Here is a 144,179-nt window from a genome sequence, read left to right on the forward strand (position 1 = left end):
TTTGTCCATGAAGAAAGTGAGACGTAAGGTTTAAATGTGTAGGTTTAAATGTGATTGCAACCCAAGCCCTTGGACTCCAAATACAGAAAACCAGAGAGACAGACACCAAAATGCATATTGGTTTTACCAGCTTCTATTCCCGTAGCTCTTTTTTTCTTTTTTTGGTGGGGCAATGGGGGTTAAGTGACTTGCCCAAGGTCACACAGCTAGTAAGTGTCAAGTGTCTGAGACCGGATTTGAACTCAGGTCCTCTTGAATCCAGGGCTAGTGCTTTATCCACTTCGCCACCTAGCCACCCCTCCCTAGCTGCCCCTCCTGTAGCTCTTTAATGAAACTATTATCTCAGTGGCTCTGCCACAGAAAGGAGTGCAATATCCCTGTTTTGGAAGAACAAACACCACCACTACTGATCTCAAGGTATCAGAGCAAGGCATTCTGTTGCCTGGCCCAGTGCTCTCCATTAACTGCTTTAAAAAGTTGAACCCACTCTTTTCTCCAGAATGGGAATGCTTTGATTCTGGTGGGGAGGAAGTGGAGACAGCCTGGGGGAGGGAGAAGAGTTAATTAAGAGCCTAAAGTCAAAAGCTTATTTGATGTGTTAATTCTTGGTTGGTAGTAGTGTTTGCTTATAAAGGTTACCAGTTAGGAGCCTGCATTCAGTCCAACCCATCTGGCCAATAGAGCCCCATTGACTCTAGAGGTGTGGTAATTGGCTAATGGTCGTCTAGAGGTAGGAAAGGTGGAGTGGAGCTCTCAAAGGGTTATTCTCAAGCCTAGGGAGAAACTGGGTTGTTCTGACGTGCCCAAAGCATGATTAGGAATGCACTTAAAAGTTCAGTTAATCCCTGCCACCGCATGTGATGCTCAGCGGGGTTGGTCCTTAGCATGCACCTCCATACTTAGTGTTTTTGAAAGGTTTCAGCATCAACAATGGGAAAGAAAACCAACAGAAACTCTTGTTCTAGGCCAGAGCTTCTTAAACTTTTCCCACTCGCGACCTCTTTTCGCCTGAAAAATGTTTACATGACCCCTGGCATATAGGTATATAAAAATAGGTATACATAACCTTTTACTGTTGCCAATTTTTGTGACCCCCACATTGTTGTGCAACCCACAGTTTAAGAAACTAGACTTCTTAAAGAAGCTGGAAGAGACCACAGGGGTCATTAAGTCTAATACCTTCATTTTGCAAATGAGGTGATGAAGTCCAGAAAGGGAAAATAATTTGTCCAAAGTCACACAGCTAGTAAATGGAAGAGCCAGAGGTCGAACCTGAATCTGACTCTTAAATTTCATGACTAATATACTTCCCGGTCTAATGGTTTCTCCTGGATTAATTTTTTTTGAAGGGACCTGGTAGGAGTGGGGCCCTGGTTCACACCTGACATTTTATCAATGTAGGGAACCTCCCAGTGAGGGAACTGCCCCTCCCAATGCAGATCAATAGCTTTTCTGTTAATTAATATTCTTATAGAGATGCCATGGTCACTGAGTGGTTAAGCGACTTGTCCAGGGTCAGTCAGGAAACATCAAGCATCTGCTATGTGTCAGGCACTGTGCTAAGTGCCAAGGGTCACAAAGCCAAGCTATGTCAGAGATGTGAACTTGAACACAGGTCTTCCTAATTTTGGACATAGTCTACACCAGCCTGCTTTACATGACTAACATTGACAAGCATGAGGAACTTTAAGGTTTGTGGGAAACCTAAGGCTGAAAGTTCATACAACTGGACACAATGATGGTCTGGGACTCGGGTATTCTAAGCCATATCCCAGTGTTCTTTCCCCCATGACATGGCCTAGTACTTCCCAGCAAACATCCCTCTATTATTTTTTTTTCAAAGGCACCATGAGAAACGGGTTCCAATGGACCACTGGAGACATTCCAGGCTACCTAAATGAGGTATGGTGGCCCTTTAAAAATTATTCGAGTGAAAGAGTTCACCCTTGTACCTGCAGAAACTTTTAGACAGATTGGCTCTTTGCTAGCGCCACCTCACCAAACAAAAGAACAACAATGGCAGAATAAACAAAACCCCTGGCCAACGTGTTGATAGCTATGAAGATTATATGCATATCTATGTTTATAGACGTTTACTTCTCCAAAATGAACTGGGGACTGTGTCAGGTGTTGGAGGTGGGTTAGAAGGAAGGTGAAAGAGGCATTAGATGGACCCACTGAGTTTCTTGTCTTCAAGGAGCTTACACATAGTGAAGAATGGGTATGGCTAAGACTCCTAGGTCTTCTCATTCCAAGGCCTGACCACGGCTCTTTGCACGAGTAGAATGGAATTCAGTAATATTTGGCTTTTGTTATAAACTTACTGAAAAATATGATTTTAGGAATCCAGTCTGTGTGATCACAGCAAGGATACTTAAAATAATACAAGCAGAAAACCTGTGGGTAAAATATTTTTCAGTCACCCAGAAGATGACCTCTGAGGGTCAACAATAATTCATGTTTTGATGGTAGATTAAGTTCTATAAATCTTTTTTCCTCATAGTCTGTTTCTTCTTCTTCTTCTTCTTCTTCTTCTTCTTCTTCTCCTTCTCCTTCTTCTTCTTCTTCTCCTTCTCCTTCTTCTTCTTCTCTTCTCCTCCTCCTCCTCCTCCTCCTTACCACAGCATCCTTGGTTTTTTTTTTAGACCTCTCTGGCTTTTTTGTTTAGTTTTGTTTTTGGGTGCTCATCCCATCTTTGCTAGACAATTGGCAGTTACTTCCTTTGGCTATGATGGCTCATTTTTTTTTTTTTTTTTTTGGTGAGGCAATTGGGGTTAAGTGACTTGCCTAGGGTCACACAGCTAGTAAGTGTGTAAAGTGTCTGAGGCCGGATTTAAACTCGGGTCCTCCTGAATCCAGGGCCGGTGCTCTATCCACTGCGCCACCTAGCTGCCCCGCTCATTTTTTAAAAAATAAAGTATGTTATTTTTTTCCTGTTACATGTAAAGATAGTTCTCAACTTTTGTTTATACAAGCTTTCCAATTTCAGATTTTTCTCTCTACACACACACACATAATAACATTAAACATATTTCTGCACCAGTCATGTTATAAGAGAAAAATCAGAGCAATGATGAAAAACCTCAAAATAGAAAAACGACAGCACCAAAAACAAAAGAAATAGTATGGTTCATTCAGCATCTATACTCCACAGTTCTTTTTTTTCCCCCTGGATTTGGAGGTCCTCTTCTATCATGAGTTCCCTGGAACTCTTCTGTACCATTGCATTGGTGAGAAGAATCTAGTCCATCACAGTAGATCAATACACAATTTTGATGATACTGTGTACAATGTTCTTCTGGTTCTGCTCATCTCACTCATCATCAGCCCACGCAAGACCCTCCAGGTTTCTCTGAACTCCTCCTGCTCATTATTTCTTACAGCACAATAGTATTCCATTACATTCATATACCACAACTTGTCCAGCCATTACCCAATTGATGGGCATCCCCTCAACTTCCAATTCCTTGCCACCACGTAAAGAGCAGCTATAAATATTTTTGTACATGTGGGTCCCTCTCCCCTTTCCATGATCTCTTTGGGCAAAAGACCCAAAAGTGGTATTGCTGGGTCAAAGGGTATGCACAGCTTTATAGCCCTTTGGGCATAATTCCAAATTGCTCTCTAGAATGGTTGGATCAGTTCACAGCTCCACCAACAATGCATTAGTGTTCCAATTTTTCCACAGCTTCTCCAGCATTTATTATTTTCCTTTTTTGTAATTTTAGCCAATCTGATAGGTGTCAGGTGGTACCTCAGAGTTGCTTTAATTTGCATCTCTCTAATCATTAGAGATTTAGAGCATTTTTTCATATGGGAATAGATAGCTTTGGTTTCTTCATCAGAAAACTGCCTGTTCATATCTTTTGACCATTTCTCAATTGGGGAATGACTTGGATTCTTATAAATTTGATTTAGTTCCCTATATATTTTAGAAATGAGGCCTTTATCAGAAGTACTGGTCATAAAAATTGTTTCCCAGCTTTCTGCCTTCCTTCTAATTTTGGATGCAATTTCTTCTGTTTGTACAAAAATTTTTTAATTTAATATAACCAAAGTCATCCATTTTGCGTTTTATAATATTCTCTATCTCTTGTTTGGTCATAAACTGTTTTCCTTTCCAAAGATCTGAAAGGTAGACTATTCCTTTCTCTCCTAATTAACCTATGGTATCACCTCTTATGTCTAAATCATGTATCCATTTTGACCTTATTTTAGTATAAGGTGTCAGATGTTGGTCTGTGCCTAATTTCTGCCATACTATCTTTCAGTTTTCCCAGCAGTTTTTGTCAAATACTGAGTTCCTATCCCAGAAGCTGGAGTCTTTGGGTTTATCAAACACTACATTACTAGTGTCATTTACTACTGTGTTTCCTGTGCCTATGATGGCTCATTTTAATACTCCTCTTCCTTGACCACAGCAGCTTCTGACCCCATTGACTACCCAGTGTCTTCCCTTAGTTTCTGTGACTCCATCTGTCCTACTTGTCTAACCACTCCTGTAATGGACTCTTGTCCACCCACCATCTCCTAACTGTGGGTGTGCCTCCAGGTTAGCCCTGGGCCCTCTTCTTTCTAATCACCCTGTCCTTTGTAGGTCTTCCATCTACACAAGCCCAAGTATTATCTATACAAAAATTACTCCTAAATCTATGTATTGGATCCTACTCTTTCTTCTCAATTCCTGTCTCCCATTTTAATCTGCCACCATCTATAGGAATGTTTCATCATTATCTCAAACCTGGTATGTACAGAACAAAACTCATCATCTCTGCCCCACCTCTTTTCCACCCCCGACATGAACTTCTCTGTTTCTGTTGAAGCATTGCCATCTTCTCAATTACCTGGGTTTATATCCTCAGAGTCATTTGTTTCAAACTAGGGGTTTTAGACCTTTTTTGTGTGTCATGGACCCCATGGGAGTTTGTGGAGACCTATGGACCCCTTCTCATAATATTATTTGCTGTCTACATTCATAATCAAAGGAAATGATACATTTCAGGAGGTTATTGAAAATAAGGATAGTTTTTCCCATCCAAGTTCATGGCCTCCCTGAAATCTATCCATGGACCCCTTGGGATCTATCTGTGAACCATAGTTTAAAACCCCCTGTTTTCTAAGCTATCTCAGGCCTCAACCTCAGACTCTGGAGGTGCAGCTGGACTCTTAGAGAAGGGCCTTAAACTAACACTTATCCCAGTCTTAAGCAAACCAAAGGTAATGTGGTAGTGAGGTTGCTACCTAACACAGAGAGATTGGGAGGTGAATGCTTGATGTATTAGGATAGCCTTTGGGAGTGCCACATGGCAGCTAGGTGGCGCAGTGGTTAAACCACTGGACCTGTATGACTCTGGGGAAGTCACTTATCCTCTTTTGCCTCAGTTCCTCATCTGTAAAATGAGCTGGAGAAGGAAATGGCAAACCACTCCAGTAACTCTGCCAAGAAAACCCCAACCAGAGTCACGGAGAGTCAGATGAGACTGAAAAATGGCTTAACAACAACAAACTTAATGAGCTCCCTCATCTTCTGAGACTCTGGAAGTTTGAAATTCAGCCCAGGATCCATGAAGTGAATCGTCCTCACTGTGATCTCTAATCCCTCCATTGCTCAATTCTTTCCCAGGCTATCTTCTTCACTATCTACACTCTGTTCCCTTCCCTATCTTGACCCCTCAGTAAACCGGGTTCAGCTCTACACTGTTCTCTTTTCTTGAATTCCTTGCCCCTTTATATTGTTGATATTTCCATGACAAACCTCAGCACTGGATCAGTACCATCATCCTGCTGAATCAAGCTGGAGAAACTGATCATGAAACTGAGCTGTCTCACATAAAGAGGTGACTCTTCTTTGGCAAAACAAACCCATCTACACCTGTAAGCCATCCCATTCCATTTCATTCCATCATCTCCAGCAGATTGTCTCCTCCATCATTCCCACCCTCTTGGGTTAAATCTCATCCTTCTTGGCCTCTCTGCAGCCTTTGACATTGCTCTCACCCTCTTTTCTTTGGTACTCTCTTCTCTCTAGGTCAGAGGTGTCAGAGTCAGCCAGTGCAACCTGGAAAACTTCCCAGTGTGAGCCTGAACCAGATAACAATGTAATTAAAAAACAAATAAAAATACCAAATGGCATAGATCATATTCACTTGTGGTTTTCTAAGTCAATGTTTAGCCTACAGCGGTCTGTTTCTCTTTGAGTTTGACACTGCTGCTCCAGGTTTTTGGGATGTTCTTGTCCCCTCCATGTCTGACTGTTCTTCCTCAGTCTCTTTGGCTGGATGGTCATCCAGGATGTGACTGCTAATGGCGGGTGTCCTCAGGGCTCTGTCCTCTGTTCTCCTTCTCTACTACTTCATTTAGTGATCTCATTAGTTTCCATGGATTCATTGATCATCTCTTTATTTTTATTTATTTTTTTGTGGGGCAATGAGGGCTAAGTGACTTACCCAAGGTCACACAGCTAGTAAGTGTCAAGTGTCTGAGACCGGATTTGAACTCAGGTCCTCTTGAATCCAGGGCAGGTGCTTTATCCACTGCTCCACCTAGCTGCCCCCAGTGATCATCTCTATGCAGGTGATTCTCAGATTTATCTGTCCATTCCTAACCTCTCTCCTACCTTCTAGTCTTGCACCTCTAGCTGCTTAGTGGGTATCTCAGACTGAATCCCCAGAGACATCTTAAACTCAGCATGCTTCTTATCTCCACTCCCACCCCCCATCATCTCACCTCTCCTTCCAAACTTTCCTATTACTATGCAGCAGAAATGTCAGTCATAAGGCCTGTATAACATTTAAAATGTAATTGGGAAACATTTAACAAAATAAATAAAAATACAGAGATAATGTTAATACGTGGTTTTCTGAGTCAATATGTGGCCCACAGGAATCCTTAGGTATGATTTAATAGAAACTGGATTCCTGTGGCTGTGTAATGACTTAGAAAACCACAAATTTTCATTACCTATGCCATATGGTATTTTTATTTATTTTTCTTTCTTTCTTTCTTTTTTTTTTTTTGCAGGGCAATGGGGGTTAAGTGACTTGCCCAGGGTCACACAGCTAGTAAGTGTCAAGTGTCTGAGGCCAGATTTGAACTTGGGTCTGCCTGAATCCAGGGCTGGTGCTTTATCCACTATCCACCTAGCTGCCCCATTTTTATTTATTTTGTTGAGCATTTCCCAATTTTATTGCAATAGTGTTTGGTAAGAGTTTGTCATTTGTAGGCTATCTTTGCTGAAGAAGATACTACCATCCTCCTGGTTAGCCAGGCAATAGACTCCAGTGGCTCCCTATCACCTCCAGGATTGAATATGAAATCCTCTGGTTTATAAAGTCCTTCATAATCTGCCCCACCCCCCATATCATTCCAGTCTTTTTACACCTCATTCCCCTCTCCCCAATTTCATCCACCCTTTGGTCCAATAACCTTGACCTCTTTGTTTTGTTGTTCTTTGAACGGGACACTCATCTCCAGACTCCAGGTATTTTCCTTGGCTCCTCCCTATTTCTGTGGGAAGTATTTCTAGATTCCCCTTAATGCTAGTACCTTCCCTATATTGATTATTTCCAAATTATCCTGTATATATCTTGCTTGTACACAGTTGTTTTCATGTTTTCTCTCTCCGTGAACTCCTTGAGAGCAGGGACTGTTTTTAAAAATATATATATTTGGGGGGCGGTGAGGGGAAAATTGGTTTTACTTTGTATTTTCAGGGTTTAGCATGGTGCTTGGCACAAAGAAGGTGCTTGATAAATGTTTACTGATCTAACAGAATAAGGCATATTTTTTGGACATGGCCAATATGGTCGTTTGTTTAGCTTGCCTATGCATATTGGCTATAAGGATTTGGGTTTTGTTTTGTTTTTTCTTTTTCTTTTTATTGAGAGGAAGTGGGAAGAAGGGGGTGTTAGGGACACACAGAAAAGAAAGAAAGGAGAATAATTGGAGTATTTTTTTAAAAAAATGCACAGATGTGGGGCAGCTAGGTGGTGCAATGGATAAAGCACTGGCCCTGGATTCAGGAGGACCTGAGTTAAAATCAAGTTTCAGATACTTGACACTTACTAGCTGTGTGACCCTGGGCAAGTCACTTAACCCTCATTACCCCGCAAAAATTAAAAAATAAAATAAAAAATAAAAATGCACAGAAGAAAAGGAAGGCCACAGGAATCACAAACAAGCTAAATAATTTTGAACATTACACAATGAAACAGAAAAACAAGCTCTACATAACAGAAAATCTGAGCTTCCTGTACAATCCTTTTCTGTTTTACTGTGTATACAGAAATGCTCGTTTTGTGTGGTGTTAAGTTTAAAATTTCTTAAAATGAAAAAGAAAATTACTTAACCTATAAATTTATGTAATCTAAACCGTGCTTTCACTACTATAGGGCAATCTTTTTATTTTTCCCTGGTTGATTGTCTTTCACACACTTTCCATAGCAGCTACTCTAAACTGCTTCTCTTCTTAAATCAACACCACCTCTTCCCCTTGCCCTCTCATCAAAGGACTTTGTCTTCTACTTTATTGAAAAAATAAAATAAAAGAGGATCTGTCCTGGGTCCATTGTTCCCTCCCACTCCACTTCTCCACTTCTCTCTTTTTTTTTTTTTTTTTGGTGGGGCAATGAAGGTTAAGTGACTTGCCCACGGTCACTTCTCTACTTCTCAAAAGCCTTCTTCATCATCCCCTATTCTCTCTTTGCTCCGGTCTCTAGGGAAAAGATGACCCTTCTCTTTGTCAAGGCTAAGTCTTCCAATTGTGATCTTGATCCCAGCCACTCTTTCCCACCTTCTCTGGAAACCTGCCCCTTCTATTATTCTTTCTCTCATCTTCAATCTCTCAGTCATTGGCTCCTTTTTCCTTGCCCAGATCTCCCCACAATTCCTTAAAAAAATCTTTACTTCATTTTCTTATCTCCAAGTATCATCCTACATCTCTCCTCTTCATAGAAAGGGCGATTTACACTTTCCTTTCCCTCGTTCCCTTTTCAGTCCCTTGTAATCTGCTTTCTAGCCCCACCACTGAACTGAAATGACTCTTTCCCAGGTTACCCCCAAGCTCAAATGCTATGTCCAATGACCTTTTCTCATTTCCCATTCTACTTTCCTTCTCTGAAGCTTCCAGTACTAGGATATTCTCTCCTTCTTTGGCATCCTTGATACTGTTCTTTCCTAGTTCTCTTCCTCCCTGTCTGACATTCCTGGGCTGGATTATCATCTGTCTCCCACTTCATAATTGTGGGCATTACCCAAGGCTCTGTCCTGGGGCCTTTTCTCAGTCATCTTATCAGCTCTCATGGGTTCTGTAGATATACATTTAGATCTGTGTGTGTATGTGATCTCATGCTTGTACAAGGCCATGTCTGGACTTACAATTTATTTGTGTAGGGAACTCCTGGTGAGCAATCTTCCTCTACCATTAAAAATGGGCTCTAAAATTTAATGTTTTTTTTTTAAGAGGTTAAATGACTTGGCTAGGGTCATGCAGTATTGATTTTCTTTTCTTTCTTTCTTTTTTTTTTTTTTGGAGGGGCAATTGGGGTTAAGTGACTTGCCCATGGTCACACAGCTAGTAAGTGTCAAAGGTATGAGGCCAGATTTGAAATCAGGTCTTCCTGAATCCAGGGTTGGTGCTTTATCCACTGCGCCACCTACCTGGCCCTCACGCAGTATTTCTAAACTTGAACTAAATACAGTCTTCTTGTCTCTGCCTTCAGCTCTTTAGCTCCTATACCATACTGCCTTTTATTCATATGAGTTTGTATATCTCTATCCCTAATCTCTCTCCTGAACTCCAGCCCAACATAATTACCTGCCAGTTGACATTGTTGTCGTCGTTGTTGATCTTTTGTTTTTTAGAAATTTGTTTTTGTTTTTTTGGTTGGGCAATGAGGGTTAAGTGACTTGCCCAGGGTCACATAGCTAGTAAGTGTCAAGTGTCTGAGGCCCGATTTGAACTCAGGTCCTCCCAACTCCAGGGCTGGTGCTATATCCATTGTGCCACCTAGCTGCTCTGATCTTTTGTTCTTGAAGAGGACCAATGACATCACCAGGGTCATGTCTTGACTTGCTTGGGGATTGGGTTTAAGTGACCTGGATGTTATCATAGGCATCTCAAATTCAACATGTTCAAAACAGAACTCATTGTATTTTCCCCAAAACCCATCCCTCCTTTCAAATGTCTGTGGTGGGGAATCATCATTTTTCTAGTTACTTAGGTTTGCAACCTTGAAGTTGTCTTTGAATTTTCCCCTCTCTCTCACTCCTATCCATTCAGTTCCCAAATCCTCTAGACTCTACCTCTCACAACATCTCATACACTGTGGGAGGTCTTAACTTTTTTGGTGTCATGGACTCTTTAGGCAGTCTAGTGAAACTCTACTCAAAATAAAGTGTTTTAATGTATAAAATAAAATGCATAGAATTACAAAGGAAACTAATTATACTGAAATACAGTTATTAAAATATTCATTGCTGATACTTATATGGAACTTTAAGTTTTGCAAAATGTTTTCTAAATATCTCATTTAATCCTCATAACTCTATTAGGTAGGTACTATTTTTACATTTTATAGGTGAGGCTATGAATATATTAAAATTTTATGTATATAAACATATATTATATATGAGAGAGAGAGAACAATTAGACAAGGCCTGGGACTGGTTCTGCTGTTATGTCTTAATGATCTTGGTGGGGGGTAGGCCGACTAAGGAAGAGAAAGGAAGGTTAGCAAAAATGATCATACATAATTAGGGTGTATAAGTAGACACCTATACATATAAGGATGAGGGGGTGAGGGGAGTGCTTGACACTTGAACCTCACTCTCATCTGAACTGGTCAAAAGAGGGAAGAATACACACAAAGATTTGAGTACAGTAATACATTTTGCTCAACAGGAAAATAGGAAGGAAAGGGGAGTAGTGGGGAGCGAAATTAGAGGAAGAGTATATTAAGGGAAAGATTGGACCTAAGCAAAACAAACACTAAGGATGTATAAAAATATGTATAGCTCTTTTTTTTGTGTGGGGGGCAGTAGGGGTTAAGTGACTTGCCCAGGGTCACATAGCCAGTAATTGTCAAGTGTCTGAGGTCAGATTTGAACTTGAGTGCTCCTGAATCCAGGGCCGGTGCTTTATCCACTGCACCACCTAGCCACCCCCAAAGATAGTTCTCAACATTTGTTTATTTTACTTTTTTTAATTTAAAAAAATTTTTTTAGTGAGGCAATTGGGGTTAAGTGACTTGCCCAGGGTCACACAGCTAGTAAGTGTCAAGTGTCTGAGGTATAGCTGTTTTTGAGGTGAGGTGATAAAGAATGGGAGCCTGAGGGGGTACCTGTAATTTGGGCAATAGATGAAAAAGTTGTGGTATATGAATATGATTAAACTGGTGGAATACTATCAAGCTGAACTCTTATCAGCATAAGGAACAAACATCATTCTAGGGGAACATAGGGATACATGCTACCCACCTCCTGATGGATAGGTGAAGGACTCAGAATGCAGAAAGAGACACATTTGGTGGGGGGGTGGTATGGCCAATGTGGAAAGTTGTTTTGAGTGACAATACATGTTTGTAATAGGTTTTGATTTTCTTGTGTTCTAATTTGGGACTGGGGTAGGATGGGAGGAGGATGAGCAGGAGGATTTTGGCTAATTAAAACAAATAAAAATATTTTAAAAAAAAAGGACAGATCCTGCTCTCCAGAGGCTCACAGTCTAAGGGGGAAGACAACATGAAAACAACTCTATCAACAAGCTATGTGCAGGATCATTTAGAAATAATCAATAGAAGGCATTCTAGCATCAAAGCCTCATGTAACAAATAGGATTTTCGCTGTAAACCAGGGAAGTCAAGGGGCAGAGATGAGGAAGGAGAATATTCTAGGCATGGGGAACAGCCAGCATAAATACTAGGAGTCTGGAGGTTGACTAAATAGTAAGAAGACAGGAAAGGTCAGAAAAGGCCAGAGTATAAAGCCCTTTGATGCCAAACCAGATTTTACATTTGGTCCTGGAAATGGTAGGGAGCCATTGGAGCCATGAAGAATGGGGTAATATGATCACATCTGCACCTTAGGGAGATTGATTTGACACCTGGATGCAGGGTGGCCTGGAATGGGGCAGGCTATTGCAATAGTAGAGTAATGAGCGGATGAAGGTCTGCCCCAGTATGTGTCAGAGGAAAGAACAGAGAAAATGAAAGAGAACTGAATGAGGTAAAATCAACAGGTCTTGCCAATAAATTAGATATAGGAAGTGAGAGAGAACAAGGAGTCAAGGATGACACCTAGATTGTGAGCCTGGGGGACAGGGAAATGGTGGTACCCTCAACAAGAATAGGGAAGTTTGGAAGTGGAGAGCATTTTTGGAGAAGAATATTAGTTTTGGACGTGATGTGTTTGAGATGCTCATAGGATATCCAGTTTCAATTATCTATCAGGCAGTTGGAGATTTGAGTCTGGAGGCTAGGGGAAAGGTTGGGGCTGGATAAGTAGATCTGAGGATCATCTGCATATGGATGAGAATTGAATTCTTGGGAGCTGGTAAGATCACTAAGTGAAATAGTATAAAATCACAAGGGAAGAGGGCCCAGGACAGAGCCCCAGAGGACACCACCAGTAGCAGACCCCAATTGGATGAAGAGTAAGCAAAGGAGACAGAGACAGAGTGCTCAGACAGTATCAGGGGAACTAAGAGAGAGCTGTGTTATGAAAACCTAAAGAGAAGAGAGTATCAAAGACAAGAGTGGGATCAACAATGTCAAAAGCTGCAGAGAGGTCAAGAAGAATAAAGATTGAGGCAATTAAAAGATCATTGATAACTTTGGGGAGAGGGGTTTCAGTGGAATGATGAGTTCAGAAGCTAGAGTGTAAGGGGTTAAGAAGAGAATGAGGGAAAGCAGAGGCACCTGTTGTAGATAGCCTTTTCACGGAGTTTTGCCCCAAGAGAGGAGAGACTTGGGATGATAGCGTTGATGGAAGAAACCAGAGAGGGTTTTTTTTTGAGGATGGCAGAAACAAGAAGACATGTTTATAAGGCAGCAAGGAAGCAGACAAGGAGAGATAGAAGATTAGTTAAAGAGTGGGATAATAGAAGGAAAAATCTGCTGGAGAAAATGGGATGGGATGGCATCACTTCTGTGTGACCCTGGGCAAGCCACTTAATCCTCATTGCCCTGGGGGAAAAAAAGGAATGGCATCACTTGTGTTTCCTTGCAAGGACAAGGGTCATTTCGTGTGAAATGTTGAAGGAAGAGATAGTGCCAGAAGGCATCTGAGTGTGATGAGGAAGGAAGAAGGCCACGCTGAAGGCCTCCATTTTTTCAGTTACATATGAGGCCAAGTTGGAGCTGTGGGAGGCTTGGAGAGAGATGAAAACGTTTGGAAACATGCTGTGGCGAGTGGGATAGTTATTTAATTAGGAATGTGTAAAAGAATTTTCTCACCACAATGAGAAGGTCACCTCTATACTAAGGCCCTTATCCTTGTAAATCCCATTCTCCTTCTGATCTCCTGATTTCTATGGAACAATGAATCTTTTTATCTCCCATGTTTGCAACTTTGGGCCTGTCTTTGTCTCTTCCCTTTCCCTCATTTCTCATATCCATTCAGTTAGTTGGCTGACATTGGACCTGTTGATCTCTCATGTTTATTCTCTTCTCTGTTGTCACTGAAACCCCTAAATTATCACCTACTTACACTATTGCAAGAGTCTCCTGATAGGTCTTCTAACCCCTCCCTTCTCCAATCCATCCATCATAATTTTGCCAGGATAATCTTTCTTATGCATAGATTTGATCACTCCTTTGCTAAAATATTTCCTGTAGACTCCATCATTGCCTTCCAAGTTCAGATTCATCCGCCACACATTCGAGGCCTTTGCTTTACAGAAATGGTAACTGAAGCCTCCGAAGATTTATTTGTCTGTGGTCAAAGTGATCACAAGGAAAGAGGGCCCAGGACAGAGCCCCAGGGGAGACCACCAGTTAGCAGACCTCAATTGGATGAAGAGTAAGCAAAGGGTGAAGTGAATTCGTACCAAAGCCAAAACTGAAACCCGGGTCTCTTGACTCTAAGCCCAGGGCTCTTTCAAGTCTGCCAGCCTGCCTTTCTGAGAGGCCTTGGTTTGTTTATTCCTGATAAGAGTTTAATAACTCTAAGTGTTATTTGAAGTTAATTCCTGCTTTCTTATGTCTAGGGGTAAGTGGCACTGTTGGGTAGCAATGGAGGGTAGTCCTCTCCTACTCTCTTCTCAATGTCAGGGAGAAGGTCAGGAAAATCAATGGAAGCAACACAGGATGCAACACCTTAAGAAGAAGAGCATTTTAAAAAGCAGATGCTCCCTAACCTCTGGCCTTGTGATACCCTAAGGGCTTATGTTCTAGCTTTTACCATTATTATAACTGATACAATGGGCAAAGTAGTGCAGTGACAAAACCCTGGGGTGTGAACCCTGCGTTCAAATCTTGGTTCTCTGGCATTTATTAGCCAGTGTGATCTAGGACAAGATGCTTTACCTGTCTGCGTTTTGGTTTTCTCATCTGTAAAATGATGATAATTATACCTATACTATCTCAGAGTTATACTGAGAAAAATTATCTGTGAACTCTTAAGCACTGTATATAAATGTGTTAGAGGGAGACACATGGAGAGGAAAAGAGAGAGAGAGAGAGAAAGAGAGAGAGAGAGAGAAAGAGAGAGAGAGAGAAGGGAGGGAGAAGGAGAGAGAGGGGTGAGGGGTAAAGAGCCAGGATTTAAACCCAATCTCTGAATTTCAAGCCAGAGGTTCTGGGTTCAAATTCTAGCTCTGATATTTACTACCCTGTGTGACTCTCTAGTCCTCAGTTTCTTCATCTGTAAGGGAATACTCCTTTTAATAATGATCCTTGCAACCTCCCCCCCCCCCCCCCCCCCCCGCAAATAAATTGCTTTCTCTAGGATTTCATGATGCTTCTAGTTATTTCCTCAATAATATTTGTAGTCACATGCCTTTTTAAAAATCTTATTTTAAGAGCATTCCTCCAATTCATAAGTAGTCAAAAGATATTATTAACAAGAAGTTTTCAGAGGAAGAAATCAAAGTTATCAATACTCATAAAAGTGTTTTAAATCACTAATAATTAAAGAAATGCAAATTAAAACAACTCTTAGGTACTACCTCACACTTATCAAATTGGCTAACATGACAGAGAAGGAAAATGACAAATTCTGGAGGAATGTGGAAAAATAGGATCATTAAATGCACTTTTGGTGAAGTTGTGAACTAGTCCAACCATTCTAGAGAACAACTTTTTTTTGAGAACAATTTTGAACTATGCCTAAAGGGTTATAAAACTCTACATACTCTTTGATCTAGCAATACCATCACTAGGTCTGAATTCCAGAGATCAAAGAAAAAGGAAAAGGACAAAAATAATTATAGCAGCTCTTTTGGTAGTGGCAAAGAATTGGAAATTAAGGAGATGCCAGTCAACTGGGCAATGATTGAACAAGTTGTGCTATGTGATTATGATAGAATACTATTGTATTATAAGAAACTATAAGGGGGATGACTTCAGAAAAACCTAGGAAGACATATGAACTGATGCAAAGTGAAGTCAGCAGAACCAGGAGAACATGAACTATGTACACATAGTCAAAGCAATATTGTAATGATAATCAACTGTGAAAGACTTAGTTGCTCTGATCAATACAATGATCTAACACATTTTCAAAGGACCCATGATGAAAAATGCTATCCACCTTCAGAGGGAGAACAGATGAACAGTAAGTGCAGATAGAAGTGTGTTTTTTACTTTTTTTTTTGCTTTTCCCCCCAACATGCCTAATATAGAAATGTGTTTTGCATGAATTCACATATGTAATGTGTATCATTATTGCTTGTCCACTCAGTGGGTGGAGGAGGGACAGGAGGGAGAGAATTTGGAACTCAAAATAGAAAAAAATCAATATTAAAGGTAGATAAAAATTTTAAAAAATTCTTGTTTTTATTTATATCTTTAGCTTTTAAATCCACATGCTAGGAGAGAGAGAGAGAGAGAGAGAGAGAGAGAGAGAGAGAGAGAGAGAGAGAGAGAGAGAAAGAACTGCCCTCAAAACTAGGAAATCCTGGCTTTAAGTCCTGCCTCTGACATGACCCTTAGGGTCACCCTGTGTGACCCTAAGTAGGTTACTTTACCCAACTCTTTAAGACCACAAATTTCAGAGAACGTGTTGACCTGCATTGGTGCAGGAAGTTTTCTCAACTGGGAGTTCTTCATATCAATGAAATCATAGGTCTAGAGCCTTCCCTATCCCTTCATTACCCCTTGCTTCCTCATTGGGCCATCCTTTGAAACAAAGATTATAAAACAGAAAAAAGAGTTTGGCAGAACTAGCCAACTCATCGACCTTCATACTGCTTTTGCCCCACAAAACTATTCCTAACCCAGGTCATTCCCCTTATTCATCAGATTTGACGCAGAACTTTGACTTTAAATTTTTCCAAAATCAAATCCACCTGCCAAAGGATGAATAATTATTACTTCTGAGAATATTTTAAAAATGAGTAGTATATTTAATTCTAGTTTAGAATTCCATCTACATTCAAAATGACTGGACTCACTCAAGAAACAAAATGAAAGTTGTTAGGGCTAACTGGCACCATTCACTTCAAAATGAAGAATTCAATAAGACCTAGAGTCAGGGACAGTAAGCTAAAGGCAAGTTAGACATGTGTTTATTTTTAAAGAGCAGAGTGATCCTGGGAAGTAGAAAACAAGATAATGGTAGTCCTTATGATAGTCAGACAACTTCAGGATGAAAGGGCAAATGTTGAGATATTCCTGAAGAAAATAACAACTGGTAAAGATAACAAAGAAAGGGGAAGAAATTGGGTTTATAGTCTATAGATTGTAGCAAACAGGATTTAGGGGGAAGTCAAGGTTTCAGGTCAATGTAGGGGGAGGCAATCTTTAACAAAAAAAACGTTTCATTTAAGAAAGTTGTTGGTGATGTTCTTTTTAGCAATGATCACCATATTTCTTTGCTTCTCAAAGGTGTCCTCATTTGCCAGGAGAGAGACAGCAGTCCCAATGAATACGTACTCACTTTATCCACAGCTAGACTTATCCCACTGGGTTTTGTATTGTAGGAATTTTGTTGATTTTGAAATGTTGCATTTTTCTTCACAGAGGCAAATACAAAGTCACATATTTGATCATGTCATCTTTCTATTCAGCAATCTTCCACAACTTCTAATTGCCTTCAGAATAAAATACAAACTTCTTAGCCTGGATTTTAAGGATCTCCAGAAGCTGGCTCTCTTTCAAGTTCCTCCCCTCTATATTTTTGTTAATTGCACAATTAGCTGATGCCTGGACCGCATTCCATCTCCTGTCTCTACATTCACAGAGGCCTTCCCCCCACAGAGGACTGGCATAGTATATCCCCTCTTCATTTCTGCCTCTTAGGATCCTTGCCCTCCTGCCAGCCTCAGTTGATTGCAGGTGCCTCTGCCTCTCTCTGTGATTCCCCCAGTTAGTGTTCTCTCTCTCACCTCAGTTTCCATTAGGCTTACTCTCTTATACCTATCCCTCTGTCAAAACACAAGTTTCTTGGCTTAACTTGTAGAACTGTATCCTTCTCCTTAATAAACTCATTTGTCATCTCTTTGTATGTATTTGTATACTATCTTATCCACCATCGTAAAGTATAAGAGATCCTTGGGGATGAGCTTGTTTTTTATTTATATTTGACATTGAGTTTGACCAAAAATATTTACTAAGATCCCATGTTGTGCATAGGCACTCTGTGAGGTTCTGGGGGAAAGCTCATAATCTAATACACACAGACAATTGATAGGATAATATTTACCATTTGTGTGCCATTTGATATCCATTATCTTATTTGAGCCTCACAACACCCCTGTGAGGTAGATGCTGTTATTATCCTTATGTAACAAACAGGAGAACTAAAATGACTTGTCCCATTAAATGAATTTTAAAAAAATTAAATGACTAGACTTGGCTGGTGTCAGAGATAGAAATGGGACCCAAGTTTCTTGACTCCAAGTCCAGCACTCTCTCCATTGTGCCAAGATGCCTCTCCTACAAAGTTGTGGCAAATAGGTGGCACAGTGGAGAGAGTGCTGCATCTGGTCAGGAAGACCTAGGTTAAAATCCTACCTCAGATACCAGCTGTGTGACCATGGGCAAGTCACTTAACCTTGGTTTGCCTCAGTTTTCTCAAGTGTAAAATGGGGATAATAATAGCCCCTAAGTCCGGGTTGTTGTGAGGATTAAATCAGATACTATTTGTAAAGCACTTAGTACAGATCGGGGACTCACAGTGGGTACTATATAAATGCTAGGTATTATTGTCATTATAATTTTTTTTTGGTGGGGCAAGGAGGGTTAAGGGACTTGCCCAGGGTCACACAGCTAGTAAGTGTCAAGTGTCTGAGGCCGGATTTGAACTCAGGTACTCCTGAATCCAGGGCTGGCGCCTTCCATTATTATTAAAGTAGGATGTGACTAGGGTAAAGGAGAAATCTAGTAAAAGTGCTCCCTCATGGCTAATGTGTATACCCAAAGACCTAGAATAGGGCTCTGCACAGGGTGGGCAGACAATAATTATTTGTTGAATGAATGAATCCATTCAGCACAGTGCTAAATATGCAATAGCTACTTAAAAGATACTTCAGTTTTTCTCAGTTGTGTTCTCATGGTAACTTGACCCTGAAATGGCCTTAGAAATGAAGAATAGCTTGATCAGGGTCACCCTTCACCTACATGTATTGAATTACAAATGAAAGGGAGAACTGAGGTCAGGATTTAACAGATACTACTAGATTCTAAGTTCCTTGAGGTCAGAGACTTAAGCATCTTTTTTATGTTTAGTTCTGTGCTGAAACGGGTTTTGTCAACTAATAGCATTCAATTATTAAATGCCTCCTGAATGTAAGACTGTGCAAAAGCGCTGGTCTCAAGCAACTTACATCCTCACATGTTAACAACACATGAACAAAATAGACAGGGTAAATGGGAATTTGTCATCTTTGCTCAAGGTGGAAAGGATTGTACAAGATTCATTTCTCTTTCGTCAAAACTCCTATCTATCTATGATATTTTGCACCTATCCCATCTATTTCGTATAAAGTTCATGGACCTCTATGTAGCCATCAAATACACACTGTAAATAATAGAGAAAATTTACATGTGGCATTCCCTGAATTTAGCACTATTAGGCCAAAGAAGGTATGCTAACTATGAGGATAGACGGAAATAGAAGGGGAAAACCAAAAGGGATCCCTAATCTTGGTTTTGAAAAATGGTCACTTCAAATTTTCCCAGAGCTATCTTATACTGCCCCCCCCCCCAATCTTTTTGTTGCTGTTGTTCAGGTGTGTGTGACTCTTCATGACCCCATTTGGGGTTTTCTTGGCAGAGATCCTGGAGTGGTTTGCCATTTCCTTCTCCAGCTCATTTTATGGATGAGGAAATTGAGGCAAAAAGGATTAAGCGATCTGTACAGAATCACACAGCTGAGACTGGATTTGAACTCAGGGAGATGAGATAATACTCCACCATGATATGATAGCTTTCCTTACTCCTCCTTACTTCCCCTTGATAACAACCTCCTCCCTCAGACCTGATTTAATTATGTTTGTACTACTTTTAACTACTTTTTTTTTCTTTTTAGCTGAATCCTGCCATTTCATGGCTGCAGAGGACTCCAGGTCCACCAATGCAGATCTGCAACTTGTCGCTTAGTCTTTTGTTTGAAGGGATTTGGGGGAGAGCTCCAAGGAGTCACTGCCTGTCCTCCAACTTGTTGCTTAGTCTTAAGAACATTGCCTGACGGCACTAAGCGAATTGGCTTCCCTAGGATCACACAGCAAGCAGGTATGAAGAGGAAAGACTTGAATCCAAGCTTTCTCTAGTAGACCAGCTCTCTACTCACTTAACCAAGCTACCTCTCATTGGACTTCCAATTCTGTCTTATAGTTATTTTGTGTTGGGGTTTCACCCTCACCTACCTTACTGAGCACCAGGAGGGGAGAGACTGTCTTATCTACACTTGGCATCTCCCTTTCCCTTCCTAGGGCTCTTCACACTGGGATCGCATGTTATTTGAAAGAATACTTATGTGCGTTTTTTTGGCAAATCCCTTGAAGGCATAACAGACTGTTCCAGTTTTCACTTTGGTGTACCCATTGCTCAGCTTCAGGGCATGGCATTTAACTGTTCCTTCGGCAGGCATTTATTTCTGTGTACATCATATTTTTTGCTCCAAGAAACCAGGGACTAAGTTTTTTTTTCTTCCACCTTTTCCATGATACCCAGTGCCTAGCTGGCAAGGCTTGGCACATCATACATAACTAATAACGGTGACTCCTCTACTCTTGTGTATATATTGTATCCTCAAAAGTAGAATGCAAGTTCCTTAGGGTTAGGGGGCTGCCACTTTTCACCCTTGATCCCAATGCCCAGCGCTAATAGTCCTTAATAAACCATTGATTGTGCTGTCTGATCCTCCTTAAAGTCAGCACCTTCCCTTTGCTGATCTCCAATTTATGAGTCCGTAGCTTGTTTGTATAGATTTTTGCCTGTAGTCTCCCCAATTAAGAGTGTAAGCTCCTTGAGGGCAGGGGGTCTTTTTGCTTTGTTATTCTAGTGCTTAGCAGCTCCTGGCACACAGTGGGCGCTTACTGTGTGCTTATTGCACATTAGCGGCGAACCTCTAAGGGTGGGGGTAGGGTTTATGTCTACTCTCCTCTCTGAATCTCCAGCTCTTGGCCAGGCAGACGGGGGCGCTTCAGGGATGAAGGCAGAAACAGCCCGATGGTGAGTGAGGACAAGGGTTCCAGTTATTCCACGGGAAGCTACAGGTCAGAGGCTAGAAATGGGCGTTACATCACGCTTTAGGCCCCCTTCCGACAACGTTTGTTGAAGCGGTCACTAATAAAGCAGGTTCGGTCTCGGCTCGGCCCGGTCTAGGGGCCAGCCAGGCCTGGGGTCGGACCATGACGGGGCGGGGGGGGGTGGTCCCGGGCATCGGTCGCGCCCCGACAGGGTGTGCCAAGTTGCAGGGAGGAGAGGCAGCGAGAAGCTGTTCACTTCTCCCGGCGAGCGGCTGGAGACCAGTGGCCTTCAACAGGACCTCCACAGCAGGGAGCAGAGAGACAAGCTCCGGCCGGCCTCAGCGCACCCTTTGTGTGCCTCCCTCCGCCCCCGGCTCCCTAGTCCAGCGCCGCTGAGCTTCCCCATTGGCTCAACGGATGCCTCCACTGATTGGCTCTCCGTTCGTCCCGGCTTGTCGCCTCCCCCTCAGAGTCCCGTTGCTATAGGCCGTCGTAGCCGTCGCTCGGGTCTCCTCCAGCGTTGATTGGCTGTATCGGAGAGCCGAGTCCCTGGAAGCAGTTCCGGGAAACCCCGCGTGCTGCCGGGATCTCGCCGCCCGTTCCATGAGGAGGAGGAGGCGGAGGAGGCGGAGGAGGCGGCGGCCCTGGGGGGGGGAAAGGGCGGGGGGAGACAGAGAGGGGGTGGCGCGCGCGCCATTTCTAGTCGTTTTCAAAGAGCCTCGCGCTCGTTCTCACGGGCCCCCATCGCCGGCGCCCGCTTTGCCCTGGTGAGTCTCGCGCCCGCCCGTGGGGGGAGGGGCCGGCCGCTCCGATTCGGCCGGGCCCGGGCCCCGCGCCACGTCCCTGCTCTGGAGGGGGCCGCCGGGCGGGCCGGTGCGAGCGGGAGGTGGGGAGAGAGGGAGGCTAAGGGGGAGGGGGGGCGGTTCTGGGCCGGCGTCCGGCGCGCGGCTTTGGGCCTAGGCCGGCCGGCCGGCTGGGCGCCTCCCTCCCCCGCAGCGGGCTCCGCTCGGGCTCGCGGGCCGCGCCTTTCCCGCCTCCGAGGAAGGCCCCGCCATGCGCGCCGGGAGGCGGGGGTGGGGGGGCGGAGGCCGAGCCGGGCCTCGCAGCCTGGGCCTCAGGGACAAGGGAGGCCCCCCCCCACGTGGGTTTCCCTCCCCCCCCCTCCCCGCACGTGAGGCCGGTGCCATCCCTCCCGCCATCCCCAGCAGGTTGAGAGGTGGTGGTCCGGGGAGTGAGAGTAAGTACCCCCCCACGTGGTGCCCAGGGCAGGTCCCCTCCCTTTGCTGGCCCTTTGGCTGCGGTCCTGGATCATTAATGTGAACATTTAAAAAGGATCTGGGAAAAGGGAGGGGGCAGCTAATTGATCCCCCCACCATAATCCCTCCAGATTTAAATGGCCTTCGTGCCCCCTACCCCCCAACAAAAACCTTACTTGAGCGTGTTTACTACGTCCAGAAGTTGGTCCGGCTGGGTGGTAGTTTGTCAATTAACATAATAGGCTTAGTTCTCAAGCCTTAGGCTTGAAGGAGAGGAAGGTTTTTCTTTCGCATTCCCCAAGACCTGTAAAGCTGCATTTTTTGGTAAAGTTTTATTCAACTTTTTTTTGAAGTAAAGGCCCCCCCCCTTTTCCTCCCTGTCCTCCCCTCCCTCTCTCCTCCCCCCCCCCCCTTCAGTATCTGCTTATTTGAGGCATGCTGAGTACATCTGGTACTAATAGTATTCATGACTTTTTTTTCCCATCTTGTGCTTAATAGGCAACCTGTCTTATGCTTTACCCATACTTTGATAGCGATTTTTCTTAACAGAAATGTTCACATCTGTTAAGAGTTTGCTTCCATTCTGTGACTGCAAAATGTTGCTTTGCTGCAAAGGTCTTGTGATGTTGTGTATAACTTTGGAATTTTGAAGATTTCCTTTCCTACCTGTTTGGGGGTGGGGTGGGAGGAAGTAGGAAATTCACACGGGGGAGTCTCTAGGATGCAGCCTTGTGTAGGAGCTTGGTTTGATTTCATAATGTGCATTGGCCCATTTCTCGTGATACACAGTTGGCAGTCTTGAGCCAGTTCATCAGATAGTGTTTTGAGGCCTGCTTTGAAAAGCCTTTATCCATGTAAATAAACGAGTTCAGCAGCAAAGTGTGCGTCTGTCTGTACACAGCCTGTGCTATCACCAGACAATCAAATCTTTAATAGTGTTCTTTGACCATAACATGTCCTGACAGCTTTAGCTCTTTCAGAGTAATCCTTCTATGCTGAATTTCCTCATTTCCTCCTCTCTCCCCTTTTCTCCCTAACTCCAACTTTGGTCTATTCTGTCTTCTCACATTATCTTCAACTGGACTTCAGTGGTCTTGAAAGAAATTAAGTTGTTTCAAGTGGGACAATTGCTGCTAGTGCCTTCCCATAATGTCTGGTAGGATCTCTAGAGGTGTGGCTATGTAAGAGCTTTTTGGGAGAATGGCATTTTCTTGATATCTTTGAGTTTCCTTCAAAAGCCAGGCTTATTCTTGATATCCCCCTTCATATCCTTGATTGCAGTATATGTCGCAATGTCTTTCTTCTGCTGCATATTATCTTCATCAAGTTGTCATTTCACCACAGACAAATGCACCTTTAACTCTTACTGCTTTTGTGAGGCAGGTACCTTTTCCATCTGTGCTGGTCTTGTAGAGCTCTCCATTTAAACTCTTCCCCAGGTAGTCAGTCCATTTGAGTAGTACTTGAATGGTGGAATATATAGAATGATTGCTGGCTGGTTAACTGAGAAATCTGATCTAAGTTCACCCTTAACTAGGCACCACTGATTGGAACTCTTGGAGAGAAGCTAGCCTGAATATGTATTTTTGCAGCCTTACCAAATTGATTGACATAGGAAATTCAATATATTGTAGAGTTGGGTTTCCTTTAAAAAAAGTAACCTCCCCATATAGCTCATTTTAAATATGGATTAAATTTTTTTCTCATAAATTTATAGATGGGAAGAAAAAAATTAAGTTTGTTAGTGATCTTAATGTGAATCTAGTGAGTGCAGGATGGAAAACCACCCCCAGACACCCCCAGCACGTTGAACAGGGCTACACTTCTGTCACACCTGTATTGGGATGGAAGCATGATGTGGTAGAGAGCCAGGGATCTTTGAAAATTCTCAAACCTCCAGTGTTTGGTTTGTTTACATACAAGAAATCATTGAGTTTGTGTAAGAGGGGGAGCTACCGAGCTTTTTAGGCCTTTATAGTGGTGACTTGTTCATCAAACAAAGTGTTTCTTTTTGATGACATCATCACCAGGACATAAGAGCTGCTTTGTTAATCAGATACTTTTCCCTCTGATCAGAAAGTCTGAGACCTTTGACCACCATGGTGTACATGAAGTACCTTAAAACCTTACTGCTTCCATGTACATATTCCATTGTATTCCAGGATGATTTTATTGCAAATTTAGGTCAGCTACCTCACAAAAAGGCATCAAATATGACTTTGATAGAGTACTAGAAGCATGTATACAAGATAGTTTAGATAAGTCATGCATTGTCCTGCAAACTAGTTCTTTCTGGCTTAATGTAATATAGCTCCTGAATTTTTTCCAGCAGCATAATAAAATGGCTAATCAGGTGAATGGTAATGCGGTACAGTTAAAAGAAGAGGAAGAACCAGTGGACACTTCCAGTGTTACTCACACAGAGCACTACAAGACACTGATAGAGGCAGGCCTCCCACAGAAGGTGGCAGAGAGACTTGATGAAATATTTCAGACAGGTATAATATGCATTTCTTGTTTCTGACCGCTTATGAAAGTGAGGGCAAACCACTTTGAATTGTATAGCTTTTTAAGGTTAACTAATGCTACTGTTTCTGATCTGTCCCTGTAGAGCCGAATGTGTGTGACTGTCCCGTCACTGAAGGCAAATTGGGTTTGACTTTGATACTCTTATATCATGATTTTGAAGCCTTCTTAGTGTTGAAGATTGCAGTCTTAGTTGCTTCAGACCAGTACATCAGTTTATCTTAGATTTATCACAAGAAAAATGTGTATTCCAGCATACTAAATTTGACATTTTTTTCTCAATCCAAATCAGTCATCATTTTGCTTTTACTTTTCTACTTTAGCTTCTTAATGTGACTCTTAAATCAGTTTAGCTCTGAATTAGGTGGCATAGTAAGGAATAGTTAGGATGTATTATTGCCTGAAACTGTAATAAATGTCATATTATGTGAGTTTTGTGGCCTGTCTCGTTTTCATTGGACAGTAATCCACATCTCTCAGCATCTCATGGAAGTGTTTGGTTTGCACTAGTTGGCTGCTTTTTATCCAGAAGTGCCAGGGTTAAGTGCTTAGGAAAAAATGAATATCTTAAACAAGGTTTTGGTTGTAAGTGGTTTCAGGTTTTAAAGTGGGAGAGAAATGTTTACCCTTAGGGAATCTTGTTCATAAATAAATATATCCTCCCCCTTTGACGACATAAATGGATAGAAACCTTCCTCTTTAGAGTGTTTGGCGATCTGCAGTCAGCTTCTGAGAAAGAGAACTGAATTGTATTATAAATCTTTCTTAAGTACTGTAAGTCATAAAATAACTTTTTGTCTCTTTTTTTAAAAAAAGACAGGAGATATGTTAGGCTTAAAAATTATTTCCTTACAAGTCTCCTGGGTAAGGTATCCAGCTGGAAATCAGTCCTCTGGAGTTTTTTTGTGCATTTCTGCCATTGGGAACAGACAGTGATCTGCTTAAAGATGCCCTCTTGTAGAGTCTTGGTTAGTAAGGATGGCGAAGCTCATGGTTTGGGCAGAGGCACGGTTGGACCAGGGAAAGGCCTGATGGGCCTCTGGGACTGTGGTATTTGGATGTGCTGTGGAATTTTTCATGTAAGGAACTCAGACTTATTTAGACATGTTCATTTGGGGACATTTTAAATAAATTTACGTTAGTGCATTTAATTCTTACATTAGTAACTGCAAGTGGCACTACATTTATGAAATTTTTAATTTCAGTATAAAATGAAATTTTGTTTGGTGGGCTTTGCTAATAACATGGAGTCACTTTAAAAATGCTCTTTCCATTTCCTAATAGTTTACTTTGCAGGCTCATATATAAGTTTTTATAATAAATTCAGGTTAAGTTAGAAGAGCTTTTTATTCCTTAGTACATGCTCAATATACTGTTTAACAGTTCATGTTTAGAGTACTGGGAGGATTTAAAAAAAATAGTTTCTAATAGGTCCATGGCCATAGAATTAATTTTAGTTCATTTGGGAAATGTCATTGTTTACATGTAATGATCTGATTGCTACAGCATCCCTTAAATCTCAACATATTTCACATTCTTGAAGAAACTACGAAGCTGCTAAAATGTGGCTTTCTGAACTTTTTCTTAAGTTTGATCTGTAATGTTAATTTTCTAAGGATTACAGAAGAATGGTGTTGTGTCTTTCCACATTTGACTGAAACAAAGTCTATCTATCTATATAGCCAAACAGTAATTTTCAGTTTCTGGCCCTAAGAAGGGAAAAGCCTTTGCTACTCTTTGGGGCTGGAGTTGCTTAGTAATAGGTGGCTTTTCTCCCCCCAGTTGGTTGGGTGACTCTTTATACTTATGAAGATTGCAAAACTTCCTAAGCCCATAGTTTGGAGCAGATCCTTGGGGAAGATAGTTCTGTTCATGTACTACTTAGAAATGTGGACCAGAATTGATGCTTTCAAGCCTCAGTCTGTTGCACAATGTGTATGGCACACTTAACTCCTTCCAGGGCATTTGAAACTTCAGTATTAATTATTTTTTTTTGAGTGTGCATAGGGTTTGTGTTTGTGTTTTTTGGTGGGATTGGGGTGGGGGACACAGGGAACAAATTGTTACATAATGAAAGTATTTTATTTTTAAGTGTTTACATTTTTATGTTCTTTCATATAGTGTTTTTATAGTTGCGTGAAGTTAAGAATAAGATAATTTACTAGTGATAGAATTGAATGTAACTGTGATTAAAAGTGAATAACAGGACAGGTTCATCAGTTTGTGTCTCCTTTAGCTTTCTGAACAATAACATTACCATTTTTCAATTTGAATTTTTAGGGTTGGTAGCTTATGTCGATCTTGATGAAAGAGCAATTGATGCTCTCAGAGAATTTAATGAAGAAGGCGCCCTCTCTGTGCTCCAGCAGTTTAAGGAAAGTGACCTGTCTCATGTACAGGTAAGACTAAGAATCAGAAGAGATGCTGAATGAATGAACTGAAGTGGAATGTGCTGGTTGAGTTCCATGATGCTGGCCTTTAGCTACAGTGGCACATTGGGCTACAGCTGCTTTTGTAAACCCGAACTTGGTGTCCTGCTATAAGTCTCCAAGCCATGTCCACAATAGAAGCTTGTGGGCCATTCATTCATTTTACATGGCTGACATCCTCAGGAGATGTTAACAGTGATACCGGGAGCAGACTGCCTATAATAGTGGGGTTGACCTGCTGCATTACCAGCATGGGGGAGGGGAGAATGTTCAGGTAGGGAGGGACAGGTTAAGAACAGCAGATGGTAAAACACTAGAAAAAGCTAAAGGCCAATAAATTTATGCCTATCTGGTTCTCCCTGATGTTTAAATATCTGGGGGTGTGGAACCATTTATCCATTGGTGGGTACAAGCGCTTCTGGCGACTTGAAATTATTTTTCTTTTGTAGAACAAAAGTGCATTTTTATGTGGAGTTATGAAGACCTACAGGCAAAGGGAGAAACAGGGGAGCAAGGTACAAGAATCAACAAAGGGACCTGATGAAGCAAAGATTAAGGTAAAGCAAACTTCAGCTTGCCAGAATTAATGAGGTTAATTAGTTTTATATTTTCCAGAATGGTTTTTTGTACACATAGCAAAAAAAAATTTAAATTAAGGGAATTTTTCATAAAAGATAAGGGTTTCTCTAACTGTTCTTTCTCTCTCTTCTTATTGCTGAGAGGTATTGTGGTAGAATGGCAGGGGTCTTAGATTTGGAGTCAGGAAGAGACGTTCTGCTTCAGAGTCTTGTGGGTTCTGGTCTTGGGCTGAGCCTCTCCAAGCTTCAGTTAGTTTGTTTTCAAAATTCAGGTATTTGTGATACCTACTTCACAGGGTGCTTGTGAGGAACAGATGAGATAATTATTATGTATGTTTTAGCATAGCATGATGGAAAGGGCTACTTGAGTCCCTAGGCTTAAATCACTAAGCCTCAAGTATCCACACCTGCCAATTGGGGAGGATGGTAGCATTAATAAATCATAATCTGATATTTACATAGGCTGGTACTTTTACATATATCATGTAATCCCTCCAGTAGCCTGTGAGATAAATAGTGCAGGTATTATCATCCCCATTTGACAATGGAATAGCCCAGAGTCATATAGCTAGGAAGTGTCTGAGATGGGCTGGACCCCAGTCTTCTCTTGAGTTTGAGTTCAGCATTTCTGTTGCTTGTGCCATATTGCACTGTCAGGCCTGCCCTGCTTGCCTTATGGTGTTTGTGGAGCTCAAATGAGATTTTTGGAGGCTGGAGAGCACTCTGTAAATGTCAGGTGTTGTCATCATCATCATCATTATACGTGAATTAGCATAGGGCCTTTCTCTCTTTAAAAAGAGTATTTTATTTCCAATTACAGATAAAGATAGTTTTCAACATCCATTTATGTAAGATTTTGAGTTCTGGGGGCAGCTAGGTGGTGCAGTGGATAAAGCACTGTCCTTGGATTCAGGAGGACCTGAGTTCAAATCCAGCCTCAGACATTTGACACTAGCTGTGTGACCCTGGGCAAGTCACTTAACCTTCATTGCCCTGCAGTTCGAGTGGCGCACACACGATTTTGAGTTTCAAATTTTTCTTCCTTCCCTCCCCCCTTCCAAAGTTAGTAAGCAATCTGATATATAGGTTATATGTATTTCCATGTTATGTTGTGAGAGAAGAATCAGAACAAAAGGAAAAACTCAGAAGAAAGAAGAAACAACAACACTGAAAATAGTATGCTTTGATCTGCATTCAGACTCCATAGTTCTTTCTCTGGATGTGGAGAGCATTTTCCATCATGAGTCTTCTGGAATTGTCTTGGATCATTGTATTGCTGAGAAGAGCTAAGTCTTTCACAGTTGTTCATCACACAGTATTGCTGTTACTATGTACAATGTTCTCCTGGTTCTGCTCACTTCACTCATCAGTTCATGTAAGTCTTTCCAAGTTTTTCTGAAATCTGCCTGCTTATCCTTTCTTACAGCGCAATCGTATTCCATTACATTCATAAACCACAACTTGTTCAGCCAATCCCCAGTTGATGGGTATCCCCTCAATTTCCAATTCTTTGCCACCACAAAGACCTGCTATAAATATTTTTTGTACATGTAGGTCCTTTTTCTTTTTGTTTTTTATCTCTTTTGGGATACAGGCCTAACAGTATTTTAAAAACAAATTTTTTAGCCTTTGCAGTGGATAGGTCTATATTATTTGTCCTAAATGATTTGCTTCCTCATTATGAACACTTAACACTGGCCTGTTTAAAAAACAAAACTAAACCTTGGGTTGGAAGTGGGAGGGTGGGTAGCAGTCTATCAGAGACGACAGTTACCTATAAAAGCTGGACTAAAGTAACCAGTCCTGCCGCTCACAAGCTCTGTGGCTTTGGTGTCATTTTCCTATGGGGAGTTAATGCTCTCTAAGGTCCCTTCTGGTTCTGAGACGTGATCCTTAAATGGAATTTCTGTTTAATGAGTTACATAAACTCTATATCTCCCCAAAGTTTCCATTCTCTAGAAAGCCTTTTCTACACATTGTCTACATTGGCTACTTGTATGCTTCATGCACTAGAGTGAGACCAGGGATTAGCTTAATAATTTACATTTTCATAGTGTTTTAAAGTTTATAGGACACACTTGATTACCTTATGAGGTTTAGCTAGTAGAGTATTGTTGTTGTTTCAGAGGTGAGGAAACTGAGACTCAGAGCTTGAATGATTTTCTCAAGGTAATGAGTGTGCAAACAGGGAACTACCCAGATGTCTTGAGGCAGTGATTCATTGTTGGCTCCTGTACAACCTGAAGCATGAAACACTCAGTCAAGGACTGATTGACTCAATGTGCCTAGATCCAAATTCTGGTCAACTTGGAAGGATCAGTTGAGTTGTTTCTTTATATGGATTTAAGCACAGTGGGGGCTGTGAGGGAAGCCTGTTGACTGCCCTTACAGAATTCCTATTTAGTCAGGCAGAACAAGACCATGATACCAGGTAGCTAAGGGCTGGATTGTGGTTGTAGCCAGCAGTCCTGGAGGAATGAAATGAGTGAAGAATTAAGCTGGGAAAAAGGTTCTTGGAGGAAATGGAACTTCTGAAGGGGGTAGGGTGGTCAGGGGACATTTCAGACAGTGGCAGGAACAAAGATGGGAATAAACAAGGGCTTGGGGATACTAAGGACCAATGGAAGAGAGAATGCATATTGAGGAATAACAATAAATAAAGTTGGGTCTGCTATTGGTTTCATAGAACAAGAGTTGGGAGGACCCCTAGCAGACATTTAGATCCACTTCCTACCATCTTAAGTAGAAAATTCCCTTTAGGGATAGCTATCCATTGAAGAATGGCTGGAGAAGTTGTGATATGTGAATGTAGTGGAATAATATTGTGCTGTAAGAAAAAAATGAGTGGACAAATTTCAGAAAAACCTGGAAAGATTTACATGAATGGATGCTGAGTGAAGTGAGCAGAACCAGGAGAACATTGTGAACAGTAACAGCAACATTGTGATGATCAAGTGTGATTGACTTAGCTCTTCTCAGCAATCCAGTGATCAGGATAAGTCCAAAAGATTCATGATGGAAAATGCTCTCCACATTCAGAAAAAGAACTGATGGAGTCTGAATGCAGATCGAAGGGTATGGTTTTCACTTTATTTTAATTTTTTTGTAGTTTTTTCCTTTTGTTCTGTTTCTTTCACAACATGACTAATACTGGAAATAGTTTTACATGATTGCACATACGTAACCTATATCAAATTGCTTATTGTCTTAGGGAGAGGGGAAAAATTTGGAACTCAGAATCTCATTTATTTATTTATTTGTTAGTTTATTTTTTGCTAATTTCTTTTTTTTCTGAATAGAATTTTATTTTCCAGAATATACATAAAAACAAATTTTGACATTAATTTTTTAAAACTTTGTGTTCTAACTTCTCTTCCTCCCTCCCTTCCCACCCCCACCTACAAGAACTCAAGCAGTTCAAAATAAATTATACATGAGTAGTCATCACAATTTTATTTAAAAAAATGTTTAAAATTGTCTTTACATGTAATTGGAAAAATAAATAATATACTGTTTAAAAAGTGAAAAAAAAGAAAAGAAAATCCTTTTTGTACTATTGCTGAATGGTGGTCCTTTAGCCTCTGTTTCCCAGTTAGCTGGAGATAGATTTTATAGGGCCCTTAAAAAGTCTGTGTATAGAACACTGTTTTAGGGAATGGGTTGTTGAAAACCAACATACAGAAAGATTGAGTTTTTTGTGTGATTTGCATTGAATTTTAACAAACTGCAACTCTTTTTAGGCTTTGCTTGAGAGGACAGGTTACACGCTAGATGTAACCACAGGACAGAGGAAATATGGTGGTCCTCCTCCAGAGAGTGTATATTCTGGTGTACAACCTGGCATTGGAACAGAGGTGAGTTTGGTGGCCTTCTGCTTGGAATCTTTTTTCTCTTAGAGATAAGTGAATTAATTTCATCTTTTGGCAAATGTCACTTTGAGTTTGTTTTTTTATTTGTTTTAATTTTGCTCTTAGGAAATATATAAGCATGGAAGACTAGAGTAAATCAAAAAGCCTTGGCAACTCAAAAATGTGCTGAACAAGTTTCTAAACCCATTACCTAAAAGCCCACACTCTACATTAGAGTATAGATTCTGGACCATGCCCATGAACTTAGGAAGACACTAACAACACTTTGCTAGGGGCTGATTAGGGAAGTATTTTTCTGCTTCTCAACCATTCTCTGTGGCTCTTTAAGGAAGCAGCATGGTCCATTGGAAGATGATGTGGTCTTGGGTGGCAGGGTCTGGGTTTGAATCCTGCCACTGCCACAATTAGTAGTTGTGTCATTTTGGGCAAGTCACTTTGCTTCTCTGGAGTCTCAGTTTCCCATATTTAATGAGAGGGTTGGATTAGATGATCTAAGGTCTCTTCCAGCTCCAATAAGTCAGGTTTTAAGAGCTGAATTTAGCAATAAGAGTGAAGAGAAGAATCAACATTGAATACAAGCATACTGTGCAAGCTGCAGAGTTAAGCAGGTTGAAAATTTCCTTGTAAACTGCAGTCAAGTGAAAGCCATGGCACTATGAGTTTACAAACCAGCTGTGGGGAAATAGGAAAGCTGTGTGGTATAGTAGGAAGAGCACTGGATTGGGGTGTGACTTCTATCTGTGTTGTTGGTGGGCTGTGTGACATTAGGCATATCACATCACAAGACAGGGCTTGGTTTGCTTCCCTCCTGCACAGAATGATCCCTACAGTCTCTTTCAACTCGAAACCTCTGAGCCTATAGAATGTAAGGAAGAGAAGCATCCCAATTGTGTGAATCCTGGAAGAGAAAAGAGAGATCTGTCAGTGGAGGAAGTGGCAGAACTGTACCCAGACCTCCAACATTCTTTACTAATTCCAAGTTAAATTGGTTGAATGATACTTGACTCTTTAGAACTCTGAGTTCCTTGAGGGCATCTTTCACAAGTGGTTCTCAGTGAAAGGATTCATGTGTGCCCCTTTTTGTGCCTCTGCTTTATTGTAAACTTAAACATGGCATTAGATGTTCATATCTAGCTAATGAAAAACGGTTAACTTATTTATATGGAAAAAGGACTTTGTGGAACTTAAATAATAGACTGTCATCATCAGGGAGATCTATCTTTTTTTCTGCTAATGAAATTGATCTGTTTTGAGGTTTTATTGCCAAATCCTGAGAGACAGCTTGGTTGTGGGTGGGTATAAAGGTAGCTTTGGAGCCAGGAATACTGCCTGGGTTCAAGTCTCCTTTTCCATACAGTGGCATGTTATTTATAGCTTCTCTGGGAGTGTAAGTGGCAGAGAAGGTGCTGATTGGTAAGGGAGTTTGCTTATTAGGAGTTCCCTATACTTGTGAAATCACAAATTCAGTTAAAGGGCCTGATCTTCCTGTGCTACCTCCCTGTCCAGTCATGTGGTCATGAGTGAGTGAGACCTGATGTCTAAGTTCATTAATCACAGGTGGGTCCTCTATCAAGACCTTCCCTTGGTGCCTGCATTTTCTGTCTGATAACCTGTAACCTGGGCTTCTCAGAGGTCACACCAGGGCTGGATATAGCATACTCTTGGCCGCTGGTGCTGAGCTGGAATTGTTGGGAGTGTGTGGAGTGTGAAACTGATGGCAGCTTTGTATCTGAGGATTGACCAGCATGAATGGCCAGGTTTGGAGATGTGCATCCCCACAGGGTGGGCTATGGAGAGATTAATGAAACAGTCTGCTGAAGTTTGCAAAGGTTGTGACTCAAACTGATGAAGTTAGAGTCATATATTGAGTTCAGCTGGACTATGCTGAGAGGGGTGGTGCCCCCCCCCCCAAATGATTTCTCATATCACTGGCTTTATACCACTTGGGAGTCTTTTTAGACATTGAAAATCTCACTTGAATTGTTTTTACCCATCCACGTGTCTTTATCATCCCTTACGAGGATCATGCCCTTATGAGAACCATGATACAGGTCAAGGACCACCTCATATCCTTGAAGCTCCCTCAGTGTCTGACACATCGAAGCTTCAGTGTTTATTGGCCAGATAAATGAATGAATCTGAACTTTTGATTGAAAGGTCTAGATCAGTAACAATTGTCTTTTTAAAAAGTTTATATTAATTTTTAGTATGAATTTAATCATCAAAATGATAGAGGGGTTAATCATTGGAACAGATCAGGTAGGCATCATAAAGAAGCAAATGAACCTAGTATACTAGTGTTTAATACACCCAAAGCCCTCAGCTACTGGGGAAAGAGATGCTAGGAAAACTGGAAAGTAGTTAGTTTGGCAGAAATTAAATATAGACTATACACTTATTCCATATACCAACCTAAGCTTACAATATATATGTGACTTTGACACAAAGGATGACATTGTAAGCAAATGAGAAGAGCAAGAAAGAACTTACCTTTTGGATCCATGGTTAGAAGAGTTCAGGAATAAGGGGTAGAGAGGGTCATGAGATAAAATGGCCAATTTTGATTATATTAGATTAACAGATTTTACACAAACAAAACCAATGTAGTTAAAATTAGAAGGGAAACAGGTAACTAGGAAATGTTTACAACAAGTTTCTCTGATTAAGATCTCATGTTCAGATTAGTAATGTATTCTGAAGGCTTTACATACACATTTACCTCTTGCTTACGGGGCATGAGGTAATATGACTGAACAGAATTTTTTTCTGCTGTAAGGGTTTTGATGACAGAAATAGGAACTAATTAGCAGATTGAGCACCTATTAGGGCACTGAAGGATAAAAGCAGGACAAGAATCAGAGATGGAAGGGACCCCAAAGACCGTTTAGTATCTAACACATGCAGTGAATGTAAATTCCTTACTACCTTCTCCATAGGTGACCATCTGGCCTCAGTTCAAAGATCTACCTTGATGGGGAGCCCCGGATGTTTTGAAGTATCCCATTCTACTTTTAGAGAGCTCTTATTGCTAGGAAGATTTTTCCTTATGTTGAATGAAATTTGTCTTTTCTACAGCTTCTATTCATTAGTCCTAGTGGGATCAAGCAGAGCAAGTCTAACTTTTTCCATCTTATAACCTTTTAGTTTTTTTAAAACAGCAGTTTTATTCCGCTTATCTTTGCCAGACTGAACAACCCTAATTGTTTCAACGATAATTTCAAACCTCCCATTATCACAGCTGCCTTTCTCTGCATGTGCTGCTCTGTGTGATATCTTTAAAATGTGGCGCTTAGAACTAAATATAATGCTGCTCCAGGTATCGGACCAAAGCAGGATGTTTATCACCATCTTTGCTGTACTATCAGTGTAGCCTGAGAAACACAAAACCCTATTCTGATGCCTTTTGCCATGGTGTATGTGATCCTGGCTTCTTGAAGGCGTTGCTAGTGGAGTGTGGGATCTGGCATCTCTACTTGATGGGGACGATTTCAGGCATGGGCTCAGCTGTAGCTTGTTGGATTTCAGAAGACCAGCCTTGCTGAGTACTGAGAGGCTTACCAGGAGTAGGCTGTTCAGTAGGGGTTGAATTCTTTGGTCATAGCAACCCGTGGAACAAAGATTGTGTTAGCTTTTTCCGGTTGTGATGTCACACTGTTTTGTTCCTATGTATTGAAGAACCTTAGCTGGCATATATAAGATGAACGAATTGGAGGAGGAAGAGATGACAGCTAGTTAGAGCCTATTTTGGTCGTCTCTGGGGTTAGGACCAAAGCAAGAGAAGTTGCAGCAGGAGAGGAGCAAGACAAGTTTTAAATGAAGACTCTCGAGCATTGTATTAGGTGCAGGGTTGGAGGAGGGAGAACCAAAAGTAAAGATGACTTGGAGGTGTCTGCGGTAAATGTGCCCCCATTACCAGAAGTGAGGAAGGCAGACAAGGGAGGGAGCAGTAGGTGTGCTTCTGTTTTAAACACATCAAAATGTTGTAAATACTGAACCGGCAAAGTTGTAGTTTGAACAGGGATTGGTAAATTGGACCATGAGGGAGCCAAATCTGACCCACTGTCTATTTTTCTATGGCCCACAAGATAATGTTTCTTACATTTTAAATTCTAAAAGTTTCATTTTACTTCCTAGATAGTTTTAAATGTCTTCTGGGGGCAGCTAGATGGCGCAGTGGATAAAGCACTGGCCCTGGATTCAGGAGTACCTGAGTTCAAATCCAGCCTCAGACACTTAACACTTACTAGCTGTGTGACCCTGGGCAAGTCACTTAACCCCAATCGCCTCACAAAAAAACAAAAAAACAAAAAAAGAAGAATAAATGTCTTCTGTATCTTCTATAACAGTTGTCCCCAACCTCTGTGCTCCCTGTGGTGGGGTGTGTGGGGAGGCAGATCATGTTCAGGAGCTGTTGCAAAGGGCCTGTATCCAGTCTTAGGTGTCAATGGTTACTAATAGCACAACTGTAACATGGGAGTCCACAAAAATCTTGACCTTGAAAGGACTGACTGAACCCAGCAGTCTTTTATACAGGAGCTGCACAGAGGACAGCTGTTTGGGTTAAGTGAAGGTTTTTTTTTGTTTTTTAAGCTATGGGAACTTGCGTATATGGAAATGGAGGAGGAACCCATACCAAGTAGGAGACTGAAAATGCTGAAAGGGAGGGGCTCATTGAAGGAGCAAGGTCCAGGAGGAGGCAGGATTGGAAACTGCAGGTGTAGGGCTTAGCCTTGGAAAAAGGAGGAAACTCCTGGATTGAGAGAGAAAAAGATCAATAATCCCAATGTTAGTGAAGGTTGGGGTCAGGTGATCTGCTAAACTATGTAGGATAATAATTGGGGGTTGAGTGATGGAGAGTGGATGGTTTCGTGGAATGTCTAGGTGTGAGTGGACTGGGATCAACAAAAGATTCATTAAAGTTTTTCTGGCTTGCTATGGAGACCAAGTTTATGAAGGTTGAATCTTTTTGGTTTAAAAGTAGGTAGCCTTGGGGCAGCTAGGTGGTGCAGTGGATAGAGCACCGGCCCTGGATTCAAGAGGACCTGAGTTGAAATCCGGCCTCAGACACTTGACATACTTACTAGCTGTGTGACCCTGGGCAAGTCACTTAACTCCCATTGCCTCATTAGGAAAAAAAAAAAGTAGATAGCCTAGCTATTCTACTGCTATAGAATTGTAAAACTGAACTTGAGGAAATTAGAGTTAACTTCATCTTTCTACCTGCTGCTATTTTACCGATTCAGCCAATGATGTTTTGTTTGTTTGTTTGCGGGGCAGTGAGGGTTAAGTGACTTGCCCAGGGTCACATAACTAGTAAGTGTTATGTCTGAGGCCAGGTTTAAACTCAGGTCTTCCTGAATCTAGGGCCAGTGCTTTATCCACTCTGCCACCTAGCTGCCCCATGTAAGTTGATGAGATTGTCATACTACAATTTTTTTCCAAAGTTTTCAGTGTTTTACCTTAAGCAGGATTCTGATCACAGATAACATCGAAAAGGTGTTCATTAAAGGAGGAAGCTACCTTTGAAATACTCTTTAATTTTGCATTTTAACTGTCCTATTTTCGTGCAGCTATTTATTTAATTATTTGTTTTTATGGGGCAATGAGGGTTAAGTGACTTGCCCGGGGTCACACAGCTAGTAAGTGTTGGTCTGAGGCCGGATTTGAACTTGGATCCTCCTGAATCCAGGGCTGGTGCTTTATCCACCGCACCACCTAGCTGCCCCCAATGCAGCTATTTAGAGAGAAAAAAGATTATTAGATTTACTTTAAAAATAGTTTTAGGCAAAAGATGAAATGCACTTCTCTAATTTTGGTAGAAAAGTGGGGGGAAAAGGGTACAGAATGTTGCACACACGGCAAGATATGGTCATTGTGTCTGATAGTTTGTTGTTGAATATAAGTAAAGACTTGGTTGGGCTAGGAGTGGGTGTATATACAGAAATAATCATGGTATGATAAAAGATATTTAATAAAATGGAATTATATCACAATGAAAAAATTACTTTTAGGATTGACTTTGGGTCCATCGAGATTCAGGGCAGTCTTCTGAACTGCATACATTTTGGGAGGTCACAAAAGAACTTAAAGTTCTCTGTGGCATAATAGAAACAGCTTGGTATAGCACAACAAGCCTTGGAGTCAGAAGACCTGGGTTTGAATTTGGGTTCTGACATTTATTAGCTATTTGACTGTAGGGAAATCACTCATCTTACCATGACTTGTTTTCTTACCTGTAAAAGGAGGTAAAAATTAATACTTGCATGAAGCCAATTTATAACCATCATATCAACTTATAATTGAGTTATTTATCTCCCTGAGGTATTTAATTATTAAGGGAAAAATTATGTCTAGCATGCTTGTCTTAAAAAATGTGTTAATATGCTAATAAACTTTGGAATTATTTTTACCAAGGGTTGAAACAAAGGTTTGTGTAAAAGTTAAGCAGTTATCTTGTCCCCTAGTCATGCCAGTTAACCATATATATTTGTCTTTTTATTTAAGTTGGATTTTAATGAATTATTTTAAAATTTTTTCTTCAGGTTTTTGTAGGTAAGATACCAAGAGATTTATATGAAGATGAATTGGTGCCACTGTTTGAAAAGGCTGGTCCCATTTGGGACTTACGCCTTATGATGGATCCTCTGTCTGGTCAGAATAGAGGGTACGCCTTCATCACTTTCTGTGGAAAGGATGCTGCACAGGAAGCTGTCAAGCTGGTATGTAAAGGGGCCTGTGTGTGGCTAAGCTTCATGGTTCAAGGATCCTTTGGAAACAGTTCAAATGTTCTGCCTTTAATGTTCGTTAATTTTTATTAATTCTGGATTGAAATTTTTAGTGGGTCACCTCTTGGGGTGGAGGGGTTTCAGGAGTTTCATCTCCATTTTGGATTTTGCCTGCCTGCTCTGAGGGCAAGAAGAGGTCCTCAGCTCTGCTGTGCGTTTTCTGGCCAGTCTCCTTGGAAATGTAGGCTTGACTTTGCTTTAAAAAAAAATGTGTTCCCCCCTGTAGTCTCTTGTGTCTGCCATGTTCTGCTCCTTTAATGGGAGATAGCTTGGGCTTCCACACTTTTAGAAATAGCCTTGGTCCTCCTTTGTTTCTTGTTAACTTTTTGTCTCGGGGCCTGAGTACCCTTTGTCATACTTGTTTTGTCCTGCTTCCCCGGTCTGTCTCCTGGGTACCTTCTTCCCTCTGTTCCCTTGTGTTCCCTTCTGAATAACAACAGTGAGTCAGTGGCAAAGTCATTTGAGTTCACTGTGCCCTAGAGTTGGGAAATGTCTTATTACCTTCTTATCATGGTGCTACATGAAGTCAGAGGCCTCAGGCTTCCAGGGTTAGGTGTAGACATCTTCACCACTTTGCTCCTTTTCTCCCTTACAGTTAGCTGACTCACTGAGGGGCTCCAGTTTCCTTCTTTAGTGTTAATGCCTCCCTTCCTAGAGGTTGGTAGCTCAGAGTCATTCCCTTTCTTCTCCCCTCTCCTGCTCCCTTCTCTCTTCTTACACGCTTCCACCCCCTGCTGTCCATAACATCAGGAAATTTAAGCTACAGATAAGTAATCTTATTGAAATGTGGGTATTGAAAGCTTGTAAAAAATCATTAGTATTGTGCTCACTTTGGCAGCACATAGATTAAAATTGGAACAATACAGAAAAGATTAGCATGGCCCCATACAAGGTTGACATGTAAATTTGTGAAGCATTTGATATTTTAAAAAGATCATTAGTATTATGATTTGTGAAACTTTAGACCCACAAATTTGTGTACAGGTATTGCATATCATGTGTTACTGTGTTTCTAATCATAGTGTGTTTGGTGTAGTATTAAAATGATGGAGAGATGTAGAATTGTTTTTTAAGCAAGTTTTTTCACCTTTGTTATGTATCATCACCATACTTTCATATTCTTGGACATTTTGGGGGCAAACTGTGCTTGGTTTTATCCTAAGTATCTTGGATAATTTATCTCAGTTGACTTGTCTGAAATAATGAGGAAAATTTTGAAGCAGGTTCAATTTTGTTTAAATGGGGCAGTCCCCTCTCCTCAATTTTGAGTAAGTTAATTTGGAGACAGAGGGAAGTAACAAAACTAAATGGAATTGGGGGTTGAAAGCATTGAGTTTTTTAAAAGTAATAATAGCATGACAAGTTTTTGTAGGATATAAGGAATAACTTTGCTCATAATGACTGAAGTCAGCAGTTCTCCAAGTGTGGTCCATGGGGTGGCGGCCCTTTCAGCAGTCTGAGAGGGTTAGAACTATTTTCATAATAATAGTATTAAGACGTTTTAATTCCTAATACAGTAAATATCAATAGATATAATCCACATAAACGAAACTCTCTGGAGAGACCGCAGTGATATGCAGCATATAGAGGCATCCTGAGACCAAAAAGTTTGAGAATTGCTGATTTAAAGAAATGCCTGATTTTATAGAGTTATTAAATACTTTAGAATTAAAATCTGGTATCCTGAGTGTGGGGTGGTTGTGGGGTGTATTTGGGTTTTTTCTTCCTTGCAGTGTGACAGCTATGAAATCCGTCCTGGTAAACACCTTGGAGTGTGCATTTCGGTGGCAAACAACAGGCTGTTTGTTGGATCGATTCCAAAGAACAAAACCAAGGAAAACATATTGGAAGAATTCAGCAAAGTCACAGGTAAAAAATAGTGTTTATAAATGAATTTGGGGAAATCAGTTATCATCTTAGTGTGAGAGGATACCTTAGACTCCTAGTGTTGTCAGACTCAGGCCAGGTGCATGTTGACCTAAAAAAATCACAAATTAACATTATTTATGTTGTTATATGTTTATTTTGTTAGACATTTTAATCTGGTTCAGGCCAGCGGGAAGTTTGATACTGCCTTAGTCTTTGAAGTCAGAGCTCTACCTAAAGTGATAGGTCTTATTTTCCTTCTCCTTCCTCTGCTTTTTAAACTATCCCTTTATTTCTGTTTAGCTTTTAAGTGATTTGGGTTCAGTTTGGTATTAATGATCATGGGTAGCCTCATTTGTTCACATTAGCAAGTCACTGTGATGTGGCTCACTGTAGATCAGGACAGAAGGGCTAAAGTTACCCTGAACTCTGGAGAAACTGAGCCTCTGGCGAGGCCAGGCATCCTTTGACCTGACAGGAGATGACCTCTCCCTGAGTGAGTTAGACCTTGGAAACTTATGCCAAGGGAGCTATGTCATGGGACTGGACTGACTTCCAGGTCAGAGCTGCCTGTGCCCTTCCTGTCCCAATTGCATTTAAAATACAATGAACACGGGGCAGCTAGGTGGCGCAGTGCATAGAGCACTGGCCCTGGATTCAGGAGGACCTGAGTTCAAATCCAGCCTCAAACACAACACTTACTAGCTGTGTGACCCTAGGCAAGTCACTTAACCCCAATTGCCTCACTAAAAATAAAAATTAAAAAAAAAAATACAATGAACACACAATTCCATGGGGCTTCGCTGCATTTCTAAGATGCTAGAACACATGAATGATTGACCTAGTCCATATCTTGCATCTCAACAAGATTAAGTTTGTCATGTTTAACAGATGTTAAGGATCTTTAGAGAGGTAGATGCCACATTCTTTAACAACCTAGCAAAAAGAGCCCAGACTGGAAGATTTTCCTCAATAGTTGACCTGTATTATTGGTGCTGCAACTCAGCCAGTTTTATTTCTGTTTTTCAGTCAGAATTAGAATGGCTGTTCATTATCCCTCCTTCGAAGAGAGATGCTTTATATATTTGGAGACAGGTCATGTAGGCCAGCATAGTGCCAACAAAAGCTTTTGTTTGCATTCAAAACAAGAACTAAGAAGCCAAATACTCTAATTTTATTTCTCTTTACATTTTTTGGAGCCATTTCCAATCTATCAGTAAACCTTTATTAAGTGCCAGATTTATTATGTGCCAGATGCAGTACTGGGGGATAGAAAGACACCAGTGAAACAGGTGTTTACATTCCAGAATGACCATGAGAGTGATTTTTTATTTTTATCTTAGAAAAAGCAAAAATTGAAGTGATTGTTGCTATGATCGTTGTAACTTTGCTTTTTGCTTTCAAGAGCTAGAGCAGTGTTGTTGGAACTACACCCTTGCTTCAATAATATTTTTGACCAAAGAAATCTTGCTGCTCACTTAGTACTTATACTTAGTCTTTGCAAATTTCTTGCATTCTCTTGGAGGTGGATCTTTTTTTACTGCATGTTCTATCTAATTACTATATAGGAGGTATTAGAGTTTTCTGACTTATAGAGGAATTTGTGGTAGAGATTAAGTTCCTAGACTTCCAAGAAACTACATTTTCATGCACATCTTTACCCTCACCTCATTGTTCCTTTCAGTTTCCAGATCTTTGTGTGAAGACATGGTTTAGGAGTTTATTTTTTATCTTATTTTATTTTTTTTAGTGAGGCAATTGGGGTTAAGTGTGACTTGCCCAGGGTCACACAGCTAGTAAGTGTCAAGTGTCTGAGGCTGGATTTGAACTCAGGTCCTCCTGAATCCAGGGCCAGTGCTTTATCCACTGTGCCAGCTAGCTGACCCCCAGGAGTTTATTTTTTAATTCAGTTTTTATTTTATTTTCTGTTCTAAATTCTCTCTCACACTTTCCCCTCTCCCCCCACTCCTCATTAAGAAGGCAAGCAAAACAAAACCTGTTACAAATATGGTTAGTCAAGAAAAACATTCCCACATTAGCCATGTTCCTCCTCCACCCACCCTATTCCCCTTTAAAAGAAAGAAACACAATTCACACTGCATGCTGACTTCCAGATCTCTATTTGGATGGTGGTGGATAAAGTTTCCTTGTGAGTCCTTTAGAATTTTGGTTGCTTATCGTGTTGGTTATATGTCTTTCAAAGTCGTTTGTCTTGGGTTAGAGCTGTTGACTTGTCAGGTAGAACTTAGCTTTCCTTTTGGGGGAGGCCCAGGGGCAGTCTTCAGGGTAATCTGACTGGTACAGTGTGGTGCATTGGTTAGGCTTTTGTGGTACGTATTCCTTGGATGACTTTTTAGGAGATAAGACTGTTACGTAATGGGCTATGTATAGCAGGGGACTGTCTCCTAAGTACCTCTGCTCCCTCCTTACTTGGGGAATGTACCCTGCATTTTGATAGCTTTTTCTTACCAAGGTGCAAGGGGCAAAGTAGGCCCAAATAAGAACGTGAATTTTATGGTGTTAAAAAAGTTTCTATTATGACCTTTGATCATTGGTCAGAATGAATTCTCTCTGAACATCTGTTGATGGACTTTAATGGGCTTAAAGGTTTAGGTCTGTGCCCTTATGTAATGCATGGTTCAGAATTTTAATAGCAGGTATGTGGTGAATGTCAAGAGGCAGTGACATGTCAGTTTTCAGCAGCACACTGGATCAGTGAGGCTCTCTGGTGTGTGGTGTTATAAGATTCCCCCTATCCTGATCTCCTCAGCACTCTAGTTAGCTCCTCAATTACTAGTGTTATCTGTTGGGCTTGAGGGGGGGTGGCCCTTTCTCATTAAGACTGTTTTATTTTAGACAGGCTTTTGGAATTTATTCCTTACATGTCTTTGTGCCTTTCAAGTGATTTTTTTTTTTTTTTTGGTCTGGGCTCTGCCTACCATGTTCTCACAGCCTCTTCTTAAATCATACACAGTCTTTGATCATAGTAATTGTTTTGGATTAATTGAGCTTCAGTCCCATGTTTCCAGGCTGTACATGGTAATTCAATCCCTCTTTCTGTACTTTTAGTAAGATTACATTGATTTTTAAAAGTCAGTATCTTTCTTTTTAAAATTTTTTTTAATCATAAAAATATTTTATTTTCCAGTTACATGTAAAGATAGTTCTCTCTCTCTCTCTCTCTCTTTTTTTTTTTTTTTGCGAGGCAATGAGGGTTAAGTGACTTGCCTAGGGTCACCAACATCTGTTTTTATAAGATTTCTAGTTCCAAATTTTTCTCCCTCGCTTCCCTCCCCCTCTCCCAAGACAGCAAGCAATCTGATATAGGCTATATATGTACAATCACATTAAACATATTTCTGCATTAATCATGTTGTGAAAGAAGAATCAGAACAAAAGGGAAAAACCTCAAAAAAAGAAAAAAAAGTAGAAATAGTATGGTTCAATCTGCATTCAGATTTTACAGTTCCCTTTTCTGGATGTGGAGAGCATTTTTCCATCATGAATCTTTTGGAATTATCTTGGATCCTTGTATTGCTGAGAAGAACCAAGTCTTATCACAGTTGATCATCACACAATATTGTTGATACTGTGATTACAATGATTAAACCACATGTAACTTTCATCCTAGGAGTTAGAGGACTTTTATTTTTGGATAATTCTTTTCTGTTGCATTTTCCATAGTCTTTTGCTGTTTTCTTCTTGTTGTTAATTGGTAAGATGTGACATGTGGGACTTCCTGGGGGGAAAGATGTACCAAAGAGGACTTTTGAGGAGCAGCAAAAAACAGCAGAGATAGCTGGTCTGTCCTGGTGCAGACAGTGGTCTGTACAGATGGAAGGAAGGCAGGACCTCTGGATTAAAGGCCTTGTTGTTTGGTGAGCAGTCGAGGCAGAAGATGGAGAGGGCAAACAAGAGACACTGTGTAGAAGGACGAGGCTTAATTCAGCCGACTCCTTGTTGTAGAGAGTCAAGGACAGAAGAGAGTTGTGTGATTTCTGTGTTTCTAGCTTGGAATGTCAAGAAAGGACTCTTTTCCAAGGTCCGGGCTTTCACAGATGTTATGTGTTGTCTTAATGATATTGGTGACTACGGAATGAATCCTGACCTTTGGTGGAGTCTCTTGGCTTTGACTTCATGACCTCTTGAATGAAAAGGATATGTTCAGGTTATGACCTTTCTCCCTTACCTCTTGTATCAAGCTGAATTACTCGATCAGTAATTACCATAACACTTCAGGCTGATTTTCCTGTTTTGGACATGGGCAAGTGAATTTAGAATATAGGTCAGCTCCCTAGCTGTGTGGTGGATGCTTTTGGCTCATCTCTCTGGATGTTGGTTTAACAGAGGGTTTGGTGGACGTTATTCTCTATCATCAACCCGATGACAAAAAGAAGAATCGGGGGTTCTGCTTCCTTGAGTATGAAGACCACAAGTCGGCAGCACAAGCCCGGCGCAGGCTTATGAGTGGGAAGGTCAAAGTCTGGGGCAATGTTGTGACCGTGGAGTGGGCCGACCCTGTGGAGGAACCAGATCCGGAGGTTATGGCCAAGGTAAACGTAAACATTTGTATTGATTATTATGGTTGAATTCTTCAGACCATAGGATGCCTGCATTGTGTCAGCAACACCGGTGAGAGCTCAATTCTTAGTAGCCTCTCATCGCAACAGTGCTTTAACCCTGAATGAATTCCCTTGGAGGCCCCAAGTTTGGCCATCCCTGTGACTGTCGGCAGAGGGAGAGGTGAGACTCTGGGCCTGCCTTATATAGAGAGGTTGGGGAAGCCAAGAAAGAACCAAGTTGGCAACATAGGCTATAGCATGTTCTGTTGGCCCGGGTCATCCAGGATTGGGGTAGTGGATGTTTCCCTGGGCCTTGGGCTCAGCATTTGCACTTGAATGTTGTTCTTCTCTCCCCCCCCCCCCCCCCCCTTCAGCTCTCCTTATCTATAAAAGGGGTCTGAGAAGACTTCTAAAGTCTCTTCCAGTTCTGATTCCTGTACTCTTTAGGACAGTGACTACCTTGAAAAAAAGATGAAGATGGAGAGTATTGCTATTCAGTAAGGTTGGATTTGCCCATCAAGACCTATCTGTAGAAGCTGCTTGTTTTCTCCTCCTTCCTCTGCATTAACCCCTCCAGCTCTCACCAGCACAAATGTGGTGTCCTGGCAGGTGGGGCCTAGACCTCACGACTCCAAATGGGAGTCTACGGTCAGGACAAGGATGGTCCCAGTGGGGTTTTGAGGATTTAAAAGATGGTCGTCTTTTGGGAGCCATCATTGCCTCTGAAATATCAGAGGTAGTTCTCCTTCTGGGTTTTGGAAAACCTTGTATCCAGCCTTGCTTTCTTGGGTCCTGAAGAACAACTCATTTTGAATGAATGAAAAAACCATTTATTAAGTGCAAAATGCTGGGGATCCAGATAGAAGAGTAAGACAGTTCCCACTCTCCAGGAACTCATGTTCTAATGGGACACAACACACATAGAAGGGTCCAGCTTGCATGCCAGACAGAAAGGTCCTGTGGTCCATGGGGTATAGCAGCAAAACAGATGGGAATGCTTCTTTAATGTTAAAATCCTGTCATTTCCTCCTGGTAATCCCTGTGACAGTGCCAAGGATTTGGGTCATGAGAACTTTTCTTTTCTGGGTCTTTGGTAGCTGACTCTAGTTGTATCTCCATGGGCCTTGCTTCCTAGCATGGTGGCTTTGATCACTAGCTGGAAATACTACTGTCCCCAAGGCTCTTGGTTCTGGGTCCTGAGCTCTCTCCACTGGGGTCTGAGGGAAGATGGTGGTCAAGGGGGTGACGGTTTGATTTACCTGACACATATTGCTTCCCATCTCTTCCTCAGAGTGCCTTGCTGCTTCAGCTAGGCTGACTTTCGAGCCCATGGGTGGCATTTGGTGGGGATGGCTGGCCTCTTCTCCAGAGGAATTGCTTGAGTCAAGTAATTCTACTCCAGGGGCATATGGGGTAGAGATGGAGGTAGGAGTGCATTGGGTATGTAGCATAGAACTGGGTGAGTTCCTGGGGACAATGACCGGTTAGGTCTGACCTCTCTTCTGCTCTACCAGGGTGGCTTGGTATCTGAAAGAACTCTGAGCTGAGAGTTGGGAGACCTGCATTCTTAGACTTTGTATCCCTGAGGCCAAGGACTTAATGTTTCTGGACCTCCTCTTCTTTCTCTGAATTGGGAGGGTGGCATTAATGAGCCCTGGAACATTCTTTAAGGCTAAGTATATGGACCCCAGAAGAGTGTGAGTGAGCACTGGAGCCAAAGAAATGGAAATATCCATACTCCTGGTATCTTAGTTCGACTTGAGCTATTACTTATCACTGGTTAATCCCTCTCCCAGATCTAACGATATTCAGAATTTCTTCTTATGCTGAGAAACTCTGTAGTGCTTTCACTTAAGCCCGAAAGGTGTCTCTCCTCATGGACTTTGTGTCTAGAGAACTTAGCTGGACATGTCTCTGGCACTCACTCCTCTTCACCTTGTTCCAGATTCCTTGCTAAAGCTGCCAGTCAGAGTCCTTCCTTGAAAGGTGTCAGACAAAGGTGTTTCCCCTTTAAACACGGATTAAATAGAAATGGGAGTTTTAAGGAGGGAGTTGTGCTATGAATTGGCATATAGGGGAACTTAATGACATTTTAAAGAATGTCCTGTATAAGCTAAAGCAGATTTTGGCTTTGTATAAGTCAGAATTCCTTAAAGAGCACTGAATTTAGAAGCCCACTCCCTGGTTTTACCATAACTAGCTATGTGATCTTATGCAGGTCATGTCGCCTCTGAAGGTCCCAGTTTCCTCATCTGTGAATGGTGGAAGGCAGCTGTGCCAGAACTGCAAGGGATCTTAGTGGTCACTGCAGCCAGACCTTTAATTTTGCAGAAAAGGAAACTGAAACCCAGAGGGTCTTGTCCAGGCTTGCATAACTAGCAAGAGACAGAGGTGGGATTCAAATCCAGAGACACTGTGAAACCCCTTCTAGTCATCACAAGATGCTGCCCCTTGGACTAAATCATCTTTAATGCCTTTTTTAGTTCTTTATTATTCTGCCGGCTTTGCAGTAGCTAGCCAGTGACTCTTTGCCTCTTACAAAGTCCAGTCCTGAACATTATAGATAATTGTTAAATAAAAAGAAGCAAATATGGAAGTATAGTTAGAAGTGAAGAAGGGTTGTTAGATTTTTCTTTTGTACCCTTCCTTAAGCAATGCTTTCCCATATGTCTTCCTTTGCTCTGATAATCACAATCCTTTTCTACCATGGAAAGGAAAAATCTAGCTTGCCTTTTTCATCCTTCCAGCTATGCTAGTGCCTTTCTGGCCTTTATTTGTAAGTTATACACTAGAAATAAAGGAAAGGAAGTGGAGCTGGGGAGAAGAGGAGAAAAGCCAATTATGTACCTGAGAACAGAGAATGTAACATCATTGCTCCTTCCTTAGTGGCTTTCCATAATGATGTTTCACAAATGTACAACTTGTTTTTTAGAGAAGACTGTCCTTTGCATTCCTGTACATTTTCAGAGTAGGCTTCATGAAATGTTTGTCACCCATCTGATCATGCGCACTTTTCTTTCAATAGGTGAAAGTTTTATTTGTGAGGAACTTGGCCACTACAGTGACAGAGGAAATACTGGAGAAATCCTTTTCTGAATTTGGAAAACTAGAAAGAGTGAAGAAGCTTAAAGATTATGCATTTGTTCACTTTGAAGACCGGGGAGCAGCTGTTAAGGTAGAAATGCAAAGTTTAGTGTCCTGACAGGTTTTGAAAGGGGTCTATGAAGTTAAAGGAGTGAGGTTTCTCCAGTGGGTCAATGGCATTTCACTTTACTTGTTGAACTTTGAAAGCTGTTTTTCAATGCTTTGTAAAACGAAGCTCCAGGGACTCGTGGAAGCCCCACTTTTTAACTCTTGACCCTTAGTAACTTGCTGTGTGATCTTAGGCAAGCCACCTTCTGGAGTCTTGTTTCACCATCTATAAAATTGGTCCCAGTGGACTATGAAGCACTAACTCAGCACGGTTGTAAGTATATCAAGTAACATGTGGTTTGCTGCCTTCAACATGTATGGGTAAAAAAGCGATCACTCTACAGCTCTAACCTGCATAATGTTTCCTGGACTGATATTTTACACTATTGTTCATATGCCAGAATCAGCCCTTTGTATTACTGGGAAACCTGCCTTAATGGTTCAGCTGAAAGTACAGATTGAATGGGCATTCATTAATGACCTGGACCCTTAGTGCTTGAGCTGCAGTAGAATTAATACGTTGAATGTCAGTCTCCCCTGTGTCATCATATTGCTTACTTATTGTTTGTGCATTAACTCTGCTCCTATGGAGCTTACTGGATCCTGGAACATGGTTTCATCTAAGATCATGTTGTCATGGAACCATTTAGCGATGTTAATGAAGGTAGGTATTCCTTGTTCTTGACTTTCTCTAGTAGTAATGTAGAATTCTCACCTGATGTAACTTGTATTTTGTTGTCAGTGAGCACTGTGTGTGGAGATGTTTCTTCCATTGTTCTTCAACTTCTTTCTTTTCTCTCCCCCCCCAAATCTCAGGTGTTAAGTAGTATACAAATGGGGCTTGCTGATTTCTTAGTGCTTGACTCTTGGGGAGAATGGTCCAGCTAGCTTAGAATCCTCAGTGATAGGTGGAAGAGAGGAATGTGAGTCCGTGAGTAAAAACATTAAACCACGAAGCTGCATTCTCATAAATTGGTTAACCAGAGAACAGGGCTGTTGTGCATCTTTCCTTTTGAACACGCACCACTAACTTTATGCCCTCGCCTCCAGACATGCACATATAAAGCCAGTATCGCAGATGTCCTGGTGTGATTAAGAAACTGGGGGTTGTTTTCTGAGTCAAATGGTGACCATAACAGTAGTATGCTGGGTCTTAGTGCTCATTAAGACAATTGTTTTTACCATTTTTATTCCTGGTTGATAGCCAGCTTTTCCTGTTGCCAGGAGAACATGGCAGCTCAGTTTTTCAAACTTTAATTGGGAAATTTCTGGCCTACACCTCTGTGACATTTGCTACATTAGGTTGTGCAAAAGGGTTCCTTGGAGGCTGTGGTTCAACTAGTGAGACTGTATCACTCCTGAATTGCCATGTTCTATATCAGTCTGCTCATTCTGGTTAGGATCCAATTTTAAGGTCTGACTTGGGGGTGTACATGCATGTGTGTGTCTATGTGCGTGTGCTTACTTGAAACAAATCTGTACCTTTTCATATATGTAACTTGGCACTGAGTAGACTGACTTGCTTTCAAGTTGACATCTGTAAGAACTGGTTGGTGGTAGGCTCTTTAAAAGAAGAGGAACTTGAGATAAAATTTACCTCCTGATCACTCTCTCAGTTTGTTTACACTGTCCCCAGGACATTTGTAAGTGAATTTTGTAGGCTCATCTAGGTTTGAGCCCTAAGCAGTCCAGAAGTGAGGTTGTGGAAGAAATTTGACAGATGTTCCATGGGGAGAGTCTTAACATCCTTGCCCTGGCCATCAAAAGGAGTCTCCTAAAGATCCTCTGTATACTGATGGTGACCTAGGGTATAACCACAACTATCATAATCGGCAGCCGAATTTTCTGGACAGTTCTTCTTAATCTGGGCATTTATTTAGGTGGTTCTCCAGGTTCCCCAATGGACGATCTAATACATCCCAGGTTTGTATTAAGGGAAGATTTTATATTTATTTCATCAAGAACCTCTGAGCCAATAGGCCATTGCATTCCATTCATATGGTTCGATTCATTTGTACTCAAAATAAAAGTGGACTAGAACCATACTTTAAGTACAACATCTTTGTATGATCCAGCCAAGCTTTTGGAACTCTTTCATTCTATTTCTTGGAACAGTCAGCAAGCAGCAGGGTAAGTAAATAGGAACCCTGGGCTTTGAAGCAGAAGATCCGGGTTCAAATGTCAGGGCAAGTGATCAGCCCTTTCTGAGCTTCTCATTTATAAAGTAGGGTAACAATAAATACTTGTACTGCCTGTCACATAGGGTGGTGGTTGTGAGATGAGTGCCTTTTAAATTGTAACAGAGGTCATTTAACTTGGAAGTAGTTTAGGTTAAACCAGAGGAAGTTTTCTGTAGGGTTGACTTTAATGTAGACAAAGGAAATACTTTGAAGAAGACCATAGTGATAGGAAATGGCTTTAATAAGCTATGAATAATTTTAATGTTCACCTTAATATGTGCAGTGAATTTTATAGGAAACACTGGAGAGTGTGCACTTTAAGCGTGGAAAATTTTGAATAAAAATGCATGTAAAGGATGGCTGCAACAGAAGGCAGTTACCTTCTCCAGTGCTTATCACCAAAGATTACTAGGTTTTCTTTCTACTTTTACTCTTCTGTATAAGAAAAAGATTTTTAAAAAATGCGAAACAAAACATCGTCAACCTTATGTGAAGCAGGTATCACATTGATCCTTGAGTATTTGATTGTATGAGTTGTAGTGTTTACATTTCTTTGAAAGTGAATTTGACCAGTATTTTTCCATTTTTGTGCAGGCCATGGATGAGATGAATGGGAAAGAAATAGAAGGGGAAGAAATTGAGATAGTGTTAGCCAAGCCTCCGGACAAGAAAAGAAAAGAACGCCAGGCTGCAAGACAGGCCTCCAGAAGTACTGCGTGAGTCTGCCCTACCATGTTTTGTAGTTAGGCCTTGCCATTGAAAGTTTTAGAACCATGTTCTTTGGCCTCTGGGTAGTGCTTCTGTAGAACAGAAGTCCCCAAGAGCCTTCTTGAGTAAACTAATGAGTGTTCTCTTCTTACTAGGTATGAAGATTATTACTACCATCCCCCACCTCGTATGCCACCTCCTCTGAGAGGCCGGGGGCGTGGTGGGGGCAGAGGCGGCTATGGTTACCCCCCAGATTACTATGGCTATGAAGATTATTACGATGACTACTATGGCTATGATTATCATGACTATCGTGGAGGCTATGAAGACCCCTACTATGGCTATGATGATGGCTATGCAGTAAGAGGAAGAGGAGGAGGAAGGGGTGGGCGCGGTGCTCCGCCACCACCACGGGGGCGCGGAGCACCACCTCCACGAGGTAGAGCTGGCTATTCACAGAGGGGGGCACCTTTGGGACCGCCAAGAGGAGCTCGGGGCGGGAGAGGGGGCCCTGCACAGCCACAGAGAGGCCGTGGTTCACGCGGAGCTCGGGGTAACCGTGGGGGCAACGTAGGAGGCAAGAGAAAGGCCGATGGGTACAACCAGCCCGATTCCAAGCGCCGTCAGACCAACAGCCAGCAGAACTGGGGCTCCCAGCCCATCGCCCAGCAGCCGCTGCAGCAAGGTGGCGACTATTCCGGTAACTATGGCTACAATAATGACAACCAGGAATTTTATCAGGATACTTATGGGCAACAGTGGAAATGAAGTAGACAAGTGAGGGCTTGAAAATGATATTGGCGAGATTTGATTGGCTATAGATCTACAATTCTTCAAAAAAAAAATTGGCTTAACTGTTTCATCTTTCATTAGCAATTTGCTGCCATTTGTATTGGGCTGAAGAATCACTATTGTGTATATATTCAAGTCTTTTTATTTTTATTTTTATTTTCTCTTTTCATAAATGCTCTTGGACATTATTGGGCTTGCAGAGTTCCCTTATTCTGGGAGTTACAATGCTTTTATCGTTTTAGGCTTCATTTTAGCAGTTTCAAAGCAGTCTGAGCATACTGTTAAATCATGATTTTTGCAGAACCTCTGGTTTTTGGACAGTTTTTTTCCTTTTTCTTTTTTTTTGGATTTGAGATAGACTACATAGGAGTATGAGTATGCTGTAAATAAAAGTACAAGCTAGTGCTTTGTCTCAGTAGTTTTAAGAAATTAAAACAAACAAATTTCAGTTTTCTTGTATTGAAAATAACCTATGATTGTATGTTTTGCATTCCTAGAAGTAGGTTAACTGTGTTTTTAAATTGTTATAACTTCACACCTTTTTGAAATCTGCCCTACAAAATTTGTTTGGCTTCAACGTCAAAGCCGTGGCAATTTGTTCCTTGATGTGATTGTATTTCTTCCAATTTCTTGTTCATGTAAGATTTCAATAAAACTCAAAAATCTATTCAAAACATTACCTATTTCAAATTCAATTGTGTCCTAAAACATTATTTCATCCGTAATCCTTGCAAGGAATATTGTTTTCAAAGTATAACTGCCTATGTGAGTGATCAAATTCTTGCAAAATTTCTTGTCTATTCCAACACAGTAGAATTGTGGATATTAGTCTGAGGATTAGATCAAATTATGAATTATTCCACATGGAACTCAATTAATTGGTGTTCTCACAATCACTTCTCCTTTTGAAATTTTATCTTTTGTTTTAAAAACCAGGTTCAAATAGCTTTTGAACATTTTCACAGGCATGGATTAATTTGCAGTTCTAACAAGTATTAAGGAGTTGGGGAAGTGGCCTACAATTCCTTCTGACCCACATTCTTGCTCTGAAGGATGATTTGTGGTGGAAATGCTTGTTTGCTGGATGACAGCTACTAATAGTGCTGTGGGGTCAGTTGCCAACTAAAGTTTTGCTTCAGCTTTCGTGAATGTGATTGATTATTTAGCATTTAATTTAGCCATCAGCCTTGTTTTGGGGAGAAAGAATTTCTATTCAATATGTACATTTGCCTCAGAATTTTAATGCCTTTTAAGAAGGCGACCGATGGACCTCTCTTAAACATACTTCTAACTTTTGATTGACAGACTTTTTTTTTTTCTCCTTTTTTGGGGGGTTGGGGGGCTATTTTGGCCACCATGTCATGACACTTCTTTCCCTGTTTAACCTTTGGAGCTGTGACTTTTAGTCTTCAGAAGAATATTTTGCTTTCCAAGAGAGGAGCAGAAGGATATAAGTTTTAAAAGTACAAGAACCCGCCAGACAAAATGCTATTTGGACCTCTATTTAAATTACAATTACTGCCTTCCTCTCTTGTACCATGAGAGATTGCTAAAGCTTGTTTATACATATGGACAAATTGTGAAAGTAATTTAAATGGCTGCACATACCTTCTTTTTGCTTTTTTGTTGCTATTTGGTGTCTTTTACAAATATTGCAATAGAATACCAAACCTTCCAAAAATAAAATAAAAACCAAACTATTCTCTTGTCAGTTTGGTAGATCATATCTTGGGTTTCATGGCTTGTGATTTGATTTGGAGTAATAAAATTAGTATTTGCTGCTGAAGACACATTTCTCATTTCCTTCTCAAAAGATTATGATAACATCACAGTCTTTTAACAGGCCTTATTAATATTCGTTTTATGTTTACAATGCTGAATATTTTAAAACCATTATCTGGCCTGATTTTATTTTGCAAGAGTTTTGGATTAATATGAGTATCTCATTAAACTTTACCTTTTTTCTTCCAGTAGATCCATTTTTTAAAATGTGCCTGTTTTCGATATGTGAAAAGACACTAAAATACTCTTCAGATAATAATTTCAAAATTGGAACATACAGACTTATGGTTGAAATATGAATCTTCTAAATTGGAGTTGGATTAAGCCCTGCATCTCCTTGGGGGATAGTAAGAGACCTCCAAAATTGCTTGGTTCCAAACTTGTATAAAGTGCAAACTTGTTTGTGTTCTCAAATTAGAATTAGACATCAGTGAAGTATGTCCTAAGGAAATTTAGAAACGTGAATAGAATTCAGAAAAAGCTGTTTTTTTGTAAGCAAACAGAACTTAAAAAGTCATTGTTTCTCAAATCCTCTTGCAGTAAAATGCAAGTTATTTCTATGGATAGACTCTAAAAGGCAGCCATCCTTCCTCAACCCTGACCAACTCCCTGGGTTAAAGTCTGGTGCCTGTCTGATAGAATTGTTTTTGTAATTCATGTGCGTATCTCTTTAATGGAAAATGTAACCATGTGGAGATTTAATATTTTACTTAGAGACATCCCTTTTTGGGAGAAGTTTCTATTACTTAATGCTGCAGCAGCATTCCATAGATAACAAACCTAAAGTGTGAAGAATCCACCTTGTTTTCGCAAAGATACCAGAGTAATAACAAAATGTAATCATACGACACTGGTAGTTGAGTAAGGAAAGATGTCAATTTTGGCTTTTTGTTATTAGCACATTTTTTAAAATTGCAAATTGTATGATGAATGAGTCCTGAAAAATTTGATTTCCTGGTCCTTTGCTGCCTTTTCCTTTTTCTCCCTCAGCTCAATTAAGTTTTAGCCATAAATCCACTGCAGGGGGGGAAAGTGTGTATTTGGTAAAGGGTTTTACTTTATACTGAGGCAGATTTTGTTGTATATCTTGAAATTGACCTACAGAACTCCCTCTAGTAACAGAGCGCTAATTTTTATTTGATCACTCATTTATAGCAGTTGTTTCAATGTATGTATTTATATGAAGGTATTTTGATAAAAAAAAACAACAACAACAAATATTCATTATGTTGTCAGATTTCTAGTTAATCCTAAAAGTTGTCTCAATCAAAAGATTTGAATGATAATTTCATAATGTTACTATAATTAGTTTCCTATTACTGAAATTACTTTGCAGGTATTTCAGCAGGATTGTTTTCAGTTTTCTTAATTTGTTGGGGTTAATCTGCATTATGAAAGCCCACTGCTTTCAGTAGTTAGTATTCAACTTTTCTCTAATGTGATTTTAAAATCTTTAATAGACAAATTGACCTCAGAGATGAACCCTCATCTTTTAAAGTTGAATGGGTCAAAGAAAGTACTTTTCAAAATCATTTACTCATTTAGATCCAAAAGAATAGGGTCCTAAAATTCCATTCCTAATCTATAGCCATGTGGTGATGTTATAATTATATTCCTCAAAAATGCATTATATATTTTGCCTCCTTCCCATTGGGGTGGCCTAAGTCCATTTATTATATTTTTAACCCATTTAAAAAATACTTCCTATAAGGCTATTGCTATGTTATGTCAGTTATGAAAAGGACTTTTTGAAACTTTGTTGACAACACAGGAGGAATGGGATGTTCTTGGTGGATCTTGAATCGGAGTAGCTAAAAGCCTTATAGGAAGTACTGTGGCTTTAGAAGTGTTTTCACACTCTTTAAAAGGGGGAGCTTCTGTTAACTTAGGCATTGAATAGTTTTCAATGTGCCCCAGTGAATTGGATTATAGCTTTTAAGAATCCAGAATTATATGGTGTGAATGAAAAGAGGCACATATCTACTTTGACCCTTAAAGTTGACTGTCTTTCTTACCTTGGAAAGAAAACACTAAACTTGGAAAATAATACATAAATGAGTTTGGTGTTGGCCAGTGACTGCTGTCTGATAAGGATTGGATTTAACTTGAAATGGTTATGGCTTTAAAACTTTTATAAGAAGGTTTCCTTGTTTTGGAGGTTACCAGAAGCTCTGAGTGGTTTATGTATGTATTTTTTTAAAAATCATTTTCAGATATTATCCAGAAATCTGCAAGTGTCCTTTTCCTGTTTTAACTCCTTCCTTTTATCACCTGACTATCAGGGAAGCGTGGTTGAGGCTGCCCTGACCTGACATGTCATGATGTCGACTTGCTAGGTGGGGTTCGCTGGGGACGATACCAATGGAGTTGTTGGTAAGAGCACTTTCTTTCTCATTTTTTGATCAGTAAAGGGACACAAAGGGTGGGGGAAATACCCAGACCCTCTACGTTGGGTAATTTACATGGGACTTAGGGAAAAATGAGACTTTCACTTAAACTTAAGTAATCCTATTTAAAGGAACTCAGGACTTCCTTTCATACTCACTTGACTGCAGTCAGCAGTCTGCAAAAATTTAGTGAGGGCTCACACATTACATATTATTGAATGAAACATTTGCCAGTTCATACAAAATAACATGTAGGATGCTCAGTCTTCAAGAAATTTACACTGAAAAGCAGTTTAACTACACTGATGTGCCTTAGGACATTGGCAAGCCTTTTCCACTTGATGGGCCTCAGTGCTTTTATACTAAGATAAATGGAGTAGGGGTGGAGGTGGATGATCTGCCCAATCAAATGATCTGTGGGAGTGGCTTACCACACATTTGCAATATCTTGTGACTCTCTTTATTTTTCATTGTGGTTATTGCTGTTTCATGCAAATGGGACACCAGCAAGTTATTTTAATGACATTCTGAAGTATTGGCCTGAAGATTATTTTGAGAGATTGATTGTAAAACTGGATAGAGAAATTAGTTTTTTGCAGCCACATCTTCCAAAAGGATGGGATTTTTCATTGATGTTTGAAAGCAGAAATGATAGAACTATAAATTTAAGATTTATAGAAAATAATGTGAATCAACTAGATAACACTCGATTCCATAGCTGAGGACATGTGGAAATTCAGTGGGGTAAGTTGGTGGGATTAAAATTGCTAATAGGAATGATAACTGACCTAGAACTCTTTGACATTGGCCAGGCATTTTACACACTTTCTGCAGACACCACCACAGCCTCACAAACTAAACGTCTCTTCTAGGACATTTCCAGGATATGATGGCCATGAGTGTATTAGAATTAACGAGGAAAGGGGGTCTGTTTTTAAGTAGATTTGAAAATATAGACAGGCAATAACATCACTAATCCATTTTCACCCAATTTCTCTAATGTACAATTTTGCTGCCACATGTTTGGCCAGTTCCTTGAGGGTAACTCTCCTAACTCTCCTTACCATCTCCTTTATATTGTGCATCCTGACTGCCCTTGATCGTACTGTTGGGGGCGGGGGGGGGGGGGAACCTGTTCATGTCTTCAAGTGGGGACTTTTGGACAGGAGAGCCTTGGTTTTGAATTCTCATCAGGACATCCATGGTGATGTTGCTGCCCCCTTTCCCCCAAGGAGAAAAATCCTGGGAGGGTGGGGGAGGGGGGTGGGAGCCAAGCATGACTGGGGCTGGGTGGGGCACGCCGTCAGTATTTTGGAGGGTCCGTGATTTTTGTGGCTGTGGGTGCTGTCTCCACCAATGCACATTGCACCTTGTTTATGCTTTAGTAGACGGTCTTCGTGAATCGGCGCGTTCCCCAGCACCCAGCGGCTAACCTGGTAATGAGGCTCTCTGAACTTAGCTAGGCGGGTCCTTGGATGGCAGACGCCCAGTCCACCTGCTGGGCCCTGTGCTCAGTCTTTGCAGCTCGGCAGGACCTTCCGGAGCTTGCACTTTTGCCTGCCATTGCCTTCAGGAACCCAGGTCACTTCCACACTGCCATGTTGCTTCAAAGGAAGACTTCAATGGAGGTGATTTTGCTTGATATACTAATAAAATCATATTTTCAGTACTGAAGTAAGATAGCCACAATGTATTTTCTTCATCCTACCTTGCCTCTACTCTGAGATGGCTTTCATTCCCTCTTTACTAATCCGGGCATCAGCTCCAAGGGCATCTTTGAGGAGGTCTTGGGAAATCCTTGCACAGGAACCTTTGAGAAGGTTCTGGGAGAGCCCCACCAGTGTTGTGACTCCCTCTGGTGCATTCTTGGGACTTACCCTCTGTCCTTGGTTCACTTTACAGCTCTCTCTGTATGTCGTAATAGGAAAGTTTGTGAGACACTGGGCAGCTTAGATAAGGAAGCCTTCATCCCTCAGGGATAGCTTTATAGCAGATAGTGGGAATACTTCGAAAACCATGTTGAAATGCACAGTTCAGGAAGCTTTCCCTAAAGGTGGGAAAAATAACCTGCATTGACAACTTCCACAGTACTTTCTCCAAAGAGAGTCCCTGAGGTACAGAAACAGCATCTTGATTTTAAAGATGAGGAACCATGCTCTCAGATGGGGAAGGGACTGGCCAGACGTTATGTGGTTAGTCAGAAAACAATGTGTGTCATGGATGAAATATTTGCACACAAGCAGACATAGGGCCTCTACCACCGTAATTGGGCAATGAGGTCATTACTACAGGAGAAATAAACTTTGTGGCAACATGATGCAATCTGCTGACCTATTATTTTACCTGAGATGAAAATAACAAAACTATTCTGTGGGGGATAACTGCCCTAATAACATTTCACCTGCTGCTGAGTTTTTGTAGAAGGAATTAAATATTGGGTGCTCTATTCCTGTCGTAAATAAAGGGTTTTACTGTGTATAAACAGTCTCAGTAAAGCTCTTTCTTAAGCTGTTTGTCTTTAGTGCCTCCTAATGGACAAGGTTGCTCAAGTAAAGCAGTTGTCCAGCATTGGGGGTGGAATCCTGTTTGAGTGTGGTGACGGTGACTCTTTGATAAAGCTGCTGCTAGGCCATGGCCCGAAGCCTGAAGTAACAAAGCTTGGCTGGCAGGGATACTCATTCCCATGGTTGGGCAGGCCTCTAGCATAAGGCCATTCACAAGGTTCTGTCCACTTGGTAGGGAATTCAACGAAATTTTATAGTTCTTGGTATAGATTTATGTATCTGTTTGAACTGTATTGCAATACCTGTACAATGTTTAATTTTCTTAATAAAACATTATGTGTTCAAAATGTTTGTGTTGGTGATTTGGGGTGGGACAGAGGGTTATTTTGGTGTTTTTTTTTAAAGGATGCTTCTTGACTTTCGGTGTTCAGATTGGTGACTTTGGGAATTCCCACCCTCAATATTTGATTCCAATATTTCTCTTGTTCTGGGATGGGACAACAGACTTAAGGAAGCATCTTGAGAACCCCAGCTCACCATTCCACATAGCATTGTGTGACTTACCACACATTTTGCTGATGACTGTGAGCTAGGTAGATATGTATCCCACACTTTGGAAGTGAGAAGTGCTTTGATGTGGGTAAGGAGTCAGGTGTGGCTTGATGGCAGGCCCAAAGCCTTTTCTGCTGTCCCCTGCTGCTGACCATATTAATCTGTTGGGAGGGGGGGAGAGGCCAGGATGCTGCTCAGGATAGAGTGGTCTGAGTAGGGGAGCAGGATGGAAAAGGGCAAGGAAGGAGGGATATTTGTTCAGGACAGAGATGCAGCTTTTTCTCCCTCTTCCTAATTGGTGGTACATCTTTTTTAAAAAATTTAATTAAATTTTCTTTTATTTTGGTCCCACTATTTCTTCCTATTCAGTAACTAACCTGGGTAAAGATGTTTGAAAATTTGGGAATTGGCATACATACTAATAACTTAGTGTACTTAAGTGTTTAAAAATGCGCTTAATGATAGATGGGCTTTGAGGGGAGAAATAGTGAATTTAATTTCCCCATGAAAAATGAGAGAACCCAGATGAAAACCATTCCCAGACTTTGGTAATAGTGGAACAAAGTTGAAATGAAACAAAATTTCAAGATTGAGTGCAAGATTATAAATAAATTATCTCAATTCTAGTAAACAGTGTTGGGCTGCAGGGGGCTGGGAGGGCTGAATTTGTAGGACCGGGTAGGTCGCCATTATGAAAGTTGGAGCTGGCACCTGGGAGGCAACCCCCACAGAAGAAGAAGCATGAAACATCAAATGAGGTAGAGAGGGAAATGTTTTGTACATGGACTACGATCTCTGTTGGTGTGGGGGGTGGGGCAGGGCAATGAGGGTTAAGTGGCTTGCCCAGGGTCACACAGCTAGTGTCAAGTGTCTGAGGCCGGATTTGAACTCAGGTCCTCCTGAATCCAGGGCCAGTGCTTTATCCACTGCGCCACCTAGCTGCCCCTGGACTTACTATCTCTCAAGCTTCCTTGCTTTCTTCCTCAGGGCTTGCCAATATTACCACCTCTCTATCGGTAACCCCAATATTTACTAACACTTTCCTAGTCTTTTACCCTATACCTATGAGAAGAATGTCTCTGAAACATGCCCAGAGGACGTTTTCACTTGTCTTTTTACAGAAGTCTTGCACCTGTGGGCATAAGAACATAAGGAGTGGTCAGTGTGGTGGTGGGAAGGAAGGGAACTGAGGAGTGGGATGTAAATATACTCCTGTATTGGAAACTGCTGTTCTCTGGGGGAATGAGCAAGAGAGATTATCCTGACTCGTGGGAGATAGGGGCCATCCTCAAACTAGTGCAGTGCTCGCTCTGTCTTTGCCAGCTCTAAACTTTGGTTAGTTCATGTACCTCACCTCCCTTCTCAAAGCACTGTGGAAAATACTCTGCTTCTGCCCCAGCTTTATTTATTTATTTTGTTTGTTTTTGCGGGGCAATGGGGGTTAAGTGACTTGCCCAGGGCCACACAAGCTAGTAAGTGTCAAGTGTCTAGGTCGGATTTGAAGTCAGGTCTTCCTGATTCCAGGGCCAGTGCTCTTATCTCCTGTGCCACCTAGCTGCCCCCTGCCCCAGCTTTATTAACCATTTGCTTTGTGACATTGGCAAGTCACCTTGTGTCATAGAATTATCAGTTCTGAGCTAGAAAGAAAGAGAACTTAAGACATCTGCTAGTTCAGCTGTCTGCACCTCAGGGTCCTCTGGAGACAGAGAACATTGGAGCAGGTAGTCTTTAGAGCCCCTTACCAGCTACAGTGTTCCGAGATCCTCTTTTACCTCTCCAGATAGACAGATAACACCATTTGATAAGGCAGATGTCTACCCCTAATAACTACTTCATACTTAGATCTCTCCCCTTTCTCTCTAGGTAACCTTGTCAGAGGCCCTAATCTTCTTGTCCCTGACCCAGGCCTAATACGAGAATCGCCAAACTAATCCCTATAGAATGTTGTCTTCCTTGAGCTCCTGACAGCATGAGGTTATAGTCAGTCTTGATTTCAGGTGAACTTAACCTTTAAATCAAGAATCTTATAAAATCTCAGATCAGTGCAACTTAATTAAACTTTCATTCCTATCAGAGGATGTTGATCAGATCCAGAGTCAGCTGGCTTTTGCTCTATAGAATAAGGTAGGCAGAAGTTAGAATATAGAAAATGTTTTAAGAGTGTTACAGTTTCAGTCGGTTGTGTATCGTTTTGACACCTCTCCTGCTGTAGGTCAGAATGACCAAGCAGTCCCTTTCTGTTTTCACTTGAATAGATGCCTCAGGCTTAAATGAAATGTCGTATGGAGGGGAAGAAAATTTTGCCGACTACTTTCAGCCAACATTTTAATGTCAGAGGAGCTTTTTTCCCCCCAAAGGTTAAATTCTGTGATTAAACATGGAGTGTTTATAAATAACGTGCATCCTCTTAATGCATTTTAGGACAAGCTACAGCCAGCTTACAGGTTTTACCTGTTACATCAGGTGTTTAATATCTTAAGTTATATTTAATGGAAATAATTTTCCCTTGGGTATAACCCAATAATGATAATGAGCTATGTAATAATGAGATTTTGCTGGGAAACTGAGGAATCAGTCTTCTTTTACTAATCTAATTTGTCAATTTCTCTGGGTCCCTCCCTGGATGTCTAAAAAATAAAGGAGACATCTGGTATTGCAGCTGACACTCGTTTTTACTCTAAAGACAAAAATCAAAACACAAGATGAGAACTTTTATTTGTTTTATGCTATACTATACCTATTATATATAAAACAGCATTGATCTTTTGAGACTTTGAGGGCCTTTGAGAATTAAAAAATTTTTTTACAACTTCTTTTTCCTGAGAGGAAAAAGGTTCTTTGTAACTTAGTGTAAGTATTCCTAACACTCTCTACAAGGATCTTTGGTTTATTAAATTGCTAACTTTTGGTGTTTTGATTTTTCAGATACCTAATAGTTTGAAAGCACACAAATGGTTTATTTAGCCTGTTTCTCTCATTTGCAAGAATTTGGGCCCTAAAAAACCTTTTCTAACTAGGTAGAAAAAAAATCATCCTAAGATTTCATTTTTCCAGACAGATGACTCAGAAAATTGTTTACCCTAACATGATAGCCATATTTTGGTCAGTATTCCAATAACCTAATAAATTATATTCCTGCAGTCTGTTGTTAATTTGCATAATTCAGTGTTGCAATATTGGACTGGCCTCATTTTGTAAAGCTTCATATAGTCTTACTGCTAGTAGTATTTGTAAACAATAAAAGCACTTACCTCACAGGAACACCTGTGAATTAGGTCACATGAATATTACTCCCTTTTTGCAGGTGAGGAACCTGAGACGTGGAGGGAATTGTCCTCTCTCGTATTACACATAAGTGGTAAACTGGACATGGAACTCTTCTTAACTGTCGTACTCTATGTCTTAAAATTCAGTATTGGCCACAGGGAGATGATGGTGAGGATGTGTGAGACACAGACTTCAGTGGTGGGGGGAAAAGCATTATTCTCTTTCCCACTGGGCAGTGACCTTTCCCTCAGGGTTTCTCAGAGTACATTATCTGGATAACGTATTTTGCTTCTTTGCACACACTACCTTATATTGTACTTATATGTGTTTGAGTCAGCTCCCCTCTGGGATGACTATCTTCTTGCTTAATTGGTGTCAGATTGACTCAACCAATTTGGAAAGCTTTCCATTTCAGGCCTACCAGTGGACTGTGTGCCCAATGCTCTGTTATCTCTGGACCAGCCTTGACTAAATGCAGAGAAGCTCATCACTGAATGGTTAGTCACCAGGTAATTGAAGTTATTTTCCCTCAGGAACTTTAAGAACTAAGGTATGAAGAGCTTGTGGTTTGTTAGTGCCCAATCAATAACACTGCTGCTCTTGCGAAGCTTCGGAACTAATAGTCTGTTTGTCCAGAAGGTGGTCTGTATATTGTTAATCGTTTCTTCAACAGCTCTGCACATCAAATGACAGTTTTGCAAAGCACTTAACACGATGCTTGGCATGTAGTTGGTACTTAATAAATACTTGTTTTACCTCCCTGTGGCTCCCCAGTTAGTCCTTTAAACAATTGGAGATTTTCATTATTCAGTATTGAAGCTGAAAGGGAGTGGAGGTTGCTAGTGATTTTTCAGGAGGGAAATCAAGAACGTCATCAAGAACCAAGATCTGATCTCAGCAGTTTCAGCTCTAGAACAAAGTGGTAGTCCCCGGAAAAACCAGCTTATGCTTTCCAAATACCTGTGGCTGGGTTTGTCATGAGGTGGTTAGAAATCCCACTAAGCAGTGGTAGTGTGATGAATTCTTAGATGGCAGAGGGGTGGGCAGCCAGGTGACACAGTGGATAGAGCACTGGCCCTGAGTTCAAATTTCACCTCAGATACATACTAGTCATGTGACCCTGGGCAAGGCAATTCCTGGATGAGGCACTTGTACCCATACAGGTCGAAGCCTCTGCTACTTAAAGCCTTTGAGAGAGCAGCTGAGGAGCACAGACAACAAGTGACACTGCCTGGAAGCACCCAGCCAGTATGTTTCAGAGATAGGACTTGGAGACAATGATGTGGAATTTGGTGGAAGGAACTGAAAATGTTTATCCTGGAGAAGAGAAGATGGGGGGGGGGTAGATGGTAGGAGTGTGTGTGTGTGTGTGTGTGTGTCTGTGTGTGTGTCTGTGTCTGTGATGGCTGTCTTAAAATATTTGAATGGGTTATCAGTGAGGATTAAATTTGTTCTTTTACTTGGCTCCAGAAGACAATTGGGAGCAATGGGTTGAAGTTGCAGATTTTTTAAATGATGGTAATAGCTGACACATAGCATTTCAGAGCTCACTTTACATATATTTTCTCATTTGTTCTTCTTAGCAAATGTATTGTATAGGTGAGGAAACTGGTTTATGAGTTATGACTTGTCTAAGGCAATTGGAGTTGCCTTGAAGTTGACTGGACTAATCTGGGAAACAGTGAAACATCTCATTGGAGGTTTTCGAGTAAGTGGAAACTGGATGAATAGCATCTTGCTGGGGATATTGAAAAGGAAATTTCCATTTCTGGTACATGTTTTGTACTAGGAGGTCTTTGAGATATCCCTTCTAATTCTGAGACGGTGTGATAGGTGGTAGTGCAAATATTTTACTCCCCATTTTTTTTTTCTGTTGGAAAGAGACATGAGAGGCAAAAAGTGATTTATCACACAGCTAGCAAATATCTGAGCTGACTCTGAGTCTAGTGCTTTTTCCTCTGACAGTTCTTGTAGTGCCTAGGATGTGGTAGCCTGCTAAATTAATTTACTGTAGTGGTCTAAAAATAAACTTAGGCAACAAATCATCTATTTGGTTTCAGAAGAATCAGATACTGCTTTGCTTTTGTTAGATAGATGTTGGTATTTCTTATCTTGTTAGTGATGCTTCTTAGACAAAAGTACCTCAGCAAAGCTAATTTTGGAGGTGCATTTCTAGTTTTCCTTTGATCACCAGTCTTTCGTATACTTCCTCATGATGTGTGTGATTGAAGCAACCACTAGAGAGCAGAAAAGTGCCTCTGAAAATGTTTATTTTATTTACTCTAAGCGTTGAAAATCAAGCAGCACTTTCAGTGGCTATGATGAGGGTCATTTGACTTTGAGCAGGAATTTTTCTCTCAGAACCCAGCATTCTTTTGAAGAAAAAACTCTCTCTTTGGAAGGCAAATTCTTGGGGTAGCCACACTGTCCCTAAAATCAGTGGTTTCCATGCTTATGCAATTCTGTGATCCGTGTGAGTACTAGACCTTCCTGTGGTACCGAACCCAACTGCCCCATTGCTTATCCTTTGTGATTCTTGTCCATGTTTTCCCACAAATCCACCCTTTCTATAAAGAATCTATCCATCAGTGCTAGAGGATAGGTCTTTGAATGGTCTATTAGTTACTGTGCCGCCTTCTGGCTGTTATTTTACTTACTACATGATTGGTTTACTCCTTTGTTTCTGATTATACATTCCCTGGATTCCTGTTTGTGACACTTCTTGGTTCTGTGTCATTGTTGGTAATGTTACATCTTGCTTACATCCACTATACGTTTTTCCACTGCCATTTATATTTGAAATTTTGACTCTTCAAAGAGTTCTGATGCTCTAAGATTTTCAGTCACAATCAAGAATTTATTAAGTCTCTGCTCTCTTAGGTAGGTACTTGAGAATATAAAGACAACTCAGCTCAGAAAAAGCTTAGATTCTAACAAGGTGAGAGGGGGTTGGTTGTCATTTAATTGCTCATATTTCTTTGGGCCATTTTTCCTTCCCATCGAAGTGCATATTGATAATGATCTTTTATTTTATAATTTTTCAACTAACAAATGTTAGTTTTTTCTCCTTACCCCACTCCCACTTTATTTATTTTTATGCTATTTTATTTTATTTTTAGTGAGGCACTTGGGGTTAAGTGACTTGCCCAGGGTCATACAGCTAGTAAGTATTAAGTTTCTGAGGCCGGATTTGAACTCAGGTACTCCTGACTCCAGGGCCAGTGCTCTCTCACCCCCACTTTAAATGAAAAAATAAAGTACTAAGAAATATGCATAGCTAACCAAAAGAAATCATCTACTATTCATGTCCTAAAGTATGTTCTCATCCTTCTTTAATACATCACCTCTCAGGAGGTGAGTAAAATCAATCGTCTTCCAAAGTTATTTGTCTTTACAATGTTGTTTACAACTTATTCTCTGGGTTCTCCTCACTTCATTTTGCATCAGTTCATACAAACTTTTCCATGTTTCTTTGAACCCTTTCCTTTTGTCATTTCTTAGTGCAAAATGGTATTCTATTATACTCAGATAACGTAATTTCTTTACCATTCCCTGATTGCTGGGCACTGCCTAATCCAGTTTCTAGTTGCCACTACAAAAAGAGATACTATCAATATTTTTGTATGTATGAGTCCATTTCCTTTTTCTTTGATTTCTTTGGGCGTTTAGGTCTAGTTTCTGAGTTAAAGGGTCACAGTTTAGTCACTTTGAATATAATTCCAAATTACTTTCCAGAACGTCTGTGCCAATTCACAGCTTCACCAGTAGTGCATTAATGAATGTTCCTATTGCCAATCCTATTATTTCGATCTGATTTGATTTTGTGTGAAGAGTGTTTGGTAGTTGTGTTCATAGAGTTCCTGGGTTTGTCTTGGCAAGTAGACTCCCGAGTATTTTATATTATCTACCGTTACTTTAAATGGAATTTCTCTTTCATACAGCTAGTAAGTGGACATGTTTTTTTTGGTTTTTTTTGGTGAGGCAATTGGGGTTAAGTGAGTTGCCCAGGGTCACACAGCTAGTAAGTGTCAAGTGTCTGAGGCTGGATTTGAACTCAGGTCCTTCTGAATCCAGGGCCAGTGCTCTATCCACTGCGCCACCTAGCTGCCCCATGGACATGTTTTTTAAAAGATTCAGAGACACCCACTGAAGAACCCCTGATGTAAGAGGGAGTTTGAGTAGCATCCTGACTCTTTAAACCTTGGGGTGGAGAAACTATTTTCTGTTGCTAACAGCACTCTGCACTGATGATCAGAGCTGGAGTGATGCCATCAATATAGTTGATATTATACCCGTTAATCTTTCCCAAACCGCACTTTGAAGAGTCAAATACATAACTTCTCGGGGCTTCACTTTCCTCATCTACAAAATGTAGGGAATTGGACTGATGACCTTTACAATTTCTTTTGGTTCTAAATCTTACCGTCTCTGTGTCTTACTACAAATACAGACACAATTCAAGAGAGACATTGTGAAATTTATTCCAGATTGATTCTTATTAGGCCTTGCTGGAGAATTGACTTGCTTGACACTGATAGGAGTCTGCCTCAAGAAGGTTATATCTTCCATGACTGGGGGGGGACCGGGTCAGTTGTGTTCCAGTAACGATGAACCAAAACACCAACAGATGCCAGTTAATGTCCTTTCACAGTTAACCCGGAGTAAAGCACAGAACAAAACCGAAGCAGCTTCCTCTGGCCAAGTCAACGAATGTTGTTTTTTTCCCAGTTCTCATTCTTCTGGGCCTGCCCCCAGCTGCATTCAGCACTGGTGACCTCTGAAATCCTCCTTTGATGTCTTCAGTGTCAGTGCTACCTGTCTGTTTTGCTTTCTCCTGGCTCCCTGGCTTCCTCTTGACTCTGGCTTTTTAAAGCGCTTTCTCAAAGGTCAAGTTTAAGGACTTTGGTTTTTCCTTTTTCTATGCCCTTAGGGGTGGTATGTGGTACAGTGGATAGAGCACTGGACTTGGAGTCAGGTAAGACCTGAAATCAGAGCCCACCCCTGTCAGTTACTACCTGTGTGGTTTGGGATGAGTCTCCTAAGTTTCAATTTCCTCATCTTCAAAATAAGGATAATGATAGCACCCGTTTCACAGGATTGTTGTAGGGATCAAATGAGATAATGTATGCAAAGGCAATTTACAAATCTCGAGGGACTGTATAAATGCCGGTTATCATTATCAACATCATTATTGTTGTTATATCCACATTTTCCCTGGTCTGCTTTCATCTGGGTTCCATCCTCTTTCTGGTCTCATGTCTGATTGCCTAGAGGATGTGTGAACCTTAATATTAAACCAAAAATTTCTTTTTTCTCCCCTGTTCCTCCCCCCATTAGCATTCCCCTCTACCTTTACATATGGTATTGCCCTATTGGTGGCCCAGCTGCAGTTTTATACTTCATTGAGCACTTAAAGCACTTTATTGCCATGTTGTCTTCAATAGATTACTTTATGTGTGCCTTGTTGGGGGAGGAGGGAAGGTTGGCTCCCTAGCTAGATTTTAAGCTATTCACAGGTTGGGAGCCTGTCTTTTCTCTAATGTTTTTCACCTCCCAAACCCCTGAATAGAATTCTCTGCATAAAGACATCCAGCAAATGCTCATTAACTGACAAAATTTGAAAATATAATTCTTTCTGCTTCTGACATGACTGTGATCTCTGTCTAGATAGAAAATGCTAGTTAGTGGGTTGGTGTGGGAGGACAACACAGTAGAAATGGGGAATCGAGAGACTGGGTCCTTTTCGCAGCACCACTACTGACTTCCCTGTGTGACCTAGAGAAAGACACTTTCCTTCTGGGTACCTCAGTTTATTTCTCTGCAAGAGTGAGTGGGTTGGACTGAATGACCAAGTTCTAAAATGTTATGCTCTAATAGTGTGTGTGAGTCTGTGATGTTTTAAGGGGTACCTCACCTGGTCTTTTTCCCTATGAAAAAACATCAGCCACATGATAGATGTGTGTGGGAGTAGAGTGGAGAGAAGTGTTTAAAGAAGATTGGTCTCTTGCAAATGAGTCATGTCTGCCATTCTTAGAGTTTAGTCTAGAGTTTGGGGAGCAGATTAAAGATTGACATGGTTTGGAGATTCTGGTACAGCAGAAATATTCAAGTCAGAAAACATTTCAACAAATGGCAGGGCCATAAACTATCTCCCCCCCCCCCAAATTTTGAGTGCCTAATTAAGGCTTACTTGCTTTGTTGTCCTACACATTCTAGCATGAAAAAGTAATTGAGGCAGTCCTTGAGTAGTTATGAAGGATTAATCTATATCTCTTGTGGTCTGGAGGTGAAACTGGGTAAGTGGCCTAAACTTTTGTCATATGTGAACTGTTGAAAGAACGGGGGGAGCATTTCTTTTAGAAAAGAGAAGATTCTGGAGGCGTGTGGAAGTCAGTCATTATTTTCAAATATCTGAGGTTATCAGTCAATTAGTCATCCAGCCTTTATTAAGGTTCTGCTCTGGGCCAGACCACATAACATGGATACCAAACAAAAATTAAGCCATCTCTATTTGCAAGGAGTGCATTGTCTAAGTGGTTTCTCCAGAAGAAACATGAGGCTGATTCTGTGGGAGTAGCAGAAGGATGAATTAGGGTTAGTGGTTAGAGGATATAAATGCCGAGGGTCATCCCAAATCAAAACAGGCTGCGTTGGGAGATGATGACGGGGAGGATAACTCATTTATACAGTGTTTTAAGGTCTTTTCCTTATAATAACCTTGGAAAGAAAGTGGCATAAATATTTCCATCTAACAAATGATGAAACTTAGACTCGTCCGTGGTCATGTAGCCATTGTCAAAGTTGGGGTACTCAGCCAGGTCTACCAACCCTTGACTCACATTAGTCCTTGCCATTGATTTTTTTTCAATAGAGGCTGAATGATTGCTTATCAGGTATGTTGTGAAAAGGATTCCTTCAAATTAAGGGTTAAGTTACTTCTCAGTTTTATTCAACCTTTGGGGTTCTGCCATTCTAATTCTGGGTCTCCAATCCCGAGGACTCTGCTCTCCTGCGCCTTTCTTGAATGTTACTGCACTCCCATTCTTTAGCCCTCCAGTATTTTGTCAGACTTTGGGGACTTTCACAAGATCCTCTCCAATGATGCCTCAGTCAGACAGGGTGCTAACAAGTCCATTTTCTGCAAAGCTGAAGATCCCCAAATTGCCTGTAACCAAGAGAGTACACGTATAGGCAGGGGCCTACTGTGTACTTAGCCTCAATGAATTGGAAAGGGACATGCCCAGGGTCACACAGTGAGAAAGTGATAGACCTAAAAAAAAAAAAGAAAGAAAGCAATAGACCTGTGACAAGATCCCATGTCTAATTAATGGCTTCCAGACCATCCTCACACCAAAACCACACAGCCTTTTTATATGTTTGTTTTTTAACAAGAGTATTTTATTTTATTTCTAATTACATGTAAATTCAATATTCTTTTTTTTTTTTTTAGTGAGGCAATTGGGGTTAAGTGACTTGCCCCCAGGGTCACACAGCTAGTAAGTGTTAAGTGTCTGAGGCCATATTTGAACTCAGGTACTCCTGACTCCAGGGCCAGTGCTCTATCCACTGCACCACCTAGCTGCCCCCAACATTCATTTTTGTAAGATTTTGAGTTCCAAATTTTTCTCCCTTCCCTCCCTCCTCCCCAAGGCAGCAAGCATCTGATACAAGTTATACATTATAGTCATGTTAAACATATTTCCACATCCCTCGTGTTGTGAGAGAAGAATCAGAACAAAAGGAAAAAACCATGAGAAAGAAGAAACAAAAACCCCACAAAAGTGAAAATAGCATGCTTCAACCCGCATTCAGACTCCATAGTTCTTTCTTTGGATGGGGAGAGCTCTTTCCATCATGATTCTTCTGGAATTGTCAAAGAACCTTTTTTAAAGGGAGTCAAAGACCTAGTTCCTCAGGGCAGAGCTCACAGGATGTGGGTTCAAATTCTGACTGTCCTTCTTAATACGTGAGTGACCATGAGTGGAATTTGATTCTGAGACCCTATGAAAGTCCATCTGACAGAGTCTGAGATGAACATTTCTCATTCTGTGGCAGCCAAGACCAGAGCCCACCTCTCTGAATTCCCATTCTGATACTCTTTCTCTATAAGTAGACGGTGTCTTGTTCCAGGAGCCACTGTCATGAATAAAGCATAGATTCCAGGGAAAGGTTTGACTCAGGCTAGGAAAGAAAACCTAGGCATTGATGGCAATGGAAAATGTGGATCTGCTCTTTATCTGCTTCAGTTTGTCAAAAAACATCCCATTCTAATGGGGGAGATAACATGTAAATAACTAAGTGCTGACCAGTTACATCAGAGCAGATGGAAAGTAGCCTCCTGTCAGACATGGGATTGAAGCTGAGCTTCGAAGGAAACCAGGGAAGCAGAGAGGCAAGGACCTGGCACAGAGAGGAGTGTTTGCAGAATTGCCACTAGGCCAGTGTTCTTTGATGATAAAGTCTCTGAAAAAGAGTGAGTTGTAAAAAGCACAGAACAGTAGGCAGAGGCTAACTTGGGAAGAGCTTTAAAAGGCTGAACAGGGCACTGGATAGTTTATCTCAGAGGAAACAGGTGATAAGGTCAGACCACTTTAGGAATAAGACACAGCTAAATGGAGGGTGCATCAGAGTGGGGATAAATCAGGCAGAGCAACCCACTGGTTTTTGTAGGAGTCCAGTTGAAAGAAGGGCCTGAGTCAGGATGGTGGAGAGAAGGGTGCCAGATTGAGTGATGTTGTGAAGGGAGAATCAAGATTTGACAGCTGATGGAATGTTGTTGTTGGTTCTTTCTCCAAGAGGACCATGGCATCGGGGTGATGTCATGACTTGCAGAGAGTTTGATTTAAGTGAGGTGGGGCTGTGCAAGGTCACCAACTGCACTCTTTGCTCCAGAGCCATATGGGCCCAGTAGCAAGATATACATCAGGATGACTGGAGATGGCCCCAGGTGTTTTAAGGCAATTGGGGTTAAGTGACTTGCCCAGGATCACATGGTTAGTCAGTGTCTGAGGTGATGGAATTGGTGGAATGAGAATGAGGAGTCATGGACATGAGGGTGTGAGTCTGGGTGACATGGTACCTTGTACCTACCTCTAAAAGGAAGTTTGGAAGTTGGACTGGGGACTTGGTTTCCGAGGAAAGGTGATGAGTTCTGTTTTGGACATGTTGAGTTTGAGATGTCTGTGGAGCGTCCTCTTCAGTGTCTCCAAAAAAGGCCATTGGTGAAACCCATCCTGGAGCTCAGGAGAGAGGATAGGGTTGGATTGCTAGATGTGTGCATGTAAATGGTAAGCCAGATAGCGCAGAAGGACATGAGACAAGGACTAGGACAGAGCCTTGAGGGACAACACCAATGATTAGTGGGCATGACTTGGATGCAGATGTAGCACAGGATTGAGAAAAGCAGCGATCTGATATGCAGAAAGAGAACCAGGAGATGCCGTGACGCGTGAAAGCTGAAGCAGGAGAGTTTCCTGTCATGAATGGTATGAAGTGTCAAATGTTTCGGAGTGATCCAGAAGCCTGAGCATTGGGAAGTGGCAGATTTGGCAATTAAGTCATTAGTAACAAGTGCTCCCTCTGCTTCCTTTCTTCCACCTTTGTTCTTTTAGCGAGATCCTTTCCTCCTTCTTAAAAGTAGAATAAAACTACCTCCAGGTAGTACATAGCTCCTTTTATGTCCCCATATGACACGATGGTTCTGAAGGGACACTTGTATCATCGCTAACTGTGGAGAGAGCAGTTTCAGCTGAACAGTGAGTTTGAAAAGCTTGTATGCAGGGCGTTAGAAGAGGTTGAAAAAAGCGGTGTCACTGATTATAGACAGCTCTACCAAACCAGGAAGGGGAGGGAAGACATAGGATGGTAGTCAGGGGTTTGGATCAAGGGAGAGGGTAATTTAAGGATGAGGGAGGCATGGCTGTGTTGGAGGCAGCAGGAGAGCTTGAAGGAAAAAGGAGGAGGAGGATAGTGGATGCAATCTTGTGGAGAAGACAGGAGGGGATGGGATCAAGGGTCACGCAGAGGTTGGGCCTTGGTAAGGAGGAAGCAAGGAGCATAGTAGGGAAAGTCATCAGTGATGGCAGAACGGCAGGGAGGGGAGGGACTTTGCAGGCAAGGGCCGTGTGTGTGTGTGTGTGTGTGTGTGTGTGTGTGTGTGTGTGTGTGTGTGTGCACGCACGCGCACACACACACACACACACACACACACACAGAGAATATGAGACCAGATCCTCAGAGATGGTGGGAGCTACAGGAGCTTTGAGAAGAGAAGTTTTGGAACAGCCAAGATGGGGAGAGTAAGATAGCAAAACGATTAGCAAGGAATCAGATAATTGTTGCTTTCTTGTGTTGGTTTTACTGCCCACTTCACAGGGTTGTTGTAAGAAAAGCACTTTGTAAACCTTCAGGCATTTGTCGACCTTAGTTAGGCTTGCTTTATGGCATCTGGTACAGAGTTCCAAAGGTTCAGACACACACTTCTTTTAACAAAATTCTATCCCAGTGCCCTCAGGTAGAAACAGTTCTCAAGGCATTTAAAAACAATTAGTTCTGGCAAGATTAAAATAAAAGCTGATAAAAGGGTTATGAGTAAGACCATTTGGGGCAGCTAGATGGCACAGTGGATAGAGCACCAGCCCTGGATTCAGGAGGACCTGAGCTGTGTGACCCTGGGCAAGTCACTTAACCCTAATTGCCTCACATATACCCCCCCCCTCCACACACACACACACACACACACACACAAAGACCATTTCCCTGGGGTCTTCCGAGTTCTTCCCTAGAAACCCAAGGACTGTTTGTTTTCCCTTTTTGCCCAAAGGGCTGGGTCCCAGATCAATCTACCTGACTACAAAGATAATGCGCTCTGCCCCAGAGTTGAACCACAACTAATTTGCTTGAAACAGTCCTATCTCAAGGTGTGGGTCCCCAACAAGGTGGGAGTTGTCATAGTTTCACTCATTCTTATGAATTGCTTCAGCCTGGAAATTTTTTTTTTATGTTGCAGTATGCTTGGTGGCAGGTGTTTTCTCCCTTAGCCAAGCAGGTCCCTGGATCGTATGCCAAAAGTCTCTTGCCGTTAGTAAGCTGGGAGGGCTCCCAGCTTGGCCAGAGCCCGTTCTGTCGGCTTACCCTTTGAGAGCTCAGGAACCCCTTCATGCTAAGATGTACCATAGGTAAAAGGGAGGGCTTGAGAGGTGGTTGTTTCCTTTGGTACTCCCAAGATTCGGCGGCTTTGTGAGTGAGTATTCCCTCCACTGCTGCAGATCCAACCTCTAACTCAGAAGACCTGTACCTCTGATTTGTTTTGTGCCCAGCTCTGACGACAGACACACCGTCCACCCCAGCCTCTTTTCAGGGGCACCTGTCAGAGTTGGTACTTCGGGCAGGACTTCATGAACCTGAAGTCAACCCGGTGTGTCATGGTGAGGACTCTGGGAGAGGGTTGCCCTCATGCTTGCTTTGGGAGGGAGAGGAGCCAGAGAATTTTCAGTACCAAGGAGAGCTCCTTCTGGCTTTGCTTCCCTTCTGTGCAGCACTCATTTATTAAACACTTGCTGTCTGCTGGGCCCTTACTAACAATTAGGGCACTAACCATCGATATGGGGATGGTACTTGAACTGTGTTTTGAAGGAAGCTAGGAATTCCAGGAGCAAGAGGTGAGTGGGGTAGAGGAGTGAAATGATATAAAAATAATAAAAGGAGTACAGAATGCCAATGGATCTCTGGTCCCTTTGGCTCCTGTGTATCACCTAAGTGGAGTTGATAAATACAGGCACGAAGCCAGGATCTAGGTCCCTAATCTCAAGGTTTCTCTGTATCAGGTTTGAAATTTAAAGTATTAGCCAACATTTGGTAATGTGTATTTGTAAGACTTAACTGGGAGTAAATTTACTTCCCTACTAACTGATTGGATACTGGGTTATTTATTACAAAGGGGCTGATAGAAAGTTAAGATCTCAGGGTTAGTTGATGGTCTGGCTCCCTGGTTGTATTTGAGCCTTTATTGGCATAAGGGGATCATGGATTCCGGTGGATGGGCCTGAGAGGATTAGAGGCAAAGGTGCTTTGAGATTTTATTTTATTTTGTGGCTCTTGCTGTCCTGTCTCCTCCCCCACTTCCCATGGCAGGTATTTATTGCATATTGAGGAAGTGCTTTGTTTCTTAATTCTTGAAATCTCTGCCTTTTCTCCTTCTCAAAATGGTACAACCACTTTCGGAAAGGAAACCTTCCTGGGAAACCATTCAGAGATTTGGAGAATTTGTAAGAAAATACTTGAGGATCTCTAATGCCTTGGTGCCAGAATAGACTATTTCAAGTCTAACTTAGTTTGGGAAAACACATTAGGAATCCTCTCACTCTGGGATTTGGGTTTGAAAATGTTCTTTCTTCTATTTATTTAAATATGTTTTAGGCCTCCTTCAGTCCGGGACATCAGAAGCTTAGGGGTCTAAATGACTGGTAAGTCATTTTGTTTGCTTTTCATGTTTTAACTTAGCTATAGAAGTTTTCTGTTAGCTTTGTTTGCTTTTTTTCCCCTTTTTTCTTACATTTTAGGACATTTCATTCTGTTTACACCTATTAACAGGTGATCACTCCACTAACTCTGGTTTTGCTAAGTAGCTATCTCATGGTACTCTGCCTCACAGGAGAACAGTATGAAGTGCGTCTCAGAGGACCCAGGAAGGCCCTTTTTTCCAACTTAATTCGCTCCTTTGCCCCCATTCATTCCAAAAATAATGATAAGCTGTCTATTTTAAGCATCAGCAATCACAGGTATTTTAAGTTACTGCATTCGTGAAAATACAAGAGAAGGTATCAGTGTCTCAGGGAGAAATGCCCAGATTTGTGATGTTTTTGTTTTTTTTTAAAGACCAGAAAATGCCTTCATGTCTTTAAAGGAAATGCTTCTGATCTCTGTTTTCTAAGAACCATGAAAGAATGGGCCCTTCCAACCTCGACTGAGAAAGGAATTTCAGCTACTATCTAGTTCAACCAAACCTCTTCTATTACAGAAAACAGAACTGCTTCAAAGAGAAACAGGTGTTAGATGACAAGTTCAGGGTTGATAAATTGCAGAGGTTTAATTAGAACCCATATCTCCTGGGGGTAGCTAGGTGGCACAGTGGATAAAGCACCGGCCCTGGATTCAGTAGGACCTGAGTTCAAGTCTGGCCTCAGATACTTGACACTTACTAGCTGTGTGACCCTGGACAAGTCACTTAAAACCCTCATTGCCCTATCAAAAAAACCCCCAAAACCCCACATCTCCTGTCTCCCAATCTTATACTTCTCTACCACATCCCTAGTCATTGTTCACCCATAAATTACATGTTCAGGTCTTGGATTATTTTAAGTCAGAGTGATTAGCAAAGGTTAGTTTATGGAAGTTTATTTTTCAGTGTATTTTTCTTTTGGCCAAAAAGAATTGAACCATTAAACTAGACATCTTGCTAGTTTGAATATGAGAAGAAATCTTTTAATTTTGAAACTCCTTGGCTGTTCTAACAGTGGCATAAATTGTTTGGTTGCAATTTTACTAAAGTAGGTATTTTTTTTTAATCTGGCTTAAAAAAGGAAGAGGGGCCTACTTAATAATCTGAGGTTTAGGTCTTATAACCCTGGAGCTGGAAAAAAGAACCTTAGAGATCATCGACTCCAACTGTTTCACAAATGTTTAGGGCTAGGAACCATTTATGTCTCTTCCTGTCTTGCTGATGTCCTTTCTTCAAACTTTTTTTTTTTTTTTAGTGAGGCAATTGGGGTTAAGTGACTTGCCCAGGGTCACACAGCTAGCAAGTGTTAAGTGGTCTGAGGCCAGATTTGAACTCAGGTACTCCTGACTCCAGGGCCGGTGCTCTATCCACTGTGCCACCTTCAAACATTTTTATGTCGACTTAGAACTGATTTCCATTCTGACACACTATGTTACATGAAACCAAAGGAGTTAGAAGAACACTACCTTTTATTTCTCCAATAACTTCCCAAAGAATTCCTAAGTTGGAAGGGACCTGTGAGGTAAACTAGAACCATCTAAGTTTTTTGGGTTTTTTTTTGGGGGGGGGCCAATGAGGGTTAAGTGACTTGCCCAGGGTCACACAGCTAGTGTCAAGTGTTTGAGGTCATTTTCGAACTCAGGTGGAAGACCCCATGGTAGAGGTTCGTGACTTAAGGTTCATGGAGTCAGTCAGCTTGTATGTGGAGCAAAATGACATCTTTATTTTCATGCACCTCTAAATCAAATTTAGCTTTAAAAATTATTTTAAAACATTATCCTGAGAAGCAATTCAGATTGCCAAGAGGGCCTATAACCCCTGAAAAAGGTTCAGAACCCAGGCCTGCTAGGGCTCTGATCCTTACACTGCCATCTTCCCCATCTGAATGGTTTCACAGGGTTGTATAGATTAGAACCTTTATTTTGTAAACCTTACTTGACATAGTCAAGTGATATGTCTCCTGACTTGAGGGATCAGGGATTTCTTTGTGGAGATCACAGCACTACTGTTTCAGAGACGGTCTGGGAGAGTTACTATGTCAGAAAAATTTATTGCCCTAAAGCCACATTCATGAGGAGCTTCTCCCCACATTAGCTAAGATTAGTTCTTGGATAACAGACATATCCTGTCACCACTCTGCGCTGGGAACCTCTCCAAGCATGATGTAGGATCTGCCGTGGCTCTCTGAGAACTCAAGGTCAGCTCTGCGTCGTGATAGGGCATCAGCAGGACTTAAAAATTAAAATTTATTAACACAAATTTTAGCACATTTTTCCATCAAGCAACTACTCTGAAATCTAAATAGATTAAGAAAGAAAACACCCTGGAATTGCCAAATGAGAAAGTTGTTTGAACACAGTTCATCTACAGTAGAATTTACTGGTGGAAACCCTGAGTGTCTCTTAGGAAAGAGTGCTGCATTTGGAGTCTTGAGACTTGGTTTAAAGCTTGGCTCTGCCACTTACTTGGATGACCTTGGACAAGTTCCTTCTCTTTGGGCTTTGTTTTCTTGTCTTTAAAATACTTAGATGGGGGGGCCGCTAGGTGGCATAGTGGATAAAGCACCAATCCTGGATTTAGGAGGACCTGAGTTCGAAAATGACCTCAAACACTTGACACTAGCTGTGTGACCCTGGGCAAGTCACTTAACCCTCATTGCCCCCCCCCCCAAAAAAAAACCCCCCAAAATTTAGATGGTTCTAGTTTACCTCACAGGTCCCTTCCAACTTAGGAATTCTTTGGGAAGTTATTGGAGAAATAAAAGGTAGTGTTCTTCTAACTCCTTTGGTTTCATGTAACATAGTATAGAATGTTAAAAGGACCTTGGGAATAATGTGGTCTGGGCCCCTTATTTTGAAGAGGAAGTGACTGAGGCCCAGGAAAGGGAATCAATTTGCCTAGTGGAGCTCTTCACTGGGAATAAGAACCCAGGAATGGGTTAGTGGGTTCCTGTCTAAAGGCATTCAGGGGTCTGTGGTAGCCAGAGGATGAGGGTGACGAGCTGCCCCACTCTCCCTTGAATTCTTAGACTATCACGTATAAGTTGCTGTGGCTGAAAAATAAATTCCTCTGTCACCTGGGTGACCAGCCTCTTTGGACTTAGATGGCAGACACTGTCAACAGATGTGTCCTTATCACTGAACCAACCAGGATTTGAAGCCTTTCCAGTGTGATAGAACCTAAGCGTGGGCTACATTGGCCTAGACCCAGGGTCACTTCCACACCACAAAACAGATCAGTGGTGGTGGGAAAGTGGGGCTGGTGTTGGCTTACATTTAGAAAGGATTCTCCCAAGGATCCTTTGGAGAAGGCTTCCCTAGTCCATTTAAATATTGCTTCACATGTTTTTAGGGGAGGAAACAGAGGCAAAGAAGTAGCTATTGCCACAATTGAAACACAATCAGAAATGAAGAAAAAAAAGACTCTCTGAAGTAACCTGTTATCTAGGGGAAGCTGATTTGGTTTAGTACCAGGTGAATTTACATACAAAGCTTGTTAGCCAAGCCAGAGCTATTGCATAATGCAAGGAGAACAGGACCCAAAGTGATGTTCATGAGGACTGTGTCCCGGCTTTAGTTTTCTTTGCTTTGTTCAGTGACCTGGTGCTGCATCCCTAAATACAGGAGGTGCTGCAGATGTGTGAGGATACAATTCTTCACCCCTCTGAGAAAAACAGCTCAAGTATGTGGCTGAAGGTGTCATTGTTGGGTAGGTATTGACACATTCACCCCTTCCAGTGGCACTGAAGTTTAGACTTAAATCAGCTTATAGTAAGTTATAGTTACTCCCTCAGGGTTCTCGGAATTACTGTGATTTGGTGCTTCTATTGGTCTGCAGTCACCTCTGGTTCTTCCCTTCACTGGCACAGAGATCAAGTTTCGTCTAAGTCTTCTCAGCCTGTATGCTCCTTGTTCCTGTTTCCCCATAAATGTTCTAAGGGGCACCTGCCAAGGCTGCAAGGGGCTTTCTCCTCATTTCTTCAACGTTGTGGAGGTACTTCCTGGTCAGTCAAATATCCGTCTCATTCTTGCTGTATGACCAGACCTGTATGTCCAAAGTAACCCCTTCATGTCACCTGTCTGCACAGGACTTCTGCGATGTCAGGTCTAAATATTTAAATATTAAAAACGCATCCTCGGATTTACTTGGAGAAACCATCAGTCTTCCTGAGGGCAGGTAATGTCTCCTCCCAAATATTCACAGTGATGGAAAAGGAAGATAGTGTAGATAATCCCCCAAAGCCCCTTGATTTGACTTTGGGGTGTGATGTTTACAATTTATTTTGGAGTGTGAACAACTCCATTCTGCAAATGTTTTCTAGACAAAAGAGGAAGCCCAGACCTCAGGGACCTGGGAGACTTCATTTCCCTCATCTGATACTTAATGAAGAAAGCAGACTTTCTCAGACCAATGCAAAACTTTCTCACACAAACATTCCCTGTGGTAGGGAAGAAAGTCTTCCAATTTCCCCCTTTTTTTCCTCATTCAGAATCAATTGAGTCTGTCAAGTGTGTCAGCAGAGGTGTGTGACTTAGCAAATGAGCTGCTTTCCTTGGTGAGTTTGAGAGCTCAACAAAGCAATTGTTTGGAGAACAGGAGCCGTCACTCAGTTTGAAAGCTAGATTTGTGGGGCAGCTAGGTGGCGCAGTGGATAAAGCACCGGCCCTGGAGTCAGGAGTACCTGAGTTCAAATCCGGCCTCAGACACTTAACACTAGCTGTGTGACCCTGGGCAAGTCACTTAACCCCAATTGCTTCACTAAAAAAAAAAAAAAAAGAAAGCTAGATTTGTTCTGGAAAATAATTCACATAAAATTTTAACATTTATGAAGCACTTTTCTTGACCCTATGAAGCAGGGAGAAAACTCACACTATCCTAGAGAATGAGCTGATTCAGACTGTGAATCCCTAAGAGCATCAAACTGTTATTGAAGCTACAGAAAATAGACCCCCAGAATCCTTTTCCAGTGCCTCCAGAAGTTCTTGTGAAGGGCAAACTGGCACTTACCACCAGGCTGGAAGACCTTGAAGTAAGCTTCTGGCAGTGTGTCTGTCCTTGGGTCAGCCTGACTAAGGTCAGAAGCTCATCACTAGGAGGTTAACCACAAGCTGATGCTTTCTTTGGCCATGTAGCAACTCATGAAGTAGTAGATAGGAGGGGAAGGAGGTTGTGAGTTGTGTGGGGAGAGGACTGGACAAAATTATGAATCTTTTATGTAGAAAAAATAGAATATGTCAGAGCAGGAAAGTTTGCCAGGTCTACTCCTCAGTATGCCTGCATCTGGGACATGGTCCAAGACTGTACCTCATTTATACTCTTCAGCAGGTTTAAGCCAGGTGATTGATCTGTCCTGAGTATCCTTAGGGGTACTAGAGTAGAGAACTTCCTGTTATGAGTGGACATTTGAAAGTGTGACATTTTGGTTACCTTTTGTGTATTTCCATAGAACTACGGATCTGGGATGGTTCTTAGAATATGGAATGTTCGAACTGCAAGAGACTTCTTTGTAGATCACCTCGTTTAACTCCACCGTTCTGCTGACAAGGAAATGAAGACCCAGCATCGAGGAAGTTGGGGGTCTTCACTGCTAGTTTGTGGCAGAACCAAGGACACAGGCCTTGTGACTCCCAGGGATGGGCCCATCTTCTTTTGAGAGCTTAATTATAAGAGGGTCAGCTCTAGGTCAACAGTGCAGTGGATTCAGGGGTCTAGCCCCCACAGCCAGATGTTGTCTAAGAATTCTGATGATTTTCTCATCATTCTTTATATGGGGTTGTAGGAGAAAGATTAAAAAAAAAAATACTTGAAGTTTGCTCCTTTGCTGATGTCCTTTATCTCTTCACACTTTTTACCTTTTTTTTTTCTTTTCTCCTGGAACTAGGTCCTATTGATTGGTTATTCTCTGAACTTGATTTTGCTTTGCTTCCTTTTGAAAAAGAGTAGCTTTACATGAACTTTGTTTATTATTATTTTTTTTAATTTTTAAGTGAGGCAGTTGGGGTTAAGTGACTTGCCCAGGGTCACACAGCTAGTAAGTGTCAAGTGTCTGAGGCCGGATTTGAACTTAGGTCCTCCTGACTTCAGGGCTGGTGCTCTATCCACTGTGCCACTTAGCTGCCCCCCCCCTTTTTTTTTAATTACGTGAACTTTTTACTCTTCTCTTCCCCTTTTCCTTCACCTCAATCTGACATAAGGAACAGATTTTACCGAGTTCAGGACTTGATTCTTCCCTCCTTTAGATTTCTCTTTCCAGGAACAGAAGGCAGAGAAGCCTTCTATTTTAATGAAGAATAGAGTATAAGACAATTCACTGGGTTAATAATTATAGCTTTGAGGGTTTCAGATGACCTTTACATTTGTTACCATTTTTTGCCTGGGACGGGCATACTGGGTGACCTCAATAAGCCTTTTCTCTCAGGGTCTCAGTTTCTTCATGTGTAAAATGAGAGCATTAGATAAGATGGTCTTTAAGGTCTCTCTCAGCTTTGACCTATCTGACCTATGCTTTCCTGATAGTCCCTGCCAGGAGATGGAGAACAGTGGTATAACATTAGGTAATTGGGGGATGGGGGTTGTGTGTATAGAATGAGTCAGAAAGAGAAGGGCATACAGGAGGAGGCAGCTTTCATCTCAGGACTAGATGCTCCATCTTTTTTTTCCTTTAGTTGAATCATTGTAGCTCTGATTAATATTCTGCCCAACTTCCTCAGGCTTATGAAAATGTCACCAAGCCCATAGCTTCAGATTCTCCTGAGGCATCGATAGTTTTATAGGCCAATCTTTTTATTTCCATTTTGAGCTGCTAGAGGAATCAGGGTGAAATAAGCCCTGTCAATGGTGCCTCCCTCCGTGTTTTGTCCTGTGCTGCTAATGGTGACTGTAATGAGTTAGAGGAAGATGGTCTTGGCTTTCCAACCCCAGGATCAGTTGAGCTACCTGACTCCATGATCCAGAATTGTCAAATGAGGGTAATGGCTTTGTGTGCCAGTGTTTCTATTTTCTTTCATGTCCTTCATGAAAATAGGAGAATATGAAGCTTTGGACTAGTAGTCAAGCAATTCTACATTCTGGACTTGGTTTCGCCACCAATTTGCTTTGTGACGAGTGAGTCACTAGCCCTCGAAGAGCCCCTTTCTTTATAAAGGGCTTTCTGTCAAAGGAGTCCCTGGTTCCCACTCTAAATCATGCCTGTTGCAGATTTCTTTCAGTGTGTCTCCTCTGCCCACTTCCTAGTCCTCAATCCTCTGCCTCCTTTGAGCTTAAGTGTAGTAGTTTGTCAGGAAGTGAATGTAGGAGCCCAGGCCGCTAAGAAACGCAATAATTTTTCTTGGGGTTTTCATCAGCTTTTAGGAAAGTGGTTGTTGCTCTTCAGCTGACCTTGCCCTTACCTACAGTGTGAAAATGAAGATGATTCCTTTAAAAGCATGAAGACTTTTCTCTAGATCAATGTAGGAATGCAGTCACATGATAAGTATGGCTCTAACAGCAAAGGGAATTCTGGCTATTTAGTTTAAATGTGGAAAGTAGGATTTTTGCCTCTAAAAATGCAAAGCCAGAGGATCTGGGTTTCTTAATTGACAGTTCCACATTGTACATTTGTTTTTCCCCTTTTCTCTTCATCCAAGCCAATGTTTTAGATACCAGGTGCTGCCTCTAAATGAGGAATTAGGAATTGAAGGAGGAATCAGGAAAGCCAGGCCCCATCCCTACTATTTCCTCTGAAAAGTTGTCACGTTGGATAGGGTAGGGCGGGGCCCCTTCTAACTCTGATGATCAGTTCAGCCCTGGAGTCCTAACTTCTCAAGTTGTGTGACCTTGGACCAGTCACTTATGCTGTAAAAAGCTTACCTCCTTTGCTATAAAATGGGAATGATACTGGTATTCCCTCTCCCTCCCTTCCTTCATTTATTCTGCAAATAAGAATACTTGTCCAGGCTCATACATCTAGTAAGTGGCAGGAGTGAGGCTTGAAGTTGGGTCTTTTGAGTCCAGGGCCTGTGTGCTTCCCACTACACTGCCTCCCGTAAACAGTTCTGAGAGCTGACAACATACATGCCTGCCTACCCAGTTCCGTGTCTCCCTGTTGTTTCTGACCCTCGAGATTCCCAAGACAGATGCTGCAATGGGCACCTACCTGACCCGTGGTTTGGAACAGGCCTTCTGAAGAGCACTCCTGGGGAAGGAAGGGAGAGCTCAGGGTCATTCGCCTTCCCTGAGCCTGCTTGGCCTCACAGCCACCATGTGGATGGGAGAAAGAAATGGCGCCCACAGACGCTCCTGGCCAGGAAAGTTTAACACCAAGGTAAGTAAGAGGTTTGCTTGAGAACTCTGTGGTTCCCTCCATGTAGGCAGATTCTGTCTTTAGCTGCAGCGACTGCCATCCTGGAAAACCTTTTATTAATAGCTGGGAGTGTTGTGCACAGTCTTGCATGTCATGGAGCATGCAGGCTGCCCCTGTTTGTGCTTCACGCAGTCCTGTCCTTTGTTCCCTGGAGCAGGTTAAGGCTGCCCCCCAAAAGATTAACTTGAAAAAAAGGGAATTTGGTGGGAGAGCAGAGTGCCTTTTAAAAATTTAACAAAAGGCTAAATTCGAAGTAGAACAGAATTTGCATCAATTTACATATATCACTTTACACGTGGATTCTGTCTCCAGTGATGCAGTTTCTTTATGACTTGATGGACCCTCTCTGGCTATTCAGATGATGATTCTTTGCAGACCTAGGTAGTATTTGGCCCTCAGAGGACAAGCATCCATCAGGTTGGTAACTCTGGGCCTGCTTGGGACCTGTGAAGGCCAGGGCTCTCTTGGCCTAGCCTCTGAGAAGCAAAGATCACTTCCACCCCATGATAGGGAGCCCTCCTCCAGTGCCCGAGGTTATGTGTCTTGAAACCTATTCTCTCTCGGTACCTACCGAAACCAGCTCTTACCGGTCATTGCTCTTTGTTCCCATTGAAACCCATTAAAGCATCTGTTTTGCTCCAGTGAATCAGCAGGCTTCAAGAATCCTAGTTGGCTGAGAAGGATAGAGCAAATTCCATTTGAGATATCCCAGATGAGGGTGTTTGGAAGAACTCACCCAAAGCGTTCCATGTGTTCCATGAAGGTAGCCCCCTGGCATGAGACTTTTCTGTACAGTAGCTGTATTTTGACTACCTAAAGAAATGTTCATTTCTTTTAATTAAAATTTGATGTGCTTTAAAAACAAAAACAAAAGCCGCCCCCCCCCCCCCAAGCCCCAAACCCAATGATAGAAGTTGAAAATACAGATTTCAGGGGGGGGAGAATGAATATAGACACTAAGGAATTTCCCCTTTCCAAATAATGTGTCCTCCTCTCTTTGCAGCTCCAGAATTCGTTTATAATAAACATTGCAATATGTAGCTAGAAGCTACCTTGCCCTCCTAATAATAAACCTCTGATATCACGGCATTTGTCTTCAAGTATCAATAAATCGAGCGTGTCACACGATTATAGGCCTTCAGTGTCCTCATCTGTAAACCAAGGGAATCCGCCTAAATGATATCTCAGATTCTGATCCCCTCTCCAAGCATGTCCATTCAAACAGGAATCTGTCTCCTTTCATCCTTTTCAGCCTCTGTTAAGCAGGTGGCTTTGGCCCTGCTCCCCTTTGCCAGTGCCTTGTCCTCGTTGTCCTTAGTCGTCATGGTGGCTCTCCACACCTTTCCCTGGTGATGGTAATGGGGATGCTGGTGTTGCTAACAGTGCTGTTAAACTTAGCTTGCATGGAGATGGTACCTGTTAGGTACCAGGCACTGTGCTAGTATTACCTCATTTGATCCTCACAACCGCCCTGGGAGGAGAGGCAGATGTTATTATTATTATTACAGTGGGGAGAAGTGAGGCAGGCAGCAGTTTAATGACAGTCACACAGCGAGGAAGTGCCCAAGGCTAGAGTTGAACTTGCATCTTTCTGACTTCATGCCCAGGGCTCTGTGCCCTGTAGTGCCCAGCTACCATATGAAAAAAGAGAAGCAGACTCTTAACCTCTCTGGAGCTCCTACCACCCAGGCCTTTCGGGGTGATGGGCTTGAACTGGTGACGCCATAAATGACAACCAGTGACAATAACAGTAACAATACCTGAGACGTCGACAGTTCTTTACATGTGCGTGACAGTGTCACTTCACCTCCCGTATCTCGTTTGGTCCTCACAGTGGCTCTTAGGGAGCCTGGGACGTGGTTGTCCCCATTTTACAGATGAGGACACTGCAGCCTGAGATGCCCAGGGACTCCTGGGCAAACAAGTCAGATTAGTTACCAGAGCCCAGGTAGGTCCCAACTCCTCTCCTGAGTGCAGCACTTTTACACCCTTCATTCCTCAGGGACCTGTTTCATGCCAGCTCTTTTGTAAGTTGGAATTTTGTCTTTTAATAAAATGGTTTCTAAAGCGAGCATTTTCTGTCTTATTTCCCATCAGGGCCTCTGCCACCTTATCATGACATTGCAATTCCCCTCAGCACCACTTGGCTAACTTGGGCATTTGTCACACATTTATGGGCCCACCATGGTGTTAGAAACCCACCCCCGGTGAAAAGACAGGAGGAACGAAGACCAAGATCTCCCCTCATAATTCAGGGAGGCAGTCCCACTCAGATATAAAGCCTGGCTAAATTTTGTAAAATGAAATTATTGGAAAGGTGTGCTAAGGTAACATACAGATGAAGAACCTGTGACCTAGCTTGTGACTAAGAGCCCCTGTCCAGATAGGTCATTGTCTAGGCACTCGATCAGAGAAGTGTCCATGGGCTCAGAGTTCTTACGGATCATCCCGGCCAGGAGCTCTTAACCTGAGGTCTGTGGACTTGTGGGTGTTTTTTTTTTTAACATTTTGATAACATTAATTCAATTGAATTGTTTTCCTTTGTAATCATAGGCATTTTCTGCATTTAGAAACGTTCTAAGAAGGGGTATGTAAAGAGAATAGCTTTCCTTGGGTTGAAGTGGCTTGTTGTTTCACAAGACACCAGGTTGCGCTCTCAGATCCCCGACTTTTGGCCACTCAGTCACCTCCAGAAAATAAGTGAAGAAAAGCTCCTGAGAGCTGGGAAGATGAGCGATCTTGTTCTTGGGGCAGGTGCTCGGGGAGTGGGGCTGGTGAAGACAATGTATTACCTTTGGGGGGTACATTTCCCACCCATGAGTTTAAAAGGGTAAAGCCCTACAGCCAAGGTCCTTTATTATCATCCATTGTTTTATTCAACATCCCCCTCCCCCATTCAGTCAGATTTTTGTCAGGAGGCAGGATTTATCTCCTCCCTTAATAGATGAGGAAACTCCCAGAGGTATGTCAGCCAAGGTCCTGCAGCCAGGGAATGGCAGCATCACATGTTGATCCCACATCTTGCACTCAGAAGTCCGCTAGTCTGTGTCATCATGTTATATTTTATATTTTTGGTATTGGTGTGTGTGGGTGGTGGTGGTTGCATGCAAGGGCCAGTCATTACAAAAACTAAACAGAATAAAAGTCTTTCCATTCATTGACTAGTTTTTCTTAATATCACAATTCCACTTGTGTCATGTGGTCATTTCCTTTGGCTTTTTAATTGGATTTCTGCCAAATAAACCCTTGTTTAGTTGATGAGTAGTGTCAGTTCTTTGTGACCCCACTTGGAGTTTTCTTCACAAAGATACTGGAGTGGCTTGCCATTTCCAACTCATTTTACAGATGAGGAAACTGAGGCAACCAGGGTTAAGTGACTTGACCAGGGTCACATAGCTAGTGAGTATCTGAGGCCGAATTAGAACTCAGGCCCTTCTCTGTCCAGGGCTGAGGCCCCCAGCTGCCTCCAGATTCCACCCAGGCAGTACTTTTGAGTTCTGAGCCCTGCCAACACAATTCAGTCTCTGTATAACATGCCTACAAATGAGACTAATTTCACAAATGCTTACCAAGCACCTACTTAAAGCAAATGCAAAGAAATCTATGATGTTTTGGATAATTTTTAATGTTTCTTTTTTCAGTTTTTAAAAAATTAAAGTCATTTTTCAATTAAGTATTTATCTTTCCTCCCTTTCAATTCTCCCCACTCACAGAAAAGAGAAACAAAATCCTTATAACCAAGTCTTTTTTTTTTTTTTTTTTGTGAGGCAATTGGGATTAAGTGACTTGCCCAGGGTCACACAGCTAGTAAGTGTTAAGTGTCTGAGGCCGGATTTGAACTCAGGTACTCCTGACTCCAGGGCCAGTGCTCTATCCACTGTGCCACCTAGCTGCCCCCCTATAACCAATTCTTAATGGCAGCAAGACCATCTTTAAGGGAAATAATTCCCAAGCCAAGTCAGTCATTTGAATGTATCTGTGGATCTCCTTGATATCGGTCGTTTTCACTGTTCATCCATACCTGTCCATCTTTTGGGATTGTCTGTGCCCTTTGGCCCATACACATTCCAAGATCTGCCTCAGTTTCTCTTGATGTTGCAAAGATTGATGCTTCCATGTGTGGTATAGATTGTAAGTAGTGGACTCTAAACAGGACAGAGATGTTCAGGGAGGGGGAGTCCAGGACCAGCTGGCAAGAACACTGGCCTGAGACTTTGGAGGTTGAGGTCCTCATCCTCGTTGTGCCTCCTCCACTTGCCAGGCTTTGGTTTCCTTATGTTAAATGAACACATTTCTTAGGTTCCTTCTGGCTTAAACAATATCTGTCCTCCACCTGTAATATGGGGACGTCACTGTGTCACTTAAAGGGACACAGAATAGACATCACTCCGCATCCTCCTCCAAGCAAAGCTACTTCCTGCCAGGAGGGGAAGTAGGAGATTAAGACCAGGGGGCTACTCTGATCTCCACAGAGAGAGGGGATTCCAGGTTAGAATTATATCTGTTTGGTTTTTTTAATATTATCCATCTAGGGGATATGATCAGGTTAAGTCTAACTTCTGATTATTGTGTCATTATTGGGGGGAAGCAGGACCCCAAGATCTATATCCAAGGCTTGACCCCTTTCTCGCTAAATGTCAGTTCCACAATGAATACACAGTGAATAGCTAAGAAACCCCTTTATCCAAATTGGTAGCAAAATAAATCAGAGATCGTATACACACGAGGCAATGCAAAGTGAAAGCGTTTTCCCATTGGGAGCTGGATAACAGCCAAACCAAGAGAGAGATTTCTAGATCTCACCCAAGAGGAAACTACCCACAGCGTCCAATGAAGTTACTTGGGGATGGGGACATGGTGGAGACTGCTCCTCTTCTCATGGCTTCCCAGAGTCGTCTTCCTTCGGTTTGTTCTTGTCCAAAAGTATCCAAAGTGTCCCCAAGGAGACTGAAGAGAGTTGGACCCCTTCCTGTTTCATCAACTCTGCTCCACCCCTTGTGAAGAGTAGGGGTTTTATCTCCATCAAGAGGAGAGAATCCCATACCGGTGGGCTTTGGGACAGGGGTCCTATGTAAAATGGGGATAGTAGCACTCATTTCCCAGGATTCCAAGGATAAAATAACCTTTGTAAAGTACCTTGCAAATTTATATTTATAATTGTGCTTTGCTGGTCAGCATCATCATCTCTTCCAGTCCAATACCTGAAAACAAATTAGATTATACTTGGTACGTGGTTATCCATCCTTGGCTTGAAGACTTTTGGTGAGAGGGAGCCCATTACTTTTTTTTTTTGGCGGGTTATGAGGGTTAAGTGACCTGCTCAGGGTCACACAGCTAGTAAGTGTCAAATGTCTGAGGCTGGACTTGAACTCAGGTCCTCCTGAATCCAGAGCTGGTGATTTATCCACTGCGCCACCTAGCTGCCCCTGAGCCCATTACTTCTTGAGATAGCCCATTCTGTTTTGGATGGCTATCATTGTTTTTATGAGTGTTTTAAACTCTAAGGATTTGGGGGGTTCCCCACAACATCAAAGTCAGGTTTGCCTCTTGAACTCAGACTTGTTGTGTCTAGTTTTGCCCTCTGGGACCAAAAGAACAAGTCTGTTTCTCTCCCCTTGATAGTTATCTTGATTCCCCCAAAGACCTGTCTCACAACATCTTAAATTTTGGAAAGGTTTATCTGGGAACGAGAGGACATTTCAGGGTGCAGGAGAAAGATGTAAGCAAAGATATAAGTTGGGGAACAGAGGTCAACAGGGTGGAGTCAGATTGTGGTCTACTTTGAAAGCTAGGTAGAGTTCAGATTTGATATGCTAGGGAATATCGGAACCCTTTTTGTTTGTTTTTTATTTGGGAGGGGTTTCACTTGAGTCAACAAGCATTTAAACACCATCTACTATGGGTAAAGTGCTGTGCTAGATGCTGGAGACATAGAGATGTAACATAAGTGCCAAGCATTTATTAAACACCTTTTATTTGCCAGGCACTGTACTAAATATTAGGTAGCTACCCCCAGCAGCTACCCTTAAGAAGCTCACAGTCTAATGGAAGAGGCAACATACAGACAACAATATACAAGCAAAATAAGGACAAGAGGATTATCTCAGAAGTTATTAGTATTAAGGGGGACTTGGAAAGGCTTCTTGCTTGGAATTTTAGCTAAGACTTGAAAGAAGCCAGGAAGAATGGGGAAGAGGACAAGTATACACATAATGATAATCATCATTAATATGATGGGGGGGGCAGCTAGGTGGCGCAGTGGATAAAGCACCGGCCCTGGATTCAGGAGTACCTGAGTTCAAATCCGGCCTCAGACACTTTACTAGCTGTGTGACCCTGGGCAAGTCACTTAACCCCCATTGCCCTGCAAAAAAAAAAAAAATATATATATATATATATGATGGGGGGGGAGCAGCATTTGCTTTAAGGATACATGAGTTCCAGTTATTTTATTGTTTTTTGTTTTTTAGTGAGGCAATTGGGGTTAAGTGACTTGCCCAGGGTCACACAGCTAGTGAGTGTTAAGTGTCTGAGGCCGGATTTGAACTCAGGTACTCCTGACTCCAGGGCCGGTGCTCTATCCAGTGTGCCATCTAGCTGCCCCGAGTTCCAGTTAAATAGTATTTGCCAGGCTCTGTTCTAGGCACCAGGGATACAAAGAAAATTTGTGGGGAGGGGGAAGCCAACAATCTGTCCTTAAGGAACCCACATTCTAACATAGGATGTCTAATAAGTAAATAACTAGGTACCTATAAGGCATATACAGAGGGGGGCAGAAAAAGTGGAATTCAGGCCGAGTGTTGAAGGAAACAAGAGAAGCTAAGATTCAGAGTTGCATAGAGAGAGAGCATTCCAGGCATCGGAGACGGCAAATATAAAGGCACAGAGCATTTCCTATTGAGTAAATGAATGTTGCTGGATCCGAGAATTGTGTATGAAGGGGATCAACGTGTACGGAGACAGGAAAGTTAGACAGGAGGCAGGAAGGTCTTTCAATGCCAAATGGCAGACAAGATTTGATCCTAAAGGTATTAGTCACTAGAGTTTATTAAGGAAGGGATGAGGGGTAGTTTTGGCATGATCAGACTTGTGTCTTAGAAACATTTCTATCATTCCTGACAGGTCCTGCTTCTGCTGCAAGATAAACATCCAAGTAATTTGTCGATTTTATTTTCTTTGTATCCACAATGCCTTGCTCATAGTATATACACTTAAGGAATATTTTTTGTTTTGAATTGAACTGGAAGTCATCATATCCTGAGTGAACTCATTCATTCAACTTGCAGTAACTCTCATTAGGGAGGTTTTTCTCTTATCCAGTTGAAATTTCCCTCTCAACTTATACCCATTATAGAGGTGGCTTGTTGTTATTTATCCTTCCTTTTTTTTTAATGTATAAGGTATTTTATTTTTTCCGTTACATATAAAGATAGTTCTCAACTTTTGTTTATACAAGCTTTATAATTTCAGATTTTTCTCCCTCCCTCCCCTCCCTCCCCCCTCCCCTAGACAGCAGGTAATCTGATATAGGTTATGTCTATATATCTCTGTACATATACATATAGATATAGATATATATACACACACATATATATACACATAATAACATTAATCCTATTTCTGCATTAATCCTGTTACAAGAGAAAAAATCAGAGCAGTGATGCAAAACCTCAAAATAGAAAAAAAAACACAACAGCACCCAAAACAAAAGAAATAATATTGCTCAATCAGCATCTATACTCCACAGTTCTTTCTTTCTTTTTTTTTCTTGGATTTGGAGATCCTCTACTATCATGAGTTCCCTGGAACTCTTCTGTACCATTGCATTGGTGAGAAGAATATAGTCCATCACAGTAGGTCAACACTCAATGTTGATGATACTGTGTACAATGTTCTTCTGGTTCTGCTCATCTCCCTCATCATCAGCTCACGTAAGACCCTCCAGGTTTCTCTGAACTCTTCCTGCTCATCATTTCTTACAGCACAATAGTATTCCATTGTATTCATATACCACAACTTGTCCAGCCATTCCCCAATTGATGGGCACCCCCTCAACTTCCAATTCCTTGCTACCACGTAAAGAGCAGCTATAAATATTTTTGTACATGTGGGTCCCTTTCCCCCTTCCATGATTTCTTTGGGCAAAAGACCTAAAAGTGGAATTGCTGGGTCAAAGGGTATGCACAGCTTTATTGCCCTTTGGGCATAATTCCAAATTGCTCTCCAGAATGGTTGGATAAGCTCACAGCTCCACCAACAATGCATTACTGTTCCAATTTTCCCACAGCCTCTCCAACATTTATTATCTTCCTTTTTTGTCATTTTAGCCAATCTGATAGGTGTCAGGTGGTACCTCAGAGTTGTTTTAATTTGCATCTCTCTAATCATTAGAGATTTAGAGCATTTTTTCATATGGGAATAGATAGCTTTGGTTTCTTCATCAGAAAACTGCCTGTTCATATCCTTTGACCATTTCTCAATTGGGGAATATCCTTCCTTTTCAAAGAGGACCGTGACATTGGTTTGATACCATGACTTGCAGTGAATTGGATTTAAGTGAGGGAGGACTGTGCAGAGTCACCAACCTCGCTCTCTCCTATAGAGCCACCTGGGTCCAGTGGCAAATAGATATCAGGATGACTGGAGATGGCCCCAGATTTTTTTTTAAGGCAATTGGGGTTATGTTACTGACCTAGGGTCACACAATTAGTTACTGTCTGAGGTGAGATTTGAACTCAGGTCCTTCCAACTTTAGAGCCAGATGCTTTAGCCACTGCTACCTAGCTGCTCCATGGAGGTGGCAGTGGGAATGGATATGAAAGGATGACCCTAGAGAGACATACTAACAGGGATTCTTATCCTGGGGTCCATGAACTTTTTTTTCTTTCTTTTTTTTTTTTTTTTGGTGAGGCAATAAGGGTTAAGTGACTTGCCCAGGGTCACACAGCTAGTAGGTGTCAAGTGTCTGAGGCTGGATTTGAACTCAGGTCCTCCTGAATCCAGGGATGGTGCTTTATCCACTGTGTCACCTAGCTGCCCCCATGGACTTATTTTAAAAATATTTCAATAGGGGCAGTGGATAAAGCACTGTCCCTGGATTCAGGAGGACCTGAGTTCAAATCCAGCCTCAGCCACTTGACACCTACTAGCTGTGTGACCCTGGGCAAATCACTTAACCCTTATTGCCCCACCCCCAAAAATATTTCGATAACTATTTCAATATCATTGGTTTCCTTTGTAATCCTATGTATTTTTATAACTTTATTCTGAGAAGGGATTCATAGGCTTCACCAGACTGTTCGAGGAGTCCAGGACACACAAAAAGCTAAGACCCTCTGTCTAAAGGGAGAATTGACATGGCTTGGGGACAGACTGGACCTTGAAGGTAAAGGGAAGCAAGTCATCAAAGATGTCTACCAGCTTTGAATGTCAAGAGAACAATTTAAGTCACTGAATCTAGAAGTGGAAGGCATACAGAGCTAGTCTAGCCTCATTTTAAAGAAACTAGAGCTCAGGGAGGTGAAATGATTTACTGAATGTCACTCAGCTGATAAGTAGAACTGGGATTTGAACCCAGGACCTCTGAACATTAAAAGCTAGATAGAAATGGGAGGATTTGAGCTGAGGAAGTTTTGAATATCTAAATTTAAATTCAACATTTATTAAGTGTCTGCTGTGTACATTATGATAAGCCCTGGAGAGACAAACAATGAAATCATTCCTGTTGAGAACTTTCACATCCCTTATATTACATCAGTCCTATAATGGAAATAGTGCAAATAGTGTGTCCATTTTACAGATGAGGAAACTGAGTCTCTGAAAGGAGTTCATATAGCTAATAAGTAAAACAACTGAGATTCATTTTCCTCTTTTCATTGTTAAATTTTGGAAAGAATAACCACAAAAATCATCCAAATTTGTTCTATTAAAAAACAACAACAGGAGAAGGTAGAAAAAGAAATTCAATTAAAAATAACCTCAAAATTCATCATTGTGGGCTAAACTACCAAGACATACTAAGGAATTATATAAATACTACTATAAATGCCTTTACAGAAATAGAGCAGGGGAGATTTGTTAAGCAAGAATCAAAAATAGTTTCATTATCCCTGTGTTTGGTAAACCCCCAAACAAACCATTTAGGAGTCCCTATTTAACAAAATCTGCTAGGAAATTGAGAGATCAGTTTTGCAATAAGATCAGCATGTTACAATATATAGCACAGCATTATCCAGATGGATACTCAGCCTAAATATAAAAAAATGACAATATTTTTTACAAGAGGAAAAAGGAAGTACCTCTCACATTTCTGGATGGGAAAAAAATCTTAAAACATGAATTTTGGTTACATGAAATTAAAATTTTTACCAACAAAATTCAGCTAGACTAAGTATGGCAACAGTCAACTGTAAAGACATTTTGCATAAACTATCTGATAACGGTCTGATATTGATGATATATAAGGCATTAACACAAGTGTTTAAGTCCAAGAAAAATTCATCATTATATAAGTAGTCAAAGAATTTGAAGTTTTCCAAGAATGGCCAATTAATATGAACTATATGAAAGGTTGCTCCAAATCTCAAAAAGTAAGAAGAATGCAAGTTAAAACAGCCCTGGGGTTTCATGTCACGCTCAGCAAATTGGCAAAGTTAAAAAAAAAAATAGGGGGGCAGCTAGGTGGCGCAGTGGATAGAGCACCGGCCCTGGAGTCGGGAGGACCTGAGTTCAAATCTGACCTCAGACACTTAACACTTACTAGCTATGTGACCCTCGGCAAGTCACTTAACCCCAATTGCCTCACTAAAAAAAAAAAAAATAGGGAAGTAGTCAGTGTTGGATGGTTCAATAATTCTGGAAAACAATTTGAAATCAGGCCAAGACAAAATCCAGCAAGTGACCTAAATGCTAATAGCCATAGAAGTCAGTGCTGGGCACCATGGAGGTCAAGGACTGAAGAATGATCCTTATATATACCAAAGTATTCTTAGTAGCACTTTTGTGGGAGCAAAGACTAGGAACAAAGTTGGTGCCTATTAATTGGTAAATGGCTAAACAAATTATTAGACATAAATGTAACAGTATTATTGTACCACAAGAAAAATAGTAAATATGAGGAATTCAAAGAAATGTGGGAAGAGAAATGAAGTGATGCAGAATGAAGTAAATAGTACAAGGAAAACAGTATGCACAATGACATGAATGGATGAATGAATGATAAACCATTTATTAATCTCTTACCATATGAGGGACTATATAGTTGTTGTTGTTTGTCCTTCATTCCTTGTGTGTGTGTGTGTGTGTGAGGCAATTGGGGTTAAGTGACTTGCCCAGGGTCACACAGTTAGTGTCAAGGGTTTAAGGTCGGATTTGAACTCAGGTCCTCCTGACTCCAGGGTCAGTGCTCTATCCACTGCGCCACCTCGCTGCCCCTTTTGTCCTTCATTCTTGAAGAGGACCATGACATTGGGGTGATGTCCTGACTTGCAGTGAATTGGATTTAAGTGAAGGAGGGCTGTGCAAGTTTAGGGACACAAATGGAAGAAAGTAAGACCCTTCCTTCCTTCTAGGAGTTTACCTTCTAATGGGTAAACATATAGGGAAGCTAGAATGGGGGAGGGTACAAATGTATTGCAGCCATGAGTGGAAATGACCCCCTGGATGGTATAGTATCTTGATTCTGGGCAAAATAAGGTGAAAGCTCACCTTTCACAGAGCCCAAGATGACTTCATGATAAGGGAAATGAAAATTATTCGTAGTTGGGCTACACTAATAGAATAAAATTATGTTAATTTAATTTACAGCTTTAGTGATATCAATCAAACCTGACTAGAACTAGACAAAAATAATAGAATTTAACTGGGGAAATACAAGATCAAGAATTTTAAGGGATAAAAGACAGAAATAAAGGTAGAAAATAAGAGGGTATAATACTACCAGATCTGAAATTGTATTATAAAACAATAATAACTGAAATTATTTAGTATTGGTTAAAAAATAGAAAAGGTGATCGACAGAACAGACTAAGCAAGCAAGACCCAGAAGCAACAGAGAGAGTAGCCTAATTTTGAACCCTTGAACACAAGAACTACCCTATTGGTGAAGACTGCTCCGAAAAAGATAAAGTATCTTGGCAGAGATTAGGTTTACAAATTCAGGTTTACATCCTCATAAACTCTTGTAGAATATGAAACATAACCAAAAAAATTAGAGGAAGATGGAAGGAAGTGCCTTTCATGACTATAGTTCAGAAAGAATTCTTAAGCAAATAAGTAATAGAGGTAAGAAATAAAAGGTAAAATAGGCTCTTGATTGCATAAAATTAGAAAGGTTTTGCACACATTAAATCAATCCCCTTAGAATAAAAGAAGCTGTTGATTGGGAGAAAAAAATCTTTCCCAAAAGTCTAATATTTAAGGTATTGATTGATATGAATACATAAGAACAAGCCTCTCTTCCTCAATGGGTAGGTTGTCAAAGGATATGAACAGTTTCCCAAAGAAATGCAAACTCAACAACCATGTGAAAAGTGATCAAAATTTCTACTAATAAGGTTTTACCTCATATTCATCCATTTGGCAATGGCAACGAACACAAAAAATAGTCAATATTTAAAGAGACTGTGGGAAGACAGATGCAGCAGTGCCCCGCTGGTAGAAGTGGTGAGTTGGTGCAACCATTTTGGAATTAATTCAGAACGGTTAATCAATTGACAATTCTACTAGAAAAGTCACTGGACTGTACATACCCTTTGACAGGGTGCATACCTCAAAGAGGGCAAAGAGGAGGGAAAAGGCCCATGTATGCAAAAACTATAGCCACACTTTTCTGGGAGTAAGGAAATTACTCATATATATATATAATATCATATACATATATATCACATATATGTATGTGTATATATAGGGGAGCTTGGTGGCTCAGTGGATAGAGCACCAGGCCTCGAGTCAGGAACACTCTCTTTATGAGTTCAAATTCATTCTCAGACACTTACTATCTATGTGACCCAAGGCAAGTCACTTACCACTGTTTGCCTCAATTTCCTCATCTGTAAAATGAGCTGGAGAAGGAAATGACACTACTCCAGTATCTTTGCCAAAGAAATCCCAAATGGGGTCATAAAGAGTTGGACACAATTGACTGTGTGTATGTGTGTATGAATATGTATAAATAGATGTATGTATGTTAAGAATTTAGAGAGTAATAATAGTGATAGTAGGAACAAGAAACAAAGTGAGTGACCATAGATGAAGAATGGCTGAAAAAATTTTTTAGTATGTGAATGTGATGGTATGTTATTGTGTCATTAAGAAACAATAAATATGAACATTTTGGAGAAATGTGGGAAGAACATGAGCTCTTTAAAACCTGTTTTTGCCCATTTATTGCACCCCAACACTTAGGATGGTGCCTAATACGCTTTTTTTGGTGGGGAAATGAGGGTTAAGTGACTTGCCCAGGGTCACACAGCTAGTAAGTGTCAAGTGTCTGAGGCTGAATTTGAACTCGGGTACTCCTGAATCCAAGGCCGGTGCTTTATCCACTGCACCACCTAGCTGCCACCCCCTCCTTTTTTCCTTTTTTTTTCTAATATGCTTAATAAATGCAGGGTGATTAGCTTGTATGAACCGATGCAAAGCAAAATAAGTAAAACCAGGACAAATTTTCTGATAATCACAATAATGGAACAGAAGATAAAACTGAAAGACATCAGAACTCTGATGAATGCAGCAACCAAGCATGGTTTTAATGACTGACTCCCTCCTCTCAGCAGAGAGGTGGTGGACTCTAGGTGTGGAATGAGGCAAGCTTTTTTTTTTTTTCCTTTTGTTCAGGGTAATGAGCATTAAGTGACTTGTCCAAGGTCTCACAGCTAGTGTCAAGTGTTTGAGACTAATGAGGCATGCTTTGGAGCCAGTATTTTGAGAGAAACAAACCAATTATTAAGCACTTTCACCCACACTAAGCACTGGGGATACAAATACAAGCAAAAATATGGTTCCTGCCTTCAGAGAGCTTATATTCTGAAAGGACAAGACAAGACAGAAAAGGAGCTGAAAGAATGCTGAGGGAGAAGGTACAGCCCTAGGAAGAAGATGAAGTCTAGAGGTTCAGTGGTGAAGAAGAGAGGAGTGAAGACGGTTGGCTTGGGCATTTCTCTAGCAGAGGTTCTGGGGAGGTACATACCTGTTGGAGGAGGAGGCCAAAAATATGGAGGCATCTTCTGGGATGACAAGACTGCTGTAGGTCATTGATGTCAAAGTCAACTAGAAATGGATCCCCATGGGGCTCATATTGACTTAGAAAGCCACAAAACAACATCATGTATGTTGTATTTTTATTTATTTTGTAAAACCTTTTCCAGTTACTTTTTTATCTGGTTCAACCCACACTTAGTTTTATAGGCCACACCTCTGTTCTAATGGAGAAAGGGTTGCTGATGTGGGGGCATCTTCAGAGTGATAAGGCTGCCAGTGAAGCAATGGAGAAATCAGAGGTCACATCTATTTTGCTGAATTGAAAGGGAAAGTTTTATCAGTGGGAGAAGTAATTGGAAAATGATAACAGAGTTTTTCTTAATCACCAATAAAGCATTTTAAAAAAAATAGTGATGAGCCTGCCCTTGCTACTTCCATTTTCTCAGTACCCACTTCTTAACCCTGCAATCTGACTTTTATTCCCACCACTCCATTAAAACCAAACTGAATGTCCTAATTATACAACCCAGATGACTTTTTGGCCCTCATTCTCCTCGACTTAGCTGTGCCCTAACCTTTTTTAAACTACCTCTCTTTCTTATTGGCTTTCACGACAGTGTGTTCTTGACCTCTAAAGGGAGGTTTCCCCATTATCCCAAGGTTCAGTCCATGACCCTTTGAAGAACAGTGCCTGTATAACTTCAGTGGTCACTGGTAGGTAGAGGACTCACAAATCCATATCTGGCCCTTATCTTTCTCCCCATCAGCAGCCCTCTACCTCACTGTATAGAGGTGAAATACCTTGTCTGTGGTCACCCAGATAGTAAGCAGCAGCAGGGTAGGTAGGAGCCAGACTGCTCTAACTCCAAATTCAGTATTCTTCCTACCCCCACTGAATGCACGAGGATGTTTTTGACGGGTGGGTAGGGTAAGAAAAGAATTATGGGGATCCTAGAGTAGGGGTCCCCAGCAGCTTCACCCCCAAGCCCCATGGGGCTATGTGTTTCCCTAAAGGAACACTTACTGATTCCCACATGGATCTGGGAACAATATCAGTTCCCCCTGTGGAATATGTTACCATGGCAACTTGAAGTTATGCGGGAGTTGTGGAATGATAGAGAGTAATCAACCACAGAACCCCCTAAACACTCCGTAATTGTCCCTGGGGAATAATGAGGTGAAATGTTTTATTCTTAGATGAGGGAACTTCTGCGCCTTTGTCCTCCAGGGAGCCGGAGGGAGACAATGATGAGCAGCATGAGCAGGGATGCTGGCACTTTGTACCTAGGACTGACTCTGCTCTCCTGGTTATTTGAAGCAACCCTTCCCTTTACCCCTCCCCTTCCAGGCCAGATTGCCAGACTCTTTAGAGATTTGAGCTGGCAGAGACCTAAGAACTCAGTGTTCAATTCAACAACTATTCATTAAATGCCTGTGTTGGATGCTGGGGTTACAAAGACAAAGAACAAAAACCAGTCCCGGGGCTTGAGGAGCTTACCTTCTGCTGGTTTTTATCCAGATAAAGACAAAGTAATTTGGGAAGGAAGAGAAGACTAGGAACTGATCAGATCAGGGAATATTTTCACAGAAGAGGCGAAACCTGAGCTGAGCTTTGAAGTACAGGGTTCTGCCAGGAGAACAATTTAGATAATATGAACAACATCGAAAAAACAAATAACTTTGAAAGATGTAAGAACTCTGTGACCAATCACAATTCCAGAGGACTGATGATGAAGCCTGCTTCCCCATCTCCTGACCAAGAGGTGACAGGCTCAAGAAACAGAGTCAGACATAGATTGTTGGGCATAGCCAATGCAGGAATTTGTTTTGCTTGACTGAATATTTGCTATAAGGGTTGTTTTCCCCACCCTCAGGGGTGGGTGGAGGGAGAAAATAGGAGAGAGAGAACATGAATGCTTGTTAATTGAAAAATGTTTTTAAATAAATGAGGGATTTTAAAAAAGATTATGAACAGCTGAGATGAGGAGAGAGTGTATCCCTGGCATGAGGAAGGGCTTGTACAAATGCATGGAAGAGGGAGGTTTGGGAAACATTTAGTGTTCAGTTAGGCTGGTCTAGGCTGTCTAGTTCATTAAAGGGAAATAATGTGAAATGAGGTTGGAAAGACAAATGGGAGCTTGATTATAAAGGGTCTCATGTGCCAGGTGGGGGATGTTGCATCTCATCCTGGAGGCAGCTGGGAGTCCACCTTTGAGCAGAGGCATGATTTGGTCAGACAACTTTGCCTTGGGAAGGTCATTGTGGCAGTCCAGTGGAGAACGGTTCAGAGAGAAGAGAGACTGGAAGCTGGGAAACCAATTGGGCAGGTATTAATATAGTCTGTGAGAGAGGGTAAGAAACTGTGTGAGTGGAAAGAAGAGGATGTGAGAGTTGTCACGGAAGCAGAATCAACAAGACTTGGTAACTAATTGGATAGGGAGTGTGAGAGGGAAGGGAAAACAACAGAGTGATGGAGGTTAGGCATCTAGGAAGTTTGGAGGAGGGATAGATTTAGGGGAAAAGATGAGTTCCATTTTGGAAGTGTGTTTGAGACGCCTATGAGGCATCCAGAGGGAGCTGTCCATCAGACAGCTGGCAATGTGGTGCTGGATAGAATTCAGGAGAGAGACTAGCTAGGGCTTGACATAATAACAATAATAATGATAGCTAAGACAAATAGAGAGATGTGGTGAATAGGGAACTGGCCTTAAAGGCAAGAAGACCTGAGTTCAAATGCTGTCTCTGACACATACTGCTTATGTCACCTCAGGCAAGTCACTTAACTTCTCATTTACCCTGCAGACCCTACCCTCCGGACCTTTCTTGTTCTCCAAGTTATGGAGAAGATGAAGAACTGCACTGGAAGAGGGAATTTCATCATCTGGGATTTTCCCATATAAAAAAATATAGATCTAGCCCTTATCCCTAACATATATATAGTACTTTAATTTTATAAAGACTTTCTATGTCATATATGTGTATATGTATATACATATATATGTATGTATACACACACACGTGTCTATGTATAACCTCATTTGGTCCTCACAAAAGAATAGCCCTGTGAGAGGCAGGTGCTATTAGTGTTACCATTTTACAGATGAGGAAACTGAGGCTGAAAGAGCTTGTGATTTTCTTAATCATTTGTGTAGAGACGATAATTGAATCTATAGAAGCTGATAAGCTCACCAAAGGAGATGGTGTGAAGCAAGAAGAGAAGAGGGTTCAGGCTAGAACCTTGAGGAACTCAAACTTGTAGGTTTGGGAGATAGATGACAATCTAGCAAAGGAGACTGAGAATGGGCAATAGGGGGCAGGGAACCAGGAGAGGGCAGTATCAGAGAAGACAAGGAAAGAGAGAGTGATCGACAGTGTCCAACCCCTTTAAAGTAGGATGCAGGCTGAGAAACGACTTTTGGATTTAGCAGTTAAGAAAGAAGTATTAGTGTTGGAATATGAAGCCTTTTGAACAGAGAGTGTGAAATCTGGGAGGATTCTTAGAATGAGAATGTCAGAGCTGGGAGGACCCTTAGAACACAGAATGTCAGAACTGTGTGGGCCCTTAGAGCACAGAATGTCAGAACTGGGAGGGCCCTTAGAACACAGAATGTCAGACTACATGGAACCTTGGAACAAGGAAATTTAGAGCTGGAAAGGACCTTAGCAATCATCTAGTTCAATTTCCTTTATACAAGCCATTGATGAAAATGTTAAACAGTATCAGGCCAAAGACAGACCCTTACGGCACTCCAGCAGACTGCTTTCCTAGTTTGTATTTAATCATACATTACTAACTATTCTTCAGGTCCACTGGAGAAGTTGTGAATCTACCTAATTGTACTATTGTACTATTGTCCAGTCTACATCTTTTTCATGAGAATAGCGTGACAGGTCATCAAATTCCTTATTCAAATGGAGACAAACAACATCTCTAGCATGTCCCTGGTCTACCAGTCCAGTAACCTTGCCAGAAAAGGAAATGAAGTCAATCTGGAATGACTCATTCTCGTTGAGGCCATGCTAGTGTAACACACATTTACAATATTCCTGTCCCTCTTTTTAAGCCCAAGACAACACGCAGTTCTCTCCTCTGCTGCTTTCCAGAGTTTGTATTAGATAAGAAGTTGAGGAAAATCATAATCACTCTGAACCCCCAGGTAGGAAAACTCCTTCCAGGGAGAGGTTTGTCTCTCTGTCTTTACTTACCTCTGGCCTTTTTTTTTTAAGTGAGGCAATTGGGGTTAAGTGACTTGCCCAAGGTCACACAGCTAGTAAGTGTTGTGTCTGAGGCCGGATTTGAACTCAGGTACTCCTGACTCCAAGGCCAGTGCTCTATCCACTTCGCCACCTAGCTGCCCCCACCTCTGGCCTTTTTTATGATTGAGACAAAAGTCAGCTCACCTGAAGTGTTTGGGTGAATTAGAGACATTGGATTTTATGACGGAATTTGTTGATAGACAGCATGGGGAGGGGAGGGTGGTGAAAGAGGAAACCTTTTCTCGGAACTTCCTTCAGTCCTAGAGTAGTAGAACATTTGTTCCAATGGCCACCAAGCAGGCATCTTTGGAACGCTTAAAGCTAGGTCAGGCCTGGAAGATGCCAAGGTCACCTGCTATGTCCTGGGACATCACCATTGTCCTGACTTTTGTCTTACCAATGGACTTCAATGGCGCTGTAAGAGAGAGTGAAACTGAAGACTTTGTGCAACTCTGCCTCCCTTAAGTATAATTCACCCCCAGGTCAAGACACCCCTCATGATGTCATTGGTCCTCTTTGAAAACAAAGGAAGAATAACAACAGTTGGTTACATCTGGTGGCACTGGCCTGAATCTTCTGCTCCAAGAAGTCTGTAGATCATATATCTCTCCTCAATATCTCGCTTCTATTCACACAGCTCAGTCCTATTTTCTCTCCTTCCTTTTGTTCCCTGTCCCTGGTTGAACTCTGAAAGCCCCCATTCTTTCCTTTCCACTTCCCTCCTCTGCTAGACTCTCAAATAACCTGGGTTCAGAAGGAGTCTCTGATTTTAAGCAGCTAGGTAGCACTGGACTTGAAGTCAAGAAGACCTGAGTTCAAATTCATCTTCAGACACTTATTAGCTGTGTGACCTTGGACAAGCTATAGACAAGGAAGGAATGAGCATTAAGCAAGATCAGGAAAGGAAACCTGGTAGAAGGTGAGATTTTAATTGGGACTTGAAGGAAATGAAGGAGCCAGGAGGTGGAGATGAGGAGGGAGGGCCTTCTAGGCATGGGGGTGGGGTGGGGTGGGATAGTCCAGACCCTCATCTCTTTTACCTGGACTTTTGCCCTCTAACTTGTCTCTATAATGGACTAACAGTTCATAAATACCAGGTAATCTTCCCAATATATCACTGTCATCAAATCCTGCCTGTCCTCAAAAACCTTCAATGATTCACTATTCCTTTCCAAATAAAGATTAAACTATTGATCCTGGCATTCAATGCCCTCTAAAATCTGGCTCTGACCTTCAAGGCCAGCTACATTTCACATCAGTCTTCTTCACATAGTCTACATTTGAGATGGTTGGACTGCTCTCCAATCCAAACAAATGACCACACAGCTCAGACATGTCCCATCACACCATCCTCCATGCTGAAAATGGTCTTTCCCCAACCATTGAAGTGCCTCTTTTCTTCCAAGAACCATCTTAGGTGTTATGTCCTTTTCTTTTCTCTTCTCTTTTCTTTCTTTCTTTCTTTTCTTTTCTTTCTTTTTTTTTTTTAGGGCAATAAGGGTTAAGTGATTTTCCCAGGGTCACAAAGCCTTAAGTGTCAAGTATCTGAGGCTAGATTTGAACTCAGGTCCTCCTGAATCCAGGGCCCGTGCTTTACCCACTGTACCACCTAGCTGCCCCCCTCCAGGAAGCTTTCTTGACTGTTCTCTCTCCCTCTAGTGAAAAAGATTTCTTTAATGTCTAATTTCTCAAAGACTTTGCCTGATTCTCCTTTGTGCTGAATGTGTAGCCTATTGAACTTGGACTCGTGGGACCTGAATTGAAATCACACTTGTGCCAATTAATAATAATAATTTGGGGGGCAGCTAGGTGGCGCAGTGGATAAAGCACCGGCCCTGGATTTGGGAAACCTGAGTTCAAATCTGACCTCAAACACTTGATACTTACTAGCTGTGTGACCCTGGGTAAGTCACTTAACCCTCATTGCCCCCATTAAAAAAAAATAATAATAGTTTGATCCTTAGAACAACCCTTGGAGGTAGGCACTATTGTCATCCCCATTTATAGATGAGGAAACTGAGGTAGACAGCAGTTAAGTGACTTGATCAGTAAGCGTTTGAGGTTGGATTAGAACTCAGGTCTCTTTGATTCCAGGCCCTGGGCTCTATCCACTGTACCAACTAGTTGCCTTAGTAGCTACGTGATGGTGAGCAAGTCATGAAACCTCTCAGACCCTCAGTTTCCCCATTTGTTAAATGAGATTGTTGAATTTGATTCAGGGTACTTTTGAACTCTCTTGAAATTATTCCAAAAAGCCTTTCTCTTCCCTCCCTTCCCCACTGAAACGCCCCACCTAAGAACATTGTCTGAGAACAACTCCGAGGTTTAGGTCAAGCACATCCCACCCTCAACATCTTCCATGAGGGTGGATGAAAGGGTATGGGCCAGGAGGAAGAGCCCTGGGCACCGGGCTTCTCCTTCCAGCTCTGCTCCTGATGGGCTCCATGACTTCTGGCAAGTTGCTCTCCTCTGGGTCTCAGTTTTTCAGCCTGTCAAATTGTGCGTGTGTGTGTGTGTGTGTGTGTGTGTGTGTGTGTGTGTGTGTGTGTGTGTGTGTGTGTGTGTGTGTGAGAGAGAGAGAGAGAGAGAGAGAGAGAGAGAGAGAGAGAGAGAGAGAGAGAGAGAGAGAGAGAGTTGGGGAGAGTTCCGATTAGATGATCTCTAGGGCCCTGGAATAGTCTGATTTGCTGAAAATCTTTGCCAAGCTGAGGAAAGTGTTGGGGAAGTCAGTCTGACAGGATGTGAAAGCACCAATCCACTTAGCACAAATGGGAGCTGGAGCGCGATGTATTTCTGGGCTGACATCTGAAACGGAGGCTTAATTGCTGATAAGTGGCTGACAACTGGCAAATGCATTTGGGGTAGATGAGAGGAACTAAGTCTATAATGGGCCTCGGAAGCTGCTTCAGAAAGTTGGGCTTTTACTGAGGACGTGGGTGTTCTGCAGGTGCGGGGGAGAAGGGCCCCGCCCCAGCTCAGAGCCAGCTTCTGCAATCAAGTCAGGGAGCGTGTATGGAGAGCCACCGCCTTGTCCTCAGCCTTGTGCTGGACGCAGAGGGACAGGAAGGGGGAGACACAGGAGAACACAAGGCTGAATCAGGCAGGGGTGAATGCATTGATTAGTCTTGATTTCAGAAGGTGAGACCTCTCATATGTCCTCCAGGGGAACTACAGGTGTGAAATGAGGCATACATTGTCAGAAGGAATCAATGTATCACTGCAGATTGCTTTAATTGTAAAGAGAGTCACTAAGTGTTGTTGTTCAGTCATATTCATTCTGGTCTGATTCTTCATGACTCCATTTGGGGTTTTCTTTTTTTCTTTTTTCTTTTTTGCAAGGCAGTGGGGGTTAAGTGACTTGCCCAGGGTCACACAGCTAGTAAGTGTCAAGTGTCTGAGGTCAGAATTGAACTCAGGTACTCCTGAATCCAGGGCTGGTGCTCTATCCACTGCGCAACCTAGCTGCCCCCATTTGGGGTTTCTTTGACAGAGATACTGGAGTGGTTTGTTATTTCCCTCTCTGGTTCAATTTACAGATGAGGAAACTGAGGTAAACAGGGTTATGTAACTTGCCCTGAGTCACACAGCTACTAAGTATCTGAGGCTGGAGTCGAACTTGGGAAAATGAGTCTTCCTGACTTCAGGCACAGTGCTCTATGCACTATGATACCATCTAGCTGCTGCCCCCTAAAAATTACATTGTACTTATTTTGTGTATATCCCTTATGCACACATTCTCTCTCTCCCAATATAGAGTAATCGGGGCAGCTAGGTGGTGCAGTGGATAAAGCATTAGCTCTGGATTCAGGAGGACCTGAATTCAAATGCAGCCTCAGACACTTGACACTAGCTGTGTGACCTTGGGCAGGTCACTTAACCCCCATTGCCCCGCAAAAATCCAAAACAAACAAAACCAAACCAATATAGAGTAATCATGATATTGTGGATAAACCTGAATTCAAATCCTGCCTCAAGCACTTACTTGCAAGACTTTGTACAAGTCACTTGCCCTCTATAAAAGGATGTTGCTTCCTTCCTCTGTGGTCCTTGAGGGCAAGGACTCTCACTTTTGCCTTCGAAGTCCCAGTTCCTGGCACATAGTAGGCACTAAATAAGCGAGTATTGACTGAACCAGCAGGTTCTTTGGGGGTGGGGGTGGGCGTGGGGGTGGGGGTGGTGGCACTGAGAAATGACAGCTGTGTATTTTTTTTAAACATCAGTAAAACATTTCTTAAAAGAAGATATGATTCATCCATGGTCTGGAGGAGGTTGTTGTATAGAATCACAGAACATTTGATCTGGAAAGGACCTTGAAAATTACCTAGTCCAAACTGTTTCTTTTATAAAGGAAAGAAGGAAGGGAGGAAGGAAGGAAGGAAGGAAGGGAGGGAGGGAGGAAGGAAGGGAGGGAGGGAGGAAGGAAGGGAGGGAGGGAGGGAGGGAAGGGAGGGAGGGAGGAAGGAAGGGAGGGAGGGAGGGAGGAAGGAAGGAAGGGAGGGAGGAAGGGAGGGAGGGGGGGAGGAAGGAAGGAAGGGAGGGAGGGAGGGAGGGAAGGAAGGAAGGAAAAAAGGAAGGGAGAAAGGAAGGAAGGGAGAGAGGGAGGGAAGGAAGGAAGGAAGGGAAGAAGGGAAGGAGGGACAGTGGGAGGGAGGGAGGAAAGGGAGGAAGGAAAGGTGGGAGGGTGAGAGGGAAGGGAGGGAGGGAAGGAAGAAAAAAGGTAATAAGCATTTATTAAGTGCCTACTATGTGTCAGGTGCTTTACAAATATTATCTCATTTGATATTCATAGCAACCCTGAGAGATAGGTGCTATTATTATTCCCATTTTACGGTTGAAGAAACTGAGACAGACAGAAGTTAAGGGACTTGCTCAGGGTCATATAGCCAATAAGTATCTGAGGCCAGTTTTGAACTCAGGTCTTTTTGACTCTGGGCCAGGTAATCCATCCACTGTGTCACCTAGCTGTCTCCAAGGAGGCCCAGAGAGGAGGAAGGATTTGACCCGATGACACACAGCAAATCTATGGCCAAGTCAGAATTAGAACCTGGAAATCCTGCCTTGAAGTCTGTCACATCTGGAAGGCCAGAGAAGACTCTCAGTATAAACTCAAGGCATCTAATGGTGCAGCAGGTTCAGTTAGTCCCTAGGGCATGATCAGATTTGAGGAGATTTATTCTTCGGACTATTAAGCAGAGACTCAGGGAAGGGCTGTCAGGAAAAGAGGGAGAAAGCTCCCTAGCTACTGGTAAAGAAGAATGAAAGTCCATAGTTACACACACACACACACACACACACACACACACACACACACACACACACACACACACAGAGCTAGACATACCCTTAGAGCTGGGGATCTTAGCCTTTTCTGGTGTCTAGGAAATGGTGTTTTTTTGGGGGGGGCAGAGAGAAGGCAGAAGGGAGCAAACATTTATTAAGTACCTACTCCAGGTCAAGCACTATGCCAAGAACTTTACAATACTGATGTCCTTTGACATTCTGGTGAAACCTGGGGACCTCTTCTCAGAAAAATGTTTTTAAATGCATAAAATAAAATAATAAGAAACTAATTTATTCAAATACAGTTATCAAAATACTAAAAAACAAAAAAGTTAAAAGTCCCCAGGCTAAGAACTCTTTTTTTTTTTTTTTTGGTGAGGCAGTTGGGGTTAAGTGACTGGCCCAGGGTCACACAGCTAGTAAGTGTCTGAGACCAGATTTGAACTCAGGTACTCCTGACTCTAGGGCCTGTGCCCTATCCACTGCACCACCTAGCTGCCCTGGGCTAAGAACTCTTACCCCATCAACTTTAGACAAAGGCCTCTCTAGCCAGTTGGCCTTTCCTACAACTCTCTCAGTTTGTCTTTTTCTTTTTTCCCTTCAAAGGAATCACATTTCATATGGATATAGATGTTGGGGGTGGGGAGGCAGAGTGGGATCTGTCCCAAGTCAAACCCCTCTAGTCTAGCTAGTCTGACTCCTCGGCAGTCAGTGGCTTCCTGCTTGGAGGGAAGCACCGCTTTCCCCCTTCCCAAAATATAACCACCACCTGTCACTGAGCCTGAAATTCCACCTTTCATGATTCATTCTTTTTGGTGTTTGAAAGCTTTTGAGCTTCCAGAGGTGTCTCTGGAGTAGGAGGCAGGCTGATTGAGTGGAAAGTATACTGAGCTAGGGAGGGAGGAGCCCTGGAGGAAAAGGGGGTAGGGAGAGGGATGCTGGGAAGTCACTGAAGAACTCTCTCACTCCCAGGATGGAAGCCAGACTGGACCACATGCATGGGCCGAGAGTAGAGAGGCCCCTTAGGGGAGAGAGGATGGGCATAGCGCTCCAGCCCTTTGGGTCCAGAAACAGTTGCTTGACATTAGACTGTGAATCAGGAAAAAGGAAGGAAGAGGGGTGAGGGGCATTGACAAAGGGGAAAATGGGTCAAGAGAATGGAGATCCAGAAACAAGGAGTGAGGGAAAGAGCCAGTTAAAGATGGAGACCATTTGTGGTTTGGACCATATTGTCTAACTTTCCATTTAGTCCAATCTTATCGTGGTCTCCAGGTAGTTCAAGGGGCTTACCTCCTCCACTGGACTGTAAGTATTTAGGAGACAGAAAGCTTGTCTCATCCACCCTTGTCTCCAAGGATGCACAGGACCGGGCATAGAGTACAAATGAACAAGTAAATGAGTGAATGAGCATTTCTTAATCACTCGCTTTGTGCCAGGCATGGCCCCATGCACTGGGGATACGAAGGGGCAAAGCAAGGCTGTCTCTGCCCTCTAGAAGCTTACAGTTTGTTTTTTGTGGGGGCAATGAGGGTTAAGTGACTTGCCCAGGGTCACACAACTAGTAGTAAGTGTCAAGTGTCTGAGGTCAAATTTGAACTCAGATCCTCCTGAATCCAGGACTGGTGGTTTATCCACTGCACCATCTAGCTGTGCTGAAGCTTACATTTTAATTGGGAAAGACAACACCGATAGGGAAGCGGTGGCTGGCGAGGGGAGTCAAAGTGATGGTGACATGTTGGCCTTCTCATTCCATCCCAGGAATGACAGTGTGATGATTGATGTTCCCAGAGAGAGAGATGGAGAGGTGGGGAGGGGCTGGGATATGGCTGGAGTTTTCACGGTATATCCAGGGCCAGATAACTTTGGTAAACTCTCACCAGTTAGGGGAGGAGTAAGGTCCCAGGGAGCTGGAAGACTGGGTTGAAAGCCATCAGGAACAAGGTGGAGAGATGGTCTAGAGACTCACCTTGCCTTTAGCTAAAGGACGTAGGTGGGGGTAGGGATATTGAGAAGCAGGATCAGATCGGCAGGGGAAAAAGAAGAGAGGAAGAGGGGACAGAGCCAGAGTGAGTCGGCCAAGAGGGGAGGGGAAGGAAAGTGAGGGAGCCAGGATGGTGAAGCATCATCAGGCTCCCTCGTGCTTTTCTCCGCTCTCCTCTCCTGCGTCAGTGGGCAGGCCTCCCCCAGCCCTGCAAAGCCTGCTCTCTGAGAGAGTTTTTCAGAGGATCCCAGGTGGGACCGGGAAGCTGGGGTGCTGAGCATTGGTACTGACTGATGGCCTAGCGGAGATGATGAACCTTTCTGCCTGCAGCCTGCCTGGGCCTCAGGACCCACAAATGAAGGAAATGGCATTTATGGAGCACTTACCGTATGCCAAGCACTGACCATGAGCTCCTTAGGGGCAGGGACTGTTTTCTGCCTTTCTTTGTAGTCCCAGCACTTAGGACAGTGCCTGGTACATAGTAGGCACTTAATAAATGCTCATTGGCTGACTGCTAAACACTGGAGATACAAATAAAAAAATCAAGACAGGAACTCACACTATAATTGGGGGAGACAACACAAGAAACTAAGTCCAGATACAAGAGAGATGGAAAAGCCTCAAAGTCCAAAGGGCGCAGTGGTGGTGGAGATGGTAAGGCCCAGGGGTGATTAGGTAATGCCAGGAGATCTTATGACAGGTGCACAGGTGGGCAGGAACACAAGAGTTCAGGGGTCAAGGGGGGCCCCTCCGGGTGGGTGGCAGGTTCACGGGCTGGATCACCTTATTGGAAAGTCTCTCTAGCAAAGCAAGCGCCTTCAGCATCTCTGCCCTATGGACACCTTTGAAAGGCTGACATGGGCCAGAGCATCCCAAACCCAGACCCAGAGACCTTTCTGAGGGAGAAGGTAGCACCATTCTCTGTTGGTATGTCCCATGGGAGCCCCATCATCAGCTTGCTAGACTTAGGTCTCAAATATCTTCTGTGGGAACACATACAGAAGTAAATGGGAAAATCCTTTTCCATATGGAAAACTTTACAAGCTCTGTATGCAGAGATTTGAGGCCAAAATTTGGAACTCAAAATCTTGCAAAAATGAATGTTGAAAATTATCTTTACATGTTATTGGGGAAAAATAATACTATTTTAAAAAAACAGAAAAAAAGAGATTTGAGGCCATTCAGATTAGGTCCTAGAGTCAGAAAGACCTGAGTTTAGGCCCTATCTCAAATACTTACTAGCTGTGTGACCTTGGGCAAGTCATTTCACCTCTGTCTGCCTCAGTTTCCTCATCTATAAAGTAGGGATAATAGTAATTAATAATAATAATACCTCCCAAGGTTGCTGTGAGGATCAAATGAGATGATATTTGCAAAGCATTTAGCAAATCTTAAATAAGTGCTAACCATTAGTTATTAGTATTACCAATAACTTTTCGAGAGCCGTCCTAGAATATGTATTGAAGGACACCTATTCTGGTGAAAGCCTGGCATATTTTTCTTAACAGCCTTGGTGAATCTTGCTTCACTGTGTTTTACAAAGCAGTAAGCCTCAGGAAGGTCAGGTTTGTAACTGGGAAAGTGATTCGGTTGCTTTAAAAACCAGGAAGCAGATGTAGCTGATCTCATGTGTGATGGTTGCTATGGAAACATTTCGATGTAAACTTTTATACTATGGCAATGCAAGCTAAGTAATTGGTCAGGAGGGAGGGATAGGGAGTGCAGAGAGCAATTTTCCCCACAAAAGAAAGAGAAAGTAAAGAAAGAGGCAGCCAGACAGGCAGAGAGAAACCTTTTCCCAGTTGGAGAAAAGACAGTCTTGGTGTTGACTCATGATCGGTGGTGAAGGGACACACGCACATGTGTCATCTGTCATCTTTCTTTTTGTTTTCTACCTACAGATGGATGGGGAGCAAAAAAATCTAGGAGCAGGAGATCCAGAGGAAATAAACCGGTTGGAAGAAATAAGAAGGTTTCAAGTCATGGTACAATAGCTTTGGAGGTAGAAAAAACCTCATAGGCCACCTAGTCTAATCCCTTTGTTACAGATGAGGAAAATGGAGCCGCAGTGAGTGAAATGTCCTCCCCAAGGTCACACACAAAATAAAGAGTAGAGGTGGGGTGTAGTCCCAAGGTCCCTAACTCCAAACCCTCTTTCCATGCCACTATGCTGCTAGTTAATAACCCAGAGGACTTAGGTTCAATGAGCCACACAAGCCAAATAGATCTCATGGCTGGGAAGGAAACTGTTAATGGAGCATAAGTTTTGTGAGGTGTAACATGATGTAATTTTCTGACTTTGTATCCCCACCACAAAACAAAGTCCTATATAAATAGTAAGGGCTTAATAAATGTCTGCTGAGTTTAATTGAATTAGAAAAGTTAGAATTTGGAACTCAAAACTTTAATAAAATGTTTATTATAGAAAAGAAAAAAGAAAAGTCACTGGCATGGGCCTTTTTGATGCCACTTTTTTGATGCTGCCCTAAAGTCCTGCAGAATTGTGTATATGCCCCCAAGAAGTTTTTTGATTTAAGTAATTGACTCAAGTTAATAGATGCAGGTTGAGTTGAAGGAAATCATCTACTGCCTGATAACAGTTTAAGGATTGGTAACGATCAATCAGTCATCAACATGTATTAGGCACCTACTGTGTTCCAGGCATTAAAGATGCAAAGACAACAACCCAACTGGCTAACTTTCAGGAGCTTACATTTTATCAGGGAAAATAGAATGTATACATATAAGTAGGTATATATTCAGAGTTAATACAATATAATTTTGATGGAAGACCATCAGACCACCTAGGTATGAACTAAATAACATTCCGTATGAATATGAAGTGGAAGTGAAGAATGGATTTAAGGGATTAGATTTGGTAGGCAGAGTGTCTGAAGAACCATGGACAGAGGTTTGCAACATTGTACCAGTGACAGCAACAAAAAAACATCCCAAAGAAAAAGAAGAGCAAGAAAGCAAAATGTCTGTCTGATGAAGCTTTATAAATAGCCAAGGAAAGAAGGAAATTGAAAGGCAAAGTACCAAAGGAAGGATATACCCCCACTGAATGTAGAATTCCAGAGAATAGCAAGGAGAGATGAGGTTTTCTTAAATGAGCAATGTAGAGAAACAGAAGAAGATAGTAGGATGGGAAAGACCAGAGATCTCTTCAAGAAAATTAGAGCTATCAAGAGAACGTTTCATGCAAAAAGGGGCATGATACTCACTGGATGAAGCACCAGCCCTGGATTCAGGAGGACCTGAGTTCAAATCCAACCTCAGACACTTGACACTTACTAGCTGTGTGACCCTGGGCAAGTCATTTAACCTTCATTGCCCTGCAAAAAATGGGCATGATAAAAGACAAAAATGGTAGGGACTTAATGGAAGCAAAAGAAGTTAAGAAGAAATGTCAAGAATCCATAAAAGAAGTATAACAGAAAGATCTTAACATCACTGAAAATCATGATGGTGTGGTTCCTGATGTAGAGCCAGACATGCTGGAGAATGAAGTCAAATGGGCCTTAGGAAGTATTGCTAACAGTAGGGATAGTGGAGGTGATGGAATGCCTGCTAAGCTATTTAAAATGCTGAAAGATGATGTTGTCAAAGTGCTGTACTCAATATGCCAGTAAATTTAGAAAACTCAGCAGTGGCCACTGGCTTGGAAAAGATCAGTTTACATCTCAATCCTAAAGAAGGGCAATGGCAAGGAATCTTCAAATTACTGAATAATTGCTTTCATTTCACCACCAACAAGGATAGGCTTAAGATTCTATAGGCTAGGGTGCAGCTAGATGGTGCAATGGATAAAGCACTGGCCCTGGATTCAGGAGGACCTGAGTTCAAATCCAGACCTAGACACATGACACTTACCAGCTGTGTGACCCTAGGCAAGTCATTTAACTCTCATTGCCTCTCCCCCCCCCCAAATAGATTTTATGGGCTAGACTTTAGCAATATGTGAACCAAGAATTACCAGTAGAGCAGGATGGTTTTTGAAGAGGCAGAGGAACTAGAGACCAAATTGCCAACATTTTCTGGATTATAGAGATAGCAAAAGAATTACAGAAAAAACATCTGCTTCTGTTTCATTGGCTACACTAAAGCCTTTGACTATGTGGATCACAACAAAATATGGCAAGCCCTCAAAGTAATGGGAGGACCAGATCATCTTACTTGTCTCCTGAGGAACCCGTATGGGGGCCAAGAAGCAACAGTTAGAACTGAACATGGAACAACTGATTGGTTTAAGATTGGGAAAGGAGTATGACAAGGCTGTATGTTGTCACCTTATTTATTTAACTTATATGCAAGGAACATCATGCTAAATGCCTGGCTGAATGAATCAAAAGCTAGAATTCAGGTTACTGGGAGAAACACTGACAATCTCAGATCTGCAGATGACATCACACTGATGGCAGAAAGTAAAGAGAAATTATGAAGCCTCTTGGTGAGAGGGTAAAAGAGGAGAGTGTAAAAGCTGGCTTGAAGCTCAACATAAAAAAAACCCCAAAACCTAAGAACTTGGCAACTGGCCCCATCACTTCCTGACAAATAGAGGAAGAAGAAATGGAAGCAGCATCAGATTTTATATTCTTGGGCTCAAAGATAACTGCAGGTGGCAACTGTGGCCATGAAATTAAAAGACATTTGCTCCTTGGAAGGAAAGTTCTAGCAAATCTGGACAGCATACCAAAAAGCAAAGATATCACCTTGTTGACAAAGGTCTGTATGGCCAAAGCTCTGGTTTTTCCAATATCAATGTGAGAGTTGCACTATAGGGAAAGCTGAGCACCTCAGAATCAATGCTTTCGAACTGTGGCACTGGAGAAGAATTTTGAGAGTCCCTTGGGCATCAAAGGGATCAAATCGGTCAATACTTAGAGAAATTAATTCAGGCTGTTCACTGCAAGGTCAAATACTAAAGCTGAAGCTTAAACACTTTGGCCACATAATGAGAAGATAAGACTCATTGGAAAAGACCCTAATGTTGGGAAATATTGAAGGCAAAAGAAGAAAGGGGTGGCAGAGGAGGAGATGGATGGAGAGTGTCATGGAAACAATGAATGTGCAGTTGGACAGACTTTGAGAGATAGTGCAAGATAGAAGGGCCTGGTGTGCTATGGTCTGTGGAGTTATGAAGAGTCACACATGACTGAATGACTGAGCAACAACAACAGCAACAACAAATTTTGATGGAGAGGCACCAGCCACTATGAAGATGAAGCAAGACCTCCTGTAAAGAGGCAGTATTAGAGCTTAGTGTGCAAGAAAATCAAGGATTCTAAGAGGTGGAAGTGAAAGAATGCACCTTCTAAGCATGGGGCACAACCTGTGCAAAGGCATAGAGAAGGGAGATAGGATTCCATGTGTGAGGAATGGCAAGAAAACCAGTTGGGCTGAACTGCAGAATGAATGAAGAGAAGCCAGATTGGGAAGGGCTTTCGATGTCAAAGGAGTTTATATTTGATCTTTTTTTTTTTTTTTTTTTTTTTGCGGGGCAATGGGGGTTAAGTGACTTGCTCAGGGTCACACAGCTAGTATGTGTCAAGTGTCTGAGGCCAGATTTGAACTCAGGTATTCCTCCTGAATCCAGGGCCGGTGCTTTATCCACTGCGCCACCTAGTTGCCTCCGTTTATATTTGATCTTAAAGGAAAAAGAAAAAAAATTATGAAAAAAATGATCTTAAAGGAAAGAGGGAACTACTGGAATTTCTGGGACAGGGGCATATCACTTTCCTAGCTGTGTATAATGTTGATTAGCAAGGAAGAGATGGGAAGCAGCAAGAGCATTTGGGATGCTACTGCAATTGTCAACTAGAAGGAAGGTGGTACCCGTGGCAGAAATAAGAAGTTAAGAAGAGGGAAAGGTTTGAGGGGGAAGATGAGTTCAATGAATTCTTACCCAGGCTGAAGTGCTGGAGCTACCCCCAGGCCTAATCCTGTCACTTTGATGGGCATAGAGCTTTGACCTGTTCCATTTGTAGCTTCGGCTAGTCTGTTTCTCATTGGGTAACCTGGTGGACCCCCAGGACTTTGATGTTAGTCTTCATGTAGACATTTGGTTGGCTTAGCCCACCCACTGCCACTCAGAAGACTTCCCAAGCTCAATAGATCTCCTGGAAGGAAAGGTTATAGGCATGTACCACCACAACTAGCTATGGGTTCTATTTTTGATATGTTGAATTTGAGATATCTATGGGCTAACCAGTTCAAAATGTCCAATAGGCATTTGGTAGTGTGGGGCTAACATTCAAGAGACAGATTAGGGCTGGATATATAGATCTGGGAGTTACTTGTATTGAGATGATAATGAAATTAATGGCAGGTGATGAGATTGCAAAAAGAGGAAGGAGGGTAGGGGGGGCAAGGCAAGGGAAGGGAAAGCAAGGGTACTTGGGGTACACCTACATATAAGCAATAGGACTTTGATGATCCAGCCAAGGAGACTAAGAGGGAGTAGTCAGACAAGTAAAAGGCAAACAAGAAGAAAGTTAATGTCTCAAGAAGATAGGGTGGTCAACAATGTCAACAAGGTATCTAGTTATACTGAGGTGTTTAGAAGAATTCCTTAATTCTTACTCTAATTGTAAGTTTAAAAAAAATAGCGTTTCAAGGCTTATGTGTTGCTGTGCCCCAAAATTGTGTTTTTGCAAATATGATGAGGGGCAGGTTAGTATTGTGATAAAGACTTGAAATCAGACTTAGACCTTGACAGTAGCTTCTGACTGTAACAATAAAACAGAAACAAAACCCCAAAAAACACTTCTCTCTTTGTTCAAAATATCTATGGAAAAACTTAGCTGCTTGGCGTATAAGGTCACAAACAAAGGCATAAACATTTGTACATTGGCAAATGTTAGAAATTTGTTTTTTTCTCATAGTTTGCAGCTAAAAATTAGAGGTTAGGATTTGGGATTGTTGGCATAAACATCTTCCAGGTCAAGTGCTAATCTATGCCCAGTTAAGATTATAGTTACCATATTACCATGATCTGCCACAAAGTTAGGAGTCATCCATTTTCTAGGATTTTACTTTCAAAGACTAGTTTCATTTTTATCTTCTTTTTTAGTTTTCAACCTTCATTTTTATAAGGTTTTGAGTTCCAAATGTTTCTCCTTCCCTCATTTCCCTCCCCTCTTCCCAAGACAGCAAGAAATCCAATATAGATTATATATGGACAGTCATGTTAAATATATTTCCACATTAGTCATGTTGTGAAAGAAGAATCAGAACAAAAAGGGAAAACCACAATAAAGAAAAGTTTAAAAAACAATAAAGGGGGCAGCTAGATGGCACAGTGGTTAAAGCTCTGGCCCTGGATTCAAGAGTACCTGAGTTCAAATCTGGCCTCAGACACTTGACACTTACTAGCTGTGTGACCCTGGGCAAGTCACTTAACCCCCATTGCCCTGCAAAAAGCAAAAAAAAAAAAATGGGCATGACACCGGGCATACAAAGAACTTGGCTACAAAAGAAAAAAAACACCTAATGAGCCACAGTCTTCCGGTTTTAGTCTTGGGTCTTCTAGGAACGATTTTATTCATTTTAACATTAAATCCGCTTTTAGCTTGGAGAGATGTTCCCAACTGGTATAGTTCTTTGTGCCCTCTGATATGACTCTCTGTTCTAAAATAGTTTACATTTATAGGAATCTTCAACCAGGAGAGGCTATCTTAAAATACAGGCTGGGTTACTGGAGTCCCTATTCCAGTCCTCCTGTGCCACTCCTCCTGCTCCTGGGGTTAAACAAAGGTGCCTTTTTTCCACCAATACCTTAATCCTTTCTCTATGGAGGGGGACGGGGCCTAGTACCTGTCCCTACAGATAGAGATATGAATGGGGACTGGAGTTACTCTTGTCTTACTGTATCAGAGTTAACTGTCTTTAGGGTTTTAGACTGTCTTAAGGTATCAGATATTAGACCCGAGTTACACTGTCTTCAGCTAGCATCCTTTTTTTTCCCCATAAAAGTATTTTATAATTTTCCAGTTACATGTAGAGATAGTTTGCAACATTTGTTTTTTATAAGATTTTCTAGTTTCAATTTTTCTCCCTCCCCCCTCCCCAAGACAGCTAGCAATTCGAAATAGGTTATATATGTACAATCACATTAAACATATTTCTACATTAGTCATGCTATGCAAGAAGAATCAGAGCAAAAAGGAAAAACCTCAAAAAAGAAAAACAAGAAAAAATAGAGATAGTATGGTTCAATCTGCATCTAAATTCCATAGTTCTTTCTTTTTTTTCTGGATTTGGAGAGCATTTTCCATCATAAGTCCTTTGGAACTATCTTGGACCATTGTATTGCTGAGAATAGTCAAGTCCATCACAGTTGATTAACACACAATGTTGTTAATACTGTGTACAATGTTTTTCTGGTTCTGTTCACTTCACTCAGCATCAGTTCCTGTAAGTCCTTCCAGGTTTCTCTGAAATCCGCCCGATCATCGTTTCTTTTCTTTTTTGGGGGTGGGGGACAGGGCAATGAAGGTTAAGTGACTTGCCCAGGGTCACACAGCTAGTAAGTGTCAAGTGTCCGAGTCCGGATTTGAACTCCGGTCCTCCTGAATCCAGGGCCAGTGCTTATTGTTTCTTACAGAATAATAGTATTCCATTAAATTCATATACCACAACTTGTTTAGCCATTCCCCAATTGATGGGCATCCCCTCAATTTCCAATTCCTTATCACCACAAAAATAGCAGCTATAAATGTTTTTGTACATGTGGGTCCTTTTCCCTTTTTTATGATCTCTGGGAAAAAGACCTAGTAGTAGTATTGCACTTCAGCTGTCATCCTTAATCCATTCCCCTACAAAAAACCTTTTGTCAAGCTGTTGACAACTTTTCCAAGGGACTTTCCCCTGGAATCCGGAAAGGACTTTGGAGAAAAATAGCAGTAGTGGCTAGCATTTATATAGGTCTGTGAAGCAATTCACATTTTTTAACTCACCTGATCCCCACAACAACCCTGAGGGGTAGGTATGATTGACTATCCCCATTTTACAGATGAAGAAACTGAGGCTGAGAGAGGTTTACTGACTTGCCCAGGATCACATAGCTAATGAGTGAGGCAAGACTGGAACTCTTTTCAGTTTTATTAAAAAAGGAGATTTTTGGGGACAGCTAGGTGTCACAGTAGATAAAGCACCGGCCCTGGATTCAGCAGGACCTGAGTTCAAATCCGGCCTCAGACACTTGACGCTTACTATCTGTGTGACCTTGGGCAAGTCACTTAACCCCCATTGCCCCACCAAAAAACAAAAACAAAAACAAAAAATAAAGTGAAAATAGTGTGCTTTTCTCTGCATTCAGACTCCACAGTTCATTTTCTGGATGTGGAGAGCATAACATTTTCCTTTTCGATTGTAACTCCAATTTTGTCCTAGCCAGGTGGTTTCCTTTAAGGCAGCCTTGTGATGTTTCATCTCATGCTGCATTTGTGTAAGGGAACATTACTCTTGATTGTCTGAGAGCCTCTGAGCCCGTGATGCTGGGACTTGACAGACTTGATGCTGCAGAGAGGAGGGAAACCAGCCCTGCCCATGTAGCTGACTTGCAATCCTAGGGACTGTTAAGAGCAGACTCCCTTGGTAAAAATCATTCTGTTTCTCCTTGGGGGAGCTGAGATCTTTTCATCATCTTATCTTGATCCCAACTGAAGAGCTCATTTAAGTATTTTTTCTTTCAGTCAGTCGATAAGCATTCATTAAAGGCCTACTATGTGCCAGATGCTGTTCTAAGCACTAAGGATAAAAAAAAGGTCAAAAGACAGTCTCTGTCCTCAAGGAGCTTACAATCTAATTCAGGAAGATAATATACAAAACTAAGTAGAAAAGGCAGGGAGGGGGCGGAGAAAGGACCCAGCATAGGAGCGGGAGTCCAAAATCCAGAGGAAATGAAGAGATGACTCCCTCCTTAAATGGAGGCTCTGGGACGGGAGGTCTCCAATCAGAGGAAGGGAGGGATCCCACGGGCAGATGATACTGATGAGGTGTGATTTCCAGGGCTGAAGTGTCTTGTATAAATGAAGAGGTTCTAGGGGGCATGATGGAAAAGTCCAAGGAAGCAGCCATGCAGGAAATAAAGACTATTCTAGTCTGGATAACTTCCCCTAATTTCTGTTATTGCTTACTTTAATAAAGAGGTTTATTATTAGGCATTTTTGATTCATGATTGTCTTTTGTGTAACCAGTCCTTGGTGGAAAGGAACTAAACTGGGGACAGTAAGATAAGTGTTACTTGTCCCTTGAAAATGATCAAGGAAACCCTTATTTTTGGAACCCCTTATTTTATTCCTACACACTACAGGTAATTGATGGTTTTTTGGTTTTGTTTTTGTTTTTTGCAGGGCAGTGAGGGTTAAGTGATTTGCTCAGGGTCACATAGCTAGTAAGTGTCAAGTGTCTGAGGCCGGATTTGAACTCAGGTCCTCCTGAATCCAGGGCCGGTGCCTTATCCACTGTGCCACCTAGCTCCCTCATATATGTTATTGATATAATTTTAACCTGATATAACCTTGTTGGAGGGCATAAAGAATACCACCCAGCTATGGCAGTCCCTGATCTCATCTGTCTCTTCCTCACTAGACAGCTGGTGGTGCTGATATGACCCTTCTCTTATTTCCCACAAAGGGAGAAAGTACAATCTTTGAAATGGGGTGGCCAGATCCCAGATCATGTCTATCCATGTGACACATAAACCAGTCATATCTTAAAATTTTAAAATAAATTTTTATGGATAGCTTTTGTTTTATATCACCAAAATTTCTTCCATTATCTTCTTTCTGTCTCAGAGAGCCATCCCTTATTTTTTTTTGTACCAAATTTGTTTTATTCTTTATACTTCCTCATTCATCTTGATTCAGTCATTAGTGCTGCTTCCTTCTGAAGGAGCATCCTTCTGTAAGTCTTGCCTTTCCTCCTGTAGGCTGACAAAGTACAGTGGAGCATCTGACACAGAGAACCACCGTTTGTGCATGGCTGAAGACAGTGGTGATTTTATAGCAGCCCTGGCACTTTACATCCATGAAATACGAGTTCGGACTCTGCACCAGACACTTCTTCTTGTGTTTCTGCTTCTCCTCCTCAGGAGAGGGGTGCAGGAGATCTTTCTTGAGAGGCATGTTGGCACGGGGAGATCTTCACCGCTGGAAAAGTGCCATCCCTTATTTTAAAAAAAGACTATTTTTAAAGGAAAAGAGGAAAAGAGGAAAGAATCAGCAAAACTAATCAATAAAGACTGAAAGCACATGCAATGTTTTACCATCATACACCTACTACCTCTTCAAAGGAGTGGGGTGTAGGAGTCCTCTCATCTCTTTTCTTTGGGGTCATGCTTGTTCTTTGTACATTTGCAATGTTGATTTTTGATTGTTTTGTGTTTATTCTTTCTATTTGTATTGTTATAATCACTAAGTATATATATACTATATATATGTGTATATATATACACTATATATATGTGTACATATATATACTATATATATATGTGTGTGTGTGTGTGTATATATATATATATATTTAACCAGACAGATCTTTATATTAGGCAGCTACCATTTATGCCTTACATTATGAACTTACAAAAATAAACAACATGAAATTTCCATATACAAAGAACAACAAAAAGAGGATTGGTTATGAAACCATGAATCTCTTTTAGGTATAGCTTATTTTTAAAGTATACATTAAATTTTTCATGATGGTACTAACACTGATCTATTTGTGTCACTTTCTAAACTTTCCGTCTGCTCTCTTCTGTATATTTTCAATGATACTTTCTTTTTTTAAATCTTGCATCACTAGCAATCCCTAATACTATCTCCCATACTCTTTCTCACCAAAAATAAGATCCCTCTCTTGTGGCAAATAAATATAGTTGAGCAAAATGAATTATGCACATTGGCCATGTCTGAAAATGTATGTCTCATTCTCTATCTGCAGTTCACCCCCTCTCTACAAAAGCTAAACAAAATACTTTAGCTAGGTAGGCATTGTGGTAGATAGAGTAGATAGAGTGCTGGACTCAAGTCAGGAGAACAGTGCTCAGACTTTATCCTAGATCAGATGGCTTTGGGAAGACTGAAATCTTGCAAGTTCCCAGCCTTAACTGTCCCTGAATTCCTGGAATAACATACCAATAGCAACAGGAACCCAAAGATCACAGATCTAGTCATGATTCAACAATTTGCTCCAGAAGGCCCTAAAATAAAGAGTTCTAGAGTTAGGAAATAAGGCTTCAAAAATGAACAAGCAAAAAAGACTTCTGCCACAAAGTTATTGTGGTGACAGGAACATTCAAGAAATCCAGAAGAAGAGAATAATTCTAAAATATCTATAAGCAAATGCTAAAAGAAAAAACACAACCTCATCACAAGTTCAATTAATATTCCTGGAAAAGATGAAACAAGAGTTATAAAAAGAGCTAAAAGTGATTTTATAAATTAAATGTGAGCTCTAGAGGAAATAATTAGAAAAGAAATGAAAGCTATAAAAAATAATTGGAAGGGGCAGCTAGGTGGTGCAGTGGATAGAGCACTGGCCCTGGAGTCAAGAGTACCTGAGTTCAAATCCAGCCTCTCAGACACTTAACACTTACTAGCTGTGTGACCCTGGGCAAGTTACTTAACCCCAACTGCCTCACCAAAAAAAAAATTATTAAAAAAAATAATTGGAAAGAGAATTACAGCTTTGCACAAGATGTATAAAACTTTACCTAAGGGGGTAGCTAGGTGGTGCAGTGGATAAAGCACCGGCCCTGGATTCAGGAAGACCTGAGTTCAAATGCAACACTTGACACTAGCTATGTGACCCTGGGCAAGTCACTTAACCCTCATTGCCCCACCAAAAACAAAAAACAAAAAACTTTACCTAAGCAAAACACTCCTTGAAATTTAGAATGGACCAAATAGAAGTTAATGACTCCTTCAGATAACTAGAAATATTAAAGTTCAATAAAAAGACTTAAAAAAGAGCAAAGTATTGTATAAAAAACAACTGATATGGAAAACAAATTTAGGAGAGATAATCTAAGAATAATTGATCTACTTGAAAGTTAAGACAAAAAAAGAAACTAGACATGATTTTTTTGTTTGTTTTTTATTTTGTTTTTTGTTTTTTTTTTTAAGTGAGGCAATTGGGGTTAAGTGACTTGCCCAGGGTCACACAGCTAGTAAGTGTTAAGTGTCTGAGGTCGGATTTGAACTCAGGTACTCCTGACTCCAGGGCCGGTGCTTTATCCACTGCGCCACCTAGCTGCCCCCATGATTTTTAAAAAGAAATCAGAAAATAAACTGAGCAAAGTAAAAAATGGGAAAAAAATACTGATCAACTTTTAGAAGAAGCCCCCAAATAAAAACTCCCAGGAACATTATGCCCAAAATTCAGTTTCCCAAATCTAAGAAAAATTCTGGAAGGAGTCAGAAAGAAAAAATTCAGGTATCAAGGAGCCACAGTCAGGATCAAACAAGATTTAGTAGCCACCATTATAAAGAATCAGAGAGTATGGAATAAGATATTCCAGAACACAAAAGATCTAGACTTACAACTGTAAGGGGCTAAAATTCTAGCTATGATGTCTAAAATCTAAATTAGAAAACGTATAGCACCAATCTTTGGGCATTAAGTATTTATTAAAGTATATTAGGGGTCAGTAAAGAGAAACACATGGATAAAGAATTAGATCTGCCTGCTCTCTCTCTCCTGCCTGTCTCTCTCCCTCCAAGTCGAAATCTCTCACTGAAAGACCCACTTGCTCCTTGGCTTCTCCCAGAAGCCTCCTGAGAAACTGGAAACAGGGCTGTCCATACACAGCTCCAAGCTAATTGGCTGGTAGCTCTGATTGACAGGTCCCACAGGTGGTTCTATAGATTAGATGTAACTTCTGGACGTGGGGCAACTTCTGGCCTTCGGGTAACTTCTCGATGCTAAAGTCACATGGTTTCTAAATCACATGCTTTCTCCTCATGGTGGAGCTTCCCTGCAATATCTTTCCCAGCAGGGGGCTTCATTCCAATTCTCACACAACCAAGAATAACATACAGAAAAACTTAATGTAATACAAGTGAGAAATGGACCTTTAAGGAAATAGAAGACTTCTAAACATCCCTGATTAAAATATCAGAACTGAATTAAAAAAGCAGAAATATAAATGTAAGAATCAAGAGAAACATGAAGAACACACAGGAAACTCCAATCAACACAATGACCAACCATAAGATTTGTGCTGAACCATGCTAACTACATGCTGACAGAAAGGTAATGGAAATGGAAACACTTTTTTTGTTGTTGTTGTTCATGGCCAATGAAAAAGCTTGTTTCTTTTAACTATGCATATTTTATAAGATTTTCTTTTCTTTCTTTTTCATTGGTTTTGCAGAGAAGTGGGAGGAAGAGAAAGTGGATTTTCCTCAATTAAAAAAAATAAAATTAAGTTTAAAAAGAGGGTATAAGGGGGAAAGGGACCCACATGTACAAAAATATTTATAGCTGCTCTTTACGTGGTAGCAAGGAATTGGAAGTTGAGGGGGTGCCCATCCATTGGGGAATGGCTGGACAAGTTGTGGTATATGAATACAATGGAATACTATTGTGCTGTAAGAAATGATGAGCAGGAGGAGTTCAGAGAAACCTGGAGGGTCTTACGTGAGCTGATGATGAGTGAGATGAGCAGGACCAGAAGAACATTGTACACTGTATCATCAACATTGAGTGTTGATCTACTGTGATGGACTATATTCTTCTCACCAATGCAATGGTACAGAAGAGTTCCAGGGAACTCATGATAGAAGAGGATCTCCAAATCCAAGAAAAAAAAAGAAAGAAAGAACTGTGGAGTATAGATGCTGATTGAACCATATTATTTCTTTTGTTTTGGGTGCTGTTGGTTTTTTTTTCTATTTTGAGGTTTTGCATCACTGCTCTGATTTTTTTCTCTTGTAACAGGATTAATGCAGAAATAGGATTAATGTTATTATGTGTATATATATATGTGTGTGTATATATCTATATCTATATGTATAGAGATATATAGATATAACCTATATCAGATTACCTGCTGTCTAGGGGAGGGGGGAGAGAGGGGAGGGAGGGAGAAAAATCTGAAATTATAAAGCTTGTATAAACAAAAGTTGAGAACTATCTTTACATGTAACGGAAAAAATAAAATACCTTATACATTAAAAAAAAAAGAGGGTATAGGTTGAATGCAGCTAAGATTAGAAGGGAAATAGTTAACTAGAAAAAATCTTTGGGGTGATTCAAAATTTTAAGAGTATGAGTAATTTCCTAATTGATAAATGGTCAAAGGATCTAAAGAGGCAGTTTTCAAAGGACAAAATACAAACTATCAATAGCCATATTAAAGAATGCTCCAAATCATTAGTACTCAGAGAAATGCAAATTAAAACAACTCTGATGTTCTACCTCATACCTATGAGATTGGCAAAGTTGCCAAAAAAAGAAAATGATAAATGCCCAAAGGGCTGTGGGAAAATAGGTACATTAATGCACTGTTGATGGAACTGTGAACTGATCCAAACATGCTGGAAGGGAATTCAGAACTATACTCAAAACACCATGTAACTGTGCATTCCTTTGAACCAGTGATATCTCTTCTAGGCCAATACTTTAAAGAGACCAAAGAATACATATGTACAAATATCCATGGCAGATTTTTTTTTGGTAGTGGCAAAGAACTAGAATGAAAGGGAGCATCTATCAATTGAAGAATAGCTGAACAAATTGTATTATATATGAGTGAAATATTTTATTTATTTATTTATTTTATTTTTAATTTTTATTTTTTGGTAAGGCAATTGGGGTTAAGTGACTTGCCCAGGGTCACACAGCTAGTAAGTGTCAAGTGTCTGAGGCCGGATTTGAACTCAGGTACTCCTGAATCCAGGGCCAGTGCTTTATCCACTGCGCCACCTAGCTGCCCCATATGAGTGAAATAGAATATCATTCTGCCCTAGGAAATGAAGGCCGTGGTTTCAGAGAAACCTGGAAAGACACATAAACTGATGCAGAGTGAAGTGAGCAGAACTTGGAGAAGACTTTATACAGTAACAACATTGTAAAGGCAAATGGGGCAACTAGATGGCATCATAGTGCATAGAGAGTCAGGTCTGGAGTCAGGAACCCATCTTCCTGAGTTCAAATCTGACTTCAGGCATTTACTAGCTATGCCACCTTGGACAAATCACTTAACCCTGCTTGCCTCAGTTGATAGTTTAGACCTATAATTTTTTTTTTCTTTTTGCAGGGCAATGAGGGTTAAGTGACTTGCCCAGGGTCACACAGCTAGTGTCAAGTGTCTGAGGCCAGATTTGAACTCAGGTCCTCCTGAATCCAGGTCCAGTGTTTTATCCACTGCACCATCTAGCTGCTCCCTAGACCTATAATTTCATCAGTGCAGAGAACTTCTTGGTGTGGAAGCTCTTTCCACTGATACAGATCAGCAACTTTTCTCTACCTTATAGTCTTAGAAAATTGCCCAGGACACTGAAAGGTTAAATGACTAGTTCCAAGGTCACACAGCTAATTTGTATTGGAACCAACTCTTGAAATCAGGTCTTTCTTGCTCCACTGTCACCATCCCTCTATGCGCTATTCCTGCTCTATTACTTTGCACTAGGGAGCACATAGATCATCAGTATTAAAGCCTGAGGGGACCCTAAAGAAACATCTAGTCCCACCCTCCTATTTTACAGATGAAGAAACTGAGGCTCAAAGGTGGGCAGGTGGCACAGTGGATAGAACACCGGACTTGGTGTCAGGAACTTTTGGGTTAGAATTCTGCCCCTACTTGTGTACAGCCTGCGTGACCTGGGACAAGTAGCTTCTCTTCTTTGTAGCTAATTTCCTCAACCAAAAAATGAGGGGATTGGACTTGATTCCTAAGATACTATTTCTTGGCTCACTTTTTAACCCCAGCACATAGCACAGGACCTGGCACATAGTAAGTGTTTTATGTTTGTTGACTATTGATTCCAAGGCCCCTTCTGTCTTTGATATTTTGTGTCTTCTAAGGGCCCTCCCAGCTCTGACACACTATGTTCCAACAGCCCTCCCAGCTCTGACATTCTGTGTTCTAAGGCCCCTCCTAGCTCTGACACTCTCTGTTCTAAGGACCCTCCCAGGTCTGACATCCTGTGTTCTACGGGCCCTCCCAGCTCTGACATTCTGGGTTCTAGGAGCCCTCTCACCTCTGACATTCTGTGTTCTAAGGCCCCTCTCAGCTCTGACACTCTCTGTTCTAAGGGCCCTCCCAGCCCTAACATCCTGTGTCCTAAGGGCCCTCCCAGGTCTGATATTCTGTGTTCTAAGAGCCCCCCTACCTCCGACATTCTGTGTTCTAAGAAGGCCCCTCTCAGCCCTAACATCCTGTGTTCTAAGCGCCCTCCCAGATCTGACATCCTGTGTTCTAAGGGCCCTCTCAGCTCTGACATTCTCTGTTCTAAGGGCCCTCTCAGCTCTAACATTCTCTGTTCTAAGGCACCTCCCAACCCTGACATTCTGGGTTCTAAAACTCCTCCTAATTTTGATAGCTTATGTTTTAACATTCTATGCTCTAAGTTTTGTTTTGTTTTGTTTGGATCAAGGTACTCTGAGTATGACACCAATCTCTTTCTTCCCTGATCATCTCGCTGCCAACAAACAGCATGCAGTTTTAGGCTTCTTCATTCTCCACTCATTCATTGTATGGGACTTGTCCTCCAAGCTAGACTTCAGGGTCTTTGACATCAGAGACCCTTCTCTGGTCTCCTGAAACAGCCCTCTGAGGACAGAAAGATATGGTTTTTGCTTAGTAAAAGAATCCAATAATCCCCAAAGAGTAAAACTGGAAGAGACTAGAGAGCATGGAGTCTATCTCCCATTTTATAGAGAAAAAAATTCTGAGGCACAAAGAGGAAAAAAGACTGGCCTAAGGTCACACAGATTAGAGCTGACAGCCTCTTAGTCCACAGCTTCCATCCCCAACCCCCACCCCAGGAGGCCACTTCTGGTGATTGACTGGTAAATCTGTGTGCTTGGAAGGTAATTAAAAGCGACTGGGCATTAATAGCCTTTGTGATTTGGTCAGTGAGCAGCCGACCCAGTTCTTTTCAAAATAATTAATCGTTGTGCCTGTCTAATCTCAACCGAGGTGTGAGGAGAGGCAGGAGGGGCTGCTGCTTCCACCTGGCTAAGGAATTAGTAAGATTATTTTTTAAATCTATCCCAAGAGACAATGCTGAAACAGGCTGCCCTCTCTGCGTCAGGCAGCCTAGAACTCCATAAGTCAATTCTGCTGGATTGACAAGTGTCTTGTGTTCTCAGAGGCAGTCATAGAGACGCCTGCTGGCTCACAAAGAGCTGTGTGCACGCGCGCGCGCGCGCGCGCACACACACACACACACGAATGCTCAGCTTTCATAATCACACCCAGACCAAGTGTCTCACACAAATCCACACGCAAGTACACAGACATCCTCCAACAGGTAGGGGCATAACTAAGGTAAGGTCATCAGTGAGAAAGATATGCTTCCTATCCTCATAATACTCCAACTCAGTTTTGCTGTGATTCTTTTTTTTTTTTTTTTTTTTTTTGCTGGTTGCACACCACAGGCTTCTGTATACTGGATACAATCACCTCCCTTCCTTTGCTGGGGCCACTTCTCCCCCACCCAATCATCCTGAACCCAGTGATCTGCCCTTCATAGTCCATAACTGGGGCTTATTTCTACTGACCTCTATTCTATCATACCACACAGGCTCTTGAGGACTGGGGAGAGTGGGGGATGAACTCAGAACTGGAAGGAATCTTCCTAGCATAGTGGAAAGATTCCTGGATTTATAGTCAAAGGACCTGGGGTCAAACTGAGCCTCTGTTACTCAATTCATCTCTCTGTATGGTCTTCCAGATCTAACATTTTATGTTCTAAAGTAGCCTTCCAATAACAACATTCATAGGAGCATGGATCAAAGGCTAGAAATGACCACAAAAGCCTTAGTCTAACCTGCCCTTTTTACAGATGAGAAAACTGAGTCCCGGGCAGGTTAAGTGACTCTGCCTAAGTTCCCCTAATACTGAGTCAAAGGTGAATTCAATATTCTAACATTCTATGCTCTATATTTCAATGTCCTACGTCCCCTCACAGATCTGACAGTTTATATTCTAATATTCTCTGTTCTACAGTTCCTTGTAGCTGCAAATCCATTGGTTCACTCTGAGCATTAGTAATGCATGAGTACTTTTCCATTCTTCTCCATATTGTTTTGCACTGAATTCTACACTTTCTCCTGGAGAAAGCAAGGCCCCTTCAAGGAATAAAGGAAGGATGGCTTCTTTGTGTTTCTGCTCACACAGCCCACAGCCTGAGTGAAAGCCCTCACCCCGCCTGCCTGGTCTGTTGCAAGACTCCTCTCTTGCAGTCTCCTTTGCTGACTCTTCATCAAAGTCACTGCTTTCTAACCACAAGTATCTCCCCAAAGCTCTGTCCTGGGCCCCCTTCTCTTCTCCCTCAATACTGTTTCATTGGATTCAATGCTCTTCTCTATGCCGATGATTCTCAGAACTGTTTACTCAGGCCTAACCTCTTCCTTGACCTCCAATTGCCTATGGGATATTTCAAACCCGACATGTCCAATACTGAACTCATTGTCTTCCCTCCCAAATCCTCTCCAATTCCTAGCTTCCCTATTACTGCCAATGGTACAGCCATCCTCCCAATCACCTGGGTTCACAGCCTATCTGTCATCCTCAACTCTGCACTCTCTCTCACCCCACCCCCATCCATCTTTGCCTGGTATTGTCAATTCTACCTTCACAACATCGATTGTATATATTCCCTTCCTTCATCTGACATTTCCAATAACCCTGTGCAGGCTCCTCCTCCTCCTCTTCCTCCTCCTCCTCTTCTTCTCCTTCTACTTTTCTTCCTCCTCTTCCTTCTCCTCTTCTCTTCTTCCTTCTCCTCCTCCTCCTATTCTCTTCTTCCTTCTCCTTCTTCTCCTCCTCCTCCTCCTCCTTCTTCTCCTCCTTCTCCTTCTCCTCCTTCACCTTCTTCTTCCTCCATCACTGTCACTTCGAAATAAATTCCCATATTCCAACCTAATTCCATTAGATTTTAAACTCTGGAGGGCAGAACCAAGATGGTGGAGAGAAGGCAGGAAGTTGCATGAGCTTTACTGAATTTCCCTCAGAAACAACATTAAATCAAGCCTCTAAATGGATTCCGGAGCTACAGAGCCTACAAAAAGACAGGGAGACACAATCTTCCAACTTGAGATAATTTAGATTTTAAGTTCCTCTGGGGCAGACACTGTTCTGTCTTTCTGTATATCCCTAGTTCTTAGTACAGTTCCTGGCCCATAGTAAGTGGGAGCTTAATAAATGCCTCCTGACCAATCAGTCAATACGGACAGACTGACCATAGAATCCTTCCTTCTACCAAGGAAATACAGTCAAGCAAAATGCATCAGTACATTAGTCAGATCTGGAAATGTAAGCCTCATTCTTCCCTTGTAGTCCACCACCTCTATGTCAAGAAGGAAGAAGTATACTTTACCATCAGTACTCTGAAGTCACCGTTGGTCACTGCATCATTCAGTTATGAAGTCTTTCATGGCTATTTTGGTTCACACAGCCCTCACTGGTTTTCTAGCCAAATCCCTTCCCCTCCTTTCACATCATTCTGTCTGATGTAGGAGAGATGGTGGCTACATCTCTGGAGATAGTCATAGAACCATGGAATGTCATGGATAGAACAAGCCAAAGGATATAGAATGTCAGAGTTAGAAGGGACTTTAGAACATAGAAAATCAAAGATAGAAGGGGTGTTAATACATAGAATATCTGAGCTGGGCAGATACTTAGAACACAGAATGTCAGAGCTGGTAGGGCCCTTAGAACACAGAATGTGACAGAATATCAGAGCTTGGAGTGGCCTTAGGACACAGAATGCCACAGCTGGGAGAACACTTACAGCACAGAATGTTAGAACATAAGGGTAATAGGTGGAATGGACTTTGAAGGTCATCAAGTCAAACACCTTCATTTTATAGAAAGGGGAAGTGACTTGTCTAGGGTCACACAGGTAATAAGTGGCTGAACTAGAATTTGCATCTAGTTCCTCTTTCTCCAGTACTCTGTCCAGAACATGGTATTACCCCTCATAGAAAACCAGAGACCAAAAGTATATGAATAAACAATTCTCAAAAGGAAAATGGCAAACTGTTACCAACCACATGAAAGAATAATCCAAAAAAAAGAATAGTTCAAATCATGAATAATAAGACAATTGCAAATCAAAACAATGCTTAGGTTTCATCTCACACCATCCCTGCAAACTGGCAAAGACAGCAAAAGATGGGAATAATTAATGTTGGGGGGGGTGGTTGTGGGGAGATAGGCACACTGGTGCATCATTGGTAGAGCGGTAAATCAATTAGTAAAGTAAAGTAAGTAAAGTAAGCAGAACCAAAAATGCAGCTGTATACATTCTGTATACAGAATGATTATAACATATAGTCAATGACCATAAAATAATTCAAAATGAATGTTGGGAAATTATGAAAGAACAAGCTTAGTCCTAAAGAGAAAATCTAAGAAGACACCTCTTTCCATTCTTGAGCAATGGTCCATCCATGCGTGTGGAACATTGCATATGATGCCAGGGTAGTTTTTGATTTATTCATTGGTTTTGTGGTGCTTTTTCCTCTTCTTTTTCTTTTTAAAAAATTCTTTTTAAGAAACAATGTTAGGGGGCAGCTAGATGGCGCAGTGGTTAAAGCACCGGCCCTGGAGTCAGGAGTACTTGAGTTCAAATCTGGCCTCAGACACTTGACACTTACTAGCTGTGTGACCCCGGGCAAGTCACTTAACCCTCATTGCCTAAAAAACAAACAAACAAACAAACAAACAAAAAGAAAGAAACAATGTTAAAGGGCAGCTAGGTGGCTCAGTGGATAAAGAAAGCACTGGCCCTGAATTCAGGAAAACCTGAGTTCAAATCTGACCTCAGACACTTGACACTTACTAGCTGTGTGACCCTGGGCAAGTCACTTAACCCTCATTGCCCTGCCAAAAAAAAAAAGAAAGAAAGAAACAATGTTAAAAATTGTTTTTACATGTAATTGGGGAAATACTAAATAGAAATATGTCTTGTGATATAATTATGATACAATATAACTCTATGGGAGTGGGCAGTAGAAGGGGGAAAATCTAGGTGATGTAAAAACATAAGATATTAATAAAAATCTATTTTCTAAGAGAAAATTGGAGACTGAAGGAATCTTTTTTTTTGGTGAGGCAATTGGGGTTAAGTGACTTGCCCAGGGTCACACAGCTCATAAGTGTCAAGTGTCTGAGGCTGGATTTGAACTCAGGTCCTCCTGAATCCAGGGCTGGTGCTCTATCCACGGCACCACCTAGCTGCCCCTGAAGGAATCTTAGTAGATAGAGTACTTACAATATAGAGTATGAGAGGCAGAAGAGTCCTCAGAGCATAGACTAATAATCATAATAAGTTATATATTTACATAATCTTTTAAGACTTGGAAAGTGCTTTTGTCCTGAATCTGTGAGGCCATTAGCTCAAGCATTACTATCCCCATTATACATTGGGAAAAAAATGAAGATTAGGGAAGTTAAGGAATTTTCTCATGCTCATAGCTAATAAATGTGAGGTTTGAACCTAACTCTCAGGTCTGACTCCAGGTCCAGTGGTTTTAGAATGTTCAAAGATTAGGCCTTAGTGAGGCCTTAAAGACTCTCTCTTTCATTCTAATCCCCGTTTTATAGATTGGAAAACTAAAGCCCAAAAAGTAGAGACAAGTTGCCCAAGATCACACTGTAAATGAGTGTTAGAAGAGTGAATGTCTTGGCTTTTAAGCCAATGCTCTTTCTGGGACACTTGGGGGCCTCCTGGACTGTGTGCTCCTCTTCTCCTCATTGGCAAGGAGAAGGCCAAGCTGGTCTTCCCCAGATGCATCATAATGATAGGGCAGTGGGGGGTGGGAATGCCCTGACTGGCACAGAAGGACCCTAGTAGATGGACGGCCTTGCCAGCTGCCTCGTGCCAGCTGGCTCACTCCTGGCTGGTAACCCCTGAGCCCTGGAAAGCTCAACCTGGAAAGCTAGGTGCCCGGGCTTTTTGCCTCCCCTAGATCTAGGTTTGTTAACCATGCCTTTGCTTGGGTTGGTTTTCATTTGTGAGCACGCCCCACACGCAGTTCCTTCCCCCATCCCTCCCCCTAGCCCCTACCCCCACTTCCTGCAGTGGAAGCAGATGGCCACATTGTGCCTTCCCCAGAAGAGTAATTTACCACCTTCTTCAAAAGACTCTATCCCTGGACACGGCAGGAAATGTGCTTGTGAGCTGCCTCCCAGAGCTGGTTCTCCTTGTGGGCATCATAGTTTGTCCAGCACGTCTTGAGATCTGGGAGCACTGCTCTCCGGGGCCCTGCTCCCCCAGAGCCCTGCCAACGAGGATGGGGCAGCCTTCCTCCTACCAGAGTCACTGGCTCAAGGACAGGGGAAGGGAGAGGGGTCGGTCAAGAGAAGGCGACTTGGGGCGGCTAGGTGGCGCAGTGGATAAAGCACCAGCCCTGGATTCAGGAGTATCTGAGTTCAAATCCGGCCTCAGACACTTAACACTTACTAGCTGTGTGACCCTGGGCAAGTCACTTAACCCCCATTGCCCCGCAAAAAAAAAAAAAAAAAAAAAAAAGAGAAGGCGACTTATCAGATCCTTCCAGTGCTAATGTGTCCCAGTGACCCTTTCAGCCCTACAATCTAGGTACTTGTTAGCTCCAAAGCTCTAAGGCTACTGGCTCCTTCATTTCATGTTCTAACATTTTATGTTCCAAGGTCCCCTTCTGCTCCAACATTCTAGGACTCTAGCTCTAATATTTTTTGTTCTAAGGACTGTTCTAGCTCTGACATTCTATGTTCTAAGGCCCCCCCCAGCTCTGACATTCCATGTTCTAAGGACCCTCCCAGCTCTGACATTCTGTGTTCTAAAGTTCCTTCCATCTCTGACATCCTGTGTTCTAAGGGCCCCCCCAGCTCTGACATTCCATGTTCTAAGGACCCTCCCAGCTCTGACATTCTGTGTTCTAAAGTTCCTTCCATCTCTGACATCCTGTGTTCTAAGGGCCCTCCCAGCTCTGACATTCCATGTTCTAAGGGCCTTCCCAGCTCTGACATCCTGTGTTCTAAGGGTCCTCCCAGCTCTGACATCCTGTGTTTTAAAGGTCCTCCCAGCTCTGACATTCTGTGTTCTAAGCTTTCCCCCAGCTGTATTATTTTCTGTTCTAAGCATCTTTCTCAGTTCTACCATGTATGTCTTAGGGTTCCTTCCAGTTCTAGCACTCTATGAGTCTACAAATATAATCCATTATCCACTTTTTCAAAGAATGGGGAAGACAGAATTCAATTAAGATTACAGATAATTTCAAACATTTAAAGCGGATGAGGTCCCCGTAGAAGTGAGGAACAACAGGTGTGGAACATTGCTGACACTGTCGGATGTGGCTGATGTGGTGACTGGCCTTACTGACCTTCCTTTGAAGTCTTCCTTACAAGGGAGGGCTCCCGGGGGAGACGAAATAAGGAGACAAGCATTCCTCAGTGCCTGCCATGTGCCAGGCACTGTTCTAAATGCTTTCCAAATAGGATCTCATGTCATGCTCACACCTCTGGGGGATAGGTGCTATGACTATCCCCATTTTACTTATGAGGAAACTGAAGCAGACCAAGGGTAAGCGACTTCCCCAGGGTTACACGACTAGTAAGCTTCTGAGGAGGGATTCGAACTCATATCTTCCTGATTCCAGGCTCCGATTTCATGGAACCACCTAGCTGCCTCTGTCTGAGAGAGGGAGATGGGATGTATTCAGAAATACGAGAAATATAAATACAAAAGTCATACAATTAAAATGAGGTGGGAAGGGGCAGCTAGATGATGCAGTGGTTAAACCACCGGCCCTAGATTCAGGAGGACCTGAGTTCAAATCCGGCCTCAGACACTTGACTCTTACCAGCTATGTGACCCTGGGCAAGTCACTTAACCCCCATTGCCTGCAAAAAAAAAATGAGGTGGGAATTCCAGCAGTACCAATGAGTATGAGACATGTGGTTGGATGACGGTGGGGCTTACATTCCCACTGTGGCCAGTAAAAGAGAGAAGGTTAGGGGTGGGAGGGGAGGGTTGAGGGAGAAGAGAAGGAAAGGAGATGGGAGGGAGAAAGAGGAGGAGAGAAGAGCAGGAGGAGAAGGGAGGTGGGGAGAGGGAAGAAGGCAGAGTGGGTAACAAATAGAGCCATCGGCCTTGTTTACGTGTTTGTTAGGGACCCAGGGCAACCTCAGTGCCGGTTATGTAAATGTGTGTGCTTGTGCATGCTGGTCGGTGCTGGGGCAGCAGCAGCCACACTGTGTAGTCCCCCACGACAACGGCGCAGGGCGGCTGGCTAAATAGGGAATGAGACAAGTTTGACCCAGGGCACCTTAGGAAAAGGGATAATAAACAGTATGTGACCAGGACCTTGGAGAGAGAAAAACAAATGGGCAGTGGATTTCTAATGGGGATAAGACATGGCAGGGGAGGAAACTAAACGAGGACTAAGGAGACTCCTGACTCTGGGGGTTACGGGAGGAGAGATATCTTGGTGACTCCTCCAGAATCCCAGGGCAGACTAGAGAAAAGAGATTTATCCCCTTCACTAATTAGGGAGACAGAACTCAGGCTCATAGAATCATTCATGCCCATAGAATTGTAAGGGCCCTTAGAGGTCCTTTGGTCTTCATTAAGGAAGGAAACTGGGGCAGCTAGGTGGCACAGTGTAGATAGAGCATCGGCCCTGGATTCAGGAGGACCTGAGTTCAAATCCGGCTTCAGACACTTGACACCTACTAGCTGTGTGACCCTGGGTAAGTCACTTAACCCCAATTGCCTCACTTTAAAAAAAAAAAAAAGGAAGGAAACTGAGGACCACAAAGGTTAAGTGACTTGCTGACGGTCACTCACAGCCAGGATTCACACCCACATCTTCTGACGCTAAACGCTGTATCCCTTCTCCCTCTCTCAAGAAGCAGCTATTGATTCTGTGGAATCTGAGCCTGAAATCAGGAAGACCTAAGCTGAAATCCTCCTTCAGATGCTAACCAGCTGTGTGACTCTGGGCAAGTCACTTAACCTCTGCCTGCCTCAGTTTCCTCATCTGCAAAATGAGGATAATAATTGTACTTATTTCTCAAGGTTGTGAGAATCAGTCAAGATACTATCAAAATATCCAGAGTCCAGGCTTCACACGCAGACTTGGACTCTGGATAGGCGTGATTCAATTCCATTTAATTATCATTACTTAGTCAGGTAAAAAGCATTTTATTAAGCATCTTACTATAGGCTGAGCACCATTCAGCACCTGCTAAGATGCAAGGCACTGTTCTAAGGTCCCATACACACAAAGGTAAAAGAAGAGTTCCTGCCCTCAGGGAGCTTACTTCCTTTTCTTAAATCTAGCAAATCAACAAAATAATCAAACCCTGATCTGTAGCATTAGAGTTTCAGGTGGACCAAAGGTCAATGGGGAGACATTTGGTGAGCATAGCTGGTGGGTTGCCTCACATTGCCAAAAATTACTTATACACAAGCTGTATATAGGTTTTACATACCCATTTAAGAGATGTATATATGCACTGTCTATCTAAAAGTATAGAAGCGGCTCACAGCAGGCATGAATAGATAGGATCTCAGGTCTGACCTGTTTAGGGGAGAAGGGTTAGGATTGTTGCCGGTAATGTCAGCTCACTATCCAAGGAAGACAGGTACCAGGAACCACTCAAAGATGGGCAATCTTTTCTCCAGTCTCTAAAAGAGGTATTGGATTAGAATAATATCTATTCTTCCAACCCCTTAAATATCTCTGGTCTGGGGGTTGATTTTTACAGGTTTAAAAGGAAAATCACTAAGTCCCTGATCATTCTTTTTTTTTTTTTTTTGCAGGGCAATGAGGGTTAAGTGACTTGCCCAGGGTCACACAGCTAGTTAAGTGTCAACTGTCTGAGACTGGATTTGAATTCAGGGAGTCCTAAATCCGGGGCCGGTGCTTTATCCGCTGCGCCACCTAGCTGCCCCCTCCTGACACAAAAGAACTTCACAAATAGGGAGGAAATCCACTTATCCAAGCAGAGAGCAAACAGAAATCAGAGAGGATATACAAATAAGAATATAGGTGAAAACACACCAGAGTGAACGAACTCTTTAGATGGGAGCAAGATAAGATCTCAGCTTAAACAAAGAGAAAGACTGAGTTCACCCAAGAAGTTTTCTCTCTGAAGTCTCTAGGGAAGAAAACTGGACCTTAAAGACATTGAGGAGATGGCTTCTTTCTCTACATCTTCAGCTTCACCAAGTTTTCCCATGAGCTCTTTCCCCAAAATATCTGAAACCACGTGAATCTCTCCCCCAAGAAGTTCTGGTACTAACTCCAGTCCTTATGTAGGATGACTTATGTGACACCTTGGCATTCTCACCATCAATTAGGAGTCCAGTCTACCTCCATATAGCTCAGGAGTATCTCTCTACCATCCTGCTTGGGTTATAGATGTACAGAAAATGCAGGTGGGTCTATCCTAGAGCCAGAGAGAGGGACACCAGAGGAACATTCTGAATGTTGCACAGTAACCAGAGAATGACACATGAATAAGACCTTCAGGACATTGGAAGTATTTCTGCTAGGGCAAGACAGGGCAAGAATCAGGTAAGATAAGAAGGTAAGGATAAGTTGGGATCATACTGTTGGACCATGGATCTATTGACACTCCTAAAGATGGAGTTTGGGCTTTGATCTTCTTCAGGTAAAGTAGTTGTATTGAAGCAAATCCTCTGATCTGCATTGTGACCCTGTAGGAAACTTGCTTCTGAAAAGTGCGCTAAGAAAAGGGTAGGAACTGTCTCATTTTTTCCTTTGTATTCCCAGAGCCAAAGATAGTCCTTGGCTCAAGGTGGGCACACTTATAAATGCTACTACTTGCTCAATTGTAGCCCAAGACTTTGACCTCAAGGGGACAAACGAAAGACTAACACCTGCCCCTGACCTTGCTGTTTTATCTCAGGGAAAAACAGCAGGTGATATTATTGACTCTGAGGTAAGTGTGCTAGCTGGAGGTCAAATGCTCTCATCATGCCCTGTTTTATTCATCTTTGTTGTTTTGGGGGCATCTAGATGGCACAGTGGATAGAGCACTGGCCCTGGAGTCAGGAGTACCTGAATTCAAATCCAGCCTCAGACCCTTAACACTTATTAGCTGTGTGACCCTGGGCAAGTCGCTTAACCCCAATTGCCTCACTAAAAAAAAATCTTTGTTGTTTTAATTTTTATTAATATATTTTGCTTTCATATAATTTATATTTCTCAACATATCCCTTCTCATTTCCCTTCCTGGAAAGCAAACCATCCCTTGCAGTAAAGAATATTTTTTAAAAAGAAAAATTGTTCAACAAAAGTAACCAATGTTTTCATCAGATTAATCAAGTGTAACATTGTATGTAGTGTTCCACACCCTTAGTTCCCAACTCAAAAGAAGAGAGGGAATACCCCTATTTTATTGATGGCTTTTGTCTTTAGATCAAAGTTGTTTTCCATGTCCAAACAGATCAAATCTTCCTTTCTCCACCTGGGGAAAAGGTAAAACGACTTAGCAAAACCATCAGATACAGAGACATACCTGACAGTGCATACCAGATTCTGTCGTAGTAGTCCCTCATGGCGTAAGGTGATATGAGAAATATATATTTTTTTTTTTTGCGAGGCAATGGGGGTTAAGTGACTTGCCCAGAGTCACACAGCTAGTAAGTGTCAAGTGTCTGAGGTTGGATTTGAACTCAGGTACTCCTGAATCCAGGGCCAGTGCTTTATCCACTGTGCCACCTAGCTGCCCCGAGAAATATTCTTTTCTTAATGAAACCACACTTTCCAACTTAGAGTCATAGAAATTTTATATTGGACATTGACCTTGGACTTTGAGTTTGCAGACCTGGGTTTGGGTCCTAGGTCTGCCACTAACTCATCTTAAGACCTTTTGCCATTCATTACCCATCTCTGGGTTTATGCTTCTTCTTCTGTAAGATGAGGGATTTGAATTTAGAACACAAATCTTTAACCTTCCTGGTGTCCCCTGGGACCTCTTTGGCAATCAGGTGGTCTATGGATCCCTTCCTGGAATAATGTATTTAAGAGCATAAAATGAAATACATAGAATCTCCAAGAAAACCAATGAATATATATATATATATACATATATATATATATTTTTTTTTAAAGTCCCCGGGGGCAGCTAGATGGCACAGTAGATAAAGCACCGGCCCTGGATTCAGGAGTAGCTCAGTTCAAATCCGACCTCAGGCACTTAACATTTACTAGCTGTGTGACCCTGGGCAAGTCACTTAACCCCCATTGCCCCACAAAAAAAAAAAGTGTCCCAAACCCCAGGTTAAAGGCCCTTGGATTGGGTGTTCTCTAAAATCTCTAATAGCTTTAGACAATTTAAAGCCAATGCTCTTATTTTGCATACTAGAGAAATTAAGTCTCTTGCCCAAAGTCTCAAATCTGAAAAATAAATAAATAAAGGTTCATGTTCATTTGTAGCTTTACTTGTGTGTGTGTAAAAGTTTTAAAAATGTAATTGACAAGCTTGGTTGTATCCGTCATTTTATTAATTATATATAAAACTCCTCTTGTCTTTCAAAAGCCTCTTTTCTTTGTTCTCTGAGTAATGAGATCTGGTTGTCTTATTTCAAAACCGCTGAAGGAGACATTTGGAATCACCTTTATTTCCCAGATCTATTTCACTTTCCTTTGTTTCATTGAGTCCTGGTGGATCTGGCTGGCTGACCCTGCAGTAACTTGACATCATTTTTTCACTTTTCTTTTTTGGAAGGCAGTGGGGTTAAGTGACTTGACCAGGGTCACACAGCTAGTAAGTGTCTAAGGCCAAATTTGAATTTAGGTCCTTCTAACTCCAGGGTTGGTGCCCTATCCACTGCACCACCTAGCTGCCCTCTCCTTACCTCACTTTTAACATCAATCTCCCCACTCCCAGTTTTTTCACCACCTGTTCATAACTTTTTCTCTATGTCACCCTCTCCCAACCAAAACCTTGCCTGCCAGCCCTGTTACTGGATTCCCACCCACCCCCACAACATAGTACTTCTCTGATTAGTCACAAATTCACATTTACAGGTAGCATGGAGAAGATGACTGCCAACCATAGGAAGGGAGTGCCTGTGACCCCTACTGTATGCAACAAGGATGACTATCAGAGGGTGACTCCATCAAGCACTCAATAGCAACCCTTTTGTATCTGAGGGCCACTGGCCACAACTATGGGGAAGATGAAGCAAGTATTATTTATCCCTAGCCCCCAACTCAGTGAAAATTGTGGCCCCTTTTAGGCTGTTCATCAATTTGTTGCACCACAAACTGTATGAAGTGACACATTACAATCAGTCAACTAGCATTTAGTAAGCACCTACTGTATATCAGTGCTAAGCATTGAGGATACAAAGAAAGGCAAAAGATAGTTCCTGCTCTCAAGGAGCTCACAACTTAATGGGAGATGTGTGACATGTAAGTAACTGTGTACAAACAAGGTGTAGACAGGATAAATTGGAAATAATCACAGAGGGAAGATAACAGAGCAAAGAACACTTGCCTCTGGAGTCAAAGAAAGTGGGAAGCAGAGGACACTCACCACCAAAATGACTTGGGAAAGTGACGAACTCTTTGGGCCTCAGTTTCCTCCTCTGGTAAATGAGGGAGTTGGACTAGACAGTCTCTGAGGTCCCTCAGAGCCTAAATCATGATGTTAGAGCTAGAAAGGATAGAGAAATTCTCTAGTTGAACTCCCTCATTTTAGTGCTGGTTGATGAGGAGGGTATGAATTATGACTTATTTCTCTTTGTATCTCCCTTAGAGGGGTGGCTGGTGGTAGAGTGTGTAGAGCTGCAGGTCTGGAGTCAAGAAGACCTGAGTTCAAATCTGTCCTCAGACACTTACTAGCTGTGTGATCCTGGGCAAGTCACTTAACCTTCTTTATCTCAGTTTCTTCATCTGTAAAATGAGCTGGAGAAAAAAATGGCAAACCATCCCAGTATCTCTGTCAAGAAAACCCCAAGTAGGGTCATGAAGAGTAGGATATGAAGATATTCTTCGCTGAGGCTGGCTCTCTCTCTCCCAGTGGTCCCCAACCTTTTTTGATCATGCACCTTATCAGTATTTTTTTTGTTGGGGCAATGAGGGTTAAGTGACTTGCCCAGGGTCACACAGCTAGTAAGTGTCAAGTGTCTGAGGTCAGATTTGAACTTAGGTCCTCCTGAATCTAGGGCTGGTGCTTTATCCACTGCACCACCTAGCTGCCCCCAGTAAGATATTTTTGAACATGTATCTCAGCATGTATGTATTTATTCACTTGTGAATTATATTTGTGTGCTACTATACTAATAACTATGTACATTATAAAACTTACACAAAAATAGAAGTGTTAAAAGGATGCAATATGGATGAGATAATATCTGATTCTAGATTCAATAGAAAATCACGGGAGTTTGTCAGAATGGGTAAGAGGCGCAGTCATGCTGTCATTTTAGAGAGACCATGATGGCAGTTCTGTGGGTGAGGGGTGGGGAAAGGGGAGAAACTTGAGTAGGATCAGGGAGACCAATGAGGAGGCCACTGCCATAGGTGAGAGGTGATGAGGGGCCTTTCTTGTGAGTGCAGAGAAGGGAATAGATATGAGTGATATGGAGACAGAAACAAGAAAATCTAGCAGCTGGTTGGATATGTGGGATGAGAGGAAGCCAGAAGATGAAGGTGACACTGAGGTTGGGAACTGTAGGGCTGCAGGGATGACTGCTTTGGATGGTAGGAGGATGTTCGGAAGATGGTCAGTTGGGTTTAGGGGGAAAGATAATGGAATGAGATTCATGATGCAGATCGGTGCCCATCTGTGTCTGCTTAATCTGTGTAACTAACGCATTCCTCCCCACACAAAATGGAAAAGGGTTGGGGTGGGCCTCTTACTCAATGGTCACTGTCCCTGAGCAAAGAGTCCAAGGAGTAGGTATGCTCAGAAATTAGGGATTTTCCCAGGGACACCATTTTAGTTACATCTATATGTACCTGGTTAGCAGGGAGATAATAGGTGGCCTCCTGACACAGAAGGGGGATGGTTAGGGAGCTTGGCAGGAGCCCAGTGGGGGAGTATTAGGGGAGAGAGAGTTAGGTATGGTTGTGTTGGATACTGTCTGGGAGATGATGGGTTGGATGCAGTTCATCTTCCCACACATTGATTGGTTGGCTCACACCCTGCCCCTGTAGGGTCCAGCTGGCAGCCACCTTAGGATCAGGCTTTGTTCCCCCCAGGGCTCCTATCACCCTCACTTTGACTCTACCCCCTAGGCCATGCTGCTTTGCACATAATAGAAATTTAATCTAAAGGGGGCTATTATTTAGGAAGCTAAAATAGTCCATGGTGTGCCTAGGATCAACTCCTATCCACAAAATATTTTTCTCCCCTGCCATGCCCTTTGGAACCACCCCAGCTTCACAGGAATCAGAAGAGGGTGCGGAGATCATTCTCAGCTCTTTTCACTGGTGATCTGAAGCCCTTCCCTTCAGCTTGTCTGAAGGGGTGAGCAAGTTTCAAGAAAAGGCATGTTTGCAGGGGAGGGCCACCTCTCTGTGTATGATCAAATTTCTTGTACCAACCCAACCTCCTTGGGCTACAGCTTAAAATTATTACGGTTTGATCATTGCTGAGAACTAGAAAAATAGGAAATCCCTCTCCTTTACCTCCTCCCAGCAAACATCACCCCCACTCTTTTTTCACAGGTTTTATTAATATCTTTTGTTTTCATATTGCTTAGATTTTTTCCCCCTGTATTCTTCCCTCTTTCTCTCCCAGGGAGCCATCTCTTATAACAAAGAATTTTTTAAAAAGATAAAGAAAGAGGGAAAAATTTCAGCAAAACCAGTCAACTCATAGGAAAAAAGCCAAAAAAGATGTCCTATGCAATGCATCACATCCATACACTACCTACTTCTGCAAAGAAATAAGGCCACCCCCCCAATTTTTTTTAAATTCAAATTTTCTTGATATAATTTGTTTTTACGTCAACTCAATTTCTCCTTGCATTCCTCCTCCTCTCCTGGAGAGCCATCCTTTATAACTGAATAGTTTCAAAGAAAAAGATTTAAAAATCAGCCCAACTGATCAGTACACGGGAAAACCAACCTGACACTATATGCAATATTCCCTCTCTACAGACCCCCACCTCTGCAAAGAAGCAAGGCCTCCTGGAAACTCTTAATCATAGCCTTTCACCACCGGGCTGAGCCTTGGCTTTCTGGGGAGAGACAATGCTCCGGCTTTCTGCAGCTGCCCTACCTTGATTTGCTAGCAAGCTTCCCTGGGAGATAAGCATCATTTTTCCAACATTCATTTCTTTCCGGCCTGAACAGAATTTCCTGTGGGTCCCCCTCCTCCCTGTGGCAGCCCCTCCTTAGACTCTGGACCAGAGGAAATTGAAAAGTGGGAGTTAAACCTCGCTATGGTGTCGGCCTGGGCGATGCATCATTTCCTCTTTCCAGGACCAAACCTGAGTGTGTTTCGTTCTGGTTAACAATGTCTGTTCCCACCTCTGTTGGGCTTTCAGAAAGAAGGGAGTGGGGGAAGGCAGGCAGGCAGGCAGGCTTGGAGAAGGGAGAAGTGCTTGAGCTTGGGAACTTCTCGAGCCGTTTGGTCCCAGCAGCAATCTGGGTGGGAGGGAGAGCAAGGATGGCTAAGCCCAAACTTACAGGGGGGAAACTCGGAGCTGGGTAGGCAAAGTACCTTGTTGGAAAGTGGCAGAGCCAGGACTTCGAGCCAGGCTTTGGATTTCAGGTTTGGGGTTCTTTCCTATACACTGACTTTTCCCAAGTGACATCCTTTCTCTGGGCCCATCAGACAAGATGGGTTCCAATATTATTACAGTCTTAAAATTCTGTTCTAAAGGCCCTCCCAGCTCTGACATCCTGTGTTCTAAGGGCCCTCCAGCTCTGATATTCTATAGTCTATAGAGAATTGACTTTGGAGTCAAAAAGACCTGGGTTCAGTTCCTACATCTGACCCATACTTGGCTGGGTGACCTTGAGCAAATTGCTTAACCTCTCAATTCCCCCAGGCAACTCTCTCTAAACTACAACTTGAAAAAAAATGTAGCTGATCTTTGGGCAGCTAGATGGCACAGTAGATAGAGTGGCAGGCCTGGAATCACAAAGAGTTTAGATCTGGCCTCAGACACTTACTAGCTATGTGACCCTGGGCAAGTCACTTCACCCTGTTCGCCTCAGTTTCCTCATCTGTAAAATGAGCTGGAGAAGGAAATGGCAAACCCTTCCAGTATCTCTGTCAAGAAGACCCCTGGGACAGCTAGGTGGCGCAGTAGATAGAGCACTGGCCCTGGAGTCAGGAGTACCTGAGTTCAAATCTGGTCTCAGACACTTGACACTTACTAGCTGTGTGACCCTGGGCAAAGTCACTTAACCCCAATTGCCTCACTAAAAAAAAAATAAAAGAAGACCCCGCATGGGGGCAGCTGGGTGGTGGAGTAGATAAAGCACCGGCCCTGGATTCAGGAGGACCTGAGTTCAAATCCAGACTCAGACACTTGACACTTACTAGCTGTGTGACCCTGGGCAAAGTCACTTAACTCTCATTGCCCTGCAAAAAAAAAAAAAAAAAAAAAAAAGAAAGAAAGGAAAAGAAAACCCCACATGGGGTCACGAAGAGTCAGACACAAGGGAAAAACAACTGAACAACAACATCTGATCTACATTGGTAGGAGGATTTTTGAAAAGTCTGGACAAAATAAAAGGCCTCTCCCTGTGGCAGCTCTTTGCTGGTCCCCTCCAGCTGTCACTCTGACTAAGAATTCTCCTCCAGCCCACGTCCATGCCCTCTAATGGCCAGACTGATGCTGGGCACATAACACGTGCTCTATATCTCTCATCAATTTCCAGAGACTCCTGTCCAAGAGCAGAAGAGTTCAGCCAGGCCCAGAATTCTTATTCAGATGCTATCTGCATTCTCCGGCAGCGCAGAACTCCCTTCTGTCTAGACAGGTATCATCTTGGGGAAATTACAAACCGCAGCCTCCTGGACAACAGATTCTTCCCCAGACACTCTGCCTGATGTTCTTAGAACCCTATTCAGTAAAGAAGAGACTCCCTCCCATTCCTGAGGCCCAGTGGTTGTTCTAGGGTGGCAAAGTGGGAAAAAATCCACTGGATGGGGCAGAATTTGTGGGTGCTTGTCCCAGCTTTGCCACTGACTCAAGACAAGATTGCTTCCCCTCTCAGGGCCTCAGTGAAGCTGAATAAAATGAATCATAAAGCTTCTTCCAGCTCTGACTTCCTGGGTTCTAAGGGCCCTCCCAGCTCTGACATTCTTGGTTCTAAGGCCCCTCCCAGCTCTGACATCCTGTGTTCTAAAGTCTTTACCCAGTCT

The 144,179-nt window shown here is 42.0% G+C and overlaps 2 protein-coding genes and 1 non-coding gene across 9 annotated transcripts; 2 read left to right on the top strand and 1 right to left on the bottom strand.

Annotated features, from left to right (window-relative positions):
- The first annotated feature begins 21,500 nt into the window (after positions 1–21,500).
- On the top strand, positions 21,501–80,390 carry HNRNPR (heterogeneous nuclear ribonucleoprotein R). 7 transcript variants are annotated; one of them, XM_043990726.1, is made up of 16 exons: positions 24,434–24,602; positions 26,911–27,029; positions 27,509–27,616; positions 31,378–31,491; positions 38,049–38,225; positions 40,025–40,160; positions 44,496–44,710; positions 47,745–47,894; positions 50,686–50,807; positions 50,955–51,499; positions 55,656–55,746; positions 57,146–57,388; positions 74,501–74,547; positions 78,206–78,290; positions 78,376–78,575; positions 80,029–80,390. In XM_043990726.1, exons 1-11 carry the CDS (start codon positions 24,446–24,448, stop codon positions 55,667–55,669), a joined length of 1,857 nt encoding a protein of 618 aa, XP_043846661.1. In that variant the 5' UTR covers positions 24,434–24,445; the 3' UTR covers positions 55,670–55,746; positions 57,146–57,388; positions 74,501–74,547; positions 78,206–78,290; positions 78,376–78,575; positions 80,029–80,390. The 7 variants fall into 7 exon arrangements, with proteins under 7 accessions (XP_043846663.1, XP_043846658.1, XP_043846659.1 ...); XM_043990727.1 differs by lacking the exons at positions 74,501–74,547; positions 78,206–78,290; positions 78,376–78,575; positions 80,029–80,390 and having other exon boundaries at positions 57,149–58,560; XM_043990723.1 differs by lacking the exons at positions 55,656–55,746; positions 57,146–57,388; positions 74,501–74,547; ... (1 more) ...; positions 78,376–78,575; positions 80,029–80,390 and adding an exon at positions 21,508–21,615 and having other exon boundaries at positions 24,437–24,602; positions 50,955–52,267.
- On the top strand, positions 39,114–39,219 carry LOC122752223. Its single transcript, XR_006356011.1, has one exon. It is a non-coding gene; the product is annotated as a U6 spliceosomal RNA (small nuclear RNA).
- Positions 80,391–119,456: 39,066 nt separating the features above from the next.
- Positions 119,457–119,772, bottom strand: LOC122749810 (40S ribosomal protein S27-like). Its single transcript, XM_043996334.1, has one exon. The coding sequence runs from the start codon at positions 119,770–119,772 to the stop codon at positions 119,518–119,520; it is 255 nt and encodes an 84-aa protein (XP_043852269.1). The 3' UTR covers positions 119,457–119,517.
- Between the last annotated feature and the right edge of the window lie 24,407 nt (positions 119,773–144,179).

Source organism: Dromiciops gliroides, chromosome 3, assembly GCF_019393635.1.
Source record: "Dromiciops gliroides isolate mDroGli1 chromosome 3, mDroGli1.pri, whole genome shotgun sequence".
NCBI lineage: Eukaryota > Metazoa > Chordata > Mammalia > Microbiotheria > Microbiotheriidae > Dromiciops > Dromiciops gliroides.

What these genes read in the sequence shown, in the direction of transcription:
- LOC122749810 (XM_043996334.1), bottom strand. Translation starts at nt 119,772, where the DNA reads ATGCCTCTCAAGAAAGATCTCCTGCACCCCTCTCCTGAGGAGGAGAAG.
- HNRNPR (XM_043990723.1), top strand. Translation starts at nt 24,446, where the DNA reads ATGGCTAATCAGGTGAATGGTAATGCGGTACAGTTAAAAGAAGAGGAA. An exon ending in CTGATGAAGCAAAGATTAAG is followed by an intron (nt 27,617 to 31,377) that starts GTAAAGCAAACT and finishes AACTCTTTTTAG; the next exon opens with GCTTTGCTTGAGAGGACAGG. An exon ending in ACCGGGGAGCAGCTGTTAAG is followed by an intron (nt 47,895 to 50,685) that starts GTAGAAATGCAA and finishes ATTTTTGTGCAG; the next exon opens with GCCATGGATGAGATGAATGG.